The 144,179-nt window shown below is 39.9% G+C and overlaps 1 protein-coding gene across 3 annotated transcripts; it reads right to left on the bottom strand.

The window, feature by feature from the left end:
- Window positions 1-39,216: 39,216 nt before the first annotated feature.
- SMAD1 (SMAD family member 1) lies at window positions 39,217-112,044 on the bottom strand. Of its 3 annotated transcripts, XM_057727662.1 has the most exons (8): window positions 111,679-111,903; window positions 99,868-99,986; window positions 81,300-81,874; window positions 56,820-57,077; window positions 53,653-53,769; window positions 50,333-50,554; window positions 44,108-44,364; window positions 39,217-40,587 (listed from the first exon to the last, which is right to left on the bottom strand). In XM_057727662.1, exons 3-8 carry the CDS (start codon window positions 81,697-81,699, stop codon window positions 40,444-40,446), a joined length of 1,398 nt encoding a protein of 465 aa, XP_057583645.1. In that variant the 5' UTR covers window positions 81,700-81,874; window positions 99,868-99,986; window positions 111,679-111,903; the 3' UTR covers window positions 39,217-40,443. The 3 variants fall into 3 exon arrangements, with proteins under 3 accessions (XP_057583645.1, XP_057583644.1, XP_057583646.1); XM_057727661.1 differs by lacking the exon at window positions 99,868-99,986 and having other exon boundaries at window positions 111,679-112,044; XM_057727663.1 differs by lacking the exons at window positions 99,868-99,986; window positions 111,679-111,903 and adding an exon at window positions 110,044-110,120.
- Window positions 112,045-144,179: the final 32,135 nt, after the last annotated feature.

Genomic DNA, 144,179 nt, shown 5'->3' with positions numbered 1-144,179 from the left:
GACTAAGATATTAGAAGAAAAAAGTCACAGACCACTGTCACATCTATGAATATAAATGCAAAAATCCTATACAAAATACTAGTAAGTTGGATACAGCAATATAGAAAAAAAGGATAAAATACAGTGGCCAACTGGGATATTCCCCAGCATGCAAGTTTTATCAAATCAAACATCATTTAATGACATTAATAAAGAAGAAAAAATCGTGTGATCATCTCAGTGAATTCAGAAAAAGTAATTTGACACAATTTATTCCCAATTAATGACAAAACAATCACAAAACTAGAAATTAGAACTGAGTTAATATTATGAGGACATCTATAGCTACTATAAGACCAATAGCTGCTATCATGCTTAGTGGTGAATTAGTCAATCCTAGGGTTAGGAAAGTGAGAATGTCTGCTGTCACCACTTCCATTCGACTATGTATCAGGTCCTAGATGGTACAATAGGCAAAAATTAACAACAATAATAGAAGGCATAAAGATTAGAAAAGTAAAACTGAATTTACAATGGTATACATAGAAGTCTAATTCTTAAACTATTAGATTAATTGCCTTTAGATTAATAGATTAATCTAGATTAATTGTCTTTAGGTTAATAAACTGTCCATGTAGAAAACCTTTGAAATCTACTAGAATTAATAATTGAAATTAGTGAGCTCATAGGATAAAAGATGAGTATGTAAAAATCAATATTTCTATATATTAGTAAGCACCAATTAGAAAATGAAATTTTTAAATGTACCATTTATAATAGTATTATAAATACCTAGGAATAAATTTAATGAAAGGTATACAAGAGGTATGCTCTGAAACTACAAAATATTGCTGAAATGAAAGAAGATCTAAGTAAGTGGAGATTCATACCACATTCGTGCACATACAGCATCTACCAAGAAAGACAATATTCTGGGCAAAAACATGTCTCCATTCATAAGGATTCAAATCATGCAAAATTTGCTCTCTGGCCACAATGAAATTAAAATAGAAGTCAATAATAGAAGGATTTCTGGAAAATCCCCAAATCTCAATAGTCAAAGGCATAGATTTCTAGACTGCTGGCCTCAAAAGTTCAGGTTGACACTGAAGGCCTTTTTCTGCTCTGCACAGCCAGTTGCATGACATAGGAATTGATTATGAACATGTTAATGCCACAAGCTAACCAACAGCGCTAACCCGGCACCCCCCTGAGATGGGGTAGGCTGGGAACAGCGGCAGCCGGCTGTTATACATTGGAATATTGCACTGAAAGAGTTAGAGCATATTTAAAATTCATGAAATCATTCCCATTTCTTGTTTTCATTCCTTCACAGTCTGAAAATGCTGGTGAAAGATCTGGGAACAAGACTGTGGGTGTAGTTGACAAAACAGAAAATCTGTTTCTGGACAGCTTTTGATGAATTTAATAAGTAGAAAGATGAACATAGGCTACATTTGCATAATAGCATAACAAAAACTTGTTGAATGAGGCTATCTGAGAAAACTACAGTTTGGAAACAATGTAAGATTCTGGTTCTGGCGAGATTACCCATTCTATTTAATCATGATGTATGGTTTTATTCTCACTGATCTGAAGTATATTTTCATCCTATTTTTCTAATCAAATAATTAAAATTCATTTTTAGTAGAAAAATTTCCAACATCCAGTGTTCTAAGTGTATCTTTTTCAAGGATTTGTAGAAGTAAAACATTTCTCTTTAATAGATCTTTGAAAGCATTTGGGGCTATGAATCATTTTTAATATCTAAAAGTTTTTTTCCACCCTTGAAAAAGATTTTAAGTTACCCCCGATTATTTATTTTGACTGTAAATTATGATTAATTTAGACATAATTTTCAAATTTCACTTTATAAGTAGAGTTTAGAAGACTTTTTTTTCCCCAGAAGTTTCCTTCCTTTTTTCTATAAAAGCATTTTTATTTAAATGTTCTTTTCAGTATTGACCTTTCATGGCTTTTAACTTTATGCTACTTCTGACCATTCTAAAAATAATTACACCATTTGGTATAATTTTCTAAAATCACAGGGGAATTATCCTTTCCTGATACTTTTTCTATTTTGGGTTTGAATGTAAAAGGAAAACCAAATGTGAGGGTTTGTTAACAGCTAATGATGGCTGATATTATTGAACTATTTGATGGCCATTGATATATGATATGATATGATACGATATGAACTATTATCATAATATTAACCACTCCTCTCAACATCCCTGTGAGATAGATGCTCCTGGTATCCCCACACTCAGAAGGAAACTGAGGCTTAAGCAGATAAACCTGGTGCCCAAGATCATATCATTATAAGTGGTTTGAGCCAGGGTTTGAGCTCATGTCCTTGACTCCAGTGTCCACGTGCTTAAGCACTGGTGTTTCCTAGCTCCCATTTTGCTGTGTATTTACTAAAGTAACAGGATTATTTCAGATCCCCCAACTTATCATGACCTCTCTCTTTCAGTGTTATCTCTATATGAGATGTGATGGTATGGCACCCTGTCCACTACATGTGGCAGATTTTCAAATGTGATGCACAATTTCACCACATGATGGTGCCAATGAAGTGAGAAGCCATGTGATGCTAGTGTATGACATTAGGCTCAGACCTAAATATAGTAAATGTCAACAGAATGTAATTAAACGTGTTAAAAAATAAGAAAGAACTTTTAAAAAAAATCATCCATGAAGAATTATAGTCTAGAGTGTCTTTTTAAAACATAAAGAATGAAAAGATCACAGCTATAGAAAAGGGTAAGGGTAATTGACTCACAAAAGTTAAAAATAAAAAGATAAAAGATGAGCCTTTGTATTCATAAAGAAGTATGTGGGACAGATGTCAGAGACTTCCCACAGGAAGGAAAACACCAAAGGAAATGAATTAACTGAGAGCAGGTGACTTACCAAAAAAACAATAAAGAAAGAAAGAGACCAGCTGTATAGGGATGGAGCTCCAGGGTCAAATGGATGACTGTTCCAGTAAGATTCCACAGTAAGTGCAAATGGGTTAGCAAAAGCCAGGGACTAAAAGATTTTAGAGAACCTTTAAAGAAACACCACTACTCCTTTTCCAACAAGAATAAGCATTACTATTTTTTCCCTACAATATCAAAGATGCAACCTACTGTGGAACGAAGAAGCATTGCTTCTCGGAAATTTACTGAAGCAAAGCCTTGCACATTCTATTAATTACAGTGATTCCAATGATGCTCAAAATGTGGGCCCTGCACCACCAGTATCACCTGAAGTTATTAGAAATGTAAATTCTTTGGGCCCACCCCAGACTTACTGAATCAGTAATTCTGGGCATGGGGCTCTCTAGGTGCTTCTGATGCACCTGAAAGGCCCATCGTATTACTGAAGGAAAAAAGAAGAAAAGAAATTCATCAAAGCATTATTAACACTACAAAGATATTGAAACATATTCTGTCATTAAAGGAATATTTAGTAAATAGGGGATGTTGTAGAGGCATTTAAACAGTTTTTAATAATGGAAAAATCAGAATACAAAATTGATCTCAATTATGTAAAAACAATTCTTGAAAAAAATAGAAGGAAACAGGCAAAACTAGTTAATAGTGGTCGCCTTGGAGTGATGGGATTGTATGTACCTTTTTTTCCTGCTTCTTAATATTGCAGATGCTGTTTTCAAATTTTCTGCAAGAAGCCATTTTATTCCTATAAAATTCCTATTTTATTCCTATATTTTATCAATGTAATGATTAAGGAAGAAGTAAAGAGAGCGAGAGAAACTTTCCAAAGTCAAATACTGGTTAGAGATACCATTCTTGCCCATTTTTTCCCCTCTAAACATATGGTTACTAGGAAAAGATGGACACAGTGACTGTCCAAGGCATAAAGAACAAACACAGTCATCATGTTGCTTACTGGAGAGACAAGACACAGAAAGACCATAGGTGATATGTATTCAACAGTGGCATAATTGATGTGTATTTAGCTTGCAAGAGGTACACGGAATAAAAATTTGATAGAGAAAATAATCTTGTTACAGACACTAGCCATGTGCTTTACTCTTTCCAGGTTCATTAGTTAGTGAAAATATTAAATATTCTAAAGTAATGTAAAGGAAAATGTCTTCAAATTTAGAAAAGCATAGGCTTAAACATGTTACCCCTAAAAAGATTCATATTCTATACCTGTCATTTGAATTAATGACCTGACAAATCAAGTGGGAAAAAAATCCTCAGATGACTATAATTTTAAAGATTGGTATCTATCTATCATCTATCTATCTGTCTATCTATCTATCTATGTCTCCATTTATGTGTATCTTGAATGTTAGACCTGATGTATCATTACCTCTTTTTGACAAGGATCTATAAAATATATATTAAAATTGATAATATATTAAGCCACCAAAAACTCAGTAAATTTTTTAAAAATCTGAAACTGAACAGGTGACATTCTCTAAAAATAATAAAATACAATCAAATTAATAATAAATGGTCACACAAGAAAGATAAAAGCAACCTTTGGAAACTGAGGAAGGAAATTATTCCAAATGAGTCTTAGAACAAAAAGGAAATCAAAACTACAATTCTGGATCCTTTACAAAAGAAGGATATGAAATAATAAAACTAATAGGATGCATACAAAGGTGAACTAAAAAACAAGTTCATTATTTAAATATTTTCAATATTTAAAAAAGAGCCTAAAAGTAAATGAACTAAGTATGCAAATCAAGTTAGAAAGAGAATTAAAAAAAATGAGAAAGGAAATAAAGATAAAACTAGAAATTAAATAATTATGAACTAAAAACAGAGTTATAAGTAGACCAAGAGTTATATAGTTGGAGGAAAAAGAATACAAAAATACCCTGGGAATTTTTAATTAAGAAACACATGCAAGCGCACGTTAATACATCAGGAATGAGAAAGGGGATAGAAACACATGTTGAATATAATTTTTTTTAATACAAAAGACCTCCATTTCCCGTAATATGGAAGGCTACATTACTTAGACCAACCCTCCCAGCTGGAGGAAAGAACAACTTAAAATGATGGACAGCACATAAAATCAAGTTCTTTAAAGCAACAGGGATTAGATGGGATCGTAAGAAATTTCTAGGCCAAAATCTAACTAGAGAAGGGACCTGGGAAATATTAGCAGAGCACTTGAACTGCTTTTGCCCTGAGAACGTTTGCTAAACCAGGCAAATTTTGACTTTAGTAGCTTTATAGAGCGTGGACAACAGAAATGAAAGCCCAGGGTCTACCCAGGGTGAAAGTCTAAAAGGAGATCCTTCCCCCATAAGGGAAGGAGGAGCCAGCAGTGAACATGCCCGCTTCTGCAAAGAGTGTTGCCTTGGCTCTGAGCAGAGCAGGGATGGGAGATAAAAAACATTTCTGAAAAGTTGTAACCATATGAATGTTTCAGACCAACACTGCTGGATCACAAAAACGTAATAATTAGTGAAATAATCTAGATATAAAACACTTTATGCTATATGATTTTATTTATATAAAGTTCAAAAACAAGCAAATTAAACTATAATTCATGGATGTTATTTGGGTGGGAAAACTAAGAAAAAAAGTAGAAAAGTGATTTTTTTTTTTAATCAGTACAGTCTGCCCTCATATCCATAGATTCCCCATCCTTGGATTCAACCAATCTCAGATCAAAGATATTTGGAAAAAAAATTCCAGAAAGCTTCAAAAAGCAAAACTTGAATTTGCCATGCAATTATTTACAGAGCGTTTACATTGCATGAGGTGTTAGAAGTAACCTAGAGATGATTTAAAGTCTACAGGAGATGCGTGTAGGTGCTCTGTGCATGTGCAAGTACTGTGCAATTTTATATAAAGGGCTTGAGCATCTGTGGATTTTGATATGTGTGGGGGCCCTGGAACCAATCCCATGTGAGTACTTAGGGATAACTGTATTATGGTTACCTTCAGGAATTGGAAGGAATTGTGTTTGGGAAGAGGAATGAGGAAGGCTTCCGGGAAGGTGAGAGCTGTTCTATTTCTTGACATAAGTAGTGGTTACATGACTAGTTACATCACTTTTTATCATTTATTAATCAGTATACGTATATTTCATGTACTTTTCTATGTTTATATTTCACAATAAAAAATGCTTTTTATTATATGGGTCATGTTTCTCTGACATTTCAATTCAATTAAGCTGAGATGGCAATAAGAAAATAGTATTGGGACTTCCCTGGAGGTCCAGTGGTTAGGACTCCACACTTCCACTGCAGGGGCATGGGTTCAATCCCTAGTGAGGGAACTAAGATCCCACAAGCCATGCAGCACAGCCAAAAAAAAAAGAAAAAGAAAGTAGTAGAAAATTCCCATATGTTTGCAAATAATCACTGGAGAAAATGTTACAGTGAAAATTCGAATACACTTTGAACTGAATAATAATGAAAATAGTACATAACCAAAAGTGATGGGAGGCAGATATGCTATACATAGAAGGACATTGACTGCCTTAAATACTCTGTGTAAGAAATGAAGAAAGGGTGAAGATTGATGAGTTATACATCATCTCAAGAAGTCAGAAAAATACTAGCAAAATAAATTCACAGAAAGTAGAAGGACAGTAAGAAAAGAAGCAGAAATAAATGAAATAGAAAACAATCATACAATGAAGAGAAACAACAAAGGCAAAAATTGGATCTTTGAAAGATTAATAAAATTCTAAACCTCTGAGGAGAGTGATCAAAAGCAAATAGATATGGCATAAATGATCAATACAAATAATACAAAATAGAATCTAAGGGAGGTTAAAGATATTATACATTATAATTAGAGGGTATTGTAAACATTTTTATGTCAACAGATTTGAAAATTTAAATGAAATAGATGAATACTTTAAAAATATAACCACAGCTTACACAAGGAGAGACAGAAAACTTGAACAGTCCTATAACCATTCAAAAAAATGAACCAGAAGGCAAATACATTCCCATTAAAAAATAAGCAACATTCAAGCCCAGATGTTTTCATCAGTGAGTTTCAGCAATCACCAAAATATCCAAATTCACGCAAACATTCCCAGAGAACGGAATAGAGGGAAAACTCCTGTACTAAATTTATTAGATTACCATAACTTGGATATGAAAATCTATCAAAAACTTTTCAAGAAAGATATTTACAGACCAGTCTGAAACATGAATTTAAGGCATAAATCGTAATTGAAACTAACATCAAATACAGCGATGTATAAAAAGTACAATAATTCAAGACCAAACTGAGGTTCTCCTGGAATGTAAATTTGGTTTTAATTAGAAAGTCAATTAATGTGATTCACCACATTGACAATTCATAAGAGAGATACTGAAAGCCAACATAAAACTTAGGGCTTATTTCAGAAGAACTAAGATATTTTAATGTTGACTATTAAAGCTACATCAGCTTGGTCATGTTAGGGAAGCATCTTATTCCTTATTTACTATAACTTTGAAAATACAATCAAGAATGAGTGATAAATGTTATCAAATGTCTTACTTTTTATCTAAACAGATGGCCATGTGGTTTTTCTCCAGTGATCTATTTGATTTAACATTTTACATTATATTTATAAGGTATAAATACTGACAAGGAGTTATCAAACCAAGAAAATTAATTTTAAAGCTATTAGAACTAATAAGAGAGTATTATCTGAGACTCTTGAGAAACCTTTAGCACCAGTAGTTTAGCCTTCATTCTTTCTCACAGGAGCACATGGGGTTAAGAAACTGTGATGCTTTCTTAATTGTCATATTAAGATTTATGTGTTTCTTCCCAGAAAATAATTATACATAATGCAACATGAGAAGATCATTGAATGTTTAATGAATTCTTGTTAAAGATTTTATTTGTCTAGAAATTATACTTGCTATTTAACACTTATAGCTTAGGTATACAAGTTAGCCCTAATGAGGTTAAAGTTGTTTTTGGAAACCGCCACTAAACGAGTCTCACTGGTAAGAGTTTTGAGACGGGAGGATACCTTGAGCACACAGGTTTGGACCCAGAGGAGGCAGTAACAGGGGTCAGTACGACTTCCTCTTGTGATGAGTAAGGCAGTGGTCCCAAGAAACCACTCCTTCACAAGAGGGCTGGAAGCAAGAAGGGGATTGTTTGAACGTGCTTGATTGTATTTGATGAGGAATGAAAGGAAACCAAAATCCCTCGATGGGTCTCCATTTCCTGGTGTCATGAAATTTCTACTCACTGTGACCAGAATCTAGAGCTGGGAAGAAAGCCTCACCAAAGAAGGGGAGCAGATGGTAAGTCTGACTGGCTTCTTACATAGAAACTTTACTAAGGGAGCCAAAATGAAACAAATTGATAAACATTGATAACTTTCCTTTATAGCAGCAAAACTAGTTATAAGGCACAATAAAAACTGCCTGATTCACAATATCAACCAAAAAATTGTATATAATAAAGATGGCATCACAAATAAATGGGGAAAGGAAACATTATGTAATCAATGGTCTACAGAAAATAGGCTAATTAGGCAAGGAAGCAACAGCAAGGCATTATGTGAAGCTGGGATTGTTATTGCTCCTCCTCTTTGAGGTGCCTGGTAGAAAACAGAGAAGATGGCAGATTTTTTAAAAAATTTTTATTGGAGTATATTTGATTTACAATGTTGTGTTAGTTTCAGGTGTACAGCAAAGTGAATCAGTTTTTGTTTTGTTTTTTAAATCAGAGAAGTCTGTTTCTAAGCAGTTCCGAGAGTAAACAACTTTATTGCAAAGAATTTTAAAGCAAAACAGCAAACAAAACCAAAAAAGACCCAAAAAAACCTAAATTATTCAGTAAATAAAAATATACGGTGGCTCTGCAGTATTTGCTGTTTATCTGAAATTCAAATTTAACTGAGCATCCTCTATTTTATCTGGCAACCTAACCTACACTTCAACACATTTTGAATTTATAGAATTTTGATGGTTATGTTACCACAGTTATTTTTTAGGACAGTAGTTCTTAACCTTGATGGCAGATTATAATCAACCAGGGAGCTAGAGTCTCAGGGGTGGGAACAGGGTATCAGTAATTTTAAAACTGACCCTTCCCCACCCTCTCCACCATCTACCCCTCTCTTCACCAAGTGATCCTAATGTGCAAAGCTTAGAAAAACTGATCAATATTTTCAGATGCTTAAATATTCTCTGGTTTACAGAAAGTTCCGTAAAGTGAAAAATCAAATTTCCAAGATAACTACCGCAATCTAATTTAATGTCTTTAAATACATTGTCTTAACTGGGCAGTAATATATGTATATAGAGGCAGCCTGTTTTTCACTACATTTCTCTGGAAATTTCAAGCTTTTTCCCTCTCATTTAGGAGAAAAATTGCTAACGATAATGGTATAAAAGCAAGTAAAAGCTCTTCCCTAAGCTGAGATGAAAAGCAATTCAATGTAGTATTTTTTTTAATTGTATTTGGTGACAGACTTTTATTTCAAAGTAGAAGGGAAGGAATTTACTAAAACCAGATTATATTAAAAGTATGAGCAGTAGCCTTATAATATAATTCAATATTTATCAAATTCTTTGTGTATTTCTGCTGAGCTTGGAAAGAGTAGCTTTGGTCTCATGACTAATATTCAACTGTCTATGATAAATATTCTTAGTCCCATTTACACCAAATTCAAATGTGCTTATTTTGTTTCTTTTCAATTTCACAAGAAAAGGAGACAAGACTGAACTGCTAAATGTTTCTTCTTTGATCGTATGCACTACTTTAGCTTGTTGGAATAAATGAGAAATGTCTGAACTCCACTGACTGTATTAGCCTGTCTTCCTACTGATAAGTACAGGCAACTTCACTTACAAAAGGTTTAAAAGTTGTGGGTTCAATTGCTCCTTCATTTTCTAGTCTATTTTGATAGTTCTTGGGAATATCAGCCAATTTTATTAAAAAAGGTTTATAATAAACCTTGAAATAACCATTTCCTACCTCACATCCTAAATCATTATTTTCCTCCCTAGGGATAGTTGGTGAGATGTCTTCCAAGTATCTCCTGATCATTTGGCTAATGCAAATTGCTGATCTGAAAGTGAACTTACCCTAAAGCCGGTGGTCTCACGGAGAAAGCCTGGGGCCACTGTGTTGGGTCGGTACTGGTGCACCACTTGGGGTGACTGCTCCGCACTCCATCCAGAGCCAGCCCTCGGCCTCACAGACTTGATCTATAATCTCTCAGGTAATACCCAGGTTAAACACACTCTTACAGATTAATCTGTGTGACCAGAATGCCAATTTATTGATCAGTTATAAAAATATAACATAGACTTGTCAACAATTCTCTCTATGTACAAATTTCCATTTGAGTCCAAATTTCAATCAGAAGGGGAGTAAGATGATATTAATGGCTGGTGTTATCAATCTATAAAACCTGACACGGCAGCTCCATTTTGGGGTGTTATCTTCTACATTGCTAGTGACCAGTTTTGAGTGATATATACCTTTTAAAAAAATGTATGATTAAACAATCAATCAGATTAGAACCAAGTGTTGTCAGGTAAGGTATATTTCTTGTCCCCATGGTGATCTTACGTTATTGATGAAATGATGCTTTATAAGCTTTTTCACTCTAGAGTTTAGCTATATTTTTCTCTTTTCATATTCTGAGGAGCATCTCAGCTCTAAGCTGCAGGAGAACAGAAATCTTGTCTGTCTCAGTCAGAACTGTACCCCAGAGCCTACAACAGTGCCTGGGACATAGTAAACACTAACAATGATAAAAATAATAATTAAAAGAACAAAGGATGTTGCCTCTTAGGAGTTCCTTCACCACAGAAATGTTGTTAGAAAAAATAACATATACTAAGTACCCACGGATTAGTCTGCTTTTTGAGGATCTCAAAGAGAATAACTCACACAGCACTTGCTCTTGAACAATCAGTTTAAATTAGACCTCCCCTCCCCCACCCACCACGTTATTATTCTCTCGCTCCTCCTTCTCTTCCTTCAGCACTTACCATAATCCGTAGTTTGCAATTGATATGTGTTTATTTATTTAAGGTCTGAATCATAAGCTCCAGAAGGCAGGAACTGTGTCTGTTTCATTTATTATCTGTATCTATAGTCCGCCTTTATGCTCCGGGCTTCATGATATTAAATAAAAATCGCCTTGAGTTTTATGAGCCATATCTCTCTTGCTCCTAGGAGGACTCACTAATGACTTGAGGACTTTGGATATCAGGCTAGTTGGAGGACGAGCTATTTTGGGGGGCAGGCAGCCATCCCAACACCCTGAAATTCCACCCCATAGGGAATTGATGGTCACAGGCAGACTGTGCGTCATCTGTGTTCCCAGGCTATATAAAGAAGGAAAGAGCCAGGAAACAATTCAGTTCATGTTCATTTTGTAAATCTGAAAGTTAAGATTAATTTATCATTTGGATAGGAATCTAGTTGCATGCTTAATAATCACTAAAATTTGTTCATCTCAACTAACATGCAGTTACTGGTGCACTTTTGCCTTGACTATTAAATTTCATATATTTAAATGCCATTTACATCTAATTTTACATTTTTATTGTGTGTCATGATAGGCAAATCACAGAAATAAAGCAAGTGCCTAGAGGTAGTCAAGTAAAACATAAAGGTAGTGATGAAAAACTGGTAATGGAAATAGAACAACAGTGTAAATGTAAACAGTGAACAGGATTCCAATGCAAATATCCAATGTGAGGCTCTATAGGTTAGAACGAGTGAATCTTGATGAATACGTGAAAATTGGATTTTACCAGACCAGCAATCAATTTGCCTCTAGTTTCTATTGCATTGTCTGTTACAAAACTTTGTTAAAGAATGGCAAGAAGCCACAGAGGCTTTTGCATTGCTTTCAAAGTATCGTGACCTTTCTGATAAACCAATTGAGTTTTTCCTGAACAAGCACAAAATAATGCTTTCTAATATGAAATTGATAAATTTTGTCATTTAAAGGTGGAGAAGAGACCAAAACTAAAGAAACATCCATCAAAGTGGTGCACCAAACCAAGCGAAGCCAAACCAAACCAAACACACCAACAAACAAACAAACAAACAAACAAATATAGAAGTCACATATTGCTAAAAAGTTTACAACTCCACCAATAAGGCTAATGATAATTACCATGCTCAGGGAAGAATTTTAATTAGCTACTGGGAATTTCATAATCCTAGTGGACTGTTGAACATCATACAATATTTACGGCATTCAGCACAGAAGGGCCACGTCTATCATGAGTGAGTGCATACTGGCAGATATTTGGCTTCTATTTGGCAAGAATCACAGATGTGCAGAGTATCCATCAATGCTTGGCAGAAATGTGCAGAAATATATGAAAGGGAAGTGCTCTGTGACCTACTAGTTAGTTTATTGCTCCACCCCCATGCTAGAGGTGATTTTTTCATGTAGTGGTCAATTATTTTGTGAACCACGGTGTAGGCTGGAAGGATACCACCAGCACCAGTCATGAATTCAAAGAGGAAGTGCTTACTTATTTGGATAAAATGGTTGTATCCTAATCCCTTGTTTTATCCCCAGAACATAGTTGGTGAAAGTAGTTAATATGTTTAAACTGTGGTCACCGAGTGTTTATCTTTTAAGCATGCTTTGTGAAGAAATTGGCAGTAAGTACAAGCCTTCTTTTCCACACACAAGTAAACTGTTTATCAAGATAAAAGTGTTTAAACAAGCTTTTAAAATCAGGGATGTGATAAAAGCATTTCTTCATGACACTAGTAATGCCATTTTTTTAAAGTAGTTTCTTCAAATAGCATATTTCAATGACATATACTGTTTTTAACAGACTTAGTCTATCATGTCAGATGAATTTTTATCATTTTAAATATTGTGGCACTGAAGATTTCTTAAGAAGATCAGACTATGGTATAAATATCTTAATCAACAAGTTTGATTTGAACATGTGATTTTTTTCATTCATTGGAGAAATCCAAGACATGGGATGTGCTTATATGTTATATCCCTAAAAACAAGATAAATAAAAGAAACTAATTCAGATGCTGTCCCCAAACCTGGAGAAACACTTCCCAGAGCCAAACGAAATCAAACTGGAGACCTACTCCATGCACCATCATCTCTGAGGTTGCAACAGGGAACATTCCAGGTATTACATGTGGTTTTATTTATTTTTTAATCCTAAAAGCTTTTTTATCCTAATAACTTTTTATCCTATTTTTTTTTATCCACATGACTGACATTGCTGAGAGAGAAATCAGAACATACTTTCTGGGTATGTGTTTGAGCAGTAGATTTAGAAGTATCAGACAGAGGTCATGAAAAATTTTGCCAATTCTGATGACCAATAATTATGGTTAGGATTTTCTATTTCAGTAGAAATAGAGTAAGAAAAAAATCTGGGGAATCTCCTGGTGACCTAGTGGTTAGGATTCCAGGCTTTCACTGCTGTGGCCTGGGTTCAATCCCTGGTCAAGGAACTGAGATCTCGCAAGCTGCATGGTGCGGCCAAAAAAAGAAAGAAACAGAATCTGCCTGGAAAGCGCTCCCTCTTTTAGAGAGGGCTAATGAAACCTTGGTGAAAGATCCCTTTCACTGATATAAAATAATAATAATTATTATTCATTGAAAACTATTTTGTTTCAGATGAACCTTACAAACATTATGCAAAGTGAAATAATCCAGACACAAAAGGACAAATATTGTATGATTCTGCTTATATGAAGAATCATACCTAGAATAAGCCAATTTATGGAGACAGAAAGTAAACTAGAAGTTACTAGGGATGCAGGGGTGGGGGGAGGGCAGTGGGGAGTCAGTGTTTAATGGGTACAGATTTTCTGTGTGGGGTTATTCCAAAAGCAGATGGTGGTAATGGTCTCATAACAAAGTGAATGGACAAGGGTGAGTCAAAAATTATCCGCACTCTGGCTGTGGAATTCATTTTAATTAACTTTTAGAAAAGTCAAATACATCATTTTTTGACATAATCACCTTGCTTTTCTTTCTTTTTTTTTTTATACATTTATTTATTTATTTATTTTATTGGCTGTGTTGGGTCTTTTTTGCCATGCATGGGCTTTCTTTTTAGTTGCAGTGAGTGGGGGCTACTCTTCGTTGTGGTGCGCAGGCTCCTCATTGCTGTGGCTTCTCTTGTTGCAGAGCATGGACTCTAGGCATGTGGTCTTCAGTAGTTGCAGCACATGGGCCCAATAGTTATGGCTCACAGGCTCTAAAGCGCAGGCTCAGTAGTTGTGGCGCATGGGCTTAGTTGCTCTGCGGCATGTGGGATCTTCCTGGGGCAGGGATCGAACCCGTGTCCCCTGCATTGGCAGGCGGATTCTCAACCACTGTGCCACCTAGGAAGCCCTCTCCTTGCTTTTCAATACACTTTGTCTATCTGTCAACAAGCTCTCGTATTCCCTCATTAAAAAATGTTTTAGGCTGAGCTGCGAGCCACAAATGCACTGTTACCTTCACTTCATCAAAAGTGAATCTGGCTCCTTCTTGATGCCTAACACTTGTGCGACCTTCCTTGAACTTCTCTATCCATTCATACACACTTCTTCATGACGAAACACTTTCTTCATACTGTGCACAAAGTCTTCGATAAATAATGGCACCAGGTACACCCTCAGACCACAAAAAAAAAATCACTGCACACTGCTCTTCTTTCATGCAAATCACAAGTGGGGCATTCATGTTTGCTTGCACCGCAATTACAAATGAACAAATGTAACATGTTCACACCTGCACAGCAGTGACTGGGGAGACAGTAGCCTTGAACAGAAAGCACTGATAAGACAGTGCGGCCAGCAGAAGTTTAAATATAAATGGAGTGCGGGTAATTTTTGACTCACCTTTATTCTTAATGCTACTTATTTATACACTCAAAAATGGTTACAATGGTAAATATTATGTTGTGTATATTTTACCACAGTGAAAAATGATGTTTTATTACTATTTTAAAACCGTGATAAAAATGAATTTCAACACACTCCACACGGTTCGTCTTGTGTGGGCCAAACACCCAGTGAGCGGCCCGTGCATACCAAAAGCCAGCTCTGGAAATTCTCATTACAGCATCAATTCTACAGACTAAAGGAAGTGAGAACCGACTGGCAAAGGCCAAGAGGGGGACGTGAAGAATGAAGGCCTGGAGGTGAAAGCTGGAGCCCCTGGTAGTTTGCTGTGGAGGCTCCACTTTTTTCTTGAAGAGGAAAATTAGAAACTTGCACTCAGCTAAAAATAACTCCATGCTTGTTCTGCTTTTGTATAATATGCTTGCTGCACTGAGAAAAACAAAAACAAAAAAAACAGGATGACCTAGCAATCCAATGTAACCATAAGATGTTTTGCTAAAAATGGAATGTTCTGCACCTGCTCTTGTAAGTTTCTGTTTGGAAACTTCCCTGCTCTGTAAACCAAGTAACCAATCTACCCATGCTAACTGTAAACATGTGCACTGACCCCTATAAAAGTAAAGCTCACCCTGAGCTCAGGGCCCAGAACTTTGGAGCGTTAGCTCGTCTGGGGCCGCTGGCTTAATAAACCTGAGTTCTCCAGCCCTCTGAGTGTGGTGCTTGGTTTCTTGATGGACCGATGTCTGCAACACTCTGGAGTCCAAAGAGAAACTGAACATTTGGTTTCCTCCCCACTGAGGTGAATTCTGTCCATTGTCAGGCAACAGAAGTGCACTCGCTGCTGTTTATTTGATAGTTGTATTTCTTTTGCACTTTAACTCATTAGGCATATTTGACCGAAAGCCTTCAGCTGTGGAATTTCTTCTTTAGGCGACTGCAGTCAGTGAAACAAGAGGCCTTTGGGACTTAAAACAAAGAGGAGCATCTCCTTGCCCTTTACTGGAAGACAGGCTCCTAAAGTGAGCCGTGGAATGCTAATAAGTGTTCCCTGAGAAAAGGTATCTGTGGTCCAGTAAGTAACTGCTGCCGCTGGTTGCTCCACTGCAGAACTTTCCAGAGTGCTTTTTGAATCGACAAAAGGGTTAGTCCTTTATATTTGTTTATTAAAATTTTTATTTATTAAAATTTTTATTTATAAATTGTTGCACCAAGCAACATGTGGGATCTTAATTTCCTGACCAGGGATTGAACCCATGCCCTCTGCAGTGGAAGCATGGAGTCTTAACCACTGGACTGCCAGGGAAGTTCCCTTCCTTTTTATTTAAAAAAAAAAATTATACAATTTTTAAAAGTTAGTTTCCATTTACAATTATTACAAAGTATTAGCTATATTCGCCATGTTGTACAATATATCCTTGAGCTTATTTTATACCCAATAGTTTGCCCCTCCCACTCCAGGTTACTTTCTTAAATGTTACTGACATTGTGGTAGGTCTTAAAGTCGACCTCCTTTATGTGTTTCACGGGGTGTTTTGTGGAACGTGTGTTCTGAGGAGCACACCCTGGGGAAGGTTGGCCCTAAGGAATTGTGATACTGTGATAAGAATTATATATTTGGCTTTCCTCCCCATTTCTGGCACAGATCTCTTAAAATCCCTTGGATTTTCTAGGTGATAAGAATGATAAAGGTGTCTTTTTTAAAATAGAAGTATAGTGGATCTACAATATTGTGTTAGTTTCAGGTGTACAGCCTAGTGATTCAGTGTTTTTGCAGATTCTATTCCATTATAGGCTATTACACGTTAATGGGTATACTTCCCTGTGCTATACAGTATATCCTCGTTATGTATCTATTTTATATATAGTAGTTTGTACCTGTTAATCCCATACCAGTAATTTGTCCCTCCCTGACTTCCCTCTCCCCTTTGGTAACCAGATATAGAAAATTTTTCTATATCTGTGAGTCTGTTTCTTACATTCATTTGTATTGTTTTTTTAGAGTCCACATGTAAGTAACATCATAGAGCATTGTCTCTGTCTGACTTATTTCACTAAGCATAATATTCTTCAGGTCCATCCACATTGCTGCAAATGGCAGTATATCCTTTTTTCAAGCCCACCCCTTGACTTCTGGAGATTGTATCAGTTATCAATGGCTAATGATTTAATGAAGCGTGCCTATGTAACGAGGCCTCAAAATGCTAGTGTCAGAGAGCTTCCTTGTTGATAACACGTGGAGATTCAGAGATAGTGGCCATCTAGGAGGGCCCTGTGGATCTCTTCCATCTGGTGGTTCCTGAGTTATACCCGTTTATAATAAACCAGTAATCTAGTAAGTAAAATGTTCCTCTGAGTGCTGTGACTTGCTCTAGCAAATTAATTAAAACCAAGGAGGGGGTTGTTGGGATCCCTAATATAGAGCTGGTCGATCAGAAGCACAGGGCACAACCCGGACTTGCAATTGTATCTGGTGTGTGTGTGTGTGTGTGTATGTTTGGTGTGTGTGTGTGGGGGGGTGTGTGTGTGGGTGTGTGTGTGTGTGTGTGTGTGTGTGTGTGGTATGTGTGTCAGGGTAAGGGGCAGTCTTGAGGTCCCTTAACCTGTGGGATTCCTAGTAGACAGTGTCAGAATTGAGTTAAAATGTAGTACACCCGGCTGGTGTTGGAGAATTGCTTGGTGGTGGGGGCAAAACCCACATGTTGGAATTGGTGTCAGAATTAAGAGAATTATTTATACAGTTATTTCTTTGGTTCTCACTCATGTCTTATATGATCACTGCAGGTTATCTCTCAGTGGCTCAGTTGCTTTCAAATGATCTTAACACTTTTTGTTATATTGTATGTCTAGAGTAACATTTATTGTTTTTTCCTTATTAGAAAAAGCAATGCGATCTTACCAAGAAAAATTGTAAAACACAGATCGGCAGAAAGAGTAAACAAAACACCCATCTAGGGGTAATCACTGTTAACAACTCCTACTTATCAGTTCAGCTTATTATAAATATATACACATTTATTTACTACAAAGAGACCATTCAGTACACATTTATTTAAATCTGATTTTTAAGTAAACAGTCTACCACAAACTTCTTCCCATTCCAATAAGTATTCATCCACAGTATAATTTTTAATGGCTAAAAAATCTCATATTTGTAAATATATATGCATGATATTAAAATGCATTTCTGAACTATTGGCACAGACTTTGTAGGTTTAGGAAATATGTAAATACCTTCATTTATTTTATCTCTTCTATGTTGCACTTAAATGCAATTCTAAAGAAAGGATGTGGTCCACCTTTCCTAATTCCTCCACAACTGCATTTTGACTATTTGGATATAGCCACAGCTGACCAAGGTTATGTGTGTTGCTATTTTTGCCTATACTGTAGTCCTCAGCTGAATCATGGAAAGTGACTGTAGTTTCTAGAGACACCTGTTAGCAGTTCACATGTATTTATTTATGCACTGATTGCCATCTTGTTGTGCACTCCAGTTGCAAATGGTGATTAGCAACTGAAACACAAAGTTCAATACGGAAAATAGGGAAAATACAACACTTCTTCCAGGAAAGGAATTTGGCTTTTGAATTGAAATCTGTGGAGAACACCAGCACTTTTCCGAAGATGATGCTAGCTAAGTTTTCCACGTGACACCCAAAGCCTATTTATAATTATGTTCATATTTCAAAGGCCCTCGGAGATCAAAAGGGATTGCGGACTGCATTCTGCTGGCAAATCCCTGTTTCTCAAGAAAGAATGTGTCGGTGAAAGGAGCCCTTTCTCTCGACTTTTTCCAGTGACCCCAATAAGGCTCCTCCCCTTGTCAGTCACGCCTCCCCTTTTCTCACTCTCTCAATATCACCCAAAGAAATCAGGGTAAAGCAACATTTCCTGTGAGTTCAGCTAAACCACAACTGAGTTCCCACTCCATCCTTGGTGAGAGGGACCACTTCCGCTGGTGAAAGAACAAGTTCCCTTAAATTTGAGGACCAAGTTGGCCACCAACTAGAAACTCTGAAGTCTAGAGCATTTACTCCAAAGTAGAAATTAAAATTATGAACATAATCAAGGATATTTTGACTTAATTAAAGCAAATAAAAATGGAAGTGTATCTCTAGTTTTAAAATATATGGGCAATTGATTCACTTGGAGATATTACTGTTTCTAAACCATAGCGTTTCTTTTTTTTTTTTTTCCCACTGAGAGACACCATTTATTTTGTTAATGTCAAGCAGCATTGATCTGTTGAGACGTAAGTGTAAATGTTGAGCACAAAATCTGTACATTTTCCACGGTGGGCTGCAGGATAAAAGCCACAGGCAATGCCGCTGAGTGGAATCTTGCTATACAGAGCATTCCACAGCTGAGCTGTGACCAAGGGTGAGCCCTCAGCCACCACCCAAGAATGCCAAGGGCAAAACACTAGCACCAGATTATTTTTATATGCAATAATATAACTACACACAAAGTTATGTACACTGACTCACTGCAATCTTTGGGTCGCCACTAACCAGACATTTAAGAGGCAAACAGGGGAGTGGACAGGACCGTTGTGATTCTACGTGCTTTGTTAAAAGGCCTGTAGAGCACCATACATTGCTATGTAGAAGAGAAAGTTCTCAAAAAACACTGAAAGGCTGGATACAGACACAAGTTCTATTTTCACATTTTACAGACACAGCATCAAAATGATTCCTGTATACTGAAACACTGTATTCGAAGGGGAAGAATCACAGATCAAAGTTCTGTGAAAATTAAAACCAAAACACACTGGAATCACTGTGGTTGTCTCCCCGAGGGAGTAAAAGGGGGTCCGTGCGTGGACAGCCAGCTTTACCTTTCCTGACGTGACCAGTTTTCATAGCAAGTGACCGCAACACGTGGGAAGGAGAAGGACACTTCATTGGCAGAAGAGGGATTTTTCAAATCAGGAATAGCTTAATTTGAGAAACATAAAACTGCTGAAAAGGCATTTCTCTTTGGCATGGGGGGGCTGCCAAAGGAGGGTTTATTGCCAGTGTCACTGAAACCTGCCACGTGGCCCCTCTCTGGGGTGTACGGACATCACCGCAGCAGCCCGGGAGTCCAGCTTGCCCCTCGGGCTGGCGAAGCGTGGACTAGTGTCCTTTAAGACATTTGAGTGTGTCTGTGTTTGGTAAGGTGGAGCTCACTGCTGACAAAGGGACATCTCCCCACTTGCTTTTATGGGAGTAAGAGGAAATGAGGAGTAAAATGATCCCGCAGATCAAACCAAGGCCCAGATATCACCTCAACATGCAGTCATCCTAGGGCTTCTCCCACCGTTAACCACGCATCTCATTAGACAAGCATTGTGATGAAATACACCAGCTCCACAGTGACCGGATTAAAAATAAGTACGTGAGAACCAAGTCATTGGCAGCTGAACATCTATTCATGTGCTTACCTGCATGCATATATTCCCTTTGGTGATAAGTCTTTTGCCCATGTTTTACTTGGGCTGTTTATTTTCTTACTGTTAAGTTTGAGAGTTCTGTATACATTCTGGATACAAATCATTTGTCACATACATGATTTGCAAGTATTTTCTCCTAGTCTGTGGCTTGTCCACTGGATAATGACAGCTTGACAGTGTTTTCTTTAGTGAATAGACTCTCTTTACAATCTCGCAATTTCAACCCAAAAAAGAGTACAGAAGCTGAATAAGCTGTGGCAGAAAAAGATTGGGTCTAGGAGTCGTGTGGTCCACTGGGACCTCTGAGAAATCAGAGCAACAGTTCTTAGAGTAAACGGAATGTGGCCCTTCTGGCATGGGAACAAACCAAGAGAGACAATAAACCGTCAGCATTTCTAATCACATACCAAAAAAAGTGCAAACTGATAAACAAAGGATCAAAGATCACGCATTTCAAGTAACAGAGCTAGTCTAATTCTAAAATCTATTTTGACTACCAAATGTAAGATAGCTAGCTAGCTAGTGGGAAGCTGCTGCATAACACAGGGAGATCAACTCGATGATGGGTAATGACTTAGAGGGGTTGGCTAGGGAGGGTGGGAGGGAGTCGCAGGAGGGAGGGGATATGGAGATATATGTATAAATACAGCTGATTCACTTTGTTGTACAGCAAAAATTGGCACAACAGTGTAAAGCAATTATATTCCAAGAAAGAGCTAAAAAATAAATAAATAAATAAAATCTATTTGGGTTTATTTATCACATATAATTTCCCCCTTTCAAGTTTTCAAATCATGCAGGCCATTTCTAAGGATATTTTATGGACCTGAGAAAGTGGCTGTCTGTTTCGGCCTAGAGAGCAATGTCTGTGGATTGAAGGGGGAGGGAAACAGTTCCAGGAGGGGGGGCTCCAGAAAATGGGGCATTTGGTGGACTAAACAGTCTGATGAAGACACTGGTAAATCTTTAAGATATGATAAAGGAACAGAAAGGTTCAAGCATAAAAGTAGAACCAGTTAGAGATGATAGAAGATTGACAGATGACAGGACAGATGATGATAGATAGATAGACAGATGATAGACAGATGATATAGATGATTAGACAGAGAGATGGTAGATAGATGATTAGATAGATAGATAGCTAGATTAGAAAGGAACTGGTTTACCTGATTGTGGGGGCTGGCAACACGAGTCTCAAATCCATAGGCCAGCTCATCAGGAAGAAAAGATAATGGCAGGCTTGAAACCATGGGCACAGGTTGACGCTGCTGTCCACAGGTCCAAAGAAATTTCTTCTTTTTCTCTGAGGGAAACTTCACCCCACACACTTTAATCTCCCTTACTTAGAATCTATTGATTGGGGACTTTATCAAAATTCCTTCAGAGCAACGCCTAGATTTGAGTTTGAATAACAGAACTCTAGCCTAGACAAGTTCACATACCCAAAACCTCATCACATGTAGGCCAAAAAAAAAAAAAAAAGAGAGAGAGAAGAAAAGGAAGCAGAAACTATAAGAAAAAAATTCCCATCATCAAAAAGTTATGGTCCACTACTCTATAGCACAGGGAACTATATTCAATTTTCTGTATTAACCTATATGGGAAAAGAATCTGAAAAAGAAGGGGTATATGTATATGTATAACTGATTGACTTCGCTTTACACCTGAAACTAACACATCATTGTAAATCAACTATACTCCAAGAAAAATTTTTAAAAACTATAAAGTGGTGATTATTGAAAATAAAGTTATGGTCTAAGTAAAAAACAAACTAAAATTAAATGTTATTTTGATTGCATGGTAGAATATAGGAAAGGAGAATCCATTTGAACTTGACTGTAGAAACATTTTCCACTGAGGGGCAGGGTTGTTGTGATATTGGAGCCATTGAGGAGGTGGGGTAGTCTAGGCTGCCACTGGGCTCTAGATGGATACTATTTACCTAGTTATGATAGCAAACACTGGTAATTGGCTTGGAACATGTAGAATCAACCTGTGGGCAAATCCCAGGAGACCTGACTCTGTTTAAGGAACACAGTGTAAATGCCATCAAACCTGCCATTGCACAAACAGAGGTTCAGATTACACAGCTGGGAGGAGGAGTTGAGGGCAAAGTGAAGGAAACAAGAATCATGAAATTGCTACCCTGGGAGTGTCATAGGAAAGAACAAATCTGACTCTAAATTGGATCTGTTTCTTTTACTTTAACCTTTGTATTCTATTGCTTTTGCTACAAGTTAATCACTAAAGCCATGTTGCCTATAGCTTAAAGTGTACATAATGGCCCATCTCCCAGGTCTCTTCCTCCCATGTCTGAGCATTAAGCTAAAATACCTTTGTTTAAGCTCACAGGAAACATCCCGACCAGGCCGACCAATGAGTGGCTGCAGGAAAGAAGAAATGAACACATGCCCTCCTGAGTCTGGGCGGAGCCAAGAAACATTTGCAATAATTTATCACCTTTTTTTACTTTACATCCTCACTTCCCCTTCTTTGCTCTGTAAAAAGAACTAGTATCGAAACCAGGGCAACAGGGTTCTTTGGGCCACTAGGTCACCATCTTTTTGGTCTGCTGGCTTCCCAAATAATGTCCCTATTCCTTGCGCCAACAACTTGTCTCTCAATTTACCAGCCTGTTGTGCAGCAAGTTACGAGCTTGGACTCGGTAACAGGAGGAGGCGAGAAGGGGATGTGGGAGCCACACAGAATAGTTAAATCCTCTATCACAGGACAGAATCAATAAACGAGGCCTAGAATTGATAAATCAAGACATAAAAGTAGAAGCTTATTATTTAGAACTGTGGAGATGGCAACCTAAGGAAAACAACAGATGGAACGATGGTTATGTCTGGGCAGCAAAATGAAGAAAGCGGAGAGCAGAGTCCAGAACAGTTGCCTTGGAATGATGAGTCCCTCTGTGCTATTTATGAATTAGTCATCTGCATGTTACCTTTATGAAAAATTTAAACAACTGTATTTGTAAACAAAATCTCAAACCAAAACAAAGGGCCGTGTAAGGTTTGTAAGAGATGAAAGTTTGACTCAAGAGAGCAGTTTGGTGATCACGGTATTCCCAGCACAAATCCAGGATTACTGCCCGGTCTTCTATTTCCTGTGTCCTCAGTGAAATCCCCCAAGATTGGTGTTTGGGGGTCTAGGTTCAGCATAGTGGTACACACACCCGGCCTGGAGATTGGGGAAGAATACCAGAGAGTAAGCCACTATAATATGGTAACAACACAACATCTGTCCCCTAATCAGTATCGGAGGGCATTTCTCCAATCGTCCGGCTTCTCAGGCCAGCTGCCTTTTAGCTGTTCACACGTACAGTCAACCTCAGAGCAAACAATGACTTGACTACTGTGTGAAGGAACCTGGGGCAAGGGGACCATTTTGCCAGTGACCCCAATTCTATTAGAGTGTCACCCCACACTGCAGGTGATTGAGACTCTCCTTGGAACTGTCCCAGGTTTTACTTCGTCTTTGCAATTTCCCGGCAGCCCTGCTCCAAGGCTAGATGAAATCTGGACTCCTGCCAGGAGCCATTCTCAGTAAACACTTGCTGGGTAAATGCTCACACACATGAATGAATGATTAGAAGCTGGAGGAAGAAGCTGGCAAGAGGGGTTTGGAACAAGCCGGGCAGCACGTGGGCACCTGGGTCTCTTTGAGGGGGCCTGGTGGGCCCTCGAGGCAGGTGCCGTGGGGAATGGGTGTGGGGGGCAGACAACAGTCTTCTTTTCCTCTTTTTGCTTCAGCTCTGAACTCTGCTCTGTTTCTCTCCTGCCTTGGGTGGCTGTGCCCCTGACCTGGGCTTCCAGGGCCCCCTCCTGCTCTGCTTCATTCCGTTCTACACTTGCAGTGCACGCACAGCTGTCCCTCCTACACATGTGAGGCTGCTTTATTTCTCCATAGTTACATAAGGTTCCCATCACTTCCCTTCTGGCCTTCTTCTTCCAAACCATCTAGTCAGTTTTAGGGATCCCTAGAGAGAGAGGACAGGTGTTTCAGAATGACAGCGACGTTATCTCATTGAGCTCTTTTGCAACTGGGAGCTTCTTTTCCCACTCTCTCTCCCTATCCTGATTGATTGGCGCCCTCTGAGTGAGACTTTTTTAGTAATAATTCCAAGCTTTCAGTAGAATCGCCATAGACAGTTGTGCAACCTGGGAAGAACCTCCTTTTCTTTAGTATTATTTAAAAGCCAAAGGAAAGGGGGTTGGGGAGGGATGGAATGGGAGGTTGGGGTTAGCAGATGTAAGCTATTATGTGTAGAATGGATAAACAACAAGGTCCTACTGTATAGCACACAGAACTATATTCAGTATCCCATAATAAACCATAATGGAAAAGAATATAAAAAAAGAATGTATATATCAATATATATGTATAACTGAATCACTTTGCTGTAGAACAGAAATTAAACAACATTGTAAATCAACTCTACTTCAATAAAACAAATAAAAAAGTCAAGAAAACGGGCATGTGACGATAGACTGTTCTTGTTGCTTTTGACAGCAATTGCACCAAGGCAGTAATTCTAAAGAGGGTCCCCATTCCATGAGGAACAGAAACACAGAACCTCTTTTTTACCATCCCCAGCCAAAGAACTGTAATGCTCCTCTTTCTAAAAGCATAAAAATGGAATCGAAACAAGAATTTTCCAGGGAACTTCTGATGGTAATTTCCAACGGAGAAAACAAAGTACTAAAATTCATAATCCCTTTAAAAGAGTTAAATAACTTGGCTCATGTATAAGTAAAGCAAGTCATCACAATTTTAGAAACCAAGAGCTTATGAAACTGCAATTTTAAAAGCTCAAACACAGCTCAGTAATTTTATTACAAAATTTGCATTCTGACCTGTAGGACAAATTTAAATGAAATTTTAAAGTGTCTCTAAAGTGTGTGTGGGGGGAAATGAAGGAATCCAATAGCACTTAATTGTAATACAGTTACATAATCCTGGTGTAAAACAGAGATCAAATGTAACAAACATATTATTTAACCCCAGTTTTAAAGTGATACCCCTTGATATTATATTTAATTTAGGACAAATGGGATCCTGCCATCAGTTGAAGAAGCCTTGCTAAAGAAACTGTTAGAGCATCAGGCCTCTCTGATGGGATGGCAACATGGCTAAAGGGTGGAAAGGTCCCTGGAGACTGGGTTCTGGACACAGTTAGGACATCAAGGTGCTGTGAGGCCTTGGACAATACACCCAACTGCTCAGGCCTCAGTTTGTATCATAAAGGGAGAGGCGTTGATTCTGGAATGTATCTTAACCTTTTATTGGTCACAGATGGTTTTGAGAATTTAGTGAAATCTACAAGTCCATTTACCCCCAGGGAAAATACACCCTTCCAGGAAAAATATATGTTGGTGCCTACACAAAGCATTTTCTATGCAACTTCAGGGGTTCATCACCCCACACCTAAAGCCCTCACTTGGACCACCTGAGGGCCTGGGGGCTATATGATCCCCTGGTCCCTCAAGCTCTCTCCTTTGTGACTGTCTGCTGGGCCGCCTCAGCTTAGCTGTGAACCAGGCTGGGCTGCAGCCTCCACTCTTGGAGACCCCATTATAGTGTTATATATACCAAATACCCTCCGTAAAAGCTTGTTGGATTTAACTTACATAAATATTCAACTGCCTCCACGGATGTTTTTACAAGACAGTATTTGAAAGAGGTAAAACATATGAATCCCAAGGAAAGAAAGTCCAGCTCTCACATTGACTCAGAGGGAGCCTTCCCAAGGGAATCATGTTCAGCTCTCCAGGGATGAAAATCATACTTACAGCAGCAGTTTCTGGGATACCAGTTTACTCCAGCAAGAAGAATTACGAAGCTTTTGGTGAATTCATTCTTTCATTTAGACCAGCATTTACTGGGTGCCTGTGATATTCCAAGCCTGACGAGAGTAGCACTGGGGGGCCTAACATAAACGAGATACAGTCCTGTAAGCAAATAGCAGTTGAGTGGAGGAACAGGATGGGACAATTACACTAGAAATATTCACTGCTTAAAATGGGGGTCTGTCCAGAGTAACGCAATGGGAGAATCAGAGGGGCACCCAACACTGCCTGAGACAGACATCAGGGAGGCGTCACAGCAAAGGTGATACCTCAATATGTCTTGAGGATGAGTTGGGATTTTCTAGGCAGCAGGAGACGAGTTCTCACAGGCGGAGGCTGTGTAAGAGCAAGTGGTTGTTGTGAGTGAGGATAAGTTTTCCAGGGTGCCTGGAGCTTAGGGCCTGTGTGGAAACACCCAAGGGGACAGGAGAAGCCAGACTCTGAAGGGTCTTTGCCGGCTCTGCAAATAGTGGCACTTGATTGCTTTCACGATTACGCACGTTGTACACAGTGATGAGGACTTACTGGAGGATTTCTATCAGAGTGGAGAGAAAACACTGGTATTTTAGAAAGAGGGTGTAGAGGATAGATTGGAGGTGAGGGAGGCCGGAGGCAAGTTAATTACCACCCTTCACACACATCCCTCTGCATAGTCTCTTGATAAATTTTTACTCGCCTAAGCCCGATGCTTACACACCGATTTTTGATGCTGATAACTTGCTTGTTAGTAATAGTTTGCTGGGAGGCATCTGACCTCATGTTCATCCATTATGATTTTGTTTTTAACCCCAGCTGGAACAAGATCTCACTTTTATGAGCTTTTATGCCCTACGCACAGGCCCACAGATATAGAATAGCTTAATGAAAACACCATACCCAATTGAAAAAATAGAGCTTGCAAAATACTGTGAATGTCACTTTCCGTTAGCGCTCACTGGCAGTCTTTGAAATGGTGAGCATGGGGGCCATCCCTGCCACAATGCTGGTTCAAGTGTCTTAACATTGTATTTCATGATGCGAAACTTTACAGTTTCAGATATGATCAAATGATGAATGCTCTTAATATATCACCATCAAGATGCTTTAACGTGCCTTACCTTATTCATCCTTTCTTTGCACAACTATTTACTGGGCCCCTACCATATCCCAGGCAATGTTCAAGGCACGGAGGGTACACCATGGAATAAGACAGAAAAGGTCCCTAATCAGATGGTGACAAGGGCTAAAGAGAATTCAAGTAGGTGATGTGATGGTGAGTGCCTCGGGCCACGCCTGCCAGAGAGATCAACAAGGGCCCCACAGGTAAAACTCAAGCAGGCATCCTCGCAAACAGCAGGGAGGAACTGTTGGAGCAGGGAGCATTGGAGGAAGAGGCAGTGGTTGGTGCAGAGGCGCTCAGGCGGAAGGAGCTTGGTGTGTCTGAGGATTTGCGTTGGGGTGGGATGAAGCGAGGTGGCAGAGGTAAGCAGAAGTCAGGGCACGCAGGACACTGGCTCTCAAACCTGAGACTTGATGCCTCCTTAAAACAATACTTTGATATTGCTTTATTTATTGGCTACATTGGGTCTTCGTTGCTGTGCGTGGGCTTTCCCTAGTTGTGGTGAGTGGGGGCTGCTCTTTGTTGCAGGGCGCAGGCTTCTCCTTGCAGTGGCTTCTCTTGTTGCGCAGCACGGGCTCTAGGTGCGTGGGCTTCAGTACTTGCAGCATGCGGGCTCACTAGTTGTGGTGCACGGGCTTAGTTGCTCTGTGGCATGTGGGATCTTCCCGGCCCAGGGTTTGAACCTGTGTCTCCTGCATTGGCAGGTGGATTCTTAACCACTGCGCCACCAGAAAGTCCCCCAAAATATACTTTGTATTGCCCTTTCCTTCTGCCCTAAAATGAAGTTCCTAGATAATATGTTTTTTTTCCCCACCTTACCTGTTTTTTGTTTAAAAACATATTAAGACAAAAGCTATCTAATTCTCCTGGGAAACAAAAGTGATATTAAAGCTGAAATTCCAGCCTCTAGTGTGTGGGTGGTCCATAAATTAATGGACCTCATCCACAATTTTTCTCGTGAGAAGAGTTAAGACCCCTCCTATATGGTCTGTGTCAGTTACTGTTTATTTTGTTATGAGGTTGTTATGACAACCACACTCCATGCACTGGGAAATAATTTGTGCTTCATGTCCAAGGGCCCTCATCTCATCCCTCAATGGATGAATACAACTAGCCCCAAATTTTTACTTTTAAGCCAGACTGGTGTCATCAACCAACTACTAATTCATGCTAAAGGAATAACGTCAAAAAGCAATTTATAACAAAGTGCTTTGTATTTCAATATGTAAATGCTTAGGCACAGCTCTACCGGGAGATATTCAATGAGGAGACGATTGCCCATCTAGGTGGAATCCCTGTGCACCTGAAGGAACTTTGCCGCAGTGACTCAGATACAGCCAGTGGCTTCTCCAGGAGTGAGGTGATGTTCTGAAATGGTGAACATTTTTAGGTAAAGTTTGGAACAAAAGAAAGCACATCCTTTCTTCCCCGATAGAGCTAGGAAGTGACATAAAAGTGATGTAAAAAATCTTTTAAAAGATTGCTCTAGATGCCATGTGGAGGATCACCTGTAGCAGGGGCGAGAATGGAGGTGGGGAGACCAGCCAGGAAGGGGTGGCTGTAGTCCAGGCAAGAGATGATAGTGCCCAAGGCTAGGATGGAAGGCACAGAGGTGGAAAGAAATGGACAGACTGAGGATGTGTTTTGAGGGTAGAGGCAACGAGATCTACTGATCAAACTGCTGTGGGATGAGAAAAGGTTTTTGGCTTTAGAGACTGGAAGATTAGTGGCGGTATTTACTGGGAAGGGGAAGACATAGGTGGTGGGGAAGTGGTCTGAGAATCATGAGTTGGGTTTTGGCCGTGTTAAGTTTGAGATGACACCCATGTGGAGATGTCAGGCGGGCAATCAGATGTATGAGTTCCCAAGAGATGCCCTGGCCGAAGATGGATCTGTGAGCCTGTGGTACAAAAAGGGCAACCAAAGCCATGGGATTGGAGAGTGGAGGAGGTCTCCTTGGAAAAGGGGGAGGGTGGGGGAGGGAAGGGCAGCCAGGACAGAGCCCTGGGGTCCTCCAACACCATTAAATGAGGAACTCTATTAATTATTCCATTAAGAGAAACACTGATGTTTTTACGTTAATTTAAATACATTTGATGATTAATGACACCCGTTTTGGCTTATCAACAAAAATTTGGGAAACTAATTATACTCATTTATCAAAGCATGAAGATGTACTTCTTCATGAATTTCAAATTATTTCCCAATGCATACACTCTGATTATTATAACAATCTTATGATACAAAAGCAGTAATTAATGTTTGGATTTAGGGCAGGCTACATAAGGGACAACTTGGGCTTGTGTTCCCATGAAAAACTATGGATGACGTTCATTAATCAATTATATATTGGTCACCTACAGAACAGGCCCTGCGATTTTTCGGCTTAAAAATCACTTGCATATTTTCTAAGGGAATTTGATAGATTCCATTTTCTAAATTTTAAGACTCTTTCTTTTTTGTAGCTTCACCGAGATGTGTATACAACTTTCATACGACATAACTTGAATATTTTTGAATTTGAAGGCAGTTGCAGTGAATTTTGAAACAAACACAAATAGATTAAAAAGTAAATCACCCCGCCAGCTTAACCAAACATAATAATGGCAACTACTGTTTATAAGGCATCAACTCAGGTGACAGGTATGGCAAGCAGCACGTAACTGTTCCTGATCTTTACAGCGTCGCTGAAGGGTGTGTTTTCCACTTTACAGAGAGAAAATCTGGCCTCAGAGGATCTGGAGAACTTCACAGAGGTCACCATGAAGGAAGCTCATGGGCCAGGATCCGGATGCAATCCTCTGCCTCAAAGCCTTTCTTTCTCCCTCACGTCATCCCGCTCCCAGTCTCCCGAAAGACAGAAGCTAGAGCCTGGAATATATACAGAAGCCCTCCACCCATTTTAAAGATAGATCAATGTCACACTCCATTGGGATTGGCTTCCCGATGGCTTGAATGTTAAAGTGTTTTACAGTCCTTCGGGGATTAGTTTCAGAGACATTTCTTAGTGGTGTTACCTTTACTGTTTTATGCTGAAGTAGAATTACATACCCTTTAAAGGTTAAATTGGTTTATCTTGTCTCCTACCTCTCAAAAGGACCTATGTTAACTGAAGTTTCTAAATATATTTAGGCAAGCATGGGGGTGGGGTAGGAAAATTGGTAGGGCCCTGAGTTAATGGATTTTACCAGATACAAATGAGCTATTAATATCTGATGACTGGTAAGGGTGGAATCTGCTGTGTACTTAGGCAGACACCCAGGGCAGAGTGGCTGCCAGGTCACCCAGTTAGGAATCCTACCCTTCCAGAAGTAGAACAGGAGCCGTCCATGTCCCGACCAGCGGAGACAAAATTACACTACCAAAATAAATCCTTGTCTACAAAGGGATAAACAAGAATCTGGAATGTGGCACCAGACAGAAGGACAATGGCTGAGGTTGTGGCAAAGGCATACCTTGGATGAGAATTCCCAGTGGCGCATTCTTTCAGCAGATGAAGTCGAATCTGGGTGAAAGCAAGCACAGAAGAGTGGCTTGAATCCTTTGGGGTTACCCTAAGATCAAGTGTGGCAAACATTCAAGTAGAAATGGAACCAGGAAGAAAGAAATGTTTTTTGAATTGGAAATCATCACGCTAAGAGACGTCCTAATAAGCAGTTAGTCTCTAAATTAGGGGTGATGTAGGGAGTAATGTAAATGAAAATATTTATAAGCATCTTGAAAGCACAATCATTTAGTACATAGGAGAAAACTTTCCATAGTTACCTCAAGGTTCTTCAGTCCAGAATCCACAGGTAGATTTCACTTACATGTCAAATCTAAAAAATACAACAAACTAGTGAGTACACCAGAAAAGAAGCAGATTCACAGATACAGAGAACAAACTAGTGGTTACCAGTGGGGAGAGGGAAGGCGGGAGGGGCAACATATAGGTGGGGGAGAAATTATGTGAAATCATGCGTGTGAAACTTTTTTTTTTTTTGGGGGGGGTACACCAAGTTCAATCATCTGTTTTTATACACATATCCCCGTATTCCCTCCCTCCCTCGACTCCCCCCCACCCTCCCTCAAGTCCCCCCCATCCTCCCCCTCCCAGTCCTCTAAGGCATCTTCCATCCTCGAGTTGAACTCCCTTTGTTATACAACAACTTTCCACTGGCTATCTATTTTACAGTTGGTAGTATATATATGTCTGTGCTACTCTCACACTTCGTCTCAGCTTCCCCTTCACCCCCCCGCCCACCCCCAAACCTCGAGTTCTCCAGTCCATTCTCTGCATCTATGTCCTTTTTCTTGTCTTGTCACTGAGTTCATCAGTACCATTTTTAGATTCCATATATGTGAGTTAGCATACAATATTTGTCTTTCTCTTTCTGACTTACTTCACTCTGTATGACAGACTCTAGGTCTATCCACCTCATTACATATAGCTCCATCTCATCCCTTTTCATAGCTGAGTAATATTCCATTGTATATATATGCGACATGTGTGTGAAACTTTTGAAAATTGTAAAGCACTATAGAATTGAAAGGATCTTCTATTCAATCAGAAAGAAAAAAAATGCAGGAAAACAAAACGAAACAAAAAAGAATCCACAGATGGGACTCTTGTTGGAAGCATCAGGGGAAAATGGACAAGATTTATGTTTTACTAACATTATTCATGCTACACACTGAATGTTGCTTTTTTTTTTTCCTTTGCCAGAACTCACCGCATTTTTCTTTACTGGAATGCTTATTATTGTTATGGGGATTTGAAAAATTCTTACTGGGTTTCAAGTCATCTAGCGTCTCCCAGAGGTACCGAGAATCCTACCACCCCTCTCTATTGAGAGACATTTATGAAGCCCTCTATGTCAGCATCACTAATGCCACCCAGCCACTACTAAGCATTCACAGTGTGCCTGGCTCTGTGCCAAGCATTCAGTGTGAATCACACAACCTATGAGAACATGGCTATTATTTTCCCATTTTACAGACAATGAGACTGAAGCGCAGACATTAATTCACTTGCCTGAAATGACACAGCTCGAAAGTGATGGTGCCGGCATTAAAATCAGGTCCCTATAACTCAGACGCCCTGACTCAACAATCACATCTGCATGGGATGGAAATATGGTGGAGGTGACTCTATCTGACCCAAGACCAAGGGAAAGAAGAACATCTTCTCTCTCATGTTCTCAAAGGGTGTCCAGTCCTAAAGGGTAATAGCAGCTCAATTTCAATTTTTTTTTCTTCTCTCTTTTCCTTTTTCAAACTTACTCTATGTTAAGGGATAAAGAGAGCTGAGCTGTGTTACTCTGGTTTATTTGGTTTTCCGATTAAGGAGGGAATTTATACCTTGTCAGCTTTTCACAAAGTCTTCCTTAGAGAAGTCAGTCCCACGCTTTTAGATATAATGCGGCCCTGCCTTTTAAATATCATTCTAGATTTCAGCTGGAGTGGATTATGGCCTCAGAATCGCAAGCACTGACCTTCCAGATCTGCTGAAGAGGTTTTCAGTTCCAGTGCTCGGAAACTGCAGCCCTGAGGATTCCCTACAGCATCCTCTTTAGGGACCACTGTCTTGAAAACCGCTTAAGAATGGTAAAAGTGAATTGTTACACAGTTGCCAGACTCAATAAAAATACTTTTCAGTAAATTGCCTACAATTTTTCCAATCCCAATTTCCCAGGGGCGGGGGGGAGGGGGGGGGGGGAAGAAGGGGGAGACATGTATATGTAACAAAGAACCAACTAACATGGAGCCTAAGAGCTCACCTACTATGTCGGGTGAAACATAGTAGTGAAATCTAAATCTAGTACAATAACTTGCAAGGCATAGGGCAAATTATTTTTTTTAATAAGTTCTGCTAGTGTTGGAAAACATTGTAGATCCAATGCAGGCAATACACGAAACATGTTCTTTTAAGAAATGCCTACTGTTCTGAATGATTCAGCTGGTACTTTATCAGCCCAGAAATTACTTGACGTTTCCACGCCCACCATCCCTAGAGCTGGCAGTGGGCAAGCAGCTCTTCTTTCACCTGCTGGAAATCTGGTGTGCTGTGGCAAGTGGAGGAGTCTGCCCTCACATCCTAGGGCAGCTAGCATCACCATCTCCCTGTCCTGCTATTCTGTATCCCTCCCACTGCTCTCCATTCATTCCTGGTTCTGAACTTATTAATCGTTGACATCATACCATCAGGGGAAGCAACTAGTCTATAACTTGAAATACAAGAAACAAGGCTCTTGGGAGCCCAGAATTCTATCCCATGAACCTCATCAACCTCATTCTCTCCTCCCCATACCGGTTTCCTCTTTCTTGAACTCTTATTTTATTTAACTGTATCACGAACCCTATGAACGGAGCAAGAAGTTCTTCAGAAATCCTTTCCAAAACCTCAAACATAGGGAATCTTTAAAAGACACAGATTATATAAGATTAGGGTCTATGAAATACAGTATGCTGAGCTGTGGTTCATACCAACCTCTGCCATGCACTGGGGAGAAGGAAACTCTTCACCTTACATTTTGCTCCCTCTCGTGTCCTGGGATGACTTGACGGATGCTCCTGAGTCTCTATGGCTTTCTTTCCCATTTGCCTTCCCTTGAAGACTCACGTTCTTCTGGATTCTTAATGATTTAAGTTTTGGGTTTTTTTGCCCACGACTGTGGCTATGCTGGTGCCTTGCCCTAATTCCACAGTAATCTTCTACAGTGTCTCCTCCATCACCCTGAACGATGTCCATGTCCATGCCGTTAGACCAGATCACTCATTAATTCATTTTTATGCAGTGCCTACCAAGGGTTACACACTATCTGGCGATGCAATGATGGGCAAACACCCTTGTTACCTAGTCCAAGCTCTAACTGCTCACCACGCAACAGGCCAATTAGAGATGAGGTGTCAGAGCAAGGAATAGCGACTTTATTGGAAAGCCAGAAGACCGAGAAGACTCAAAGAACCATCTTTCCTGGGTTAGAATTCAGGCTTCTTTTATGCTAAAAGGGGAGGGGCTGTGGTTGGTTGTTGCAAACTTTTTGGTGTTGGAATCCTTTGTTCTTGCAGCTGTCCATGTAGGTCAGGTCACAATGCTCCTGTAAACCTCCAGCAAAACAAATGTTATTCTCTGTTCTGCAACTTTTTATCTCTGTGTGAATGGAAAAGTGTTATACCTTTAAAGGTGGGTGGGGGAGGGGGGAAATGCACTGTCCTGTATATTTCAGGATACAGGCAACATTCTTAACCTGTAGCAAAAGCAACAGAATACCAAGGTTAAGGTAGAAGAAAGGGATCCAACATGGAGTCAGATTTGTTGTTCCCTATGACATGTTGAACTCTTCTCAGCCTACTTCTTTGGGTCCTGGATTTTCTTTCCTCCAACAACTTTCACAACACTACCCCACAAAGCACCCTTTAGGAAGGGCCTTGGTTCAGGATTTATTGTCTGAGATGCAGCATTCTCAAATTTCTCTGAGTGATGGAAGGAGAGCCGGCTGCCGTCATTCACACCAAACGTGCTCTCTGGTCTCATTTCAGTTACCCAGGGACTCCTGTTTGGTTTCTTGTTCCTTGTTTGCTTCTTAACCTGGACCACCTAGGCCATCATTCCCATGATGGTCATTAGTCCCCTTGAGTTTCCCCAGGACTGCTTTGTCAATCCTCAACTCTGGGAATTTCACCACATTCTTCTTCTCTAATCCTGCCCCCAATTCCAAAGCCTTTACGGAACCACGCAGATGGAATCTACTTCCAGGCCACACCCCCCACCTCGCCTGTGCCACTGACGCTCTCCCCAGGGCTCAAGCTAATTGCTGGTTGAGTCCTCTCTTCACAGCATCTGCTTTGACCTTTCTACTCTTCCTCAACCCAGCCTTAGCCCCTTGCAGTGGACGACCTCACCGAGGAGGCAGACGCCATCTCACAGGTGTGCAATAATAGCTCTTGTCCTAGCACAGCCTTCCTCACATCCTCCTCCCTCCAGCCACCACATTCACTTCTCCTTGTCTCCTCCTCACCACTCAGCTTTTCTAGAATCAATGTTCTTTGCCTCCACTTTTTCGGCCCAGACTCTCTAACCCTTACCTCTTGGCATTATGCATCATCCCCCAAAACCTTCTAAGGTCGCCACAGACTTCCTAAGTACCAAGCATAAACCTTTTCAAAGTTCTCACTCTTCTCAGTCTGTTCTCTTCATGTTGTTCGTTAAACCCTCCTTGTTGACGCACTCCCCTTGGCTGGTACGATTCTTTCCTACTTTGCTGGCTCCTCTCTGCTGCTTCTGTGTATGCTTCACTGTAGGTTCTCTCCTGGACTCTGGACTATCATAACCACTGCTCGGTTAAGATCTCCAGGAGCTAACATCCCAGGGGGGGAATCCTATTTTTAGTATAACATATAAACGATCTTGAATGACCTGGCTCCTTCTTTCCTCTCCATTCTTTCCTTTACCATCACGAATTGCCCAGCACTCCAGCTACACTTCTGCCCTGCACTTCTGCCCCCAAATGTGCCAGGCTCTCCCACACTCTGCCCTTTCTGCCTGGCGCCTCTTCCCGCCCCCCCATCCCGTGCCCGTATCATTTCTAACCAGCACACTAAGACTGAGCCCGGAGGCACCATCTCTTGTTATGTCTTCCCTTACTCTTCTGGTCCCATTTACGACCCTTCTGGGTCCCTCGCTGTCACAGCACTGTGTCATTGCCTATTCACTCGTCTGCCTCTGTCAGCAGAAGGCAGGCTCCTTGAGGGTGGGGCCGAGGATTGGTCCCCTTTATCATCCTGCACGGTGGCTGGCACAGGACTGGTGCCAGTAACTGCTTAACAAATCACCTCTCTAATAAGACCAACACTCCGACCTGAATTTCCGATAGCCTGCTGAGTATCTCTCTGCCAGGTTATCATAATCACCTAGTTCAAGGATAAACTTAATTTACTTAATGGGTTGGCCAAAATATTCGTTCAGGTTTTGCCATAACATCTTATGGGAAAAACCCAAACAAACTTTTTGGCCAACCCAGTATCAAGGGTTATTAGTACAGGTGACTTTTAGTTTCTTCTTTTTGTTTTTCTAGGACTTTTAAAATCTTCAGTGAACAAGAACTGCTTTGGTTGAAATTACATATAAAAATGATCTTTAAAAAGTGAAATGTGTTCTTACTTGTATTGCTTAAGTCACATTTGCTTGCAAGTAACAAAAACACAAATCAAACTACATGAAGCAGAAGAGGGGATTTTCCATAAGATTCTGGAGTGTCCCAGGACAGCCAAGAACAGGACCATGGCAGCACTTGGGAAACCCTAGTCCCAGGAACCAGGATGCCCTGAGAACCCTCTCTCTCTCACTTTTCGTCTCCAGCGCAGGTATCAGAAGAGATGGCAGGAGACAATTCCCAAGGTTTACCAAAGCTTCAGCCAGGCTCAGAAAAACCCTCTTCCCTATTTCCAGTCTCAGAACAGGCCCCTACCTGAACCACGTCACAGTAGCCAAAAGGGACATCACATTAAACTGTATGGTAAATCCCACAGTAACCCTGTGGGTTGGAGGCGGGTCTTCAGAAGTTGGTGGACAGATGCTGAAGCGTTTCAGAAAATGGGTAATTGTCACACATACTTCTACTCAGTTCCCTTGCCTCAAAGTTTCAAAATGCTTCCATCCTTCAAGGTTCAACCTTAAACACCACTTTCTCTGTAAAAGCTTCATTGATCTCCACTCAGCCAAGTCCAAACTCTTCTTTCCTCAGTGCTCTTCTGGGCTTTTCATGTTGCCTTATTTTATAGTAAGTTTACATGTCTGCAAACTGACAAGAGCAAGAATATAATGGAATTAACTCTGGATTTAACTATTATTGTTTTGGCTGTACCATCATGCAGCATGCGGGATCTTAGTTCCCCAACCAGGGATAGAATCTGTGGCCCCTGCAGTGGAAGTGCAGAGTCTTAACCACTGGGCCACCAGGGAAGTCCTAACTACATTTTTAAATCAGACCAGAATTGAAATTCTGTTTCCCATACTACCTAGCTAGGTGACTTTGGACAAGCGATTTAGCTTCTGAACTAGTTTCCTCATTTATTAAAAAAATGACATAAGGAGTCAAGGACATTGTAACTCACATGTCCTTGTGAGGATGAAAGAGAATGTGTGGAAACTCCAGGCACAGAGCCTGGCTCAGTAGATACTCACAAATTGCTAGTTTTCTCCCTTTGGATTTCTCTCACTGGGCTGCAAAGTCCTTTAGGTCATAATTTCCCACTGTGTTTATTAAATGCCTTAAAGGTAAGCAGGTCTTCATCAAATGTTTGTTGAATAAGTCCTTTCGGATTGTCTCCTGAGACAGATTTAATCAGTAGTATTAACGCTCATTGAGAGGTTCCTACGTGCTTTGCATGTATTGACTTAATCTCCACGATAACCCACGAGATAGGCTTTATTGCCTCCGTTTTTACAGATGAGGAAATAGGTGCAGAAAAGTTCAGGAACTTGCCGGAGGTCCAATTCTATGAAGTAGTAGCATGAGGCAGTGGCTTCAGGGCCCTCCACTTCTAATCATCACAGCTAGTGGTTTCTTAGGGGCAGAAAACATGTCTACTGTGAAGAAGTTCACATTGCTTTTTTTGTTTGTTTGAACTAGCTTAAATTTTTTCTAGTTAATGCAAACAAACGGTTGCTTTGACTTTTTCATTCCTTTAATTACAAACTTTCAGGAGACTTAAAAGCTTCCTATGGCTGATGACAACAGTCCTAGGACTTTACCAAAAATACAAACAATTGCAGTTGAGCATGAAGGGCCAATATAGGTGCCATGCTGCCAATTCCTAGTGGGACCCAGTAGGTTTCAATCTCCTGGACGATCTGGGGGTTTCACCTGGTAGATCGCCAAGCTGGCTGCCAGTGTAGCTACACCAGTTAACCACTTGCATAACTGTCCCAGAAGGCAGCCCCAGGAACTCTGGGAAAGCAAAAAATAGCTGTCCACTAGGAACAAGGTGAGAAATCCTGACCTGAGCTCTTTATAGACAATTTTCAGTTATGCTTCATTGCTGAAGTGTGGTAGTTTTATTGATCTTTTATTACAGCTCACCAATCCGCATCGTGTATCCACATCAACTGTGCCAGGAATGACTGCAGGTTAAGTGAGAAAACAGTACCAGAGAGGGTCCAAGAAAAGAGTGAGCCCACACTTGCATGGCAGTTGTTTCCAAGGTATATTGGAACACCCAGTTTCCTTCCAAAAGATCCTCCCCTCAACCTTGTGATGAGGACACAACGACGTTATCGCCATTTTACAGATAAGGACACAGAGGTTCGCAGAAGTGAAATGATCCAGCAAAGCACACATGAATGTGTGTTATAACAGATGACATACCCAGAGCTTTCTACACTTATACCACAATGTTTTTGCAAGATGTGGTACAAATTTCTGCTTGGTGATAGTTTGGGGAACAGAAGGGACTGATAAATACCTCTGGGAAAGCGGTATAAAAATGTACAGGAGAAACAGTGGCATCTATTTGGCCAGGAGAGAATCTGAGTCTCCCCAAATGTGTCCTTCATGCGCAATCGCTGTTTTAGGGGAGGGGTGAGGTGGGGCTGGGAGAGAGAGGATGGGATGGGCCCAGTCCTGAGGAAATGGCAGAAGTGACCATCCTGTCTGTTGCAGGATGTTTAGTTCTCCTTCTTCCCCCAATGTTACATCCTTTCACATTCAGCCTCGCATCCTCATCTGAAGTTTAGTAACTGGGACTTTTGGTGGACTGAGAGGCCATCCGCCAATAATGGCTGCTGCTGAAATTCCTCACACAAAAAAGCCTGTACATTCAGACCTGGAATTCCAGGTTGTGCAAGTTAGTTTTTTCTTAATTTTTAAAGTTCCATATGTCCTTTCTTTTCTGACTTAAGGTGACTCTGCTCTTTTCATGATTCAGTCTCCCTGTCTCTGCAATTTAGGTTTTCAGTCATTTGGTTTATGCTTGGCAAAGCATATTTGAGAAAAATCTCTCAAAAGAGTAGTGAATTTTGTTTATCCTAAAATCTTGTGTGTGAAGAAAGGAAACAACAAATTTTTAATCAAAGTAAGCAATAATGACAGGTTTATTTAAAATTTCCAGTAGAGAAAACCCACTAGTTTTGGAATAAAAGTACTCAATGTACGAGAGCGTGAGTGAATATAAAAGATTAGCAGAAGAAAAATAAAACCAAACATAGTACAAAAAAGTTAAAAAAAGTTTGAAGTGGATTTCAACAGGGATGTTCTTTAAATCCTCCAAATTTTTAACAGAGTTACCAGGTTTGGCAAACAATTCACTTGAAAATTAAAGCCTATTTCTGTATTGTAAACTCCATAAAAACTCCTTATTAAATTCAAGCACTCCATACAATTGGTACTGAAACATATAGGCAGTCAACTTCAGAACAGCAGGAATTATTCATTTGCTCTCACAGTTATATGAATTAACCAGCTGTGTAACTGTTTTTTGGAGAGGATGGAAGATGCAAAAAAAAAAAAAAAAAAAAAAGGTAGGATAAAATCTCTAAAAAATTGAAACACAGCAAAATCCAGACATCAGTTTGTTTCTTTAAAGTAACAAACTGAATTTTTACAGGATAGTCTACATTTGTCATTTCCCTCTCCCCCCGCCCCCTCCAATACTCCTAAATCCACTAGTCTAATCAACTCTTAACTCCCAAATATTCTGTACATATATATTTAGCAAAGAGCATATGCCTAACATTATTCTGACAGCGTTATGGTCAGCATACAATTTTAGAAAGATTACTATGTATATCACCAAGATTAACTTTTACTTAAAAAACAAACAAAAACCATTACTAAACAAATAGTTTTAAAATATTATGAAAACCCATGAAGAGAATACTCCACATGGGCTCTAAACCTGATAAAAACACACGTCAGAAAGACTATTAATGCTCAACTTCTGCTGAACGATGACCTTAAAGTGCCAAACACAAAAGAATGTCTTAGGACCTTTTCTCCAATAGATGATTTGTCCCTGGCTTGGCCATCTCTCCTTTAGCTATACACGAAGTCCTGCTAAAAAGTATGCATTTTAGTTATTTTTACAATAGAATGTTAACAACGTAAACTAAACAGGTTCTTGATATCAACAGTATGTTACCCAGGTTTTAAAATTTCTGAATCCAACAGTTGGTCACAGAGGTCAAGTATTATCAAGGCTCCTTTGTCAGTTCAGATGGTGTCTGACTCATCCATCCTTCAAGTACATGCAAGGCTCAATAGTGTTCAAGAGGCAGAAGCCCGAGGCCGTTTAAGACACAGATGAAATAGGATTATGAGGTGAACCCATCTGGGTAAGAACTTTATCCAGCCACTGGAGAGGGCCATGCAGATGGATCTCGATCCAGCAGGGGGTGCTAGTAACATCCTGGCGGTGGTATTCTGCTCCCCAACCCTAGAAACAACATTGGAGGTCATTTAACTTGCTTGACTCAATGGTTAACCATATGAAGTAAAAAGATCTCACGTAATCAGACACTCTGATTAATGATATGGTTCTCTCTGCAAGACAAGTGTGCACAAATGGGCACACACAGCTCAGCAGGCAAATTCACAGCTCTCTGAAGTCCATATATGGATTCCAGATTAAGAGGTACTGGTCTTGGGGAATGGAAGTTTTAAACTACATTATAAGGCTGTTGTAATAAAGATACTTTCTAACTTTTTTTTAAAATTTAATTAATTTATTTATTGATTGGCTGTGTTGGGTCTTCCTTGCTGCACGCAGGCTTTCTCTAGTTGCAGTGAGAGGGGGCTACTCTTTGTAGTGGTGCGCGGGCTCCTCATTGCCGTGGCTTCTCCTGTTGTGGAGCATGGGCTTTAGGTGCGTGGGCTTCAGTAGTTGCAGCACATGGGCTCAACAGTTGTGGCACATGGTTGTGGCACACGGGCTTAGTTGCTCCGTGGCATGTGGGATCTTCCTGGAGCAGGGATTGAACCCATGTCCCCTGCATTGGCAGGCGGATTCCTAACCACTGCGCCACCTAGGAAGCCCTCTAACTTTCATTTTGATTGCCTATTATGTTACTGATAATACTGTGATAGATGTTAAATTTTCATTTTATCATCAAGAAAATAAGAAAAATGGTACGTAAGACAAACTGACATGCTGTTTCTTCCTATTTAGCCACTGAAGGTCCTCCTATTAACACAGAGCTTGACCTTTCATTCTTGAAACAAAACTGGCTGGAGCACCTAAGTATCCAAAAATGTATCAGTAACACCTAACTACTGCCTTGAATCATTTGTACAAGAGGGTAGCTTGCCAGACATCTTCAGGATTACTGAATTAGCACATGAAAGTTGACAGAAGAAAATCCCTATATGAAAGAGAAAAATAATTTTGCTATTGCAAAGATCAAAACCTCAATGGTGTGGCAGACAATGGCATACAAGGTTCTGATAAATTCTTGTTTCCTGAGGGATGTCAGAGAGGGCTGGGTTCTATTTATCTCTGTTATCTACCCACCCCAGGAATTTCAAGAAATGTATCTGAATATCAGAACTTTTAGGAGAAAGCTGTGATATATGAACTGCATAGGTAGAGACATCCATGCATTTGTACATATATCAACAAAATGCTAAGTTTCATCAAAAGATTTATGTGCATGTTTCTCACATTAGACAGTAAGTTCTTTGAAGGCAGGGGCCAGATCTTATTTATCTTTGATCTCAAACATCTAGTGCAGTGATTGGCACGAAGCTCTAGAAATACTTGTTCAGCTGAAATGACTTAGATTTTTCAGATATGAGTTTACTGTGCAAATAACCTATAAAACCTGTTTTATATTAAAGTCCAAAAACGATCTTTAAAAAATAGTACAAAATTGGCTACTAGTATCAGTAAAATGTTCTATATCCTTTCTCTAAGATGCTAAGTGTGAGAGGGCAAAGCATGCAGTCCTTATATAATAAAGAACAATGTTGTAGCATGTGCAAGTTTTTTGTTGCTAGTGTATAATAAAGTAGTGGCCCTTTATCATGTTAGCAGGGCATTTAAAATAAGATGTTTATCTTTAACTCTCCAAATACATCTTCCCAGCTCTGTCCATTATAGCTTATATAACCCTTCATATTCCAGTACTTATCACTGTATAGTGATTAAACACCGACTGGGCCATTCAGCACCTTGAAGCTAGGGACTTTAGGTGCTTTTTCATCTTTGTATTAATTCTCTGGAATGCTGATAAAAATGTTCTGCTGAATGAATGAAATCTAATATATTTTTAATGCACAGCTTTGCATTATAAATACTTTTTATCCGTGTAAAGGTGGCTTTTACTTGTGTAGAAGTAAATAATTAAAAATGTGTAAAAGTAAAGTCATTAAAACTGATTGGGTAATCAATAAGAAATAAGTTTGAGAGGAAAGCCAACTGGAGCATTAGAGTTATAAATTCTCCTAGAGCGGTTCTTCGATAATAACAGACTCATCCAAGGACCTCAGTAATGATCACCACAGTCCCCAAGTGCAGCCACCCATTTTAAAGACAATGAACATGGAGATCGGGAAGGAATCCCGGGGCCTTAATCACACAGACAGGACTAGAACCTGGATCTCCTGACTCTCGAGAGGTCTTCTTTCCTCCACATCAATAAAAATAACAAACAATCCTGGCAAGTCACTGTCCTCATTTTAAAATTCATGTTAGTCAAAATGCCAAGTCAAAAATTAAACAGTGCACATTAATAATGGACGAGAAAGCTCTTCGTAGCCTCACAGGTATATAGCATGTAGGTAAACCTCTTTAAAAGGTAAAAAACCTCCTTCGTTACTAAAAAGGTACCAGACTCAGCTATAAGGAACTGCTGAATTATGTTTCAAGAAAACAAATACTAAGAGAACCCACTGAAAATGTGCTAATGTGACTCAAAGAAGTAGGGAAAAAATGATATCCAGGGAAAGCTATCTTTGACGTAAAGGATGATTAACAAACTAAGGTTCCAAAATTACCCTCTGTAATAAATACAGAACAGAACAGGTTTAACAACAAGTTCAGTGAGCTTCTGAAGACGACTGCCTCGCCCAAATATATAATTAGTTTTGCTACTCAGGGTAACAGAGGAGAAAAATTTATCTTTGAGGATTCAGAGACAAGTCAGTCAGCCACTAGAATAAGTTACTGACATAAATTTAAGCAGATATTTGAATTTTTTTTATACTTCGATGGCATCTTAAAAATTTTTATTTCTCAGAGGCAGAAAGGAGGAAGCAAAGAGACCAATCATTGTGAACAATGTCTGTAACCTTCACCCTCCTCAAACCTCAGAATCTTAGCGCTGAGGCAAGGGCCTTATTAATGCTGGAATTAAAATCACAAGCTTTGCTGGAACCACTAAAAAAACCTGAACCAATCAAAATTAATTCCAGCGTGATGAACTTTTACTTTCACAAAAAAAGATCACTTGCTTATTGCTGAAACAAAAGCAACAAGTATTACCACCATAAAAATACTAACAGAATAAAAAAAAAAGAGGGAGTACATTTATAGAATTGATCTCATAAGACAACCATGCATTTTAAGTATACACTTTAATATACTATATTAATAATATAGTATATTAAAGTGTATACTTAAAGTATATACTTAAATATAGTATACTATAATAAAGTATACTATTAATATAGTAAAGTATATACCTATATATCTATATATATATCTATAATAACATATTCTAATAATATTACAATAGCTGAAATAGCGCTACTTGAATAAGGAAAAGTTATTAATACCTGCTGCTACTAACATTTAACACACACACTCCTATATTCCAGTGATATTTTCCTAATAGTTGAAAGGTTAAAAATCTCTAGATAATAAGTTGGCATCTCTGGAGACACAGCAAGAGGATACAGATTTACATATAACGCAGGAGTGTGCTAAACCCTGACCAGAGGAATCAGAGCTCACTTACCTTCACAAAGCTCATGCGAATCGTACACATTTTTGTAAGCTCATAGACTGTCTCAAAGCCATGGTTCACAGACTGTGCCAGTAACTGAGCAAATTCTTGGTTGTTAAAAATTTTCAAGCTACACCCACTAGGGATCTTGCAAACAGTAGTGGGATGAAATCCGTGATGGTAGTTGCAGTTCCGACTTTGCACAAAGATACTACTGTCGCTGAGGCATTCGGCATATACCTCACCTCCGACATAATAAAGATGAACTCCTGCAGAAGACAAAGCAGAGAGTGTGGTCATTACAGCTTCTCACAGCTGAAAAGCATCGTGCAGCTTCAGAATGTAAATTTACACGGTTGATTAGATAAACAGACATTCTCTAAGTCTTGAACAATTGATAAAATCTTAGTTAACTGTATTAGTTAATACAATCTCCATGTTAACATGCATGTCTAGAAGGTTTCCAGGAAATAACACAACAAAGTCTCTTAAAAATCAGTAACAGCTGGGACTTCCCTGGTGGTCCAGTGGTAAAGAATCCTTCCTGCAATGCATGGGACGTGGGTTCAATCCCTGGTCAGGGAACTAAGATCCTACAGGCTGTGGCGCAACTAAGCCCGCACGCCACAACTACTGAGCCTGTGCGCCTCAACTAGAGAGAGAAAACCCACATGCCACAACTAGAGAGGAGCCTGTGTGCTGCAGCAAAGAGCCTACGTGCCCCAACGAGAGATCCTACATGCCACCACAAACATCCCATGTGCCACAACAAAGACCTGACGCAGCCAAAAATAAATAATAAAATATTAAAACATTTCATTGAAAGAAATCCGTAACAGAGCGCAGCAATTTCATTTTGAAAAGCATTTAGTGCCCTGTGTGGCCATGGATTGAGGGCATATTCTCACTTTAAAAACATAGCACAATAAAGCTGGACTTGATTATGGGATCCTACACGTATTCATCACATAAGCTCTCTAGTATTTATTTTACAGCTAAACAGTTCAAAAAATTTTAGGGTAGGGGAAGGGAAGGTCGAGAGGAGTAAAAGAACTAGAAAAACACAGGTGGAGGAAGTATTGCTGAAAGCTGTTAAGGTGTAAGGTCTAGGAAAAAAAAAACCCTAGGAAAAAAAAAATTCATACTGTGTGGAATCTGATCTCACTCAACTATTATCTGTTCCAAACGTCTTCCTGTGAGACCTAAAGTGCCAGGAGTGTAGGAAATTGATCTTACCCAGCTTTAAAAAAAAAAATGAAAGCGGAAAAAAAACGACTCTGACCAAGCCCCACACCATTATAGGCCACCCAGCAAACAGAGTCACATCCCATGTGGCTTTCAACAATGCACTTTGCAGGTAACTCTGGCAAGGCTTAGTCAATGCTAAACTATTGTCTCATCCAAAATACTGTGTGCTGTGTTTATAAGTATGCACAATGGCTAAGACTTCTGTAACAATTAAATAGCTACTGGAGCAGAAGCCCATTTTTCTGCCTGATGTAGAAGAAACAATGTAAGGGTGTGTGTGTTTGTTTTTTACTTTTTTCCTGATTATAAAAGTGAGGAATTTTCATTTTAGAAAATTTAGAAAGTGAAGCAAAATATAAAGAAGCAGAAAACATTATCATTCCTTTAGTGACCCAGAGGCAATAACTGTGAATACACATTGTTTTTGGTCTTGAGCATCATTAAACTTCCCTCGCAACATTTAACATATCTCCACGACTGAATGAATACAACCATTCATTTAAAGGATTCTCATTACCAGACCAGTCTGTTGATACTCATTTTCTGCTATGATAACAACGCCATGATCAATGTCTCCGCATAATTTTCGATCATGTCCTTAGGAGCTATTCCTGGAAGTTAAGTCATTGGATCGAAGGCTCTTGATTCACTTTGCCAGAGAGCTTGTATCAATTTACACTCTCTCCAGCAGTGTTTGAGTGCCTCTCTCATTTCACCCGTGCCAGTATTGAGTCTGAGTTTAATACAATAACAAAATTCCCCTAATTTATAGCTGGAAAACAATATTGTTTTAATTTGCACGTGAGCCTGGATGTGCTTTCCTTTGTTTACGAGCCATCTGTGTTTCTCTTATGGATTTACTGTCCACATTTCTTACGTATTTATCCCACTGGGGTTCTAGTATTTTTATTATTTTTTAAATGAGATGCACTATAGGAAAGATATAATTTACTTCCTATTTGTATCCCTGTTAGTTCTCTTTTAATTTTGTTCAAGGTATTTTTTTTTAACCTACGTAAGTCTGAAATCTTTAAGTAGACAAATCTCTTGTAATCTTTTCTGTTGCTTTGTACGCTTAGAAAATTTCTGCCTCTCTGATCAATATATTTTCTTCTAGCTTTTTAATAGCTTGCCTTAAAAATAATTCCCCTCACCAACCCATTTGCACATGTGGAATGAGGTCAGGGTTTCTACCCCCAGCATCTCCCCAAAGCTAACTTTATTATTGTGGAACCATTGGAAGACTCTACCGATTTGTTATACTTAACATACATTAAATTTTTAAATACACCACCATCTGAGTTTAGTTTATTCTATTGTTTTATCTACACACCAATTTAATTGTAGTTTCATAATCTTTTATTAACCCTCCCATCAAGAATTTTTTTACTCTTCCATTAACAAATTTAGCTATTTTCACTTGTTTATCCTTCCAGGTGATATGCAGAATACACCTTCCAACTTTCAAAAACCATCACATTATGATACTGACCTGGATTGTTTTAAACTATGAATTAAATTAGGAAGAATGAATATCCTTAAAATGTTCTCACAATATTGAGCCTTCTCTTTAAGGAACACAGACTGCCTATTTATTCAAATTTTCTCTCTCTCAGTTAAATTTGGTTTCCTTTACATAATTCTCATATATTGCTGGTTCAGATTATTTACACATTTGGTTGCCAATGAGAATGTGATTTTCCTTTCCATTACATTTCTAACTGGTTATTGCCAGATTAAAGAAAACATATAATCTCTAAAAATAAATTCTTTGGCAGTTTCTACATAAACAATCCTATCATTTGAATAGACAAAAAGACCATAAGTAATTTTGAATGAGTAAAGACTGAAAGACATTCATAGACTTCTGCTATGACTGGAAATTAATAAAAGCTTTCTGGAAAGTAATTTGGCAAAATATATCAAGAGCTTTTGACCTTCTAATTTCACTTCAGGAGTCTATCTGAAGAATATTATCAATCAATTAGCTAATCAAATCACCCACAAATAATGATAATTTTGGCTCATTTCCATTATCTATCATTCTTCACTTGAGTGCACCAGTCAAGGTATCTGCAACAATTTTAAATAACGGCATTCCCAGAACCCTTACTTACTTCCTAATTGTTAATAGGAATGGCTTTTTATTACTTTGGAGTAATGGCCAACTTTAGAATGTAATGCAAACCATGTCCCCGTCCATCCCAAATGTATGCAAAATTGTGTTTATATACAATTTCAGGGGTTTGTAGACCACAGAAAGATATCTATATGATACGAACCTGAGTTCTGGCATTTCATCATTAGGTATGTAGTTCAGGTTTACCTTTCTTCCTTAATCAAACTAAGGAATTATCAACTCCTGTTTTAAGAGGAGTTGTTTTTGTTTCCAGGAGGAAATGTTAAACTTCATCTCAAATGTCTTCTAAGCATTTATTAAATAACCTTTTAATTTAGTCTAAATTTCATAGCATGTCATTTAAAAACTTTTACCCTGGAAATAATTTCAAAGTTACAGAAACAGAACAAACAACAAACAAAAACATAATAAAGAACACCCACATAACCACCATCCATCCCCATTCATCTGTCGTGACGATGTACTCCACATGCTTCATCATGGGCACCTCCATCCCCTCTGTTCTTCCACACACACCCTCACATACGCACATATACATGCATACGTGTATATATTCTGACACGGGATTGTTTTAGATGGACAGATATCTCTATCTATCTATCAGTATAAGATACATATATAATTTCTTCCTGAACCATTTCATCATGGTCCTTTACCCCTAAATACTTAAGTGTGTACTTCCTAAGAATAGGGGTCTTCTCTTACAAGCCACAGCGTAATCAGCAATGCCAGTGTGTTTAACACTGATAAAACACTTTTATCTACCACTCATATTCTAATTTTGTCTGCTGACCCCAATAATGTTCTTTGTAGTATTTTCTCCCATGCAGGATCACGCCCAGGGTCAGATTATTACACAGAGATGGCATATTTCTTAGCCTTTTTAATTTGGAACATTTTCACACCTTTGTCTTCTGACATCAATATTTTAGAAGAATACAGTCCTTCCTCACCTTTTTATTTTTTTTAATTAAAAAAAATTTTTTTTAAAAATTTATTTATTTATTTTATTGGCTGTGTTGGGTCTCTTTTGCTGTGCACAGGCTTTCCTTTTAGTTGCGGTGAGTGGGGGCTACTCTTCATTGTGGTGTGCGGGCTCCTCACTGCCGTGGCTTCTCTTGTTGCAGAGCACGGGCTCTAGGTGCATGGGCTTCAGTAGTTGCAGCACATGGGCTCAACAGCTGTGGCTCACGGGCTCTAAAGTGCAGGCTCAATAGTTGTGGCGCACAGGCTTAGTTGCTCCGCAGCACGTGGGATCTTCCTGAGCAGTGATCGAACCCATGTCCCCTGCATTGGCAGGTGGATTCTCAACCACTGCCTCACCTAGGAAGCCCCCCTGCTCACCTTTTTAACAGAATATTCCTCATCAGGGGTTTGTCTGAAGGCACCCTGTTATTAGATTCAGATTTGCATTCTCAACTGGATTTCTGCATAGGTGATGTTACTTCCTCCCCAGGGTACGACAGTAGAGGTACATGATTTCCATCTGTCTCCCACTGGGGATGATAATTCTGATCGCCTAGTCAAGATGTTGCCCAATTCCGCCACTAAATAATTACTGATTTTTACTCTCCCTTGTAAGTAATAGGCAATCTGTGAGGAGACACTTAAAGACTATGAAAATACCCTGATTCTCATAAAAATTCTATTTTTAGCATTCACTGACGATTCTTGCCTGACAGCTGCAAAATGGGGACTCTCTAATTCTACCAACTCACTCTACATTTACCAATCAGGCCTCTCCATTCATTTACTTATCTATTATTGGCATGGACTTAAGAATTACTACTGTTTTTCAGCGGTTTAAAACTCATTATTGTATTTAATTATTTTGGTGCTCAAACTGTCCCAGGGTTGGCCAGTGGAAGCCCCTCCAAGTTGGCTCCTATGACAGGCCCCCACCGCGTCTATTTCTTCACCTTTGGACATAACAAAATGTTCCAGCTCATCCTGCATCCACCTGTCCTAGCTTTGGAGTCAGCCCTTTCTCCAAAAGCTCTGGTTCCTTAGGGGCCATGGAGTTAAGAGATGACGGTCTGAGCACTGTATGTGCTTATTACCACTGGGTATCTTTGTCTTTTGGCCCTCCCAGCAGACAGACCAGAAACTATATTCATGCAGAGACACATCTACACGTGCCTTCATACAGGTGGATACACACATACATACATACACGACTAAAATCGTGATTTCACACTGATACCTCCACAAGGTTTATTTTTTACCTTCCTGCACACTTTGTATGTTTCTTATTCCACAGTGAAAACCCAGATTCCCCACAACATCTACACATTCAGTCATTTGCTTAATCTTGTAATACATCTTAAAGTTTCATAATTGTTTCCTTCACACTGCCACTAAATACTCAAGTCTACTAAAAAGAGGTCAGGATTTGTTTGCAATCACTCTACCTGACCTGGCCCAGGCCGAGGCTATGTAGCCAAATACTATATTCATAAGTTATTTTGAATTACTTCTTTTTTCTTTCCAGTGAGTTATGGTATTCATTTAAAACACATTAGGTTTACTTGTTTTCATTTGCTTTTAGTTTTAGGTTGTAAAGCATTTTTTAACAGCTATTTCATTCTGCAGCAAAACATATCCTAGAATAAGTGTCCCCAAATAGCAAATCACTATTTCAGCTAACTAAATAATTACTATGCATTGGTAGACCACAAAAATCACTGATTAGAAAATGAAGAACTTTCTGATAATACAAACTGAGAAAATATTTACAAGCTGTAGCAAATGTATATTATCTGGTGTTGGCTCCAGAAATGACTAGTCAGTTCTGGGGAAAGAGGGACACGGCAGACAAACATTTGAGAGAGTTTCCGGTGCAAACTCACCTTTCCCGATATGTCGCCTAGTGTTTTCGATAGTGGAATTCCGGTTAACGTTGGAGAGCAGCCCAAGGCAGAAGCGGTTCTTGTTGTTGGAAGGATCGGTGAAACCATCCACCAACACGCTTGTGGAGGAGGCATGGAATGCTTCGCCCACACGATTATTGAGCTCATAGTAGACAATAGAGCACCAGTGTTTTGGTTCCTCGTAAGCAACTGCTTGAACATCTGTAAGAAAGAAAAGCTTAGAGTCAACCATGGCGAGTGCCCTGGGCTCTCAAAAACTGAAACTGTGTCATAAAGCTGGCTCAGGGTCACGGAATGAAGATGTGAAAGAGCCACTGCTATTATAATGTACAGAGTTTATCACTGATCTTGGAAGCAGGTATTCCTTACTAAGTGCGACATTCACCTTTCACTGGAAAACAATTTTCTCCAACGGTTATCAGATAATCAAGACGCTGGCTAGGCAAGCCACCAGCAGCATGTGCTGACCGCTCCCAGTACGCTGCTGGCTCTGTAATTCGCCAGAATGGAAATGACCCCACCGCTGACCCTGGCGCACCATCTAAAGAAACGCAACAAGTGGCAAGTGAAAAAACAAGTGGGGAGAGAACAATAGAGGACAGGAAGTATGCCAAAGGTGCTGGCACAAAAAGGAATGACTTTGGACAACGCCTCAGCACGCCGATGCTTTTTCAAAGCAATGAAAATCAGTTTCTAATTATTGATAAGAAGTTACTTTCCTTCGCATTTGGTTGCCGATAACTCTCAGAGCTACAGCTTTGCTCCAGTCCTCAAGCTCAGGGAGAAATCTTGCCAGCTGGCCATTCTTACAGGATGAATCATATCTCTCTCATCCAGATTCCAGGCTCACTTCCTTATATTTGCTGTAAGTCATGCAGAGCAGGTGTGTTTTGTCTCTCTACTCCCAGAATGGGCCAACAATGGAAATTACCCAACTTTACCGACAGGATGCAGCTTGTTAAGTCAAATCTCTTAAGACTAACAAATCTCCTAACAGAACATGCTTCTAAACATTTGCAACTAAAAGGTTCTAAAGATAAGTTCCTTCTGTAGTAAAACCTCTTATACCACTGCTTTAGAGATTCCAGGAATACAAATCATATATATCCGGTATGCCAATATGAAATGCTCTGAGGTCTATGAAGCCTTGAGTGTACAATGTTAAAAAAAGAAAAAAGAGAGAAAATCCACACTGGAAGCATGAACTCTGTTATGGGAGAATGACCTCTGTGTTCTTAACATCAACCTCTATGAATATTAAAAGAAGCTTTACTTTAGAATTCAGTAAAAAAAAAAAAAAAAAAAGGAAAACTATGATTAAAAAAATCCACACGTACAGTAGCTGCTTTACACACTTAAGCGGATAAGCGGAAAACAAACATACACCATATTCCCTGTCTGCTAAGCGTCATCCCATAGCAATAAGCTGTATTTCAAAGAGCAAAGTTTTAGTGATTTACAGGTGCCAAATTTTAAAGAAGACTGCAACATCATTAAGAAAAGGCTTTTTTTTGGCCATGCCACAAGACATGCGGAACTTTCCCGACCAGGGATCAAACCTGCACCCCCTGCACTGGAAGCACAGAGTCTAAACACCTGGACTGTCAGGGAAGTCCGAGAGAGGACTTTAATCAGCTATCAGGATTGCTCAAAGTACTACGCAACTACGTCAGAGGCTGACAATTTTTTTTCTGTAAAAGGCCAGAAAGGTCTTGGGGGCCACATGGTCTCTATGGCCGCTATTCAACTATGCCCTAGCCGTGCAAAAGCAGCCACAGGTAAAAGGTAATGAAGGAACACAGCTGCGTCCCAATAAAGCTTTATTTACAAAAACAGGCTAGCAGGCTCAGTGGCCTGTGGGCTAGTTTGCTGACCCCTGCCCAGGAAAACCACCAAAGTACAACAACAACAAGGCCCGCAGCCCTTCCTCATGAAAATATTAACTGTAAACTTATTCTAATGGGAAAACAATTTTAAGCCATTTAAAGGAAAAATTTTAAAGCAAACTAAAAAGGTTTGTTTCCTGAAATCAGACATTTTGGGCTTCACCACCATGGCTACAGGTCCACGGGCTCCACTTTTTCACAGCGCTGTGCCCATTTTCTCCTGCTTTCCTGTTCTCCAAATACACACTCCAAAGATGTGTGAGTAGGAGTTATTTCCCCCAATCAAACTCTTTGTCAGTTCATAATTTTATGTTTGAGACAATGTACTAGAGATTATCAAAATAGAGCCAATAAAAAAGATACAAGAAATGTTTACAGATTACAAAGGTGTAAATTCCAATTTATGACAGTGCACATTGAAGGAAGGTTCTTCAAGTTCCTCACCAACTTTTAAGAACTTAAAAAATATCAGCAACTCTGATAAAGTCTGAGGTATCTCCATACGGTTAGTAACAAAGTGACGAGAATGAGACAAGACATACCTAGTAATGAAACTGCATTTTTGACTTCAACTTGCATTAAATGAATACAGATGGAATGATCGATCTCTGCGACTGTTGAGTGCACCCGTGAAGCACTTTCCTCCAGGGGAGGTCACTTGGGGACAGTTTCATCTAACGTGTGGTCATGACTTCGTACAGATGCTCAGGGATTCTCCCAACACTTATTTACCCGAGTTCCCTGCTCACTTAAGCCTCTGCAGACCTGGCAGAATGACGGTATCCTCCCCTCAGACACTGCCAGGGACCACAATGACCCACCCTCTACTAGAGAGGAGAAGAAGTCAGCTCCTCAGGGTGTGAAGAGGAAAGACATTTGCCTCCCATCCCTTCTTGTACCAAGGTTAGAAACGAATAAATAGAGCAAGAAGGGAACAGATGCTATTAGTTTATTTGAGCCGCAGCTATACACAGATGAGGGCTAGAAAATAGACGTGGCTTATGAATATCCACCCTGACAACAAAAGAAGCTTTCGGAAAGCCTTGTTATATGAAGTTTTAATTTTGGGAATCACCAGTTTTATACTCTGTTTTACCCTTAACATAACTTTGTCCTTCACTTAAAAAATATTCTTTTATCACCAATTCAAAAGCATTAAGTATTGAAGCTCTAAACAGGTGACTGCACAATTATATCCAGGCCTTCATTACTTAAATCAGTGCGTCTGTTCTTCACATAAAAGGCTTATTTGTAATCCAAAGACTTCTTTCTATTGAGCTTCTCTTATTATAAGTGCTCTACCTTTTTCAAATAGCTATCTTTTTAAAGGCTAATAAAAATGTGTGAGAGAAAGCAACACTTGGACAGAGAAACTTGAGACTCTAAAAAGGGAACAGTAGCAATTCATTTTACCTCCTCGGCTGATTTCTGAGGGCAGTGAAGGTGCCATCATGTTTGTGTCCATGGGCTGAGAGCCGTCCTGGGTCATGGGGTCTTCAGGAGGCAGATAAGCAGGTGGGGGTGTATCGGCTACAACATTTGAAAAACAGATTTCTTTATGCTTAGTAAACACACATGCTTAAAACATATACTCTCTTCCGTGCTGAAATTCTCAAGAGATTAAGTTGCCATTTCAACCTCCCCATCAGAAGATTAGATGCTACAGGCACTGGACTTGGTGTATACTTTTGAAAATTACTACCATCTTAGCCATACATAATCTTATACAATTGTAGTGAAAATTCAGTGGGACGAAAGCACCATATGCCAGCTCTAGAAGTTGTCTGCCTACCCAGGATTATGCCATTTTACAATGACCAGAAGAGCATTTAAACATGCTTTCACACAACCCACTTTAAAAGGGGCTCTGCATTTCGTCGTTTCCCTGGTGGACGGAAAACCTTTGAAGGCTACACAGGACTTCTTAAGAAAAGAAGCTTCAGCATCTCTGGCATTAAATCTATGGGCTCTTAGGAATTTACTAACTGAGTTTCATTACAGCCAACTTACTGACTCAAACTGTGAATCTCCCATGACTTCAAGAAATCTGCTAGGACTACGTTCCCCCTATCCACTTAAATATATAACAGGTTCACTTTGCTGTACACCTGAAATTAACATTGTAAATCAACTATACCTCAATAAAAAATTTTTAAAAAAATCTTCTGTACCCATATTAAAAAAAAAAAAAAATCATCACTAGTTTCAAAATCCCTAGTAGCAGAATAATAGGAAAGAAATCAGTTTGTGACAACAATCTTCTATTTCAGAATTTGCATATATGGTTCTTCTGGAAAACTCATAGCTACCTGGCAAAGAAGAGGCAAACAATGTGATTTTTGAAACAAAGAATACTAACACAAGTCTTGTGCTTTCTTAAATAAAATAAAGGCTAAGGCTTTCCCACAAACAATCCTTTGCAATGGAAAAACCAGTCCCCCACGGGCTATGGTGAGCCCATCTTGTACCATCTAGCACGTACGACAGAGCAGGGAACAAAGTTTCACCTTAAGGAACCACCAAGGGAGCTTGGATAAGCACCACTCAGGGAAAACATCAAATAGAAGAAGCTGACACTGCTCTTTCAGAATTTCTCAGAGATTTCCCAGACTGACTCCCCTGCTGAATCACAACCCGGCCATTTTCACCGTCCAGGTGCTAATAAGCCAGGCCTCAGGGCACAAAGACAGGACTAAGGAGACGTGATCTGGATGCCTTTTCCACCCTTTCTCCAGCTTTTTAAAATTTAGTTTCCTCCCTGCAGCTGTAACACTGCCTCTGCTTTACTTCCAGCCAGGAATGAAAACAAAGAGCCTCCTCTGAGACCAAATCCAATAAATTTCTGCCAACAAGCTGGTGGAAACTTCAGCAACCTGTGGCATCAGCGCCACTGGAGGGACCAGATACTCCGGGTGATGTTCTGCTCTCCCCACAAGCACCTCCTTCCACCTCTTCAGCTGTCTCTGCTCCATGCTTCCTCTACCTGGCCTGTGCCTTAATCCCTGACAGCTGGGGACAATGTGTAAATTCAAGCAATAATCTTGGTTTCACTTTTGGGCCCACCCTGGGTCTGCCACTGCTCCAAAGCCTTCTGAAACAATATCCTTGCCACTAACCTGTTCCTCAAACCCAAGGGATCTGGGAGGGAGTGGGGTGGATAGGAAATTACCAGATGATATTAGTTTGATTTTGAAACAAATCTATCTCCCACCCTCATCTTTAAGAGTTTTAGACTGAAAAACAAATAAAACAGTGCAAAATAAATAGGCTTAAAATGTAAAAAAGTAATAAATATATAAATAAAAGGTAGGAATATCAATAAAAAAAATATACTTAAAATATTTAAAAAAGAAAAAAAAGGGCCTCCCTGGTGGTGCAGTGGTTAAGAATCCACCTGCCAATGCAGGGGAAATGGGTTTGATCCCTGGTCCTGGAAAACATGCCACAGAGCAACTAAGCCCCTGCGCCACAACTACTGAGCCTGCAGTCTAGAGCCCACAAGCCACAACTACTGAGCCCATGTGCCACAACTACTGAAGCCCACGTGCCTAGAGCCCGTGCTCCACAACAGAAGCCACTGCAATAAGAAGCCCGCGTGCTGCAATGAGAGTAGGCCCCACTCTCCGCAACTACAGAAAGCCCGCATGCAGCAACGAAGACCCAATGCAGCCAGTAAATAAAAAATAAAATAAATAAATTTTTAAAATATTAAAAAAAAAAAGGAGGAATATCAAGTGTGGACCATGTTGCAATTTTTGAGGACGCACCAGCTCTGCTGTCGAATTCAAATTTGTCCCAAAACATTTCAATACATTAAACATGCTTGCCCACTCATTTTCCCTTCTTGCAGTGTTAATAGATGTCAAGTGTATCTTTGCTTAGAGTATCCTTTGTGACACCTGCTGGCAAGAAATTTGGCACTAATCGTTTTCTGTTCTGAGGTGCTTGCTTATTAACCTGTAACTGGAAAAATATAACATCCTAATTAATCACTTAAATTTGACAAATATACACCATCAGAGAAGTCTAAAAAAGAAAGATCGTGGTTTTTTGTCTTTGCTAAGTTAAACAAGCAGATGGTTTCCAGTACTTCTGTTGCAAGTCCTTTGCTGTTAAAGTATATGTTTCTTGGGATTACATCACCACTTAAATGAATTTAATTAAGTAGAGGGGGGGTGTGATTTCCCCAAGAAATATCTTTTCCAAGGTTGCACTTATGACAGGGCTTTTTCCTTGCATGAAAGCAGCAAATGTGTGCAGCACGCTACTTTTCCCTCTCTCTTTTATCAAGAGCGAAGGCTGGAACAACTATGCCACTCCCAGGAGGATGCAGCTGTTTCAAAACCTTTCAAAGATCAAAAATGAAAACATATTCAAGCATCTGTGCTGGACAAATAAAACACTGGTTTACTTGACTACGAGGTCTCCTTTCATTCAAAGTCGTATCCTGAGTTCTAGAGGCACAGTGCCATGTCCCAGGGCTGGAAAGCTCTCTCCATTCCAGGGCACCCACCTTCTCCTTGACACTGTGATGACACATCTGATCTGACCATAGAACATCACTGAACACTGCAACCTACCTGGCATCTGAAAGGGGCTTCCTGGGTCTGAGCTGGTCGGAGAGTGAGGGTAGGTGCTACTGCTGCTTCCAGGAGAGTTTGGGTAACTGCTATTGGGAGAATGAGGAAACGGATGGCTGTTGGGTTGCTGGAAAGAATCCGGGAAAGTGGCGTTGAGTGGCATGTGAGGCTCATTCTGTCCTAAGTTACGGAACTGAGCTAAGAGGCTGTGCTGAGGATTATATTCACTGTGTCTTGGAACCAGTACTGGAGGAAGAACTGGAAAAAGGGAAAGAGAAAAAAAGAGGGACAAAAATGAGAATGATAAAAATCGTTAACAACATCACAATAGAACACAATGAAGCTGAAACATAACCTGCAAGTAACAACAAATTATTTGCACCCTGTCCTGCTGCCAGCTCAAAAGCACCATTCAAATGAAAAGCCATTTTTCACTCAGGAACAAATGCAGTAAGGCTACAGTCTCCTAAGAATCACTGGTGGCCTATGCCTGAGACCTGCAGCGTGGACAAACTGCCCAAGGCAAGTCTGCAAAATACCTTCTTTTAGGTTAAAAATGTTAAGGTTCCCCTATTGTTAATTTTTTTCATTCACTAAAAACCAAAGCACAGCTAAGAACATATATCGCCACTGACAATTCCAGTTTACATCCCTGGCTGATACGATTTTACACGTAAGAGTTAATGACATTTATTGAATGTTATGAATTATTCACCGCAAATGCTTTAAACGGACACATTAACTCACTTTAAACCAAAGGAAGTGCGGTAAATAACGCTGAGAGGGCAAACGCAGTGAGCAGTATAAAATCCAAATGCCAATGAAGACAGTTAATTCGACACACAACGTGATGTTCTGTGGGACAGGCTTTATGCTGTGTCCTAGTAGCCATACTTTATGAACATTTCTCCTCTAAGGATCTTAATGTATTAACCCACTTCTCAGTAATCCTTATCACTACCTGACAGGCAAAGGAAGACACAAGTCATACAATCTGCATTTTGCTAACTGAATGAATACTCAAGGCACAAAGGCCAAAAAACATACGTACCAGTACAGCAGGATATAAAATAAGTCAAGCCACTCCTAAAATCTCTGTATGTCAGGAACCTAAGGAGTTAATAATTAGCAACCGCCAGAAAGCTCCAGAGGCAGAGCCACTGCAGAGGCAAGGATAAGGGGAAGGGTAGGTCTGGCTAGCAGAGCCCTAACTGGGGTTAGATCCTAAGCTTCTTGCCAGGGGCACCAGATGGCTTGTCTCCAATAATAAAGGTCCTCGGAATCACTATTGCTCTTGTGGCTTTGGCTGGAAGCAGAAAAACAAACCATTTAGTAAAATGCATGGGAGGAGAGAGGCGGAGACTTAAAATCTGTTATTGTTGTTGGGAGTTAGGACACAGAGTACATTTTCCCAAAGAAACCACATTTAGCGGCATTAGGAATTAAGTAGATTTTTGAGGGCTTTCCCAGGGAATCTTCCGTGGCTTCTATCATTTCCGCAGGAAAAAGTGCTCTTAACAGCTGGATTATCACTAATTCATGAGCTGAAAATTGTTTCAGTAAAAATCGGTTTCTGAAGGTATTAAAATTTCTCATATGCTATATCTTAAACTTCTCCATAATCCCGTAGCAATAAGATTCGCTGATTTCCCTATTATTTGATCCCTTAGAAACAAATCTTTTTAGTGTAATAAATATATTTCCTTTTTCACACAGTGATGGGATCTGTCCAAATCAAAAGCATGACTCCTACTTATAATGGAAAAGAATCTGAAAAGGAATATATACATATATGAATCACTTTGCTGTATACCCGAAACCAGCACATTATAAATGAACCATACTCCAATTAAAAAAAAAAAAAGACACTAAAAAACCTATGAAGAAAAAAAAAGGGGGAAAACAAAAGGCATTAATTCCTCCTTTTACCTTGCAGTAGTCATTTGAAATGTAAACTACTTTGTTTTGTTGGAGAAGAAATTCCCAGTGGTCACAAAAGCTCTCCCAACACCAACAGAAATCTATATTCCAAAATAAACACACGCTCTGAAATAGCGCAATATCGTTAAATTACCTATGCAATCAAACACTCTCTTTTTCTTTTTCTTTCAGCTGTTGCAGTTTGAGTTACCGCTTCCCAACTTGCCTTTTATGGTCATCTAGCTACAGCCTCCATTCTGATTTGCACCTTTAAAAGGTGGAAAATACTGACCTCTAAAACCCCTCCCGCCACCTGCAGCATCCGACAGCAGCTTAACTCAATTCTTCACCTCTCATCTCTCTCCCTCCCTCTCCCCCCACCCTCTTACTGGAGCCCCTGTTTTATCAACTCCTATTGCCTAATAAAATTTTAGAACTGGTGGTTTATTTCTTCCCACTGCTTGCAGATGACAGCAGCAGCAGAAGGCAATGCATTTCTGCACCTCAGGCTGATACTCCGAACACATGCTTCATTGTAACTGTTGTGTGTTGTGCAGTGATCTGGCTCTAAAGCACAGGGCTGCCCTTGGTGTACACCACAGATGAGATCAATCAGCTTTTGTACATGACCTGGGAAGTGAGCCACCAACTAACAAAGCAGCACTCTACAGATGAACTTGATAAGATCAACACCTTTTTTTCTCACCTCTGATAATTAAGATGACATAATTTTGCCATGGCTAATATAGGTACAGGTATATTTTAATGAGCTTACAAAAAGTATTGAGGTATCACACATCTATAATAAAATGCACAGATCTTTGTATAAATGGAGTCGTATACACTCTCGTGTCTGGCTTCTTTAGTTCAACATTATGTCTGTATGACTGATTCATCCAATGTGTGCATCTCGTCATATGTATATATTACAATTTATTTACTCAGTTCGCCTATTTAACCTTCTCAGAGAATAATCAATCTCATTTTTTTTTTTCTGGCTTATCCTTCCTGTGTTTCTTCTTGAAGAAATTAAGCAGATAAATGTTTGCTTTCTTATTTCATCCTAATTATTAAAAAGAAAGCCTACTATACAGCCTTTGCACTTAGCTTTTTCAACTAGATCTTAGAATTAAAATTAACTTCATATTAGTTTATAGAGATTGTCCTTATTTGTTTTTACAGTTAACAGCACCATAGTTTATTCAATAAATCTCCAATGTCTGGGCATTTAGGTGGTTTACAATATCTTACCACTACATATAATACTGCAATGAATAACTCCGTGCATATATTGTAGCATTATTAAAGGTGTATCTTCAGGGTAAATTCCTAGGAATGGAAATACTGGGTGAAAGGGTAAACGCAGATATAATTTTGTTATTCTCAAGTATCCCTCTGTAGGGGTTTTACCATTTTGCACTGCTACCAGCAACAAATGAGAGTGACTTTTCCCCCAAAGCCTCCTGAACAGACTATTTTGTCAGGTTTTTAAAAAATCTGATGGGTGGAAAAATGGCAGGTATTTTGGTGCAATTTTAATTTACATTTCTATTATGGTGAAAGTTGATCATCTTTTCATGTATATCAGAAGACATATTTTTATCTTTTTTTTGGAGAATTGTCTGCTTGTGCCTTTTGCCCATTTTTGGTGTTCCCATTTTTCATTTTTATATATATTTCATATATATATATATAAAATATATGATATTAGCCCATGATATGTTACAAATACCTCATCACAATCTTTCGATTTGCCTTTTGACTTTGCTTATGTGCAAGTTTATTTTTTACTTTTTGGCAGTCAAATTTATCAATATTATCTTTTATTGCATATGAATTTTGAGTGATAGACAGCCTTCTTCCATGCCCAGACTGTAAGGAGGAATTCATCCATGCATTCTTCCAGTGCATATAAAGTTTCATATTTTATTTAAATCTCTGATCCATTTGGAGTTCAGTTTATTTATAATATGAGGAATAGATCTAACTTTATCTTTTTCCAAATGGTTAGCCAGTTGCCCCAATACTGTTTATTAAAAAGCTCAACTCTGGGGAATTCCCTGGCGGTCCAGTGGTTAAGACTCCATGCTTCCACTGCAGGGGGCGTGGGTTTGATCCCTGGTAGGAGCGCTAAGATCCCCCAAGCCACAGGCTGAGGCCCAAAAAAAAAAAAAGCCCACCTCTGTCTTAGTGATACCACCTTTCTCATAAACTTCCATGTATGTTAGTATCTATTTTTAGACATTCCATCCCATTCCATTCTAGTCTGTGCCCCACTATCACTCTGTTTTAATTATAGAGACATTATAGCACATGCTAATATCTGCAGGGCTAGTCCCCTCTCACAGTTCTTCCTTTTCAGTGCTTTACTTGTATACTTACCTTTTCCATACAAACTTTGGTTATCACCTCGTCAACTTCCAGCAAAAAAGATTATTGGTACTTTTACTGGGATCCAATTATACTTAAACATTAACTTAGTAAAAATATCTTGATGATGTTAAAATATCCTGTTCAAGAACTAGGAAGGTCTGTCAAGTCTACTTTTGCATCTTTCAGGACTGCCCCATAGCTACTGAATTAGTTTCCTAGGCCTGCCCATAACAAAATACCACAGACTGGGGGACTTAAACAACAGTAATTTATTTACTCAAAGTTCTGGTTGCTGGAAGTCCAAGACCAAGGTGTTGGCAGGTTGGTTTCTCCTGAGGCCTCTCTTCTTGGCTTGCAGATGGCCACTTTCTTGCTGTGTTCTCCCATAGCTTACTTCCCTGGTGTCTCTCTGTATAAGGACACCAGTCAATTTAGGGTCGAGCCCAATGGCCTCATTTTAACTTTTTAATGGCCCTACCTCCAAATACAGTCACATTCTTAGGTATTATGATTAGGGCTTCAACAGATACATTTTGCAGGGGGACATAATTCAATCTACAACACTGCATTAGGTTTTAAACATTTCTTATTAAATTTATTATGTATTTTATCTTTTCTGTTGCTATTTTAAATGGAGTTTATTCTTCCATTATATCTTCTATCTGGTAATTTTATATACAAATAAGTTTATATATATATATGGTTGTTGATATTTCCATATTATTTTATACATTACTACCTGGCTGAATTCTTTTGTTGTCTGAGTTATTATTTTTATCATTGACTCATTATAAAATTAGTTCCCCAGCAAATGATCATGTCTCCAACAACTAGTTTTACTTTTTTCCTTTTGAATTGTTTTTTCTTGTCTAATTGCGTTGGCTAGTAGTGTCAATACAATGTTAAAAAGTAATGGAGGGCCTTCCTTGGTGGTGCAGGGGTTAAGAATCCACCTGCTAATGCAGGGGACACAGGTTTGAGCCCTGGTCTGGGAAGATCCCACATGTCGTGGAACAACTAAACCTGCCAGCCATAACTACTGAGCCTGTGCTCTAGAGCCCGCGTGCCACAAGAAAGAAGCCACAGCATTGAGAAGCCCATGCCTCTAGTGTTTCCCCATTAAATAAGATGCTGACTTTAGGACTGAGGTATATATATATTATGTTAAGGAAGTATCCATCCATGCCTATAGTTCAGTGTTTTTACTAGGAATAGGTGTTGACTTTTTGTCAGAGGATTTTTCAGCATTTCTAAAGATATTATGATTTTTCTTCTTACACATATTAATATGGTGAATCATCCTTGCATTCCTGGCATAAGACCTGCTTGGTCATGATTATTTTCTTAATGTTGGGTGTTAGAGTCCTATAACTAATACTTTATTTCAGATCTTTATATTAATAGTCATAAACGATACTAGTCTGTAAGTTTGTGTGCTATCTTTATCAGGTTTTGGTGTCAATGTTACACTTGCTTGAAAAGTGTCTGTGTGCTCAGAAAGAGTTTATGTTTTTAAACAGACTGTAAATGTTTGGTAGACTCCCTCTCTTAAACTCTCTGGGATTGGTGCTTTCCTGCAGAGCAGTCCCCAGAAACTTTATCTGTCCTCTATAAATAAATGTAAGCTTTCTACGTCTATTGAGGGTAATTTTGGTAAATTACATTTTCTTCTAGAAGATAATCCATTTCATCTAGGTTTTTAAATTTTTTTGCATAAAAAGGTATGCAAAGTAACCTTACAACAAAATTTTGTATTCTCTTTATCAATAGCTGTTTCCCTCATTTCTTATTTTTTATATTTGTGCTTTCTTCTTGCAACATCTTTTCTTCCTTTATTAAATTGATCCTTTTTTTTTTTAAACCAGGATTTGGATTTGTTGATTTGATCTGTTTTTTTTTGTTTGTTTGCTTTTTTTTTTTTTTTTTTTTTACTATTTGCTTCAAGCTTCTAGGTTTATGGCATTGTGATAAGAATGTTGATTGCAGTATTTCTAATTCATAGAACTTGATATCTTTCCTTTGTGACCTACAATATGATACATTTTTGTAATTGTTCCTTGCACACCTGAAAAGAAGTTATATTTTCTATTTTTAGGATGCAGTGTTCAGTAAGTTTCCATGAAAGCTACCTAATTAATGTTGCTTAGGTCTCCTACATCAGGAGGTCAGTGAACTGCTGCTGTAAAGGATCAGAGAGTAAACATTTTAGGCTTTGTGGACTATAGGGCCTCTCTCACAACTATTCAACTCTGCTGTTGTAGTAAGAAAGCCATAGACAATATGTAAACGAATGGATGTGACTGTGTTAAAAACCTTTACAAAAACAAGTAACAGACTTGACTTGGCCCGTGGGCAATTTCCCAGCCTCTGGTTGCTATGATTACTTATGTTTTTTTCCACATGACCTATCTTGTATTTAGACTAGTGTATTAAAGTTCCTATTATTGGTGTGTTTACATTTGTTTTTCCTGCCATATCCTGCTTTATACAGAAGGTTGCTGCAATATTTGGTGCATATATGTTTACCAAAGTGTTCTCTGTGTCAGTGCTTTGTGGTCATCTGAATTCTATTTTGTGTGATGTCAGAATCACCATCCTCCACTTCTTGTTGTTTACAGGTACCTGATATACCTTTGCCAATTCCGTGATTTTTAACTTTTTAATCACTTATTTTTCGGGGGTGGGGGGAGGAAGGAATGGGTCTCCCAAATACAGCATAATGTTTTGCTTTACGAACCAATTTGAAAATCTTTTAATTTGAATAGGTGATTAAGCCCATTTATTTTTTTTTTTTTTGGCTGCACCGCACGGCTTGTGGGATCTTGGTTCCCTGAGCAGGGATTGAACCTGGGCCCTCGGCAATGAAAGCACAGAGCACAAACCACTGGATCACTAGGGAATTCCCGCCCATTTACATTTATTGATATGACTGATGTTTAGTCTCAACTCTGTCATGTTACTTTTTATTATAGTTATTGTATCATATTTACTATATTTCTCTAGGTGATGTAATTATTTGTCTTTGGTATTTTTTTAAAGGAAACTCTAAAGATAGTTTTTATATTGCTGTTCTATAGTTATTTTTCTATTTGTATCTTTTAATGTCTTCCATTTCTATTTTTTCCTTAACCTTATACTGTTTAGTTAGTCAGTTTTTTTTTGTTGTTGTTGTTTTGGGAAGGCACTGCCTTGGGTCTTCATTGCTGCACACAGGCTTTCTCTAGTTGCTGTGAGCAGGGGCTACTTTTCGTTGTGGTGCACCGGCTTCTCAGTGTGGTGGCTTCTCTTGTTGTGAAGTATGGGCTCTAGGTGAGCGGGCTTCAGTAACTGTGGCACTTGGGCTCAGTAGTTGTGGCTTGGGGCTCTAGAGTGCAGGCTCAGTAGTTGTGGCACACGGGCTTAGTTGCTCTGCTGCATGTGGGATCTTCCCGGACCAGGGATGGAACCCGTGTCCCCTGCATTGGCAGGTGGATTCTTAACCACTGAGCCACCAGGGAAGTCCTTGGTCAGTTTTAAATGGTATTTTTTAATTCTCATCTAACACTTACACAATCAATGATCTTATTTTACTTTCCCCCTTTCCCTATTCTATTTCATTTTTATAGCTGTACTCTTTCTACTTTGTCAGAACATCTGAAGTTTATACACTATTCTTTCACCCATATCACTAGTCTTATTTGAGCCTTATCTCTATGACTGAATATATTATATGGTTCCCACATGTCCTTTTGCCAAATTTTCCCTAGTCATATCTTAGTTGAATAAAGTGACCCCAGCAGATTCCTCAGGAAGAGCTCATTGTTACAGTATTCTCTGACTTCTTACACATTTTAAACTTTTTCTATAGCCCTGATGCTTGAAGGAGAGCTTGGCTTGTCCTTGATTTCCTTGTTTTTTGAATTGCTTTTTCACTGTTGCCTATTTCTAGATGATGCTTCGGAGAAGTCTGATTTTAGCCTTACTGGCTTGCCTTTACAAGTAATGTGCTCTTTTTGCCTGGAAGCCCTGAAGACCCTGCCTTGTCTTTAAAGTCTAGTGGTTTTAACAGGATATGTCTCAAAGTTGATCATTTTCGGTGTATTTTCCCAAGTATAAGCTGAGTTCTTTCAATAAGTAGATTTCAGTTTTCTCTAATTTCTGGAAAATTTTCTTATAGTTTTAAGTATGAGCCCTGTTCTACTGGCTCTGGGTACTTTGGAACTCCAATTATACATATGTAGTTTCTTCTTTGCTGTCCTTTCCAACCACTTTCTCTTAGACCCTTTTTACATCATTCTAAATCTCTTATTCACTCCTTTAGTTTTTTCTGTCTTTCTTCATTGAACCCTAATACATTTGAATACAAATCTATTGTTCTTTGGCACACTGAAATTTATTCTTTATCTATGAAGTGTTTTTCTTTTAAATTTATTTACTGATTCCCATCAATTCTTTTTCTTGCAATTTTTATCCATTTCTGTATTTAGTTTCTGAATTTCTGATTTTTTCCCCACAATGCTTGTTTAAGGATATTTAATTTATTTTGAAGTGTTGTCTTACACTTAATACATTCAAGTCACAGACTCAAAGGAAATATTTTCAATCACATATCTGATAAAGAACTTGTGTCCTGAATATATAATGAACTCTCAAAACTCACTAATAAAAACCCAAGTAATCCAATTAAAAATTAGGTAAAAGATGTGAACACACTCTTCATCAAAGAAGATCTTAAAAGCATTATGTTTAGTGAAATAAGTCAGAAGGAAAAATATTTTGATTTTACTTATATGAGGGACTTAGAATAGAAAAATTCACCAAAAATAGAACAGAGGTTACCAGGGGCTGGGGGAAAGGGAAAAGATGCAGTTATTGTTTAATGGGCACAAAGTTTTTGTTGGGGATGATGAGAAAGTTCTGGGTGTGGATAGTGGTAATGGTTGTACAACACTGTAAATGTATTTCATGCCAGAGACTTGTACATTTATAAATGGTTAAAATGATAAGAATTACATTATGTATATTTTACCACAATAAAATTTTTTTAAATTAAAAGAACTAACTATATCAAGTAATGGCGACAGGAATTTTCTCATACGTTGCTGGCTAGAATGTAAAACAGCACGACTTTTTGGACAATATTTTGGCAGTTTCTTATAAAGCTGAGCATACATTTATCATATGACCCAGCCATTCTACTAATTATCCAAGAGAAATGAAAACATGTGTGTACAAAGACGTATATTTTATTTGTGATAGCCAAAAACTGGAAACAAACTAAATATCCATCAATACATGAATTAATAAACAAATACGGTACATCCAAACAATGGAATGCTACTAAGTAATAAAAAAGAATGAAATACTGATTCACATAGCAACATGGATCAATCTCTAATATGCTGAGAAAAGGCAGACATAAAAAGAGTGTCTGCTGTACGATCCCCTGCAAATAAAATCTAGAACATGCAAACCAACACATGGTAACAGAAAGCAGATCAGTAGTGGCCTGGGGATGAGGGTTGGGGCTGGGGGGAGAGACTGAAAAGGTGCTGGAGCAAACTTTTGTGGGTGATGAGTATGTTCATTACTTTGATTGTCATGATGCTTTCACATGTATGTCAAAACTACACATATTGTACATTTTAAACATGCAGTTTACTCTAAGCCAATTATTCCTCAATAAAGCTGTTCAAAAATAATGTGAAGAAGCAATTCAAAACTATCTTTAGCTAATTTAAAAAAATGGCTAAAACGTTTTATTATCTATCCCTTTCCCAATCCTATGTTCAAGGTTTGGGAACCATTACTCGGAGCTCTGAAATGGTACTATGTTCCCAAGTAAAACAGTTTTATCATACTATCTCTACTTCTGGGTCTATAAAATGTACATCTCCTAATTCTGAATCCCCATTCAGGAAAGGAATTCCAGTTTGGTATCACAGATACAGCAGCTCCTACGGTGAAAACCAACTGAAGATAACAAAAGTAAAGAGCTGCAAGAAGTCTCATGCTAACGGGGTGATAATATTTAAAACATACAGTGTCTTCTACAGGCTGCTCAAAGTTAATAAACAGAACTGCAAGATATAAAAATAAATGGGTATCTTCCTATACACTCTTGGAAGAGGACAATTCTGTTACATTTACCTGAAATTCAACTTAACCCCCTAACAACAACAGCAACCAGTGCTTCAAACCATCTCAAATTACCCTTAGAATGTTTCTGAGACATTTTCCCAGTATTTCTCAACATTTTCCACCAAAGGAAGCACCAGCAGTGCCACCAGAAGTGAAATTATATCGACATTTTGATTTATCTTAACGAATTCATACACATTTTACGCTCTACTCTTCATTATTTATTATTTATCAAATATAAAAGTGATTATCTTAAATCACTTACAATCCAGTAAAATTGATCCTCCAGGAAGATGTGCCTGCCATGTCCGTCTTGAGTACCTGGTGTAGCACACTGTGCTGGGGTGGTTTGAATGTGTGGATTCCCTATTTACTCAGTGTCACAATTCTAATAAGTTACTAATGTCTCAGTAAATTACAGTAAAAAGTGACTGGTAACAGCCAGGAGGGAAGCATATAAGATATAAAGCTAGACTCCAGAACTTAGAACATTTATGTAGAAGCAAAAAGACATTTATCACATTGGTAATTAGCTGATCACCAGAATCTGCAAAATTCAGATTACCACCACTGATATTTACTTTAAGCCTGGAACCATGCTGAGCACATTATCTGCAAATAAGAGTGCTAGAGGGATAACTTCCCTAAGGTCACAGAGAAAGGGTTGAGAGTTGGGATTCAAACAAAGGCAATGGACACTATCAACCACAGAGTTAGTCTTGGTGACTAACTTTCCAAGATGTTAAATTATATCTGATATAGTCTGTTTAAGAGATGGGTGAGTAGAATAAATTCTAAAAGTGTTTCTGGACAGATTAAAGTTAAGGTTGCTCAACTGCAAGGAGAAAATTCCAATCTAGTCGAATAAGTTTGGTTATGAGACACTTCTAACTCCTTGATGATGCTAACAGATGAATCACTAACAAATCTGACTTGTGTAGTTTGAAGACTATAAGTAGGGTATCTGTATGTTCTGGCTTGCCTGGGACAATCCCAGTCGATACCTGTTTTCCGATGGAATTATTAATTGGTGACCCTTGTCACTCTCAAAAGTGTTCTGGTTTGGACAATAAGTTTTATGGTCATCCAAACGATAAACAATAACTGATTATATTCAGGAGAGGAAAGATATGGGTCTGGGGTCTGGAAGAGCTACTGGTCCTAGAAAGAAGTATTAATGTGGAATAGTAGAGATGGGGGTGGGGTGCGGTGAAGCTAGCTAGGCAGGGTTAGAGGCCTGTACACACAAGTTGCTCTAAAACAACAAGACCCAGGCACCTTGCCTGTGTGAAGTCCTGAAGGACAATGTGCTGTTCCCTTCCAGAGCCCCCCACCCCCAGTCCTTATTCCTTTCATTTCAGCAATATTTCGATATTAAGGTATGTTTTCTATTGTGGGAAAAGGAAAGAATAAACATCCAGAGCAATTATCTACGTGTAAACAAATCGATGTGAGGTTCTTATTTCTTGGGTTGAGGGGCTGATTACCCAGCTGAAAGAATTAGAATCTGCACACTCTATGCCTGACTCAGGTCAGGAATAGGAAAGGAGAGAGGGTGAGGAATGTCTTCCTCTATTTGTTTCCATGTTTCAGTCTATTTCTATTTTATGGAAAACAGAAATATGGGAGCACTGACTATTCTGGGGACCTTTTCCTTGGCACACTGATAAGGTTTCTCCTACTTGGCAACTTGGAGAGAATGACTAGAGTTTGCAGCTTCCCTTTAAGAGCTGCACCCCTTTGAAAGAGGGACCCAGCGTTAACATGCTTTCTTTACATACATAAACTTCTTTTTGATTTGAATCACTGAAAAATCTGACAGTGTCGTGCCATTCCTATATTCTAGGAGTTCTAACCGTGGTTTAAAAAAAAACTGGTTTAAAAAAAAGAAAAAAAACCCAAGCTGGTTGCACACTACCTCTTCAGATGTATTCTAGCGGGGGTAGTGGGGAAGACTCCCAGGTAATTTCACTACACCTCCCTCCACCTACTCAAAAATCTCTAATAATTGCTGTATGTCTTTAAAAGGAGGAAGCTTTCTTCCCATCTTTTTCTGACTTCCCCAGAGGAAAAAGTCAGATTTCTGTCTTTTCTGAGTGATGCATACCTCTGTTTTTCAAAGTACTTATGCATGGATTTCAGTTAAAAATCAAATCAAATCAAATCAAATCCCTTTTCCAGTCAATAGGGAAACCAGACTAAGAAAGTTTCAGGCGGTGTTTTTGTTTCAGGAAGCGAGTTTCAGGAGACATTTGCGATTCTGCTACTGAACTCAGCTCTTCTGCGTTACCAGGGCACAAGGAAAAGGAATGAAAAAGAAACAGCTAACACTGGAAACAGGGGCTGAGTTGTGCAAAGTATTCCTGTACACCCTCTAGATTTGTGAACGTTTTCAAGATTTTAAAGTACTGTTTAAAATTATTACCAGGTCATTAGTATAAAGTAGTCTAGTGACCAGACTAAGGCGAACGAGGTTATGGGCTGCCAAATGTTCGTGGACAAGATTTTTTTTTAACACACAAGCGAGTTCTGATAACAAAGCTGCCAGGCTGTTGCCCACGTTCGTCCACACAGACATAATGGCAAATAAGCTGGCTGCAAGCCAGTGGTACCTAAATGCCCTTTAGTTCCGAGGACGTGGAAAACAAAATGTAGGTAACAGCCGAGATGCCCGAGTTCTAGCCTGCCTATGATAATTATTAGTTTTGTGACTTTGAGCAAGTTAGTTACTTTCCCGGGGTCTCGATTTCCTCACTCCAAAGAGCAAGGGGTCTGAAATTCAAGGGCCCTTCTTGCCCTAAACAGTGCGAGGCCACTGCTGCTGCTTGTGGACACCTGGAGCGCCGTGGACAACTGCACGAGCGCCAGACCACATCTTACTCGGATCTCAGCACAGTCAGCGAGGTCACCCAAGAGCAGGAAGGGGGCCCGGGGCTAATGGGAGAACAGCCTGAGAGCTGACCCAGCAGCCGCAATTCTCATCTGAAAACAGGTGGAGGTGGCAGGGGGAGGACGGCCAAGCGGCCAGAGCAGCTGTGCCCAATACAATATCTACACTAGACAGATGTCCCTAGACACGGGACGTGTTCCTGACCTTCTAAACAGACACGTTTCCAGGAGAGACTGGAGGAGAGGGTAAGACTACTTAAAAGTTAACAGTATGCGCATTTATAAAATACAATTCCTTACCTCAGGATATGTCAGGGAAACTACACTAAAGAAAAGATTCTGACATCACTTAACTGAGGTTACATTTTAATGCAAATAGTCCCAAACCCCCGGGGGGGGGGGGAGGTGGCCCTTTATCTTTTTGTGTGCTTTATTGGTGGTGAGGTGGCAGAAGGGAGGGTAATATAGCTACTGCTCACTGGGCACTACATATAGGCCCATCAAATACGGACCCTGGGGCCAGGCTTCTGGTGGGACGCGGCAGATGTAGACGTTAGTGGGACGGCCACTGTCCCTGCCCACAGGGGGTTTATAACAGATCCTTGCATCCCCACAGCAGATCAGGAAGCAGGCTCAGCCCAGCTCTGTGACACGTCCAAGGACACACAGCTGCTACGTGGAGGGCCAGGGTCTGAATCAAGGTCTGCTCATAACCACCAGATGATATTACGCAGTACTGCAAAACTGGAAAGAGACTGTGGATTTAAAATTCTCTTTCCATTCTTCTGTTCAGTTTTTTGAGGGGATATCTTTTTAAAAGTTATGATGATTTTGCCTAAAGATAGCAACTTTGTAGTATCTGTTTTCTAGAAATACTATCAATTACTCTTGAGTATAAATACATGAATACAAGACGAATACATGAACAAAATTTAAACAGAAAAATGAACTGTATTCAATAAAAGTATCTGCAAAAACCCATCAAATTTACTTCAAAAGTGCTTAAGTCGAAATCAACTTCTGAGAACCCAACTTTCTACATAATTCCAGGCCAGGAATTCTCTCTTTTGGTACGCCACAGATGATTCCTTGAAACACATCTTATTTGTGAGATTATGCGCCCACACGACATCCTCTAAGACTGCACGAGCTACTACACAGACTCCTGCTCCAACCTATCTTCTGGGGTAACTGTCCTCTCACTCTACTCTTCGCCCAGCCACCCCGAGCTTCCCGCAGTTTCCACCTGCTAGTTTCAGCTTCCTGCACCTTTGCTCACTTGACGTACTTCCAGATCTCCGTTCCAGTGTCAACTCCTTTATGGTGTCTTCCTTGGTTTTTCTACCCACCCGCCATCCCCCGCCGGGGAAATGAATTCCTCTTTTCTCTGTGCCCCACTGTGACTTAGATCATCATGGCATCTGCAACACTTTATTGCTAATTTGACTTTACCTCACCCAGACCATAAGCCCCTTGGGGGCAGAAATGAGTTTTCTTTCTTCTGTATCATCCAATGCCTGGCATATAATAGATCCCTAATAAATGTTTTTTTTTCAACTAATGTATGTTTGTGAATTATATTACTCTTCTTAGATTATTTATTATAAGCGGATTAATATAGACCAATCTTGCTCAAAGTATAGTCCTCGGTGAATTAGCAAGACACTTGTTTAAAGGCAAATTCCTGTACCTCATCCCAGACACAATAAATCAGGCCTCCCAGAGTCTGGGTGAATACAGCTGGGTGGGGAAGATGATGGGTTACCGCGTTTCTTGGCGACACAGCCCCAGGCCTCTTGCCCTGTCTATGTCTCTAACTAGTTGTGGAACTTGAATTTCCTCACCTTAAGTCAGATTTCTAGAAATCATCCCTTTTACCTCTAAAACTCTAGACAGCATCAGTCCCAATTCTCAGGTATAGACATTAAATTAGAATGATACAGAAAAGACCACCATGGCCTTATACTAAGTTGACAAAAAAATTCACAAAGTGTCCAGTTCTTTTGGTCAGGCGGCTTGGTGTCAAGGAAAAAGCACTGCCTTTGGATCAAGAAGCCCAAGGTCCTGGCTGCTTGAATTCAGTTAGCGTAAGCCTGTTTCCATGCAGGGCTAGTGATCAAGCCCTGGGAGGTGGCACGTGGCAGGCTCTCAAACCCCAGCTACTCTTCCCATCCTTACCCCAGGTTCCTTTCCTTTGCCAAACATCTATTTGCTTATTAACCCCCACAGAAAGAAGGTGCTATGTTATTAGAGACTTCACAGTTTGTTACAGGTAGAAAAACTTCAGGGCGTCAGCTAAAAACATCAGGAGGGGGAAAAGTCCTTCATAAGGTGTTCAGGAAGTTTAGGAACAGTCAGAGGTGGGCTTTCGTTTTGGACCTCTGGATGGAATTTTTGTTCCGTTATTTAGCAGACGATGAATGGGGAATCTACTCTTTATACCTCACTTCTTACTAGTAAAATGGGAATAGTAGTACTTCTCCCAGATTTCCTTTGTATTTAACATTTATATTGTGCTTACATATGCCAAGGGCTGTACCAAACGTTCACTCATCTAATCCTCTGACCTAGGGTGGATACTGAGGTAGAGCGAGATTAAGTAACCTGCCGATGAATATACAACCAGGAGCCAGTGAGGCATGTGTCTTTCAATGTTGCACAGGTTAGTTTTAACAAGTTCCTGGGCTCCTGAGGGGTTGGCTGAGGGGCCCTCCCCTCGGCTGAGCGCCCTAATCGTCTATCAGACGCTACTGATATGGAAATGGCCATCCCCAGGTGTCACACCGGGCAGCTTGGCTTCATTTGTAACTGCAGCTGCATGTAATCAGTTCTCTTTTGGAGTTCAAGCTTGATTCTGTTAAATATATTCCAGGAAACAGACACTTATTATCTAATGATGAAGACTGACCAATGGGAAATAAACTCAAAGCCTCCAGAAACCTCTGAAGCACAGGTGTGGACTCTCAATTTCCCATTATCAACCCAAATTCAAGCAGCTGTTGCACAAGTGTATTTTGGATCAAACGCTCTACTACTGAAAATTGTGGATACTCTTCCCCTTTGTCGAAGAGCGAAAACTGACTGGGGCAGGGGGGACAACTTCTTTTGGGAAGCAGTAGTGTGGTGAGTAGAAGCATGGATTTTGCAGTTAGACTTCAATTTGAATCCCACCCTTCCGCTTACAAGCCACGTGATGACTTATTTAAAGGGGCCCTGAGCTCTACCTCTTACAGCTGTGGTCAGGATGAAGCAAGAACACACATGACCCCATAAGCATAGTGCCTGGCACCCAGCAAGCATAAAATGTAGCTATTTTAATTTTTATTGGTACTATTATTAATCTTGTAAATATCAACCCCTGAATAACAGATTTGAAGTGCACAGATCCATATACACGGACTTTTTCCACTAAATATACACTACAGTACTATACGACCCACGGGTGGTTGAATCCAAGGATGCAGATTTGTGGACACGGAGGGCTAACTGTAAATTTATACGTGGAGGCTGGTGCCTCTAAACTTCCGAGCTGCTCGTGGGTCAACTATATTTATAGTTTTCTGCAGATCTGTTTAGTGACATTACAAATTTTGTTTTTATTATAAAGAACATGTGCACAAGTTATGCTCTTTATGTCACTGTTTCAGCCACATTATGTTTCCAGAACACGTAAAGCCTTCTCATGAGCATTATTTAATTTAATCGTCAGCATGACCTTGGAAGGTAAATATTATTGCTCCCCATTTCACAGGTTAGCAAACACAAGCTCAAAGAGGACAAGTAACTGGCCCAAGGTCAAATACACCAAGTGCCAAAATTTTAGTCCAGGTCTTCTGACCCAAGTTTCCACCCCACCGTAAATTAACCTTACAACTACAGAGAAGGAAGTATGTCTTTTAATAGTCCGCATTTGTCCTGCATTTCCTAAAGAACTGCACTCTGCATCTACCAGTCAGCAATCTGCATTCTACTGTGAACAAGAGCAGAATGAATACTATTAGCATGGATTCCTGTTTTTATCCCCCAGGGGCTGATAACTCATTTCTGCCCTTAATTATCTTGTGGATCAAACTGTCTGATTTAGCCAGGAGCAGCCCCTTCAAGCTGACCTCTGTGTCCTTGTGACATGCTCCCATCAGTTTTCTCTCTTAAAAATAACTCATTTTAAAATCAGCTGTTCTTCTTCCTGTTTAAAAGCTGTGAGTTCGATGTTTCAAAAGCGTTTACCCACACGTTACCTAACTTGACCATCGTACTTAAATACCTGTCCCTGTATACCACCAGACCCTGGAGACACTTTTTAGAAGCTCAAAGAAAGTATACGGTCACAGGAAAAAAATACTGCTGCATCTGCTACAGAGCTGGCCACACGTAACTGTCAGGAATTTATAGGGAAACATACAGGAAAAAACACACAAGGAAATTCCAACCTGTTGTCATATATATGCTTACTCTAAGTTTACAAAAAGCTGCCCAAATACCACTCAAAAAATCACAGGCTCTCCTTGTGCCTTATTCTGACTGAAGATCCCATAGAGGCAAGGGGCAGGTGGTCAGGTGATGTGTGACTACGGAAGCCAGAGTTTTTTCTTAGATAAGAAATGGCTTGTTTCAGGTGAGCACGGGGAACTAAGAACAGCAATATCTCTTAGAGAGCTGTTTTAGAACTCACATAGTGATGAAGTAAAACGTAAACCTCATCTTCCATCCTAAGGTCTGCTAAAATTCCAGAGTGTAAAAACGACCATTTAAAGAACCAGAGGGAAAAAAAATGCTAAACAGTCCTTTGTGGACCTAAATTTCTTTATTCAAACACTGTCTCTGTTTCCAGGTTCTCGTTCTTTTCTCAGGGAGGTTACCGTTACTTCTAGTTACACAACCTATGTGGCCCGTAGCAGTTTTATGAAGGGCAGACTGGATGGAGCGTGAGGGGCAGGCTTCGGTGCTGAAGGTCACAAGCGGAGAAATCCAGTTGAGGGCGCTGATAATAAGGCAAGTGAAATGGGTAAGTGGCAAGTTCAGTGTTACCGCCCCACCTGCCACCCACAGAGAAGAACTGCTGTTGACATGGTGGAAGCCTAGACCAGGCTAAATGCAGGGAAACAAGCCTGCAGCCTTTCAAATCAGTCCTGAGACCGGTATCTAAGAACGACGAATCCCCAGCTAAGATGGCAAATTAACAAAATTCGGGACTTTTTAGTCCTCCCATTCTCTAGGCCTTTTGAGATTTTTAACACAGTGCTCAGGGTACCCTCCAGCTGCCCAAAGTCCTCCGGCTCCGCTCTTTAAAATAAATAAACATCCACTCTTTGTTTCCCCACCTCCTCCCCATACAAATCTCATGATTTGCGTAATTCATGATTATTAGACATGATGCTGGGTATTCCAAAAGAATATTTGCGTTGCAAAGTGGAAAAAGACAAGGGGATGGGATATACATTTGGGGGAAAAAATCTCCAGTCTTTTCTTTGAGCCTTTGAACACCTAGTACCAAGGAGGCTGAAAGTAAAACCAAGAAAAGCAGCCTGAGATGATGACAAAAGCCAGCCTTACCCTCCATTCCTCTCACTTTCGAGTGTCCATCAAGAGCCTAGGGCACTGCCAGCCTGGGACAAGTCCCCTGTGACTCCCTCTGCCACAACCACACGAAACATTCCCAAGCCGACAAAACAGCTCGCTTGACTCTGACGTACCTGGACATTGCCTTCCAGCCTGTGTGGTGGTTCAGGTATATATGTATATAGTATACTTCATTGTGCAAAGGATTTAAATTGGTTTATAAGAAGTCCCAGTAGTAGGCTTATTAATAGGATAATTAATAAATTAATTTAAATTTAATAGGATCCTATTAAATATACAGGATCTATATATTGTATCTATAGATCCTTTTGGTTCTGTTTCTCTGGAGAGCTCAGACTATAATACACAGGTCATAATGCTTTATTTTAATTTTTATAGTTGACATTGTTGCTAACTAATTCTAAATCTTCAAAATGCTTGTCACCGTCGTATCTTGGTATCTGGTTTACAGCTTCAGTCACCAGACTCCTAGGTACTGCCACTCAGATAAACCTGAAGGAAAAGTCAGTACTTCCCCCTACCCACCCCTGTCCTCCACGTGGATATATTAATACAAGACTTAAAAAAAAAGGCACTTTAATTAGATAGAGGTTTCTGTCATCATTGGCTCATGTCAAAACACATTCACAACATGAAGAAACACTGTTTTTTATTTTTTTAATATTAATTTTATTAAATCTTGATCCTTGAGTATATGTCTTTTTAATATTCTGTGTGACAAAATAAAAGTACTCGCTGAGCACCTCTGCTGCGTGCCAAACACAGTGGCTGTCTCGAGGAAAAGCATTCCTGTGACTGAGTCCAAGCTACACTAGCTGCTTTTTCAGGGAATCACCATTTTGAAAATTCAAATAATGGTAGATTCACATGCAGCTGTAAAGAAACAGAGAAATCCTGCCCACCCTCTTACCCAGTTTCCTTCAGCGGTAACATCCTACAAAACTAGAGAACGTCATCATGACACTGACACTGATACGGCCACGGTACAGGACACTTCCATCCCCCCGGGGTCCCCCCTCCATGGCGCCCTTTTACAGCCAAACCCACTCCCCTCCTGCCCCCGGCAACCACCGATTCGCCCTCCACTGCTGTGGTTTGAAGGCCTTCTTTTTGAGGTAAAATTTACCAAGCCAGGAACTACCTGGTGAGGGAGGCAGCCAAAGGGGCAGAGCTTGCATCCGGTCAACAGATAAAGAGGATGTGAGGTATGTCTCCAACAGAGGGAGCCATGGTGCTGAAAACCGAAGCAGCACCGGGGAGCGAACACCAGGGTGTTAAAGCTCGAACTGAAATCTCTGAATTTCAAGGTCAGGATCAATACGGCCTTTCAAGTGGATGAAGTTCAAAGTACAGATGGTAATTCTCAGGAACCATGTGAAAAACATAAAAAAATAAAATGGAAAAAAAAAAAAAAAAAGCCAACTGACAGGCCACCTGGCCATAAGTCTGCATGAAGGCACGTTCATGGCGGCAGATAGCAACTGAATGGCCTTCTCACACCGCAGTGAGATGACCGACTTTACCCCGTCAGCATTTCCTCTGGTAAAGAAAAAGAAAACCGCCATTTAACCCAACCACTAATAAGCAGCTTGGACTCTGAAGGCTACCAAAAGTCCCAGTAAACAGTCACCTGCTACATCATCGGAAGGGTCACAGTCTTCGGAAGGTGCACAAATTTCCTCTTTCCTATAACCGTCCGCGCACTGGCAGAAAAATACATTCTTACCGCGTTCTACTTTCCCAAAGATGCATTTTTCAGTAATGGCCAAGGTACGTACTACCTTTCACCGAAAGGAAGGTTCTTCCCTCTCACACTCTTTCCCATCGTTACCTACGATGAATGCAAGCTGCTGCAAAGTGCTTCTGTAACTTGTTTCATCCCCCAACACAATGTTTAGACTCTTTTATTTACAACAAAACAAATGGCATAGGTTAAAGAAAAACGACAACTACTTAAATCCATTAAAATTATTTTTGGTCAAAGAAACGGAGATAGTAAAGGCTACCTGAAAGAACAATCAGAAAACTTCCACTGGGTCAAACAACAAAGCATTCCTTTCTCCTCTCACTCCTCCACCCTCTAAAAGACACCTTATCACACTGTCTCAGAATGCTCATCTTAATGAATATCAGCAGGAAGGGGAATTCTGGAAAAAGCAAGTCAATTTTATACCCCTAACAACATGCAACGTTCAAAATGATGATGGATTTCAAACTCTAACTCATTAGCATCTTTTTCAATAAGAGACTTCATCTTGTCAGCTGGACTTGACCTGCCTGGATACCTTAAACCAGTGGTTCTCACACTTTAGCCTGAATCAGAATCACCTGGAGAGCTTGTCAAACCACAAACTGCTGGCTCCATCCCCAGAGTTTGATTCAGTAGGTCTGTGGAAGGATCTAAAAATATGCACTTCTACCAAGTTCCCAGGTGATGCTGACGCTGCTGGTCTGGGGACCACACACTTTGAAAACCACTGCTCTAAATCTAGACTCCCAATTTCTGTTGAATTTTTCTCTAAAGGTCTCAAAAGGAGCCTTGGCAGAAAATACCAAGCTTGGGAGACCTGACTATCTTATGCTTAAACTGCTAAATTGCTCTTTGAGATACTTTATCCAAGGTAAAACAGTTACAGAGTTCAAAGTAATTCAGTGTTGAGCTGTGTGTCTGAAGCTTAGACTCCCGGACCCCTTTCTTCCTATTTCAAGGAAACAATAACCAGGTGTGCTCCACGCTGCGTTACAGAGGGAAAATGCCTATTTAACTCTGGGAGTGTGAGGGGCTGAGGCCCCCTTGCACTTTAATTTAGTGGGGCTTCTCCCCACGAGGTGCAGGGGCTGCTTCATGGTGGTCTCTGGAAGAAGTCCATTTATTCTTATTCCCACATCAGCCACTTCACAATGTGAAAAAAAGAAAAAAAATTCTTAATGTTCAAATTCAACAGATCTTGGCCTCACAGTTTTTGAGAACTGGTCTATGCATGGCTCACCAGATTCCTGGCTACAGGGGAGGATGGAATGATGGTGGAGTCTCAAAATGCCCTATTTTAGCTGGTTTTCCACCTCCTCCCTATCAAGCCTTTTACATGTAAATTATTAAAAGCAACAAAACCATCTCAGTATTAACTTTTAAAAAAAGGCTCTCCATCTCGTGTCAGATAGTAATGGCAATGAAATGAACACAAAAGGAAAGATGATGGTCAGAGGGTACAAACTGAAAACTCAACTCTTAAAAACATAAAAAAACCATACAGAGAAATTAAAAGAAGTATTTCCATTTAACAGCAAAAATGGATCTAAGCATGCTTACTATTAAATGCAGAGATGGAGCGTGATTTACTACCTTGCAGGGAAGACTAAGAGAATGGTAAATGTAAGAACATCAGGAAGAAATCCAGACTGCTGTGAGAAACAGAGACAGGCCAAGCCGGGTGGGGAGGGGGGAGGGGAGGGGTGGGGAGGGGTGGGGAGGGGGGAGGGGAGGGGGAGGGGAGGGGTGGGGAGGAGGTATCAAGAAAGTCCTCTCAGCAAAGGTGGCCTCCATTAAGCTTAGGCCTGAAGGAGAAACAAGAGTGAAGTACGCACAGAGGAAGAGTGCACCAAGTATTCCCACACGACTCAAGCACATGAAGCACGGAAGACGGGAGAAGAAGCTGGCAAGGTAGGTGAGGGCCGGAACACAGAGCTGTGTATGAGAGCAGTGGGAAGCTGGAAGAGGATGTGGCTACAGTGTGTATCCTGAAAGAACACCCTCTGCAGTGCACGGGTCCCCCTGCAGGGGGCACCCGTCGGGAGGCAACTGCTGCAGCACAAGATGAAATGGAGTAGAGTGGGGGAAGGGCGGCCAGAGAACACATACCCACAGTGTTTTCTCAACACTGAATTTCGGTGGTCTGACACACAGCTCACTTAATTTACAGGGACCTTAGTTCCACCTTTTGTGAAGAGGGATTAGAATCTTCCCCTGAGCACCTCTTAAAGTTACTACGGGGATCTAAAAACTGTGTACCTAAACAATCTTGTTTGTATATACTATACACTAAAATTTACATCACAGTGGGTATAACAAACAGTAAAGAATGTCTATATTAGAACAAGAATTCAGCAAAATGGTTGGAAAAAAGCAAATATAGTCCTAGCCATGAACAACTGTAACAAAATGTAACTTTTAAAAGGATACAATAAAACCCAAACAGTTATCTAGAAATTAAATCTAAGAAAACATGTGCAAGAACTTTATGGAAGATCCTTAAAGACCTAAATAAATTTAGAAAAATACTGTGCTCAAGAGCAGAACTATGTCAATCCTTCCCCCAAATGAAATCAGTGAAATTCCAATAAAATCTCCAGAGGATTTTCCACAGGCCTTGACGAGGTAATGCTGAAGTGTATAATACAGAAATCACAAGTCCATGATGTTGAATGAGTACAGCAAGTTGTAGAAGGATACTCCAGTATCATTACATAATACCTTTAAATACACAAAACTGACAGTACGTACTGTCAAGGAGTCACGCACACAGAGAACAACGGTATGAAAGCATGCATGGGGGTGATGAACATCAAATTTAACCATGGAACTCAGAACAGTAGTTACTGAAGGCAATTGGGATGGTGGGAAAAGATGTTTATTATTCCCCAGTCCTTAAACTATTTTTGTATGTTGTAAATATCCCATTAAAAAAATGCCTTTTATTTGAGAGCCATGTTATCACAGGACCTAGCTTAGTAGTTCCCAAACACCAATCCAACAGCTCCCATCAGCCCCACCTGGAGTCCTTGTTAAAAAACGATTATCAGGCTATGCCAGAATCAGAATTTCCGGGAGGAAGTCACGTGAATGTAATGCACAGCCTCACTTGGGAACCCTTGGTAACGACCAGCTATTAATAACTAATTCACCAACAACACTGGTTCCAATCTGACAATGAGATATTTAAGTGCTTGAGATTACCTAATCACTTTCCAACTGATGCAACGGTCTAGCACGTGGAGGGCCAAACCAAGTAAGTATATCCTTTACCGTGCTTCTCCCCACCCGCCCCCGGCCAAGGCCATATGTGTAAAAACTAAGAATATCTTACAAAGTAATAGTATCAAATGATTCCACAACAGAAGATAATTCCTTCATATCCTCCACAGGGAATATGCCATAGTGAAATTCCACAGGAGACGATAAAAAAAAAAAAAAGGGCTATTTTTAAGGATAAAGTGATACAAGTCACTGGCAACTGCCCTGGGTATGTAGATGGCAACGCCATGCTTCCTTCCTTTCCTGATCTGCTTCCCCTGCAATGAAATCATAGCTAAATTTGTCTTGAGAAATGCACAGAACCAAAGGGAAACATAAAGAATTTAGAAAGAAAACGATGTATTACAAGGTAGAGGTATCAGTACCGTGATGACAGTCTAGGAGCCCTGCTCCTAAGAAGTAAGGTTAACTAGAGACTATGCTGTTAGAACGTACGACACACCCAAGGGCAGACAAACGTACCTTTTCCCCTAATATTAAAAATTACAACCAAAAACATGGAAAGGGATGATTCTGAGAAACAATACAAATCTGCTAAATGCATCAACACAAAAGCACTCACTTACCAGGGCTTTCTACTCGCTTATAGTGGTAGGGATTGATGCACACCTCCTTCTGCTTGGAACCAAAAGGAAACTCACAGCATTCCAGTGGTTTTAGTTCATGGTGGCTCTGAAGGTCGGGCCAGCGCCACACGCGGCAGTAAATGACGTGAGGCAGCCCCTTCCGGTGGGAAACTTGCAGCCGGCCGTCCAGGGAGCGGGGGATGGTGACACAGTTACTGGGCTGCCCTGGGCAGCTCAAGGCCTTCTCCAGTTCCTCCATGGCACCCTTCTTCTTCTTCAGCTTTTTCACCAAGGCGTCAACAGCTTTCTCTGCCCATTTTTCTTCTTCATCTCCCTGTTTCCACCCGAGAAGTCTCTTCACAGCGGGACTTGTGAAGGAAAATAAACTTGTCACGTTCATGATGGCACCACGAACACTCCTTGAGGATGGAGAAATAAAGACGTCCCCAAATGTGAAAGGACAGAAGAGGGTTCACTTTATTTACATAGGATTCTCCTTAGCTTCTTTGTGCTGAGGTCCCGAAGAGTAGAAATTACCATTCCTAGTGTTTCCAAAAGATACCCAAAGTCAGTACCTAGAGAAGAAAAAAAGGAAAAAAAAATGTTTAAAATCATCTCTACCACAAAATCACAATTTATTAAACAATTACCATTGGCCAGGTACTATTTTAAGTGCTTTTATGTATTGAAGTATGCTATGGACTGAATCACGTCCCACCTTAAAACTTGTATTTCTGTTGTTCAAGCCACTCAGTCAGTGGTATTTTGTTATGGCAGCCCAAGCAGACTAACAATATTTAACCCATTAAATAATTCTTTCAACTAGGTAATACCATCATTGGCATTTTATAGATGAATAAACTGAGATGCAGTTTAAAAAGGAGTATGTTACTATTTACATTAGTTCCAAGATAGAGGCAATAGACCCCTTGGCGCAAAAAAATTTCAAGTTCTCAACAGATATCATGATGTTTTATATTTAGATTCATTTATAAGCTCTATATATTTCAAAACACACCTCAATCAACAAAAACTGAAAGCAACAGGGAAAAATAAAATACAATAGTCTTTAGCATCTGTTTTTGGTTTGTTCCTCAAGTATCTCTTGTGCTAAAAGAAAGGGTAGTTGTATTTATATTATATAAATGCACCAACATCTTAGGGTATTTATTCAGCCAACAAGCCTATGCCTATGGGCTACCAGGCAAGTAACGTAGGAAATTTATCTCCTGCTTTTTCAAATTTGCTTTTTATTGATATGAAAGGAATGAAGCACATGAACACATACTGTACCAAATACTTTAGTCAGTTGTCTCATTTAAACCTTCTAGCTACTCTTCACCAGCTGAAAACACAAATGGTGAAAAAGATTAACGATAAAAACTTTGCACAAACTCCAGCTAAAATGTAGTAGCAGGTATCAAACCAACCTCCTCCCCAAAATATAAAAGTTGAATAAAATACAAATGAACAAACCAGGGGCGAAAAAGCCCAGCTTTTTAAAGGCATCAAAGAGCAACCAAAGTACTCAGGACATGAGGGACCAAATGCTGGAGAGATGTGAAAAGCAATGAAGTAAAAAGCTGAACATTCTTATTCTTTACTGCTTTTCTTCTCAAGGCATTTGCCAATGCCTGTGCCGTAAGTAGCCAACCACAAAGAGGCTAAAGAACCAAGCAGAGATTTCAGTACCCTCATAGTGTTGAGAAGACAGAAAGAAATAAATAAATAAGTTAATTAATTAATTAAAAATTAAAAAAAAAAAAAAAAAAGGAATTGAGGGCCTGCTGAGAAGGAGAAACTGGTAAACATACCAGGCTTTCAGCTGGATCCCTAAAAAGGTATCCCCTAGTGCAAGGGCAAAACTGAAATGGACCAGTGTTTACAAACAATGAAACACACCCTAGAATCATCTTAATACTAGACTGGAACAAGATGATGGGAAAAGAGGAGAGAAAAACTGTGTGAGAGGAAATATTTGTAGATACTGGCCAAAGATTTTCCAAAACTGACAACAGACATCTAGCCACAAATTCATGAAGCCCTACAAATTCCAAACAGAAACAGAAAGAAATCCACAAGTTTTCATGTGTCACATCACAGCATAATTTTCAGTACAATTGCTGAAAACCTGCAACAAAAATCTTTAAAAAGACACAATACTTTCAAATGAGTACAATAAGGCTAACAGCTGACATTTCAATAGAAACAACGCAAACAAGATGACAGTGAAAGGACATCTTCAGCATGCCAAATGCAAATAAATAGCTGGTAACTCAGAATTCTACACTTAGTGGAAAAAAATCATTCAAAATGATCATGAAATAAATATGCTTTCCAACAAACAAAATCTGAGAGAACTAGCTTCCAGCAGGAATATTCAGGCACAAGGGAAAAGCAAGGAATTGCAGGAAAGAATGAAGCGCTCCAAAAGGGTAATGACTTTACAAAACAACTATAGGAATGTCTTGTGGTGTTTATTTTTTTGTTTTTGTTTTTACATCTTCATTGGATTATAATTGCTTTATAATGTTGTATTAGTTTCTGCTGTAGAACAAAGTGAATCAGTTATATGTATACATATATCCCCTCCCTCTTGAGCCTCCCTTCCACCCTGCCATCCCACCCCTCCAGGTAGTCACAAAGCAGCGAGCTGATTTCCCTGTGCTATACAGCAGCTTCCCACTAGCTATCTATTTTACACATGGTAGTGTATATCTGTCAATGCTACTCTCTCAATTTGTCTTGTGGTGTTTCAAATACAGAATTAAAATGCATAACAAAAAAAGCAGAAGGGGTAAATGAAGTATTACCCAGGCCATGGTAAAGCATTAAAGTATTATTAATATGTTATGAATTCATGTCACAATAAAGCAATCAATTTAAAGAATTTAAAAACCATAAGAAGGTAATAGAGGAGTTAAAAATATAGATTTTTTTAAAATATGCTTAATCCAAAAAAAAAAAAAACTTAAGAAAAAGGAAAAAAGGGCACATAATAGGTGGGACAAATAGAAAACAGTAAGATTCAGATGTAATCCTCAAAGTCTCAAGCATGACTTAAATATCAAGAGACTAAATATGCCAAGTAAAAGATGTGGTGGGGTGGGGACACCACTTAACTATATTGTACTTACAAAAGACACACATCAAATGTAAAGACAGAACGGTTGAAAGAGAAAAACTGGAAAGAAATATACTATGCATATTCTAATCAAAGAAGCTTACACAGATATCACATCAGGCAAAAGAGACTTTAAAGTAACAAGCAGCAACAGGGATAAAAGAGGAACATTTCATAATGTTAAGAAAGCTGATCCACTACAAATATATCACAATCCCAATTTTTTTATCCAAGTGCTAACAGTCTTAAAATACATAAAGCAGGGACTTCCCTGGTGGTCCAGTGCGGAACACTCCGCACTCCCAATGCAGGGGGCCTGGGTTCCATTCCTGGTCAGGGAACTAGATCCCACATGCATGCTGCAACTAAGAGTCTGCATGGTACAACTAAGAGTCTTCATGCTGCAACTAACAGTCCACATGCTACAACTAAGAAGCCCGCATGCCACAACTAAAGATCCCACGTCCGCAAAGAAGATCCCATGTGCTGAAGCCAAGACCGGGAGCAGCCAAAATAAATAAATAAATTCTAAAAAAATACATAAAGCAGAAACTGACAGAATTAAAATGATTAACAATCTTAGTGGGAGATTAACACAGTAAATGACTAAACAAGCAGATAAAAATCAACAGATATAGAAGATTAATTACGTTTAAAAACTTGACTCAATTCACATATGTACCCAACAGCTGTAGCATACATAATACTTTCAAAAACACATGGAATATTTATCCAAATTGACCAATAATGAGCCATTATACAAATCTCAACTCATATTAAAGGAATAAAACCATACAAGACACGTCCTTTGATCACAGTATAACAATAAATGCCAAAAATATTGTTACTGAGAATAATTACACTTTTAAATAACCCATGGGTCAAAGAAGATACTACAGGGGAAATTAGAAAATATTTTAAACTGAATGATTATAAAAATATGACACATCAAAACCTGTAGGGTGTGGCTCAACCCATGGTTAGAGGGAAATCTGTAGTCTTAAATACATATATTAGGAAGAAAAAAAGCTGAAAACTAATTTTCTATGTATCTATCAAAACGAAAAAAAAGGAACAGCAAATTAAACCCAAACAGTAAAAGGAAATGAGAGCAAAAATTAAATATATATACACAAAATAGAGAAAACCTATAAAATCAAAGTTGGCTCTTTGAAAATACTAATAAAACCAGATATTTCTCTAACAAAACTAATCAACAAAAGAGAAGGCACAAATTACCAATAACAGGAATAAAAAGGGGGAAATCATTATTGATCCTCAGAACTGAAAGGGATTATGATTATGAACATCTGTCACAGCAAATTGTGCATGTCTATAGCTACTCTGTGTACGGACATACAACTGCGCACGCCTCTAGCTACTCTGTGTAGACATACAGCTGCACATGCCTCTAGCTACTCTGTGTAGACATACAGCTGCGCACGCCTCTAGCTACTCTGTGTATGGACATACAACTGCACACGCCTCTAGCTACTCTGTGTACGGACATACAACTGCGCACGCCTCTAGCTACTCTGTGTACGGACATACAACTGCGCATGCCTCTAGCTACTCTGTGTACGGACATACAACTGCGCACGCCTATAGCTACTTCCTCACTAGAAGAAAATGATTCAGGAATTCTATCTTACTATCTTCCTGGCTTTGGAACCTAGCACTGTACCTGGCACATATCGGAGTCTCAATAAATGTCTGATGAATGACTTGGCTCCCTGAAGGAAAGAGAAGGCCAAGTGTGGAGCTTTGCCTGTTCAATAGGCTATAGTGGGTCAGTTGTTTCCTTTCGTAAAATAAAGAGTTTTACCCAGATTTACCAGTTCTTAGCTGGCTTTATTTTCATTTAACAGAAAAAGAGAAAACAAAACTATGCTATCATCAAAAGTCACACTTGGTCAGAGTGTACCTCCTGAAATGATCATTTACTTTTACTAAAGGTTAACTGTGCAAAAGAACAAGAAAGACTACTTGTTTTCCTTATTCTCTAGTAACAATTTATAAAAGGAACACATTGCTTTTTATTCTGTATGTCCTTTTCTTCGGCTCCAAAAACTTTTTTTTATATTTTAGTCAATGGTTTTCAAATAGAGGGGGGTGAGTTTATATCAAAATCACCTGGGGCTGTTTCAAACTCTAGCACTGATGGGTTTGTTATAGAAGGTAAGTGTGTGGGGGGGTGGTTGGGGAGATTAAAGACCACCATTTCAGACCTTTGCTTTAACTATTCAAACTGACATTCATTCAACAAAGCTGTACTGAGTGCCTGCTAAGTACCTGTGCTATCCACAGAGGACGGACGCAAAGATGTCTCCAGCCTGAAAAGACAGTGTGTAAACAGTGAACTCCCGTGAAGCAAAGTGGTTCCCCCACATGTCAACCTAAAGGATTGTGCTGCGGAGTCTTGGGTCAAGTGCAGGCCTCAGCAGGAAGGAATGCCATGAGTGGGGCAAGATGAATCCTGAGTGAAGGAACAGAAGAGGTGGCCCATGTACCATGCATTTGCCCACCATGAACCAAACACAACACTACGTGACAAAAGCTCTACAACAAGTATAAACAATAACTGATAATATATAAAAGCAGAAAAGGAGACAATAATTAATTCCAGGGATTTCAGGAAGTTTTCCCAAAGAGGAAATATCAGACTGATGTTAAAGGATGAGTAGAATTTTGCAGAACAATAGAGCTAATATTCTGAGTGACCATTACATGATAGACACTGTTCCAAGCACTTCATATATTCTAACTAGTTTAATCTTTGTGACAAACCCTCTTTAATGAACACTCTTGTTTTCCTCATTTTACAGGTAAGGAAAGTGAAATATACAATAGAAAAGTTAAATAACTTGTCCAAGGTTTCTGTGCACAGTTGTAAGTGGCAGGGCCACAGTGAACGAATCCATGCTGTCTGGCTCTAGAGCCTCAGTTTTTAAACCACTTTTCTAAATTGCTGGTTCTAACAGACATCAGAGACTTGCTAGGGTTCAAGGTTGTTGTAGACAATACAAGGCCGATAAGGGCAGGACAAGACTGTGACGGGCCTGAGATACATCTTATCCTAGGGACGAATGGAAGGCTTTAAATCAGAGCATCAATGTGATTAGACTTATGTTTTAGAAAGACAGCTAAGGTGATATCCTCAACACAGAAAGCTTCTCCACACAGGGAACAAAAAACAAACAAAAAAACCCCTACTGCCTCCAAACAATAGGGCCAGTTGGGGGGTTTGATCCCACTAAAAATATTAAAGATCACAAACTCTTGCATATAAATGTGCATACGAAACAAAATCCAGGCTGATGACTGATTTTTGCCTACTTGAGTTAAGCATTTTTTAATATTCAAGTCAAATAAGTAACCTACCTCCCATCAGGAACTCAAATGAGTCCATGACACTATGGCCTTGGCAAGACAACTCACTTTTTTTTCTGCCCCCTTTGGTACTTCCTGCTTTAGTTTATGTCAAAAGCTAAGTGGCCTTATCAGTTTAAAGTGCAAAATAAAAACATGAGTCAGCAAACAGAGATTTCCTTCCCTCTTCTCCAAATACAAACATTTCACACTGACAAAGAAGAAAAAGCATTCATCTGGTAAAGAACCTCCTAGAAGCCCTAAAAAATCGCAAGATCTTTGTTCCAGCAACTTTACTTCTAGAAATTCACTCTAAGGAAATATTCTGCACTGGGAAGGTAAAAAAGGTTTTTACACAATGATTTGCATCAGAGCATTCTTTATTATAAGGAAGAAAGAAATATCTAAAAACTAGAAAATAGTTAAGTAAGCTGTAGTATAATCCACTCAATAGAATATTATGTAGCCCTTACAAAATTATGTTCGTAAAAATGATAACGTGGAAAAAACCTTAAGCAGAACATAAAACAGCATATATAGCATGAACAACTATGTAAATATACCAAAATAATGGTACATATAGCATGAACAACTATGGAAACATACCTAAGTATTAACATATATCAAAGTATTAACTGCTGGGTTTGCAAGGTTAATAATCTCTTTCTCTCCTACTTGTTACAACTTTTCAAACATTCTTTAATGAAACGCTGTTACTTCCAAATTTTTTAAAAGCCTCTATACACAAATATTTGCAAATTACAAACAACACCACCACAACTCAATTCATTAACAAAGTCTACTTATAAATCAGGTTGGACTTACAGTGTGACCTGATTTTGAAAGTAATAAAAATGCAGTTTAAAACAGGGTTCTAAAGTCAGGCCCCTTCCCTATGGAATCCTGCCCACGGGAAGGATTTCTATTAGCACTGCCAGGACCAAATGAGAAAAATATTCCTTCTATATAATGCTCCTTTTGACATGGCTACTGAATTTTGCAATTTACACAGTATTCCTTAATGTTAAAAGGAAAAAGCAAGAAGTTGTAAAATACCTTTAATTGTGTGACTCGCTCTATACTGAAAGGAAACCTCATTAGCCAATTGTGCAACAAGGGGCATTTTCTTCACCTTGGCCTCATCTAGTAAAGAAACGTGTAATTATCCCACTGTTGCATATCAACAGCATACACTCTACCATGCAACACCTCAGATCCCCATTCCCACTGAAAGTTTCAAAAGGCAATTATTCTAATTTGTATCTGAAGGTACAATAAAAAGGCACCAAGGTGGGGAGGTGGGGGTGGGATGGGGTCAGGGTGGCTGCCAAGTGCTACAGACCAAGTACCTTTAATACAAGGACGGGGAGGAGAGGAGCAGCTTCAGGCTAGTGCTGTTACGATTCTTGCACTGGCGTGGCATTCAGTGAGCTAAACAAAATAAATGATCCCTTTAAATACTGAGGGAATAATTAAATTATTCAATAAAATCAGCATAAAATAATATAGGCTCCAGAAAGTGACTGGGGAAAAAATATCAAAGATGCCCTCCTAGTACCTTAAAAAAAGTAGATAAATGGTCTATTGTCAATGAAGCAAACAACTCACCCCCATCCCCCACTCCTTGTTCTTTGGTTCATTACTGTCTTAACTCCAAGGATAAAACAACAAGGCATAAAGATCAAAAGAATCAAGGAACTAAAAGCACAGGGGTACTGATTAATTTCGCTTTGGAACTGTTTAACTGTTGGATTATTACTTAAGTAGAAAGACAACTTTACAAAAATTATCTTTCTATAAAAAATGTCTGATCCATTTTGCGGGGGAAACAAGTATTCCCAAGTAGCTAACTAGACTGTATGCATATTTCCTGACTTATAGCACTAACTCTTCTTAAACAGATGATCTTGTGAAGACACAGAAAGAGTAAAACTCTAGCTCCCAAAGAAGAGCTTCTGTACGGCTTTAGAGAAATCACAAGCAAGCTATATGAGTTCTGTAGTTCTGTAGTTGTTGTTTCTTAATTATTTCACCATATACCTTGCCAGAATGCCATGGAGATGGAAAGACCTCAGAGGTGTGTTGTATAAAGTGACTGGTGGCCATCTTACTTAGTACTGTGAAAAGGTTATGTGTCATCTAACCTAACATCCAATTTCTCATCAAGGCTTGATGAGAACTCTTGCCTCCCCCAAGATGCTTAGCTAAATTAAAACAGCAAAAAGTGTCAGAAAGTTCACATACAAAGGGATCTGTAATGTAACTTTTACTCCAAAACGGACTATTTTTTTTTTAACCTGCTTGATTTCATCTAGGTACCCACGTCAACTGTATACTCCTAACCAAAAGTAGAATCGTCAAAACAGATCATGATCCCCAAAGAGGATAAAACAGACACCCAAACATTTCTGACACTCATAGAAACCATAGGGCCACAGACTAGACACTGAAGATCAGGGTTAAAAATGCTTAAAAAAAAAAATGAAGGCTGCAAGGAAAAATATCCCAGACGCAATGCCGGTACATACTCTAAAACATAAAGAGCAATCCATCATTAAGCCAAGAACTGAGCTTTGCTGGTAAGCTTTGGTGGAACATTCACAAAAAGGGGGTGAAAACCATAATCATATTCATTAGGCCTAAATAAAATTAGGATACATAAGTAATCCAAAGTCCTGAAGAATTGGGGAACTACCAAACTTCTGAGAAAGCTAAAATACCTATTACTTAAAAGCAGAACTGCAGACACCCCACAGACTGGCTGAGCAGGAAGACATCCACCTGGAGAATCAACTTTATGAATGGTACCGAGGAAAACCAGTAATGAAGACAGGCAGAGACAGTACTCTGGCACACACAGGACGTAGCCAGGGTGGTACCAACTCCAAACAGTTCCTAAGAAAAGCATCATCGATTATTGATCATACAGCTCCTTAAGGAAAATGATACACCTTACTCTCAAGGCAAACAGGAAAAAAAAAAAGTTAAAATCTGCTACATAAGTATAATGCCATCACAATGGAAAAACAAACCCCTCCCCCCCAAAAACCAGAGATGGGTTTTCTCTAGCTATTTCAGTCCCAGAAAATACTCCAAAGTAAAGATGGTCTGTGATTTTCTTTCAACAAATATGGGTTCAAATGTTTCTTTCCCCCAGTTACTCCAATTAGGAACTCATTTGGTTTTGAGATATTTGTCTTGTAAGAGAAAACATGTAAAGTACTTCTGCACTTCTTTTTCCTGTTTTAAATTAGCAGTTAGCCCTCAACTTTCATTAACATTTCTCAATTTCAAGCGGGTCAAACATAGCTAAATAAAGCTCACCACTAACCAAAAAGAAAAAAAACAAAAAACCTAAAACAAGAAGAAAGTGAGGGCGAATAAAACCTCTCTCCGTTTTTTTTACGGATTTGAAAGCATTTTTTAAACTACCTACTTGAGAAGCTGGGCGAAAAGGAACTCTACTTCAATTGAGTCCTCAGAAAAAGAAAATATATTTAAATAAAGTTCCTATACAGGAAAGTGGTATGAAGATCCACTGGCGGGGAAGGATAGATTGCGAGTCTGGGACTGATATGTACACACTGCTGTGTTTAAAATGGATAACCAACAAGGACCTGCTGTATAGCACAGGGAACTCTGCTCAATATTCTATAATAACCTACATGGGAAAAGAATTTGAAAAAGAATAAAGCAGCGAAAAAAAAAGAAAAAAATTAAAAAAAAATTTTTTTAAATAATACTCTTTTTCAAAAAAAAAAAAAATCCACTGCAAAGTCCTGCTGTCACAAACACCCGGAAAGCAGACTGCACTTTCCTGAGCCTCTCTAACCATTAAGACTTGTTTCGGTTACTTCCAAACATTTCCCAACTTTCTAAATGTGAGATTGATGACACAGAATAACTAGTTTGCCTCTTTTCCATTAAAAAAATTTTTTTTCTGAGACTAATATTCCAAATCTGGAGAAACTAGAGGGTGAAGGTGGAAGAGAGGACCAGCGCTTGAAAGCTATTTTTGTAACACAATCATGCAGGTACTGGTGCCCTTAAAACACAGGCACTAACACAGCCAGCCGGTCTTAAGACTCTCAGGTGTGACCTGAGGGACGTGCTAGCAAGAGCTGCCTGGATGTGATCTCTCAGGAGAGTGTTAAGTGAGTGGGAATCTTAGGAATTAAAAAGAAAAGCTTACCACCTACCACTTGGAAGTTCATCGTAAGCTGCGACATTTCAACCAAATGATTTCAAAAGCAGCATCTCCTCATAAAAAGGAAGCAAGGAATTTAGGGATGTCGCACTTAGATGCATCTCTAAGGATAGGGCCATAGTTTATATATTTAGTTGCACCAAGTATGCTATTTAATATATGTGCATTGTGTTAGAAAATTCTTCAAGACAAGAACTCTTTCTGGTTCTGCTCTGCGTACACCGGTCCTTCCACCCTTACAAATCCAGGCTGATGATAGGGCACCTGGTCAATTTTTCTTAGTCACAGAGATTCCCTACAAAATAGCAAGTGTCAGTTCTGTTTTGTTTCAAGAGATGATTACTTGTTCAAAGAAGACAGAAGACACTTAAAAGTTTTCTTACTGTCCTCAACTTCAACAAACAAGCGTGGCTTATTTCTACCTCTCCTAACCACTTCTCTAAAAGTTGTATAACATTCTTTAATACCCCTGAATCCCTGTCCTCAGTTTCATGCCTGTAATGGAAAACTGTCTTTCGGTACGTGGTAGCCTTTCAAGATATCCAGGTCCTAATGACCTCACTCTGATAAATCAGATTCATCTACAGTCACCTCAACTCAAAACCTGAGGACTCATTTGGCTTGCTCCTCAAACACGGGAGACTACAGTAATTGTCCCTCAGAAAAAAACTCTTCGAGTTGTTATTGTAGAATAGCAATTTTACTGATCGCAAAGCAGGCTAAATGTGGTAAATTTCCGTAAGTGACCCGTTATGAATGATTCAATCATTAACAAGTGAAAGAAATTATTTTAATTGAGTGATTATCTTATGCAAGGATTATACTGGCAGTTTTTACAAACACTATCGTATTGACTTACAGCAATCTTTCAAGATGTATATAGCATTATCTCCATTTTACTAATAAATCTGAGAATCAGAGGTTAAGTAACTTTTTCAAGACCATATTCTAGTAAGCAGTAGATCTACACTTGAAACCAGAACAGATAAAGTCTATTAATCAGATTAAAAAAAATAAGCAATTCAAATGCCAAATTCACACATGAAAATGGAATAGGCCAGAGGAGGGGAAAAAACTGTCCCTTTCATTTAAAAAAAAAACTGCTGTATTTCATTTTTTGGAACATTTCTCCTTCTCCACTGATTTCACAGGTGCTGTTTATGACAACAAACACACACATCTGTAAGGGTGAGCTGACACACACAAGGCAGGACAGCCTGAACCCTCTCCCTATATTTAGATCCTCCAGCTCCCTCTTAATTGAATAATTTAATCAGGGCCCTCTAGAAGGGAAACACATCCATATTCATCACAGGCATCAAAGGAAACATCTTTACAAGTTATATCCTTTTACAAACCAACATATGGTCTCACGCCATTCTCCCAATTGTTGAACTCCTCCTCTGGGAAGAGCATGGAATTTTATTTCTTTTTATCACTTGAAAAAATCACTTCCCTCCTAATTCAGTAAAACTGGGTGGAGGCCACTTCCTCCACAGGTGAGAGAAATAAAACTTGTTGCTCTGTCATTGTCAGGAATTCTAAAGTGAACCATTTATTTTATGTGCTTTCAAACTGGAAACAAAAGGCAGGCTAAATCCAGAGTAAGAAATCGCGGCACGGTCTCCAGACTTTCAAATAAGACCCCTACCATGTTTTTGATATTTTAAGATGTTTCTAGATGAGAAAACAGGAGCCCTTCACTTGAAATGAAAAAAGGTAGGTCTGAAGGGCAGCTTTCCACTTAGAAGCTGCTCTTTGAACAAAACACCACTCTGAGCCTCAATGTCCTTTTCCATGAAATTCTGATTCCACCACTTACCCCGCTGGGTTGTGATCAGCCTTAAACAGGAATGTGTAAAATTGATTTGAAAATTATAATATGCTGAAAAATGTAACACATTTACAGAGCCGGTTCACAATAAGCTAATTTTAATATTTTGTTTATACAAAAAAACAAAGTTTGTGTCTTCATTTTTGTCTGTCCAGTGAAATTCTAACTTTGTACAAGAAGAAAGAAAATGATAAAAAGAAAAGCTGATAACCACTGCAGTCATTCAACTCATTCAACAAATACCCACAATATGCCAGACACTATTCTAAGCACTGGGACATAGCACTGAACAAGAGACAGAAACAGCTGGTTTTCTGTTTGTTTTTTAAAATCTATGCCTTCATGAGACCCACATTCTAGTGGTCACGGAAGACCTCACTGAGAAGGTGATATTCCAATAGAAGCCTGAAAAGGTGGGGGACGAAGCCACGTGGATATCTAGGGAAGCACCTCGCAGGCAGAGGGGGAGCAAGGGCAGAGGCCAAGAGGCAAGAATGTGCCTGAAGTGTTTCAGGGGCAGCAAGGAGGCCAACGTGGCTGGGATGGATGGAGAGGGCGAGGGGAGAGGAGGTCGGAGCAGACAGACAGGAAAGCTGAAAGGACTCTGCAGCTTTCCCTCTGAACTGCAAGGGAAAGCCGCGAGCTGGGAGCAGAGATGCCAGTGTGATCCGACTTCCAGCTCAACAAGACGACTACGGTATGGCTGGGCTGAGAACAGGCTGAAAGGATGGGGGGGTGGGGGGAGGAGGACTGATACCAGCAGAAGGAGTGACAGCAGTAGGAAGGAGTAAAGAGACTATTTAGGAAGCTGTGGCAATTGTTACAGTTCAAGATGATAAAGGTCTGGATCAGTCCAGCAGAAATGGTCAGATCCTAGCTACTGTGTATTCTGAAGGTGCGGCTATGAACAAATACACTTTACTGCTTAAGTAAATAAAGAAAATAATTAACCATAAAGTTGGTGAAATCTGTTTGATTTTGAGAAGTGCAAAATCCCATATTATGGGCCTATGAGACTGAGTACCTGAGGTGGGGCCAAAGGCCACTGGAGAAGTAGACCAACAATGATCCCAGGAGCGGTAAGAAGGGAATAAAGACACTAAAATCCTGCAGGAATTAGCGTGGAGGATGGGGAGTGAGGCAGTGGGAAACAAGGAGGGGAACTGTGGTATAGCCTGACACGATAGTCACAGCTGGGTGTTTTTATGGGGGACGGTGGAAGAATGGCCTGGAGGAGGCAGGGAGGAGACCCCCACCTCCAGCAGGTTCCGTGGTATGAGGGCTGTAAGAGAAAAGAGCCACCGAAACAGCGACAAGGGAAGCAGCATCCTCAGATGCGCGTGATCGATGTTCAAGATCACTCATGTTCCACATAACCCAGATGTCTAACAATAATGGGATGATTAAATAAATTATAGTACATCCGACCATGATGTAACTGTTAAAAAGAAGGGGGGAGGAGGGAGAAGGACAGCCTTTCATGTCAAACATGGAAAGAAAACCGTATTGTAACTGTTCAGTTAAAAAAAAGCTGCAGAACAATACACATAATACAATCCCATTTTAAAAACACAAACAAACAAAACCTGCCCATGTATAATATATGTGCACCTTTAAAAGCCTGGAAGGAAATAAACAAGCCTGAACAAGTGGTTACCTTTAGGAGTGAGCTGACAGGAGGGGAGTGCAGAAGAGCAGACCATTTGTACGTACAACCAATTACAGTTTTCGATTATAAAACCCTAATAATAAAAACAAACAAAAACTTAAAGTAGGTAAGAGATTTATTCTACACAGCTCCAGAAGACAGTATTATGACAAACAGGTGACAAGATTTATCTTTTATAAAGAAAAAAATAATTGAAAGTTTCTGCACAGAATGGAATTATCACTGAACTAGGATTTTCAGAGAAATGTATTCCTATATATGGAATTGGGATATATGACCTAATTCTGGGTGAACAGGATATGGGTGGGAATGCACTTTTTTATTAAGCAATTCAGCCACATGATCAAAAATTTTAATTTTACAAAATGGCATATTATAACAAAAAAGTAAGTTTCCTTCCTGTTCTAGTCCCCTAGTCCTTTCTGTTAACAATTCAAATATTCTCCAAATTTTTCAATGCATAAATTTCTTACCAAAGAAATGTTTTCTATTACTCAAATACCTCAAAGAGCAATTTGGTCCTGTCCTTTTTCCAGTATGTAAATCTGTCCCTTGGAAGAATAAAATAACTTCTCAAAATCAAAGTTTACATAACCACTGAAACAAACATTGAGATCAGCCAGATTTCACTCTCCTCCACGATCAATGACACCCTGTTTTCAATCTGCCAAAAACTCAGTTGGATTTACAAGCATTCACTTGGCCACCTCAGAGGAGAAACTGAACAAAGAGCAGCAGCCCTGTTCCAGAACAGTAAGAGCTCCCTCCAGCTAAGAGCGAAAAGGAGCAGATGCTCCGTCTTTCACTGGGTTAGGGAAATAATGCTGTGGATACAAGCAAGCGTCAGCTACAGAATTAGGCGAGACACGCATCGTCCATCTAAACCTCTTCTGCCTCAGATGGCTTGTTCAGTCCAGTTCTATCCATTTACCTCCCCTCAGTGAGTTACCGACCAGTCGGGACAGAAAAACAGAGTGCTCTTAGAAGCCTTCAGAACACAAGTTCTCTTCCCCTGTATGTTCAACTACTGAGACTTTAGTCTCCACTAATTCACTACTTAATTGAACAATACTTTAAGTGCTTACCCCCAACATAAAGGTGCAGCGGGAAGAAAATGGGTATGATAACAGTTCCCAGCATCACCACATTACCAGGTTGACTGTGACAGAGTCACAGGCCGTGTTCAAGCTGCTTATTTAAGGGCGGGTGGCCAAAAACCTGTGCCACTCCTTTGCCGCAACTACATCTCCTGTGCATCCTGGGCTTTGTGTTGCTACGCTGACGTGGAAATTCAAATGAGTTCAGCGGACTCTCAGCCACGTGCATCAGTGGGGATGAGCCATGGAACGGATAATCCAAAGCAGCCTTAATAAATATTAACCATTGCTTTTCAAATACGTTTTATGCTTTTATCAAAGAAAGCTTTTAATTCCTTACCACATTTTGCTTACAAGAACCATAAAACTACTATATACTCTGACAATTTAGTAAATTCTAAAGAAATGCCTGTTCAAGAATCAAATGTTGCTGTGGAAAATCTATATGTGGATGACAGAGAGTTAATTCTAATGGTTTCATTATATTATAAAAAGTTAAAAACATATTTCATCACATAAATCACTCTATCCTCCTCTCGAAATTCATACTATTGGCAACAGTCTTTACAGAACATCTGCAATATCCCAGTTTGAGGACTCTGTAAACTCTCATCCCCATCACCACCCACTTCAAAGGGAGAGAGAGTTGTCATGTGAATGGTTCCATGAGAGACATCACACAAGAGTGTATCCATGGTCTCCGTCAGTTTCCAACACATCTCAAGTATTCAGAGAGAATAAAAAATCTTTCTCATCATCACCACCACCACCCAGCAGAACGAAGCGCCAAGCACTGTCCCGAGCACTTTATACCTATTAAGTCTCTTAATCCTTCAGGAACCCTATGACGTAAAGACTGTTTTAGAGATGATGAAACCGAGGTGCAGAAAGGTTAAGGGCTTACCAAGGCGACCCCTCTAGCACCCTGCTTCTCCTAAATAACCTCCTCCTTTGTCTCATGCAGAAAGTAGATGGACTGACAAGCAAGGATGTGCTTATACTTTTACTTGAATCCCTCCAGTTCCTTCCCTTCCCAACTTATTTATGTTTTTGTTGTTGCTTTCCTTCTTGGTATCTTGCCACTTTCCTAGAGCATGGAAAAACCAAGAGTCTTATCGCGTAGTAATGACAAAATTAAATTCATTTTAATCTAAAGAGCCTAGAGTAGGGATAAGTAGTTATGAGCTATAACTCAACAAAGACACAAGGAAATTGGCACCACTGCTTCACACCAACAGCCCACGACGTGTTCAACTCAACACTTTTCTTACAATGAGTCTATGGAACACTAAAATTAAACTCCTTTTAAGAAATTCATTTTCTTTACATTTTCACTGATTATTCCCCTTTTTTAAATCTAGTTTATTTTTACAGTTACTGTGTAGTGGGTTTTTGGATTTTCTGTTTTGGTTTTTTTCCCCCACTTTCACACTGCACTTTTTTGTGTTACAATATACAAAACATAAATTTTCCATTTTAAGTGTACACTTCAACGGCATTAAGTATGTTCTCATCATTGTGTAACCATCACAATCATCATCTCCAGAACTTTTTCAAGGTTTTTTTTTTTTTTTAAACAGATGGATGGACTGTATTTTCTTATCCATTCGTAAAAGGGAGACCCTGGGGCTACCTCAAATTCCTCCTTTATAAATGATGCTGTAAGAAATAGCATTTTAAAAATAAGTTTTTAGTAGATAGCCTTTGTTAAGATAGCAAAATTTCCTTTCATTCTTGTTTTCTCAGAGACAGATTGATTAGATTTTTTTTTTTTAATACTTTCTTCCAGTTTTACTGATCATTCTTAGGGTCCATTACTGAAAACATACACAAAACAGAACAAAAATTACTGGCTCATTTTTTTTCGTAAGGTAATACTCTTCCATTCAAGCAAATACAGAGATGGAAAATAACTAAAGGACCCTTTCAAGTATCATACTTTATTATAGGTAAAATATTAAAATATTCATTTTAATGGCTCACACACAGCTGGCAGTCACAATGCTATCTATAGTTAAGGAGAGAAAACAGTGCTCTCCCCTCTCGAGGATCTGGGTGAGGGGATGACACAGCAAACTGTGTACGGGTGTGGCAGAAACAGCGGTGGTGACACTACCACTTCAGCATCCTGTCTGCCTCCTGGTCCCCCTCTTCATTCCCTATTCCAGGGTTTCTCAGCCTCGGCATTACAGGACATTTGGCAGCATCCCTGGCCTCTACCCATGAGATGCTGGTGGAAAGAGCCCTGCCCTCCCTGCAGCTGTGACACCCAAGCATTCCTCCGGACTCTGCCAGATGACCTCCACACTCTGCTCTGCTTCTCTCTGGGTGCTCTTGGCGCCTCAGGTCGCAACAGCTTTATGTGTCACCTCCACTTCTAGACTCGAGGACACAGGAATTGCTGATTCCTTCAAGAAGGGAAGAGGGAGTGCTCGCAAACACACACATTCTTTCGATTTCTTTTCTCCTCAAATTAGAAAAGGGGGAGCAAAACAGTTAACTCTCGGAACTACCTGGGGCACCTGGAGCACCTACAACAGGTATCGCCTGGCACCAAGTGCCGTGGGTATCAAAGACACAGTTCACACCCACAACGGAACATACCATAGGTTCTATTTCCTGACGTGTTTTTGAACACATCAAAATGAAAAATTCACTCATCACGACTGTGTGCCAACAATTCTTAATGCTGCTGTACATGAGACCCACCTGTGGTACTTGTTTAAAAGCTCCCCACCATAACCTTGGAATCAGAGTCCCCAGGGGCGGGCCCTGGCATTTTTGAGGTGGTTGTCTTTGTCGTTCACGGGATTCTGATGTGCAAAGTGAGAACCACTGTGCTAACACAAAGATCATAAAGACACTGTCCACACACTGTCACGGAACTCAGTGAGTAAGATAAATGTAACAAAAGCTATTAAAACAGAAGCTACGCGAGACAAGCAGGTTCAGGTTTTTCCTCAGTTACAAGATCTCAGTGCAAATCCTACATTTATGACCCCTTATCCCAACTTTATCAAGCTCTATAAGAGAAACACTATGAACACAAGTATAAATATAGACGCTCCAAAACTTGCCGAAAGACTCCAGTAAGCTAGAAGTGCGCAGGATGTAAGAGCGCTACCAACTGCATGAGATTCCTTTCCCAACCCCTTGATTCTGAAAGGCTATCCCAATTACTGGAGAAACACCCTCAAACTAAGATGCTATAACATGAATAATGACAGCTTGTTATTTAACTTTTCATATAATTCCAGTCTCCTCTTACCAGTAAGATTGCTTCTGCACAGCAAAAACTCACTTAGGCATTTCTCTCTTCCTCCCTTTGGCGCAACAAAAAGCAGAACAGCTCAGTGAGGATGCACCTTTTTTTTAAAGGAGGCTTTCCTGGAATACAGATCAACATCTCAGCCCGCACAATTTGATAAGACAGAACTCTTCAGTGTTTCCATGCAAATAAATGCTATAAATACAGCTTGAATGCCAATCATTTCAAGGATAACACGTTAATTTTGTTCACAGTTTAACAGAACACAATTTGAAACCAATCAAACGTTCTCTCGAACCTGAACAAACTGAATAGAAGTCCTGAGCACACAAACACGAACACTGGGAAAATAATGAAGTTGTTATTAATTATGCTAGACTGCAAAGCCAGCAACGGACACAAAGCAAAACAGGAAGCTGTAACAGATGGGATGGCAAGCTACGTTCAGGCAGCCATCCTGAGCTGCCATGGGGCTAAAGGTGTAATTCCTAAAGCAACTCTCACTGCAGCATTACTACTCCCTTTCATGCAAAGCTACCCATAATATTAAAGACCCATTTTGATAAAATGAAGACTCCTGTGGCCGGCATTCATCCTCCCTCCCCAACTCTGCTTAAAGAGTTTGAGGGATGGGTCTGACCACTGCTTACCAGTTCAGGCCCCCTATTCCCAGTCACCATCCTCGGAAAGGACTTAAAAGTGAAGGGGAGGGGGTAACAGGCCAAGTGGTAGGCCTGAGGGTGAGATTCAAAATCCTCCCCTCCCCCACCAACCTTGAAATATTTGCAGATCATTTAAAAGAGAGGAGTTGGCAGGGCAGAAGATGCTGACAAATTCTCTTCTGTCTAGTGAACAAGTGAAAACTCAATGCCAAGGTAAGATTGAGTGTACTTCGGTTACATAAGGACCCCAGCAATAACCACCTTATAGGCAGCACATGAAATGCCTTTCTTACACCCACGACCTTAACTATTACCCTCAAGAGACAATCTGGGAAATTAAATGCTAATGCCTAACTTTAGATTTTCTTAACTTTATAAGAGGTTTTACTACGTGGGAGAACTTTTTATTTTAATACCTTACGAATCAGTCTAGTTCAATAAGCAAAACCATGTTCTAAGACCATCACTGTGTCTCATATGAATAAGGAAATGCCAGTACAAATCAAACCTAATACTGCAGCTCAGATGGGAGAGAAAGAGGCCCATGTCGATGTGCTCTATGAAGCACTGGTGTCCTTAAGGTTCATCAACCATGCCAGCTGACTGAGAAACTGCACAGAACGGACAACCCCTAAAGTGCTGGGAACGCCTCACATTCTAATGAGACTCCTAGCCCAATGTCATGAGGGAAATGGGGCAACATCAAGGAAATGGGATGGAGATGGCCTGTCTCTTAGAACTCCAGCTCATATTCATCGTGTACCTCCTTGTGACTCCAGCTTCTCTTAGGAGGCAGGGAAAGTTTGGCATCCTTTCCTTCAGTGAGAAAAGCCCAGTTTCCCCAAACTGATCCTTCCTGGTCCACAAAGAATGATATAATAAAGCAAAAGAGAAGGCAACATCCCTACGCCAGTGAAGAGTCTCATCCAGGACACGGCAGAACATTTCATGTCTACTAGCAGTTTACATTTCATTTTTTGTGAACTGCTTGTTTGTGTCCTTTACCATTTTTTTGAGTCCAGAATTTTTTTTTAAATTGATGCATACTTGCTTTACAATGTTTCAGGTGTACAGAAAAGTGATTCAGTTATACATACATATATTTATATATACACACACACATTCTTTTCAGATTCTTTTCCATTATAGATTGTTCCAAGATATTAAATATAGCTCCCTATGCTATACAGTAGCTCCCTGTAATTTATCTATTTTATATCGAGTAGTGTGTATCTGTTAATTCCAAATTCCTAATTTATCCCTTCCCCACTTCCCCCTTGGTAACCACAAATTTGTTTTCTATGTCTGTGACTCTCTGTTTTGTAAATAAGTTCACTGTATCATGTTTTTAGAGTCCACATGTGATATCATATATTTGTCTTTCTCTGTCTGACTTCACTTAGTATGATACTCTCTAGGTCCATGTACCAATTTTTCTGTAAGGGTGGTATTTCCTACTGATCCAAAAAAGTTTCCTACAAAGAACAGTAACTGGCTGCAAATTTGAAAGGTTGTGTTCTTGTGTGTGCTCATTCATGAGTGTGTGTGTGGTCACATAAATATTGTCAAATCTATACATTTTTCCTTTATGGTTTCTGCCTCTGGAGCCATGTTTAAAAGAGCTCTACAGGTAGCCATCAGTTATACCCCCCGCCCCCTCCCCCATCTCTTGGAAATGACAATTCACTCAATCACTGACAACCAAGAATCATCTCCCCCTTTCCTTCTGACACTACGACAAGAATCCATGCCAGAATCTTTCTGCACTGAGCGTGGACTCGCTAATGAAAAAAAAAAAAAACATTTTTTTTAACACTAATGAATACAGTAAGAAAAATCCATAGATAAATTCAGAATACTTACTTTTAAAAGCTCTGGGCAACTTTAAATAGCTTTTTAAAATCATTAAAGGGCATTCTTCTCTTAGTTCAATTACCATACTTTTCTTAAAACCCTTTAGCCAGAATTGTCAGGGAAACACTCCATCGACAAATTCCCAAACTTGATATTTCACAATTTCATTATCAGGATTCCCATTACTTAACCCTTCTCAATTCATTTAATCCACTAGACTGCTCATAACCTGTGACCCCTTATCTAGATTGGATTCGATACTGCTCTCATTAACATTCTAGACTCTAAAATCACACTGACTCTTATAAATAGCTAACATTTTCCGAATGCTTACCATGTGCCAGGTCCTAGACTAAGTCCTGTGTGTATTCTGTGCTTCACTGACTGCAAGATGCACCGGCTCCAAACCAGGAAATTTACAGTCAATGGTATGTCGTACCTAAACAATGGTTTTTTCCTCAGCAGTACATGAAATAACATCTTATGAGTGGCAGCAACTTAAGATGAAATACGGAAGGCTAATTTCATCTTACTATCAATCCTGAAGCTGATACTATTATCTCTATTTTTCAGATGAGGAAAAGTGAGGTTCAAAAGTTTATGGCAACAACACTGTAAATCAACTATATTTCAATTAAAAAAAAGTTAAAAAAAAAGTTAATGGCAGCTTGCCCAAAGTTATAAAAAGCAAGTCAGTGTTGGGGGCTGGGACTTAAACCCAGGCAACCTGACTCTAGAACCTCATTTCTTAACCTATCTGGTATCCCTAGGCCAGAATCATCTCTCCAACATTCCTCTCCAATCTTACTTTCAGGCCACCAAGTTACATGAAAACACAACAATTACTAGTCTACTCTACAACCACATCAAACCTCACCCCAGGCTTCCTCCAGCGGTTCAACCTTTGAATCCTCCATAGATTTCCTGGCGCACCACCTACAATGGTTCTTCCAAAACTTCTCCATTAATCTTAAACTTCCAGTACCATTTTCTGATTCTCCCAGCTCACTATCCCAGTGAAGGGACTGACTTGCCTCCTACGCTACTGCGGAAGCCAGCACAAGCTGACACGAGCTCTGCCACTTCCATTCTTCTCTCACTTGGACCCCATTCTGTTTCCTTCTCAGGCAATCTCCCTCCTTACCATGACTAATATTTTGTCACCCGTGCTCCGGATCACTAACTCCATCATCTTCGATTGCTCTCTATTAACTTCTTTCCCTCAACCTTCAAATATGAAGAAGTCTCATCAATTCTGAAACATAGGTCACTCGAGGGCATATAAGAAAGACTCTATTTCTCATTTCTTAATATACGCAGTCTCTTCACCTCAGCTGCATTCACTTGATTATCCGGCAATTCTCTCCTTCACCCTGAACCATATAGCATGTTCCCCTTTGAACCTTCCTCTGGAATCTCTCTTCCCCTGGCTTCCTCGCTTCCCTCCTCCTCTGACCCCACACCTTTCTTCCAGTTCCTTCTTTTGTCTACTTCAAACATGCCTCTCCTTTCTTCTAGCTCCTGATCGTGGGCATCAATGGAAGATTCAACCCACCAGCTCTGTTTCTCTGTTCATGATCCTCTCCAAATACCCACCCATTCCTGGACCTTCCACCACCACTCCCAGCAGATGGCTACTGGGAGTCCACGTAAAGCTCCGAGCCCTTGCCTAGGCTTCAGCTTAGTTACGTGTCTCCAACTTGCCTGTAGAATACTTAAGATACCCCACCTTAAATTCAACCTGTCAATTCTAATTTATCATTCACACAGTCTTTATGACTTCCACAACCAGTTCTTCTCCATTCTTAAGTAAAGGCTTTATTAATTTTGCAGCCACTCAGGTCGGAAACTTAAAAATAATCTGACACCCCTCTTTCCCATTACTCTGTAGCCAAATAACGCAGTGTTTTTTCACACACAAAACCCACCCCATCAGGGAGATAAATCACTTCCTTATCAATCTCCTGGCATACAGGCTCTATCCTCTCCAACCCTAACTACAAGTTCAAACACCTTCGTGACTTCTCAATGCTTCCTCATTCTGGCACAGAGGTCCTCAAATCCTCATCCAACTCAGCCTTTCCAAACACCTCTCCCAATCTCATCATACAGGACCCCATCAGGAATACCCTCTGTGGTCAGGCAGAGCTGCGTACTGGCCTCCAGATCTGTGCTGTCCAATATAACAACTCGCTGTTAAACGGCTGGCTCTTTAAACATAAATTAATCATTATTAAAAATGCAGTCCTCAGTTGCACTAGCCACATTTTAAATGCGCAACAGCCACTGATGGCTAGTGGCTACAGTACTGGCCAGCGTAGATACAGCACACCGCCATCACTGCAGAAAGTTTACTGAACAGCGCTGCTCCTACCACTCACGTTACCTTGAGTCCTCCACGCTGCTCCTCTGCCCAAATGTTCCTTCCTTCTCCCTGTGCAAACCAACACATCCTTCCACACCACAGGGGGCCTCATACGAGCTGTCTGTACAACTCACCCCTATATTACTTTGCAACTCTTACGATGTTGCATTTAATTTTTCATTTTTTGTGTGTCTCCTCACTAATTACTGAGCGACTCAACTAACAGAATCGCTACCTGAAGCATATGCTCATTACCACACTGCATCAGAATCATCAAATAAGGAGTACTTAATACCCCTTTTCTCCATTAAAAAGACATGTTTTCTTTCAATCTGAAGATCTTGCATTTAGCTAACTAAATAATGACTTAATTTAATGCCTAATTATAATACTTGAAAGATAATTAGTTCCCTTTTCTTCTTGTGGTATTCTAAACTGACAGAAAAAAAACTTTAAAAGTCTGAAATACTTCCACTTTGCATAAGCACACCGCAAAGAAACCACAAAGGACAGACACGGAGAGGAAAATGAATGAATAGTTTGAATAACTATACCCTAACTAGCTGAGATTGTAGGAAAAAATATAGTACAGCTGCCCTAAAATTAAGGGGAAACTACAAATAAAGCATTAAAAAATGATGCCTATAAATGTATTTTTGAATCAAAAGCTACATCCCTCTATCCGCCTTTTCACAAACATGACATAGTGAATATTTATTTTTATTGTGAGCTCAAAAGCATATCGATGCATAAGTAACTGTTGTTAATGTTGTGTGTGTTCCTTGAAATTCAGGCTTGTCTGTCTTAAGAAAATTAGTTAAGAAATCAATCCACTGCACCACAGACCTGGGTTCCACATAAGGCTCCTATGTGAACACTGGAAACTGAGCAGAGATTTGGGAGAACTGCCAGGTATGGATTCCCTCAAACCTTAAGAGAGTTTGATGCTTTATCTTCAAGGGGGAATCGTCCCTAAAGTTCTGATGTTTAGCTTATCAAAAAATCAGAGAGATGTTAAATTATACCGCTCAAATACTGCAGTTCCCAGTACTGGCCTAAAAACCGATGCAGTTACTGGAGTTGAATCGTTTATGAAAGATTGGCTTTTCCCATCTGAAAGACAGCTTTCCTTATGCAAATGAATGTTCTACAGAGCCTGCTCATTTCTGCAAGTCAGCCAGCAATAGCTGTAAATGTCACTTTTTTGCCTAGGACTAGTCCTCCAACTCTAAAACTGACACTACCTTCATAATGAACACCAAAGTGACGATTCTGACTTCGATATTAAGTAAGTTCATTCATGCAACTTAGCTTAGCTTTTTTTTTCTTCTTTCTTTAAAGGAAGTAACTCCAGAAGAAGTATTAAAAATACTTCAGGTATTTTTGCAGCAAATCAGCTGATGACAGGTCACCATATTAGCCTGAATAGTTGCACTACGAGGTAATAGCAGAAAAGAGATATAAAGAGTCAAGAGATTTCAGTTCTAGGCAAAATGCAGATGCCTCTATTCAAAGCACTTCCTGCTAATCTAATCAAAGTGCTTTCTGCTAATCCTGGTACCAAAAAGTAAGACCAGAGCCGCTAGGCTGGTGAACACATCAATGTGCAGTGAGGGTGGAGCGCCTGGAGTGGGCATGCAGCTCACAGAACCTTCCCCCGTACCTTGCCCTGTGCATCTCTTCCATCTGGTTGTTCCTGACTTATATCCTTTTATAAGAAACTGGTAATAGTACGTTTAAAAAAAAGAAAAGAAAAAATACATACAGAAGTACAATTACAGAGAACACTTCATCAGCCTTCAATGTCATTTTATAGCTTAATCTCAAATTTCTCTACCTTTTTATATTTAAATTAACCTTTTTCTCCTTAGACCTTTCCAATTCTCTCCCTAGTACCCCCGAGCTCCTTCCCTAAATACCCCAATTAGCTTTTGGTTAGGAATGTGATTTGTTTTTGAGAGCCAAAAGAGGAGGTCTGTATAGCAGAACTGCCTGATTTAAACTGAATTTTGTAGAATCTTAGATCTCCCATTTTCTAGTACGGTTCCATTGATTAAATCAGGCATAAGGCTCTTCTTTTCCATCTCTAAAATGAAAAAAAAAAAATCAATTTTAATCTGTAGAAAACATCTCCCTGAGGTTGTCAGACTTGATTCCTACTCAGCTCACAAAATGGTGGGTACAAAAAGTCAATATCATGCCACAAAAGTCTTCTTTCCTCCCCTCCCCAATTAACACTGGATATGCTCAGACTAAAAGCCCAGGAGCACAGTGAGTGAGGTAGGAAAAAACACACAAATGGGAACTTGACAGTGAGACTGATCCAGGTGCAAGCTTTCCCTCTGCCAATCACTGGATAGGTGACTTCAGGCAAGTCCGCTATCCTCCCTGGGCCTCGGATTGCTCAACTTGATAGGAACCAACTGGATCAGAAAATCATCAGAGCAGCTTTTAACACTCAATATCTCTATTCTTTGTAAAGGAAATTACAGATCTTAATGTTTATGAACACACTTGGCAAGGCGGCCCCATGGATGTCCTTCACCTGAAATATCATGCAATTTGGGTACTTTTGTGTACATACAAGCTACCAGGGCATATAAGCATTTCTGGATTGGAGATGGGAGTAAGAGAGGATGCAGGGTTTCATCAGATTCTTAAACAGCCCTGAGCGCCCCCCCCCCCAAAAAAAAATTAACAATGACTGAACTGTAAGACCATACAAAAGTAGACATTAAATGTCAAAAAAACTTTTTCCAAGGAATTTGCAATGAACTATTTGCATCTCAAGGTGCAGTGTTTACCAGCTAAAGGAAGACTAATTTTAATGAGATAAACTACTAAAACTTTTTTTAGTACTAGAACTTCTTTTTTTAGTATCATCAGCTTGTGATTATACAAGAAAAAAGGAGAAAGTGATTGGAATTATCCAGAAAAGCAGAGATAAAAGTAATTTGGCTTTGAAATGCATTACTCTTATGTCAGATTTATTCTTCCAATTATGTTCTCCTTAGATACGTATTAACATTATGTTTCCTTTTTAAGCACTTAAAGGAAAACAGAAGATGGCCCAGAAAAGCACAACAGAGGGCAAATTTGCCTGAAAGCCTAAAAAATAAAAGTCATGCCTATAGCAGAATAATAAAGCCCAGCAGAACAGTGATTATTTAGGTATTCTAGACACATATATTTAAAAGTGAGGCTCTAGAGTGAGACTGCCTCGTTCACATCACGGTTAAGAATATAATCACTAGTTATGTAGCCTGAGGCAAGACAATGAATCACGCTGACTCAGTTTCCTTACCTGTGAAATGTGACAACAGTACTTAGGGAACTTTTGAGGCTTAAATGAGATACGAGTGTTAAAGACAAGGACACCGTAAAAACTCAGGAAAAAAAAAATCAACTACAATTATTTCTCCACCCAAAGCTCTAAATCAAATGAGAATCCATGACACCAATGATAAATATGGTCCACAGAAAAGTCAACCTCATTTTAGGCAGTAGCTTCAACTGTCACTTCCAGACTTCTTCATTTTAACAAGAGCAACTAGGAGGTAGCAAAATTAATTGATGTATCTCTTTCTCTCTGTGACACCACAAACTCATCTGTAGAGGTAACAAAGCAGAGGCGCAGCTGAAAGATGAGTAGAAAGCAAGGATGAGGAGAGGCACACGTTCTAGAGCAGCACTGCCCAACAGAACCTTCCGGGATGATGGAATGCTCTGTGTATACACTCTCCAGTGCGGTAGCCACTAGCCACATTAAGTACTGAGCACCTGCAATGTGGCTAGTTAGCTATCGAGAAGATGAATTTTATTTTTCTTTAATTTTAATTAATTTCAATTGAAATATTCACACTTGGTTATGGCTACCTAAATGGACGGCACAACCCTAGATGACCTATAAGTTGAATAAGGATTGCCAGAAATGTAAGCAAAAAATAAGGATCTTCTTTTCCTGAACTGTTCATATGTTCAATTCAAATAGCTCTGCTTTCAGTGGAGACCTGGTAACTATGATTAGTTAAAGAAATAGCATATCAGCAAATGCATCAATACAGTGTAACTCAGTGTTAATAAAAAGATCAGAGATGCAAAGTACGTGGTCCTCTGATATTTTAGAAGGTTCTCTAAGGCCAAGTGAAATTCAAGCTCACGTGAAGCATGATTCAGTGCATGGATCAGAGCTGCAAAAGTCCTTATCGGCACGCGCAAAGCATGTTTCTCCACTACTAAATGGAAAGCTACTTAGACAATGCAGACTGAACATCCCTTAATTTATTTTCAAATTTTTTCAGAAATTCGGAGTTCTGTAAGCCTTTCCCCTTTTTCAGAAACACTAACGTTCCTCGCCAGTTCAGCCTTTCCACTACACACAAAACCCATGTACCACCCATATCTGAAGGATAACGCCAGACTCCTGCTTAGCTGCCCCTGTAATATGGTTTAATTATGATGACTGAACTAATAGGCTGACATCATAGACTTTTACAGGCTGACCCCATGTCATCCTGATGTATCATTTTGCACCAGTTCAGTGCTGTAAATCAATTTAAGATCTCAAGCAGGTTGAAAAGGCTGGTAATGATGCTTTCTCTGCCGTCTCTGGAGACTCTACATTATACACAAACTTACATTATTTATAAAGCCTCAGTGATGCCTCCATTAGCCTTGTAAGACTACACAAATGAGATCTTTTATACACACACAACTTGGCCTTGATTATGTAGGCGACTGAAGCTTAAATATACTCATCTAATTACACTCAAGTTTATTCTTTTCCCAATCTAACCAAGTTATTAAACCCAGAATTACTAGAAATCAAAATCACAAACTGCAGCTTAGTTTTCAACTAATAAATGTATTTGCAAAAATGAGACTTACTTCCTCTTAATGCTTTCATAAACTTGGTAGAAAAAAAAATTCCAAGAGGTGTAAGACGTTAACATTTTAAATTGCCTAAAAAACTGTCATTTCTCTAAAATGCAAAGGTCATCAAAGGGTATAAAACCAAAGGATACTGCAAAAAGGAAAAATGTATTTGGTTACATACCTATGGTTGGAGGGGTCAAAACTAAATCAAGGACAAATCCCTACCCTCAGAAGAAACCAGATCCTGCCCAGATCCTCCAGAGGCTCTGGCATCACCCACCTCTAGAAAATCATCTCCCACGACCCTGGTTACAGTTTCCTGAGAACTGCAATATTACACAAATGTACATCACCTGCACAGAAATATCAAATAACTGCAAATGGGAAAGAGGGAGGGAGAGGGGAGGACAAACACTCAACTCAGTTACAGCATATGTAGGCCTGGCACCTCCAGCAGAATAACACTGATGCAAAATATTTGTACTAACTGAAGATCCTGGGGGCAGCGAACCCTGATTCTGCCTCGATTCTTTTTAAATCGTGGTTCCAAGACAGCTCCTCTACCTCCAAAAAAGCGTCAAGTGGTGATCAGACACAAGATGAAAAATCAACAGGAGCGGACAACAGTTGTCTCATTGTGTTCCTGAATGCCGGCGTGTTATCCACGGCAGGTAATGAGAGCGAGAAATGTTCTGAAATAAAGGCATTCTGCGGTGGAGCTGCTTGCTAAGAGTTTCGGCAACAGGAAGAACATACAGAGACCAGACAACCTGTGTATCATGCCACCTACTCTGAAACTTCACCTACAATGGCAAGAGAACCCCAGAGGAAAGAAAGAGGCCTGCTGTCACAGCACTCACGACACCGATGCTTTCCCGGGGAGATGGTTCGGAGACGCGCCTGCATTTTCAGAAGGGAAGCGCCCGGCCGGGGATCTCGCAAGTGCATCGAAACATCGTCCGCGCCGCAAAATAAACAAAAGCCGCAGCTACTGTAGCTGCGAGAGCCGGCAGGCATGTGTTCCCCCTCCCTTCCCACAGGACATCAGGGAAACGCTCTCCCTGGAAGCCTTCACATATATTAAGCAACTAGAAAAACAAGCCCACGTCTGTCTCTCTCACACCCACCACCCCCACCTTCCTGCAGACACAACCCTGAGAAGCGCTAACAAAGACCCGGCGCAGAGTAAACGAACAGTTGTTGCACAGCGAACTCACAAATACACATGCAGTGAGGCAATCGAATCCGGGAAAGGGAAAGGAATGAGACGGCGCTCGGAGACTCCGGGGGGTGTAGGCGGAAGAGGGAAAAAAAAAAAAAAAATTACGCGCCGCCGCCGCCAAAACCTTTGAATAAACTAGAGGGGATTTCGGTGCGAACTTTCCTTGACCTCGACCCCCGAGAGGCTGCGGGGGCGGGGGGAGGGGGGAGAGGAAGGAGCCCGCCCCGGACGCGGAGGGCCCCAGGGCAGCGGGTGTCCCCCTCGCGCGAGCCCCGCTCCGCGGACGGCGCAGCGCCGGCGGCCGCCCTCCGGCTCCCCCCAGGGGTCGCCCGGGCCGGCGCGGGACACAATGGGCCCGCGGGCCGCGCCGACGGCCCAGGCCCGGCTGCGGGAAGGGAAAGGGAAACGGGCGGCGGGGGAGGGTGGCCGCGGAGGGCCGGCCGCGGGCCGAGGTCCACGGCGTCCCCACCGCAGACCCAACAAAGACTGGGCGGGGGGCGGGAGGGACGGACCCGGACCCGAGCCCTTGCCCGGCTGGCCCGGCGCGAGGGGAGGAGGAGGTGGCAGGTTTTGCTCCTCCGAGCGGCCGGGAGGCGCCATCGTTGGGGGGTGGGGGGGGGTCCCCGGTCCGCCCCACGCGCGGAAGAGCCCCCTCCCCGCCTCAGCCCGAGCCACCCGCCCCGCGCGCGATCGCGACCACCCGGCCGGCCCGCGCTCCCCCCGCCCCAGCCCGAGGCGGCGGCGGCGGCGCTGGAAAGCCGGGGCGCCGAAGGGAGGGGAGGGCAGGGAACGCGGCGGAGGGGAACGTGGGGTTCGGGTCTGTTTCGTTTTACCGGGTTGGCTGCGCGCCCGTCCGCGCGGGCGCACGAGTCGGCCGGGCGAGGGGGGTCCCCCGCGGCCCCGGGGCGGCCGGCCGGGCGCTGCGCCGCGCTGCGCTCGCAGGGTCCCTGCCCGCGCCTCGGCCCGGGCTCAGCGGCTCGGCCTCTCCTTCCTCCTCCCGCCCGCCCGCTCGCCCGCTCGCCCGCCCGCTCGCTCGCTCGCTTGCTCCCGGAGCCTGGATTGATCTGGTCGCGCTGGCGTCAGGGAGTCGGAGCCGCCCAGCCTCCACTCCTCCGCTGCCAATACTCGGCGCACTCGCCCGCCTGCCTGCTCGCTCGCTCGCTCGCTCACACGCGCACCCGCGCGCCGCCGCCGCCGCCGCCGCCGCCGCGCGACCAGGGATCCTCTCCAAATTCCCGGCCCCGGCGGCGCGAGCGCTGGGCCCGCGCCGCCTCCCCCGCCTCCAGCCCTACGCCCCGCTGACTCCAAGGAGAAAACACCACTGCCCCTGCCTCCTTCAGTCCCTGGGGAGCCCACTCGGCGCCTTACCTGCCCGTGAAGTTCTGCGTTGAGTGTTTATTTTTTGAAAGTTTCGTCCACGTGTCCACCGCGCCCACCGAACCTCACTGTAAACGTGGAGTGCGTTTTGACAATCACCTTTCGAGCCTCCCCTTTTTATGTCGTTTTCCTTGCCCCTCACTTACTCCTCAATGATTTGCAAGCCCCAGAAGTTGCGCGTACCCAGAACTGGATAACCTAGTAACTATTGCAAGTGCTTGTACCAAACCCTGAATCAGTACGTGTGTTTTATGCCAGTTCGGGATCTAATAGTTCCAGTTGGTTACCTCCTGGCTCCAAATAATGACAGATGCCAGAATAGAATTTTAAATTTTTTTGATCCAGTTTCTACAATCTTTTAGATGAACGCCAACCTCCCAAAATAAAAACGAACTAGCTCCCAGCTACCTGATCTGCATAGACATTGAAAATAATTTTTTTATAAGATTTCATTTTTCTCTTGGCTAGCTCTCTGGAAGCTGGCATGAAATCTTGGATAATTACCGTAATGTTGAGTTATGTTTAGAGGCGAATAATTTTTCTGAGGAATAAATTTCACATGTACCAAAAGAACGATTACCACCAATATTTTTTAAAAATCAAATTAATGGTACTCTCCAATTGTTCATGTACTTTTACAAGGGAACATTCCATTTAAAATGCTTATTTATTAACCATTTTATTATTTCTGCATTCCTTAGTTATTCAAAGCAAATGCAACAAGTCCCCAAAAATACATAAAATACTATTTATATATAAGTCAGAATATTTCTGCTAATCTCCTCATTAAATGACTTGAGCACTTACAGGGCAATTCTTGGGCCTCATCTTATTTTCCCTAAAATCAATATTTGATACAGTTATTCATTCCCTATTCCTCAGAACAACAGTTGGAGTGAGACTTGTTAAATGCCACTTCCATCAGGTCACTCCTCTGCTCAAACCCTCCTTTGGTAAATAGAATGTGCTATATCCATGCAATGGGACATTATTTAGTCATAAAAAGGAATGAAGTCCTGACACATGCTGCATAGATGAAACGTGAAAACACCATGCTAAGTGAAAGAAGCCAGACACCAAAGATCGCAAGTTGTAAGCTTCCATTTATACAAAATATCCAGAACAGGCAAACCTATAGAGACAGAAAGTAGAATCGTGGTTGCCTATGTTGGTAAGATTGGGGTTGATAGATAAAGGTTATGGGCTTTCTTTGGGGGGATGACAAATAAGTTCTAAAATTAGTTTGTGGTGAGGGTTGCCTACTTCTGTGGATACACTAAAGCCAACTGAATTGTATACTTTAAGTGGACAAATTATATGGCATGTGAATTTTATTTCAATAACACTGTTAAAAAAGAAAAAAAAAAAAAAGACATGACAACGAATCCTTGTTTGGATCCAAGATTAGGGGAAAAGCTGTAAAAAGACATAGAACTGTTCATTTTTTTAAATCTATAGCTGACCTTTCCCAGTGCAGCCCCAGTAGCCCCGAATGATATCTGCTACTACTACACATGCTATGCAATTTCATTTTGCCCCTTGTGCCAGTTCTTTCTTTCAATGTCAATAGAAAACTGGGCTGTTTTCAAAAGGACGTTATTGGGACAATTGTGAAAACTTAAACAGGTTGCATATTCATATCATTGTATCCAAAAAAACCCTCCCTTGGCTCCCCATTTCACTCAAAATAAAAGTTCTCACACTGTGCACAAGACCCTACATGAACTTTCCTTCCCACCTTTCTTTACCACTCTGACCTGGTCTCCTACTCTCTCCCTTGCTCCTTTCTTGAGTCACTGTGGCCTCCTCATGGGAACTGGGACCTCCTGGCCACTCCCCCACCTCAGGACCTGCACACCAGCTGTTTCCTCCCTGGAAAGCCCTTTCTGCAGCTGCCCCCATGGGCCTCTCCTCACCTCCCTCAGGTCTTCACTCAAACCTTCTCTCAACAAGGGCCACTCTGGCCACTCTACCTAAAATCCCCGCCGCCCCCGCCAATATCCTGCTCAAATACACACATTTTATGTCCTCTTTTCCTGCTTGGTGTGCATGTTTCACTTATCACTACTAACTACTTCCTTCACCAAAACAGAGGATTTTTTGGTCTGTCCTGTGCATCGCTGTACCCTCAGGGCCTGGAGCAGAGTCCGGCACCTGTTGAATGAGTGAATGAATCAATCTAGCACTGTTGAAGTCACAGGGCAACGGATGCAAACAGATGCAAATCTCTGCCCTCCTCCAGGAGGACAAATAATGAATAATACGCAAGTATGCCAGGTGGTGGTACATGGGCTGAAAGCCGCAGGGTGAGAGAGATTGGGGTGGGTTGCTGTATCTGTGGGGGTAGGGAAAACCTTACTGACAAGAGGTCCTAGAGGAAGGGGGAGCATATCACATGATCTGCAGGGAGGGTTTCCAAGTGCAAAAACCCTGCGGCTGAGTCTTTTTTTTTAATTTGGCTGCTCCTCATCTTAGTTGCTGCCTGTGGGATCTAGTTCCCTGAGCAGGGATCAAACCCTGGCCACGGCATTGGGAGCGCAGAGTCTTAACCACTGGACCACCTAGGCAAGTCCCGAGGCTGAGTCTTCTTCCCCTTTTCACAGACAAGCCAGGAGCCAGTGCGCTGAAGTGGGGAGAAGCTAGCACAGGAAGGAAGGCAGTGTGTGGGCCCAGATGCACAAGGGCTGGTGGCTGCGGAGCTGAGAACACAGGGACCTTCTCTTTTCTCTGCTTTTCTTATCTTGGTGACAGAGCCGCGGACCCTACTTCCTAAGAAATGGTGAGGGTGGAAGAGATACTGGAGGGTGGAAGGGAGAGGAGCAGATATGAGATGGTTATCTTTAGGGAGAGTTTGCGAGCAAATGAACCATGGAAATGTGGTAGGATTGCCAGGCAGCGCTATTAAGTGCCCATTTGAGGTTAGTGGTCATAAATTTAAAGCAAGGCTAGTCAGCATGGCTGTGGCTTTTTCTCTGGCCCCTGTCGGCCTAAGAGGGCAGAGTTGGGGTTTTGCCGGTGGGTGTGATGCAGGGCAAGAGGGTCAGAGAGCAAAGGCTATAGGCAGGGGAGTGACTCTGGGGAACTGTGCTGGGCAGAGAGGTGAGGACCCAGGAGAGTGTGACGATGACGAATAGGTGAGAAGAACAAAGGAATGGGGGGGGTTCCAAGAATTGCTGGAGCTGGGAACCACCCCCAAAAGCTGGGGAACAGTCTGAAAATGGAATGCTGGAGATTAAAATCATGGAGCTGGGACAGTTTGGGATGATGCCAAGATCTAGCAGTGTGATCAGAGAAAGTGGATGGGCTGAGCTAGGGAGGAGGACAGGATCCTCAGAGCAAAGGAGGTATCACGGGACCGAAAGCAAATTAACGATGCAATTTAAGCAGTTTGTCCCCTCCCCCTCCCAAAATCAATTACTAATCATTTACAATAAGGTGAGCCCTTAAAATAGGCTGCAAATTTTATATATGCAAACTAGAAACCCAAAAACTTATTTTAAGAGATGGTTCTGCTCAGAAAAATACATGCAACGTAGAGTGTGTGTATCAGCTCCTTAAGTGAACTTAGGTGAGTTAGTTTCCCTGGAACGAGCCTGCCAAGGATCACTTCACATTAAAAAGGGATATTGCTTTCATTTTATATCCAGGCCAGGTGATGGTTGTTCACTGCACTTATTGTGGTCATCATTTCATGATGTAAGTCATTATGCTGTACACCTGAAACTCATACAGTGCTGGATGTCAATCACATCTCAATCAAACTAGAAATAAAAAAAAGGCGAGGCAAAAAAAAAAGGGGAGGTGTTCCAGCGATAACTGTGGTGGAGGAAATTATAAAATTTTGATGTGGAATCCCTTTATTCTCTCATCACATCCTTTCCTCCAGAGAACTTTGAACTGTTTGTAATTCTAAATGTATTTAGGCATCTTGTTGAATATCCATGGGAAGACCCTATCAGCCTTCTAAGTAATATGAAGGTGGGAGCTCTATCTAGTTAGTTTCCCACTGCATGCCCGAAGTTCGCACAGACCTATCACCGAAGACACTCAAATATTTGCTGAAGGAACAAGTCTCTAATAGAATGGCTGTGAAAATTCCAATTGGTGTCTTTCTTAAAGCAGAGTATACATCACAGAATTGGCTCTTTCTCATGACCGTCCTCACTCTCGAGTCTGAATTTCAGATCTAATTGTAATTCTAAGAATGTGCAAAAAGTTGTTAGCTATTTTTCTGAGTTTCAAAACAGTCTGTACACTATGTAAAAGTTCTATGTGAAAATTTGATGCTAAATATCGTGGTGACAGTAGAATTTTAGATTAAGCTCAACAGTTTCTGAAGTTGGTGGGGCATTCTATAATCCTTGCTCAAAATTGTTCTCTGAGACCAAATTTCTAGTCGGAGTTAGGTAGTATTTGCAGCATCTAGACACAAGCCTTTGAGGACTCTTCCTTCCTCCATTTTCCTGCCGCACAGAACTTGAATGTTATTATTCCCCAAAACTCCCAGTGAATATTGAAACTACTGAACTCCTAAACTGTAATAAATTGATAGCATTCTCTTTGCTTATCTGACCTCTGTTAATTCAACCATTATTAAAAAGGCTGATCCCTGATTTTATGAGTTTACTACCTACCATTCAAACTGTTGTTTTCAAATTCACCTAACAAATGTTCAAACTCCTAGTTTGTGCCAAGAATGAATGGCTCTGCACTAAACTGCTGAACTGTCACATCTACTCCTTGCCAATTAAATCATATTGGGAGAATTTCCACGGGTTCATCCCTTCCGTGAGATATTCACATCCTTCTTGAAACCCTCTCACATCCTTCCTTTCCCATGCTCTCAGTTACTTTAATCCCATGTCTAGACCTCTAGGGTGGTCCCCCAACTCTCTTCCATGCCTCAGGTGACCCTTACGTCATTCTCATTGCTGAAATAATCTCCCAAGGGAAGTGGTTTGAGCATGTTATTCCCCTGCTCAGCAAAGTTCAATGGCTTAGCAGTGCCTCCCAATAAACTTCTGACTTCAAGGCATGGTACCCAAGTTTCTCAAAGTATGACCCTGACTCACACTTCCTGCCTGGTCTCACTCATACTCTCACACAAACGCTGGCAAATTTGCAATGGTATTCCCCCAAAGCATCTAAATGTTATATCCTGTGTTCATCCTTGGTGTATGAACCAGCCGCTCCACTTTTCAAAATGTGACCTATTCTTTAAGGTCCAACGTCATCTCCTAGATATTAAACGAACAAATTTCCTTTTTAAAGTTGGGATGGATGAGTGTATTGAGCTAAGAATTCTCATTTTAACTAATGAGGGAAATAAGTAATTTTCCCAAGGTCAAAAAACTAGTAAATGTCAGAATCAGGTCCAACTGCAGGTCTCCTGAGCCAGAGTTCTCTCTTCTCTATACCAAAGCCCCATCCTGGGGCCTTCTCTGCTCCTTCACTCTTGCCGTGCCCCATATATTCGGTTTGTATCTCTTGCATGTCAAATATCACTCATGCTTTGACATCTTAATTATATATCACAAAACACCATAAGTACATTATAGAGATGGATGAATAATACTAGCCTTCTCTCCCACCAGAAAAAGCTAGTTTTTTTTTCTCCACACTGACACAATATTTTGGCATAAATCTTACTAAAGGGCCTCATCTGAGTGCTGTTCTGTATGGAACTAATAGCTAGAGTTTACTGAGCTTCTACCTGGCACAATGCTAAACACTTGAGAGGCATCATCTCCTAGTCTCAGAAGATGAGATAGATGCTCCCCTCATCGACTGGTAGTATCAGTGCCTATCCAATAGGGTTTGTGGGGATTAATAATCATGGTAATAATAGCTAAGACTTATTTAGTGTTTACTATTTGCCTGGCATTGTTTTGAACACCTCATATATATATATACACATATATATATATGTATATATATATAACTCCTTTATCTTTCAAAACACCCTATGATATACCTATTATGTTATCTCCGTTTTATACATGAGAATGAAGCACCAGAATGTTAAGTGAGTTGCCCAAGGTCACACAAGTATGCTGATGCCTCTACAATGCTTAACATGGTATCTGGTATACTGCATGTGTTTAGTAACGGTAGCTGATATTCTTTTCTCTGAATGATCATTGTGCTGTGCTGAGAATACAATTTCTGCCTTTAGGGTCAAGTATTTTCGGTAGGCTCATTCCAACAAAATATTTATTGGATGGATCAGTTTTTAAAAGTTTTAATGACTGTGATTTCCAGAAAAATGTTTTAAACAGTTTTGCTTCTGGTAGCAGTTTCTCTTCACTAGGACTGCATCCGTTGGCGAGTTTGCCCAAGGTGAAAGACAGGCTTTGGCTGCCTTTGACACAAAACCTAAATGACAGTGGTTTAAGCAATATAGGAATATATTTCATTTCTTGTTTAAAAAAAAAGATCAGAAATAAGAATTCCAGAGGTGGTCAGGCAAATCAAAAATGTCAGGGCCAAGATCTCTGTGATTTCTTTGTTTTCTCTCCCGCATTGTTGATTATACAATGGCTGCTGCAGCTCCAGTTATCATGTCTGCATTCCAGGCAGGAAAAAGAAGAGGATAAGGACAAAAAGGGTGAAGTGAGTCTAAGCTCCTTTAAGGAACACACCATTAGCACCACTGCCACCATGACATGTCCCTACTTTTCATCAGCAAATATTATTTTGTGGCCTATTTGCAAGAATGACTGGGAAATGCCTTTGTTTTTAACCTTAGACAATTGCCAGTGCAAGAAAATGGAATTTCTGCTAGTGATAAAGAAGATGAGGATGAATGCAGTGATGTGCTCAAAACGGCTCACTCTGGCTTGTGAGAACCGATGGTTACGTTTTCAGGTTTTTGTTTTTTTTTTTTGGAGAGCCAACTGTGAAGACATATACCAGCACATCACTGAATATTGGATAGGTAGCTAGAAGTCCCTGCTACAGAAGGACTTTCATCTTCCTTACTACATTTGTCATTTATCTCTGACCATAATGGTTGAGGCTTGTGAACACTTAGGTAGGTAATCTTTTGAAGCACTTGATATATTAACACTCCCCCCACCTTTTTATTTCATAAAGATGTTAGACATATCCATTTATCTTGGGTTTTAGTATTTCCCCATAGATTGTAAAAGTTGTTCTTTGGTATTAAGATAGGGGTGTCATAAAACAATTGTAAATTTCTGTCCTGGAACTTGGAAAAGTTTTATGTAAAAATATTCTGTTCTGGTAAGACTCGTGCATGTACAGAAACAGCCCCTGCATTTTATATTTGAGGCATTTGTCATATCAAGCTGTTGCTAATATAGACCAGCTTTTTAAAGTTAAGCTATAACTTTACTGAGATATAAATAATTTTTTTAAATAATTTCTTCTTCCAAAATGTATTCCTAGAAAAAAGAGTACAGTGGAACATTTTCTTCTCCTGATTATAAAGAGGAATCAATGGTTGTTCTTAAGGAGGAGACTCCTAGGTAGGTTTTGTTTTGTTTTATTTTGTTTTGTTTTTGCTTTTCTTTTGAACACAGCCAAGCCCTTGAAAACATGGCACTGAGAGGGACAGCGTAAATCTAAATGGCTTGTGAACATGACTCCACCTAAGGGATTTTACCTCCAAAGTACAATTTAGGGTACTTAGAAATGAGCACCAGAAAAAAAGTCACATATAGAGTTGCCAAATGTACCTTTAGAGTTTTCTTTATCTTTTTCTTGTGATAAACTAACAACACTGACAAAGGGAAGCCTTTGAAATTTTGCATTAAACTTTCCTTTAACTTTTTATTTCTTTGGATGGTATCTTTTATGACTGGAAGTTTTTGTGTTGTTTTATCACCCTTAATGTCCATTGTATAAATATAGTAAATCTTTTCCTTGTACAAGAGATTTTTCTTTTAAAATCTTGCTTTTTATTACTTACTTTAGCTAATGTTATCTGACTGTGGCCATTGTGGTGAAGAATCTTATTTGAAAATAAAAGCAGTGATCAGTAGTGATGGATCTATAAGCCTTGGGTATCCAATTGAATCAATCACAGGGGGGTTTGGAGGATGGTTGATAAATAACACTTCCTTTGTCTCCTGAGTATGGAGACAAATAATAACCAAACTTCAAAGTCAGGCAGATGCAACCCAAAACACCATCTTTATTATCTGTAAAGTAGCTTGGAATATTTAGCCATAGATCTGTGGCCAAGTTGGCTTGCTAATACTTTACCTTCAAATTAGACAGTCTTAGGAACTAGCATAGTGAGACAGCCGCAGGCTACAATTTATTTGTACAAATGGATCAAAAGGGTCACTCCCTCACAGAGAATACCCTTATTCTGGTTTCCTAAAGGATTCTTCCACTCTGCATCAGCATATACCCTGAGTTATCTCATCTTTCAAAAGAAAGGATAATGTTGCACTTTTCCACTTGAGACAAGGTGATCAGGTTTTTTTCCAGTTAAGGCAGGGATAACTCCACTTTGCTCAAATAAAGCTCCCTTAAGTTTGCATTTTGTTGTTAAGGAGCTCAAATTTAATTTTGTCCATTTCAAAGTTTCTGCAGTTGTCTTGATTCTCCAAAGTCTTAACTGTTAAATTGAAATGCTTTGAAAATAAACGGTAAAAAAGATGTGACGATTACTATAGCAAGTCCTCACAAAAGTCAAAGAACAATATTAATACGGTCAGCAAATGTATATTGAGTGGCTACTGTACGCTGGGCACTATTTAAGGCACTGGGATTACTGGAGTGAACAAAGAGCTTTTCCTTTCAGTTGGCGCATCTTTTAATTGGGGAGACAGACAATGAACCAAGGAACACAAGATAAGTGAAGATGTGATCATTTAAGCTATAGGACAAACAGGGCACTGTGATAGGCAGTGACTTAGGGAGTGGGCAGTGTTCTGTTTTAGGTAGGGAAGCCAGAGAAGGCACCTCGGAGCAGCTCTGAGCCAAGATATGGACAATGAGAAGGAGGCTGAAGAAGTTACAGATCATCATTTGCAGATCCTCATGAGGACTTTGGAGTCTTTTCTAACTGTCATAGGGAGTCATCGAATGGTTTAAAACAGGGAAGAGACAGGATTTGAGTTATATTTTCCTGGCTTCTCTGTAGAAAAGTGGGAACAACAGAAGAATCAAGAGTGACAGCTGGTAGGCCAGTTTGAAGGCTACAACAGTGGTCCCAAGGAAAGATGGTGGGTTGAACTTGGCAGTAGTGATAATGACGGACCAAAGAAGATAGGATGCTATAGTAAGGATAAATGCCTCTTTTACTATAAGCTTCAAGGGGACAAGGATCATGTCAGTGAATGTTGCCTTTTCATGGTGACTTGAGTTCCTATAAATGTCAGGAAATGTATTTTAAAAAGATGTTTGTTATGTGTTGTATTTTCTAACCATGCTTCCAGCAACCTTAAGAGTCTTCTCTTCAAAAATGAAGAATTACAGCATTTCTCTGCCATCAATACTTTCTTTCCCTCTCATTTTAACTGTTTCTCTTTATGGCTCCTTCCCCAAACAATAAACATGCTATAATATCTTCTATTCTAAAAACACATTTGCACAAACATTTATAAACATATAAAACAGAGCCCCCCCTGAGTGAAACCCCTCATTTCCAAATACTTATCTAGTTATATGTCTGTGTCCCTTCTTGTTCAACTTCCTCAAAGAGTAGCTTATACTTCCTGTTGTCTCCATTTTCTCACATTCATCCACAGACCCAAATCTGATTCAGTTTGCACCATGACATTGAAACTATCCTTGCTAAGCTAGATATTGTATACTGCCGCATAGGTTGTGTATATACATCTTAGCCCTGGTTAAGATTTCATTGACCTTTATATTGACAAATCCGATGAATAATGTCTTCTATTGGAGGTTCAGATTCATTGGACACAATTAGTCATTCCTTCATTCTCAAAAAACTTTGGCTTTGTAAAAGACTGAAAACAACCCAAATATCCACTCCTAGAGGACTAGTTGAATTAACATAATGAAATACTTTGGAGCTGTAGTAAGGAATCAGGACCATTTTTTATATGCTACACAGGGTAATCTCTAGGATATCTTGTAAAGTAAAAAAGTAAGGTGGAGAAAAGTATGTGTAGTATGTTATCATCTATTTCAAGAAAGTGGAGAGATTTGAATATATATCTATAGATATTTGCTCATAAAAAACAATAATGCCAGGATAAACCAAAAGTTTTTGTTTTTTTGTTTTTTTTTTTAAGTTACATATAAGGGAGAGAGAGAATAGGATGGAAAAAACAGGGATAGAAGCTAGATTTCTCTGAAAATACCCTATTTTTGAATTTGACTTTGGAACCATGGAAATGTTTTACCTAGTTATAAAGCAAAAGTAATTTTTAAAAAGAATCAATGAAAATTAAAATCAGAATGAAACAAATGAACGTAACAATAAATCAAAACTGCGACATAAACACAGAAGTGAACTATTTCAAATGACAAAAAATACAGTAATCTGACTATAAATCCCTACTGGGATATAATTGAAGGACAAAAAGAACTGAATAAAATCAAACTATTTCAGTAGTCATAATTTTGTAGTAGTCATTTATTAGTAATAATATTGGGCATCTTTATTCTGAAATTAGCATAAAGTATATAACAAAAAGAAGTTGTTTTAACATTGTTGCAAACCAGGACTTTCAGCGTAAGAGAAAAGCAATACAAATACTAATTTAGCTAAAAAGGCTTAACCTTAGTTGGGAGTTGGATACATGAGTATGAACTCATGGTGAATTTTGTCTAAAAATACATATTCCTGGCTCTTTGAGGAAAAAAAATCCTGGAAACAGTTATGAACGCAATAGCACTGAGCATCTTCAGCCCCCAGATTGTGGGCTCTACATACCATTCCCCATTAAAAGAAAAGAGAACTTTTTGGAGAAATAACTGAATCCAGATCCGGAACAGCAATTGTAGGAAAAGACTGTGGAACATCTTGTCATACCAGAAAGCAAGAAAGCAAGCAAATGATACTGGGGTTATTTCAGAAAACTCAGGAACCAAATTTTTAAAGTTCCTATGGGCTAAAGATGGGACAATTTTACATTAATAATAATTGTAATACACTGAAACATGTAAAAATATTTAAATAAATGACTTTATAATACTTTGAAAATATTCCTCATTAGGGAACCAACTTATTACATTGAAGAATGGTAAATAAAAAGAAAGGATGAAGCATTTATCCTGCCTTTCTTGTGTAGCTATACCACAGGGTAACCAAATAGTTGATATGAGAAAGTTTCTCTATGTAAAAGTATTTCAATCAATAAATGAAGAGAGGAATAAATGAAAAAGAATGATCGAATCAGAATATTGTAATTTCTGATGAAATAATGTATGCACATTATGACCATCAATGATTGTTTATATCACAAAAAGAGAGATAACCAGAAGTGTACCATATCTTCTATGAAGCTATTCTTGCTCCCAAATGGAACTTAAATCAGTCAGGCCTCACCTCTAGATCTAAATTATCAGTACACAGGAAATAAAGCAGATAAAAGAGCATATTAAATGACACAGTGAGAATACATTCAGCAAAATCCAGAATGGGAAAAATTCTACAGGACCCAGGTTTTTCAATAAATAAATAGCCAAGAAAAAAAAGTGGGGGGTGGGGGGTTGGGTAGGATGAAAACTTGTAAGTTAAAAGGGAGTTAAGGGACATATCAACTAATTGCACTGTTTGGACCTTATTTGGCTCCTGCTTCAATCAAAAATGATGTAAAACCAAAAAAAAAAAAAAAAATTATGTGACAACTAGGAAATTTTGGATATTGACTGAAAATTTGATGACATTACGGAATTGCTGATTTTCTTCAGTGAGATGATATTATTGTGCTAATTTTCAAAACAGGTCTTTTAGTGCTATATACTGAAATATTTGCTAATGGACCAATAGAATATCTGTTATTTGTTTAAAAAATAATACGATTTAGTTGGCAGGAGGGAAGGGGTGGAGATGTGAGTAAAATAGGATTGGACATGAGTCGACCATTGTTGATGGCTTTATGGGAAATCACTATGTTGTTCTTTCCACTCTTTTTTTTTATGTTTGAAATTTTATATAATGAAAAGCAAAACAAACAATAAAACCCCCGATTCCCATGACAAAGCATACCCTCAGCTCTCTCCTACCTCTCTGACTCTTTCCTTGTCCTCTTTCTTCTTTACCTATTCCATAAAATGTGGTGCTTTACTCTCAGGTCACTGCTCTTCTCATTCTCTCATTCTACCTGCTCCTCTTGAGCAATTTCATTCAGCAGTCTCTTGGCTCTCACTACCACCCACCCACTTGCCAGTGGAATCCAAACTGGTATCCCTGGCCCAGAGCGCTCCTGCTCTGGGCTTTCGATTCTCATATCCAACTGTCGAATGATTTTATTCTCCTAGAACTCTCACACATTCTTCAAATGCAACATGTCCAAGACAAATCACTCTCACCACCCCAAAGCTGCCCTTCACCCCGTGGTATCTACCACTATTCGTGGCATCACTCATAGTCATCCAAGCTAGAAACCTGGAACTCAGTCTTTTCCCTATTTCGCTTCTACATCATCAGGTAATGTCGACTTTATCTCCTGAGCATTTCTCGAATCTATTATTCGCTTATTCATTTGGTAAATGTTTATTGAGCACTTACTATGTGCTACACCTAATCGAGGAGGTGGAAATACAGAATTAAATAAGATAGAATTCCTGCTCTCATAGAGCTCATATGCTAGTTCTAGCTTTTACGTTAGATGTCCCTTTTAAAGCTATTTCCCAATTACTGATATTAGCCTTGTAAGTGGTCTCCAGCCTTGCCGCCTTCAAATACATCCTCCATAAGAATAGCGGGGTCTCACAGGGTGGTGCCTGCAGCCCCAGCAGCATCCCCTGGAACTTGCTAGGAGTGCACATTCTCAGGTCTCACACCAAGCCCATGGGGAGAGAAATTCAGGAAACAGCCACCTGTTTGAAAAGCCCTCAGGGTGATGCTAATGCACACGCTAAAGTCTGAGATCCGCTGCTCTGAAAAGCCGTCCGAGAAGATGTATCTAAAACCTAAGTCTAGCCATGTTGTTTCCCAGCTTAAAAACTTTGTAGAATCTCCCTGAATACAGAGAAAAGCCCAAGCTCCATGGGAAGGTACACAGGGCTCTCCCTGGTCTGGTTCCTGCCTCCCTCATCTCAACCATCAACTTAATGCTCATTCATCTTTTAGGGCTTCCTTCTGGCGTGGCTTCTTCTAGGAAATGTTCTCTCATTGTTAGCACCAGCCCAGTCAAAAGCCCTACTTGTGTGTTTTTATACCACTGTGCACGTGTCTGTCGTTTGCACGCCCATCATTGGACATACTACACATAAACAGAGGAAAACTTCAAGAGCTCTGGAGCGGGATTAGCTGTGTGAATTTGGGCAAGAAACTCATGCCCTTTGCTTCCTCTATAAAAGGGATTAATAGGCCCTCCGTGGTAAGATTGTGAGAATTACGTATGGTGCCCACGGGCACTTGGTAAGAGCTCAGTGTCCCCTGTTTTGTGAATTATCTTTGTGTGAGCATCTCCTCCCTGGATTATGAGCTGCTAACAAGGCAAGTGCCTGGGTGTTATTCAGCAACCTGTTCAGAAGGCCTACTGCAGGATCTGCCACATAGCAGGTACTCAATACACTTTTGTAAATGAAGTGATTTCCCAAGTGTTACTGTAAATTCAGATAGAAAACTCAATAGTTGGTCTCTGAATGTCTGTTGTTAAATGACCAATATACTATTTATGGTGAAACATTTATTAATAAAGTAATACACAGAAGCTAAACCAAAAAATATGACAAATACACGTTATCGTTTAGTTGACTTTACTGAAGTTTCCTAAATGTCAATAATGCTAATTGTGTAAAACAGTCTCACTACCAGTTTAGTCTTTGGCAAAATTGCTTTTCGCACATTTACATGGTCCTTTTGCTAACAAGGAAATGCATATAAATTGTGAAACGTTGTTACCCACTGTCTTACCTCTACTTTTACAGTAGTGAGACCGCAACCACTTACGATCTGCTACGCCTAATCTAGGTGGTGGAAATACAGAATTAAATAAGATAGACAAAATTCCTGAGTAAGTTTTCTAAATGTGTTTGCTTTTCCACTCAAGGTTTCTGGAGACTGTAGCTCTTTCAATCTTTCAAACTGTCATTCTTTGAAATTCTAACTTTTGCAGAAATCTTCCCCTTTTGTCTGAATTAGGTATAAATTTTTCAGGCCAGAAAAACACTGTGCCTTTTCAAAATTCTACGTTTTTCAAAACTCTTCCCATGCTACAAGTAGCAAAGCACAGATGATTTACTAGATCATTTTCTATATTAGCATAAGGAAAAATATGGTACAAAGTCCCAGGAAACCTGCAACAATAGAGTTTCCTAACAGGGTAACAAATTTTTTGTAAAACTCAAAAATAAAATATTCTTCTTTCCCAGTAAGTAGAGGCTACGCTGACCTTTTCAGTCACTCTGGGGGAAGTCAAACCATTAATACACATTCAACCACAAGCATCCTTGAATAAGTTATGTCTTACCATGGCCCCTTTTCTTCTCATATAGTCTAGACATCACAATATGACTTAGACTTGAAGCCTCACAGTGTGGCTCCTAGAATTACAGAGAGAGCAGCAGAAAGCATCTTTCTCCACATTCTCTATTACTTCCTCGACACACATTACTCAATGCCGGCTAACCCACAAAGGGAGGAAAATATACAATCTGGAATAGGTCTTAAGGTGCTGTCTCCTTTGTCTGTCATCTTTAATGTGCTGGAATATCTGGCATGAGGCCCAGAATACTGAGATTTACTTCCCCTTCTTTGAAGCTTTCTATTTCCTCTTGGTAGGGATACTCGTCAGTAAGCAAATGTTCTTTGGCTCGATTTAGCTCCGAGGGACCTAGCCTGAAGCCCTCCATCACACAGCTTTCTCCCCAGTGTGTTGGTATTAATGTGTTCCTTCCTCTCACCAATCCTCCCCAAGGAAACGTCTCCCTCCCTAGTAGTGTTTTCAATGGACAGAAATTAACCCTTATCCATCTTCAATCATACATAGTAGTGTTTGGATACTTTCATGTGCCTTAGCTCACTGGATTCCTTTGTTCGTTCAGTAAATATTTACTGAGCTTCTACCTGGTCCTCCTATAGGTCAATTCGCAAAGCAGAATCTTGCTTTCTTGGAATGGCCAACCTAACAGGTCCTGCAAATGTCCTTGTGAGATGGCTTCAAATAGGCAGCATGCTGGATGTGAGGAAGAAGGAGCATGAAGAACCAGACTAGCACAGGCAGATTCCCCTTCTCAGAGCTCTCATTATTACCCTCTGGGTCCTTTTTTCTCAAAGATAGCCTGTGTGCTTTTCTTCTTATATTCCCAGAAACACTGGGCTTAACTGTGGGTTTTGTAGGAATACATTTAAGAAATTTAGAGAAAGACCATAAGGGAAATGACTCACTTGCTAAAAATCCACGTCAATAGTGTATCTGGAATAATTCACGTTACCGGCTTGGAGTACAAACACAGTCACCTCACTTTTACGTATTCAGTGTATTGCTCAAGCACCCACCTGCCCTCAGTGACGGGAAGTCTCCTTATTTCCCAAAGCATCTCCCCAACCACCCTCCTTGGGCAGGAACACCAGGGACTTAGTTCAAAGAAGACTGATCCTGCTGCAAGAAGCCAGGAAGAGAGAGAAAACCAGGAAGCATGACCAGTTGGCTGCTGTCGTGGCTTGGGTCTCTGCCCCGTGGGGTTACAGGTGGTCCCGCACATTCTGATGGCAGGAAATTTGATCATAGTTGCTATGATACTCCTATTGATTCAGCTCTCTTCTTCCCATCACCCCAGCAGCGTCCCCCTGAGTTCTAAGTACATTTCTCTTTTATGTTTAAATTTTATATTTAGTTATTTTGTGGCTGAGAGACTTGTGGGGTATTAGTTCCCCTATCAGAGATGGAACCCAGGCCCCATGCGTGAAAGTGCTGAGCCCTAACCATTGGACCTCCAGGGAATTCCTGTCCTCTTAGATCACACTCACATGCTCAGCTGTTTCGCCCCAACCCATAAACAGTGCCAGGTGAGCGACGCTGGAGAAGAACCCAGCCCCAGCCTCTTGAGGTGCTGGAAAAAGTCTTCCCCGTGGAGCCTGGTTCGCGCCCCTTGCATGGGACCACCGCGGCACATCCCAACAAAGGATCTCCCCGTTGCACATAAAGGAGAAAGGCAGATGTTGCTAAGCAACAAACACACCCCCATTTTACCTACCGACACCTACACCCGCGCCCAGTCTTTCACTGGCGAGGATTGCCTGTTTGCCTTAAATTTTCATAACTTGGAGGATCTTTTAAGCCCTTCTCTACAATGAAGCAGTATCCTCCAAAGGACCGTTTTTGGCTATGCAGTAGAAGCGGCACCTCATTGCAATACGAGTTTTTCATTACGAAAAGTCTGCTCCAAGACTACGGCTACTGAGGGAGGCCAAGTCATTAATCATTATTCAGGGCTTGCATGCTCATTGGGGTCAGTTAATCAGCCATTTGCATCTCCCCCAGCATCTGGTAGTTTTACCCAGCATTAGAATTTTTTTCTCACACACCTAACTGCAAAGGATTGATATCCAAAATATATAAAGGACACCAATGATCAAGAAAGAAACACTGTAGTACAAAAATGGGCATTTCACACAAAGGAAATTAAATGGCTAATAAGCCTTTCTCAGTAACCTTGGCAATTCGCGTGAAAATTATGAGATCCAGTTCACACCCACCAAAGGGGGTAAAGAGTAGAAACTGGACAAATCCAAGTGCTGATGGGACGTGGAGGAATGGAGATGCTGGTGGGAGAGCTAGTCGCCTAAACTCCTGCGGGAGACAGTGGTGCTCGTGACCCCCGCAGTGTTCAGTTAGCCTCGAGCATCAGCGAGTCAGTGAGTTGTGAAGCTTTCATCCAACGGGCATCTGCAGCAGGGGACCGGCAAGGCCTTTCCCGGACTGGCCGGTGCAAGCAGCCCATTGGCCTGAAGGAGACCCAAAGCCACCAACACCAATGAATCTCAAAAACCTTCCCAGTGCCCATGCATCAGGGTTGTGAGCTCCAGGAGACGCTAGTGCTTCCCCAACTGCAACAGGCATGGTCGGCAGCCTCACGTTGGCGCCGGTGAGCCTGCCTGTGGGCAGTCAGGCCCCAGTGGTCCCTCCCAGTCTGAGTGAGGCCAACCTACGTAATGACACAGGTGACTTTGGAGGCACTAGGATTTCCTCTTGGCTCTTTTGGACCACCTGCTGTGGGGTCCCAGCTGCCGTTGTTGTCAGGACACTCGAGTTGTCCCGTGGGGTGGAAAGGCCCCATGATGAGGAGCTGTCACCTTTGGCCACACCAGCATTAATTGGTCAGGCAGTGAGTGGGCCCCTGGCCCTGGGCAAGCCTTGGCCGAATCTTACTGCAGCTGTAGGAGGGACTGAGCCAGAGCCATCCAGCAAAGCTTCTCTCTGACTCTCAGAAATGGTGTGAGGGAGAGGGGGTCGGGAGGGAAGGACTGGGAGTTTGGAGTTAGCAGATGTAAACTAGTATATATAGAATGGATAACAACAAGGCCATACTGTAGAGCACAGGGAACTATATTCAATATCCTGTGATAAACCATAATGGACAAGAATATAAAAAAAGAATGTCTATGTGCATAACTGAGTCACTTTGCTGTGTAGCAGAGACAGGCAACATTATAAATCAACTATATTTCAATAAGAAAATAAATAAAAAACAAGAAAAGGTGTGAGATCATAAATGTTTACTGTTTTTAGCATCTGCGGTCTGGAGTGATTTATGTGGCTACAGATAATTGAGAAACCTCGTCAAGTGCAGATTCTCTAACAATGTGCTGCTGAAGGCCTAGGATTCGGCACTTTAACAAGGTCCAGGCGATGCCAATGGGCCGGCATGTGGTCCATGATGAGGAGAAGAATTTGGCTCCTGCCCTGCTGCAGTGAGAGGCAGTACAGAGTCAGCAGCCCCAGGGCCGCAGGAGGGGTCAGAGCAGCCGGGCTGCGAGGACGAGGACCGGCGAGCACAGCCCAGCACAGCGGCGGTGACCAACCCGAGCACCAAGCCTGATGGGGAAGGATGCGTGGTGGACTCCCCAAGGTTCTGTGAGCTCGGAGCCTCCCGGTGAGTTCTGGTTCCATTTAATTCAGTTTGTTCAGTGGACTCCAGAAGGTTCTGTGAGTTCTGGTTCTGCTTAATTCTGAGTTTGCTCAGTGGGATTTGGAAGTGTCTGTGAGTTCTGGTTCCGTTTAATTCAGCGTTTGTTCCATGCACTCCAGAAGGTTCTGTGAGTTCTGCTTTTGTTTTATTCAGAGTTGGCTCAGTGGACTCCGGAAGGTTCTGTGTGTTCTGGTTCCGTGTAATTCAGAGTTTGTTCCATGAACTCTGGAAGGTTCTGTTTAATTTAGACTTTGCTCTGTGGTCTCCAGAAGGTTCTGTGCTCTCTGGTTCTGTTTAATCCAGCATTAGCATTTTAATAACTGAGAAAAATAGGAAAGGGAAAATGTTACCGTTTTATTTGTGTTGCTCTTCAGGGAGCTCGGTGTTAAACATGTACAAATCAATGATGATGACTTCCAAGCCTCTCTGGGGTCAGAGCACCCATTTCAAGTCTCGGCTCTGCTCCTTTCTCCTTCACCTCACCGTCCTCCTACATTGTGACACTGCATGGACTGCAGAATCCAAGTCCAAAATCTCTGCCCAGGCATGAAATGTCTTCTACCATTTGGCCCCTTTCCCACCCATTCGTCTTAATTCACCACTGTTTTCCTAACCAAATTCTGTGCTTCAGTTATATTTGCTTACTCACAATTTCAGGAACTCATTTTTAACTTTAATCTGGAATAATTTTAGATTTACAGAAAAGCTGCAGAGATGGTAGAGTTCGTTCTTATAATACAGTTCACCCTTTGCATCTGGGGCTTCTGCAACTGTGGATTCAACCACCCATGGATGGAAATATATATTTTTTTAATTCCAAAAACTTCCCAAAAGCAAAACTTGAATTTGTCACAAGCCAGAAACTATTTACATAGTACTTCCGTGAGGTTAGGTATTACAAGTAACCTAGAAATGATTTAAAGTACACAGGAGGATGCGCACATATTATATGCAAATATTACATCATTTTGTATAAGGGACTTGAGCATCTGCAGATTTTGGTATCCGCAGGTATTCTGGAAACGAGCTCCCCGGAACACTGATGAACGACTATACTCCTCACCTAGTTTCCCTTAATGTTAACATCTTACATTATCACGGTCCATTTTTCCAGATTAAGAAAACAGCATCAATATATTACTCTTAGCTAAACACCAGTCTTCCTGCTGATGTCCTTGCTGTCCCAGTATACAATCCAGGACACCACGTTCATTTAAATGAGGCACCTTTTTTGTTTCTAGCCCCTGCTCACCACATTTTTCCTCCCCAGGATGCCCTTTCCTCTCCTGACTTACTTTAGTCCTACCTATTCTTCAAATCCATTCAGATCTTCTCTCTGCAATACCTTTCCTAATTCTTTCTGTCCTCAATGATTTCTCTAACCTTCAAACTCTAGAACCACTTTGGTCCGAATTGCATACTTGGAACACGACGTTGGCTTGACCTGTATTGTTACATATCTTTTTCTACTTTGGCCAATTAGCATTTAAGGCAATCCCACTTTGTGGGATATCTGCAGGCATTGTGTTCTCAAAAGCATTTATCGGTAATGAATTTTTATTTTCATGTTATGTTATTTTACCATTAGCATAAACAATTGGGAGTAGGCTGTAAATATTAATTGAACTCTTAGAGGCCCAAGTTTACTGCGTTTATATTTTATAACACAATAGATATAAATGCAACTTGACAAGTAAAAATAACTAATGTTTATTGCATGCTGACCATATGCCAGGCACCCAGCTAAGTGTTTTCCATGCGGCATCGTAGCTAATTCTCATGAAACTTTATGTAGCAAATGCTACAATTATTCCTGTTTAAAGTTAAGTGCTTTGCCCAAGACTACACAACCGTGAAGAGATGGAGCTGAGATTCATACTCAAGCATTATGGCTCTAGAGCACACATTCCTAACCACTTCAAAGTGCTTTTGGTCTAAGCAGAGATTTCAGGTGATCAGTTCACATTCGATGCCTTCTTTTCAACCGTTGTTCAGTCTTTCCTTACCTTCTAAAACCTGGTGTCCCCAGTAGCCCACTGACACTGCTCTTGAAAGAGTCGAATTGCTTTTTTCCTTATCAGTTCCAATGGCCTAATAACTTGTGCCGTGATGCTTTTATTTTGTACACTGGATTAGAACTTAGTTATTTTGTATTATGTCCCATCTCTTTACGTTCCAAGGGCACGGATTTTATATCCTTGGGTCCAGTACTAAATGCTGAACATCATAGAATGCAACACAAACTATTTGTTTTTCCTCTTTGTGACAATAATTTGAAAGTCTTAATTTTTAATCAGAAAAGAAGTTTATGCACATTTGAAATTCTAAAGTATAAATTTAGAGTGGTAAGTGAGAGCTACCTTCTTTTCCTTCCTATTCCTCAGTGATAGGGTTTAAAATTGTGGCCTTGACACAGATTGTTAAAAATCATCAATATTTTTAATTATAAAAGAAGTACAAACTCATTTAAAAACTCAAAGCTTTCCAACTATACAGAAGAATATGCAAAAATAAAATCTCCCTAAGTCCTACTTTTCAGAGGAAACTGCTCTTGAAAGCTTACTATTGTAAAAGCTCCAGAAGTTTTCTATACCTAGAAGCGTTTGTGTTTTGTTTCTGTTTTTGGCAGGAATAGAATCCTGGCATGTCCTGTGACCCCGATCTCCCCTAGTCCAGGTGTCCCTAGATTTCAGCTCCCTTTGACAGTCACTCATTTTTTTCCCCCGCTCTTGTCACTCATTTTCTAGACACTAATCAATACTTTTCCTCTTTTTCAGACTTCTTTCCAACTCCAAACAGAGAGTTTATCTGGGATCTCTGCTCTTTTCTGTGACTATCTTCATCCTCAGAGAGTTTCTCCATTCTCTGAGCAGGCTACCATCTTCTCTCGCTCTCTTCTCTTGCTGCCAAATTTCTTTTTAGACGTTCTCAGCCCACACGTATCCCCTTGTGATCTGACTCACACCCACCACTCCAATAAAATTACATTTCAAATTTCCTGAGACATCTCTGAATCACAAATTCTCTTAGCCCCCCCTCTCCCCGGCCCCCGCCCACCCTAGAGGCTTCCAGGTGCTATTTACTCTGCTCCAGAGGCACTCCCTTCCTGGTTGCTGAGACGTTGCAGAACCGAAGTTCTTCTGCCTTTAGGATCCGAGCTTCCCTCACCCTATTACTGCAGGTCTGGCTCTCTTGCTCCCGATCTCTGTCTCTCCCAGTGTCTCCCTGGGGAATGTCTTCATAATCTCAAACACCACTCAACGCCACACGTCCAACGTGAACTGACCTCTCTCAAATTCCAGTTCCACATTTCCAGCTATCTGCTCCTCAGATTCACAGTTTTGCCTCAGGGTTAGTGTGTCAGAGATTAAACCTCCCACCTAAAAACACATCCTCTTCCCCACTTCCTTACTTCTGTTGTTAATGGTACCGCCACTCTCTTGGTCAGCTGGGGAACACATTGGTCATTTTCCTCTCCACTGCCCCTTGAGTCCCATCAGTCGTCTCCTTGCTCATGAATCCTACGGCCGTATCCTTTTGTCTGCTTCTTCTACCTCATCCCACCATCCCACTCACTGCTTCTCAACTGCATCTTTATGGCCTTTGGATTGCTTAATCTTCATCCCCCGCTTCATTGTCTCTCTACTGACAAGTAAGTCTAAGTCTTCCCAAAAGCCTGACTCTAACCTTGCACTTCCCTGCTCAAAACCCTTCAGTGAAAGCCACTGCCTGTGAGTGAAAGACAAATTCTTCAACATAGTTTTAGAAATCCTCTAGGACAGTGATTCTCAAAGCTTTTTGTTTTAGGATACATTTTCACTCTTAAAAATTTTTGAGAACCCCAAAAAGCTTTCATTTATATAGGCAACATCTGTCACTGTTACTGGAAGTTGACTGAAGCAATTTTTAAAATACTTATATATGTAAAAATAACAACAATAAACATGTTAATATAATGTTAACATAACACATTCTATGAAAAAAATAACTATTTTTTAAAAAATTAGTGAAAAGAGTGGCATTATTTCACATTTTTTTAAATCTCTCTGGTGCCTGACTTAATAGAAGACAGCTGTATCTTCCTATCTGCTTCTGCATTCAATCTGTTGTGATATCACAAGTCATGTAGCCCCTGGAAAATTCCATTGTATACTTAGAAGGAGAGTGAGAAGGGAAATATCATCTTAGTATGAATGGGGAATAGCTTTAACCTCACAGTGTCCCAGATCCCCAGACCATGCATTGAGAACCACGCTATGTCTCTTCCCTCATGTCTCCTCAACCAAACCTCACACTTCAGTTAAACTATTCTTTACCCCCAAACATATTTATATTTTCATGGCTCTTCTCTAAAAGAAGTATTTTGGTCAAACAATTTTGTTTGTTTATTGGGAGTATCCTATGGTTTGCCAGAGTTCAGGGACTTAGGGAAAGAAAAAAAAGATTTTTTTCTCTGACTTACTGGAAAGTACTCAAGACTGGGAATCAAGGAACTTAAATGCTCGTAGCAATTTCGTAACTAACGTTTTACATCACCTTGGACAAGTCATTTAACTTGGTTAATGCCTTGGTTCTCAGGTCTTGTATGTGTAACCAGAGGAAACAGATAAAATGATGTCTGCGAGTTGTTTCAAGTCTAAAATCATCGGTGATTTGGAATTAAACCACCTGAAGTCTATTCCAAAGAAGTAGGAAACACCTGCCACTTCCAATCTTCTGTATATCCGTGCCCTCAGTTAACTACAAGCTGCTGTCATTTTATGACTACATAAAAAATCAGGTTCTCTGTGTTTGCAGTTTCTAATGATTGTCATGAAGGGCTTCAAGAGAGAATCACTGGAACCTTTTTGAATTCCTTTCTTTTTATATTAAGGTATAATTGACAGATAACTTTATACTAGTTTCTGGTGTATAACATGATTTAATATTTGTACATATTGCAAAATGCTCATCACAATATTTCTAGTTACCATGCATCACCACACATAATAACAATTTTTTTTCTTATGATAAAAAGAACTTTTAAGATTTACTCTTAGCAGCTTTCAAATATACAATACAGTATTATTAACTATAGTCACCAGGCTGTACATGATAGTCCCAGGACTTACATTTTGAAATATAATCTATTTTTGTGCTTCTAAAGCAAACAAGGCTTTGTACTTTTTGACTACCTTCACCCATCCTGCCCACTCCCCACATCCACCAATCTATTCGCTATATTTGTGAGTTTATTTTTTGGGTTTCTTTTAGATTCCGCATGCAAGTGATACCACACAGTATTTGTCTTTTTTACTTTACTTAGCATAATATCCTCAAGGTTTGACCATGTTGTTACAAATGGCAGGATTTCCTTCTTCCTCATGCCTGAATAATATTCCATTTTATAAATATAGCACATATTCTTTATCCATTCACACATTCATGGATACTGAGTAAGTTTCTTGAATTGCAGGTATTTTTATTAAATTTGGAATTTTTTTTTTAACATTTTTCATGCAATCTGGGACAATTTCAGCCATTAGTTCTTCAATTCTTGTTGATGGTCCCCTTTCCGTCCTCTCTCCTCTCCTGCAGGACTCCGCTTACATTGTCACACACCTATGGAGCTCTGTGGGTTTTTTTTTTTTCTGTGTTTGTTTTTTGCATTTTTTCTCTGTGTTGCATTTTGGATAGTTTCTATTGCCATATCTTCAAATTTGCTAATCTTTTCTTAAAACATGTCTACTCTTTTTAAATCCCATCCAGTGTATTTTTCATCTCTAGCAGTTTTATTTGGGTCTTTTAAAAATATCTCTTTCATGTCTCTTCTTAACATCTCATGTTTTCCTCTACCTTCTAGAATATATGGAGTATATTATGATAGCTGTTTTAACATCCTTATCCACTAATTCTGTAATTCGTTTCATTTGATTTGTTTTTATTAATTGGTTTTTCTTCTCATTATAGATCATAGTTTCCTTCTTCTTTGGCATAATTTTCTTCTTTGCTCGCCTGGAAATTTGCTGTTAGATGTCAGACATTATGAATTTCATTTTGTGCATGCCAGGTATATCTTTATATTCCTTTAAGTAATCTTGAACTTTGTCCTGGGATTCAGTTAAGCTACTTGGAAATAGTTTTATCTTTTCAAAGCCTGTGTTTCAGCTTGTCTAGGTGGGACCAAAGCAGCCTTTAGTCTATGATTAATTTGGCCCTATTACTGAAGCAGTACCTTTCTGAGCACTCTGTTGTTCCGTGTAATACGAGGTTTTTCCATTTGGGCTGCATTAGCCCTATGTGATCTCTGGGGATTATTCCAACTGCTCCTTTCTGGTATTCTTTCCCTGGCTCTCAGCACACGCATGAGCTGATCAATAATCAGCTGAAGATTCAAGGGGAAACCTCTATGCATCTCCAGAGCTCTCTTTCTGCAGGTCTCTCCTCTCTTTGCAGAGACCTTTCTGGCACTCTACCCTATAAACCCCAGCTACCTTGGCCTCCCTCAGTCCTCGACTCTGTCTCCTTAACTCTAGGAGCTCTGTTTGGGTTCCTCCTTCCTGCACTGTGGCCTGGAAACTTTCTTTAGGCACTGAATTGGGACAATTCCAGGGCACACTTTGTAAATTTCCCTTTTCTCAGGAGTGGCTGACCTGTGCTGCCTGATGTCCAATGTCTGAAAACTGTTACTTCACACCTATGTTCACTTTTAATAAGCTTTAGAGTTTTGTTCTTCACATTTAAGTCCTCAATCAATCTGGAATAGATTTCTCTTTCTAATGGTACATAGAAGGTGTTATGGACTGAATTGTGTCCCCTTCAAATTCATAAGGTGAAGCCCTAATACCTCCCCACTGCCCCACCCAATCTGACTGTGTTTGGAGACAGGGCCTTTAAGGAGGTAATTAATGTTAGAAGAGGTCATATGAGTGCGGCCCTAATCCAATAGGGCTGGTGTCCTTATAAGACAAGGAAGGGACACCAGGAGAGCATGCACACACAGAGGAAAGGCCATGTGAGGACACAGGGATGAGGTGCTACCTGCAAACCAAGAAGGGGCTGTCTCATCAGAAACCAAACCTGCTCACCCCTTGATCTTGAACTCCAAATTGTGAGAAAATACATTTCTGTTGTTTAAGCCACCCAGTCTGTGGTATTTTGTTGTGGCAGCCCTAGCAGACAAAGACAGGAGGAATCTAGCTTCATTTATAGATAACCAGTCTCACTTATAGACAACCAGATAACATGTTTACTGACAGTCTCATCTTCTCCCCACAAAACTGCTTTATAACCTCTGCCATGTAAGCAGACGTCCTGCTTCTGAACTCTCTATTCTGTTCCACTGGTCAATTGGTCTATTCTTGCCCCAATACGACACTGTCTTAATTATTAGAGTTCAGTGACGTCTTAATATCTGGTGGGCAAGTCCAGCCACCTCATTCCTCTTCATCAGAAGTATGGATGATCCCCAGCATGTTGCCCTTCTATATGCATTTTACAATTAGATCATCAAGTTCCACCAAAAGCAATATGGGGATTTTAATTGTGCTAAAAATGGAACTACAGATCAACTTGGGTGTATTTACATATTTAGAGTATTGACTCTTCCTGTTCATGAATACGGGATCTTATTTTTTTAGTTATTTAATGTTGTTCAATAACATTTTACAGTTTATCCATGAGGATTCTAAATATATTTTGGAGTGAGATTTGTTCTCGAGTATTTTTTGTTCTTGTTGTTGCCGTTGTAAATGGATGTTTCAAGTCCATTTGCCCTTTATGGGCTGGTTTATATAAATGCAATTGATTTTTGTGTATTGATCTTTTAGCCAGCTACCTCATCAATCTCATAATTCCAATAATTTATCTATAGAGTCTTTTGGATTTTCTATGTCTGTATAGCATCTGTGAAAAATGCCTGTTTTTCTTCCTTTCTTCCCATTCCTTGTATCCCATTTCTCTCTCTCGATTTGTGGCCCTGGCTTGGTTATCTAGCACAGTGTTAAACAGCAGTGGAACTTTTTGTGTTGTTCCTGATTTTAAAGGGAGCATTTTCAATGTTCCCCACTTAAACTGATAGTGTACATAAAATTTTGGTAGTTATCCTTTATTAGAGTGAGAAAATTCTCTTCTGTTTCTAATTTGATGGGGATTTTAGTTAAAAGAAATGACTGATACAGTTATACCATTTTTATTCTACATCTGTTGAAATGATCACATGGTTTTTCTCCTTTAATATATTTTATGTGGTAAGGACATATATAGATTTTCTAATATTAAAGCACTCTTGCATTCTTGGGATAAACATACAACTCGGTCATGGTATATTTTGTTTTTCTGTACATGCTAGATTCAGTTAGCTAATGTTTTATTTAAAAATTTTGCATCATGTTCCCAAATTAGGTTGACCTATAATTTTTTTATACCATTCTTTTCTAGTTTTAGATCAAAGTTAAAATGCCCCAGAGAATGCATTCCTGAGTTTCCTCCCTTTTTACATTTCTGTCTAAGTTCATGTGAGACTGGAATTATTCATTTTATAGAGTTTGGTAAAACTTGCCTATTGCATATATAATAGGTACATACTCACTTTGAGTCACTTTTTGGGATATGTTTTTTTAAGGATTTCTGCACTTTGTTTTTATTTTCAAGTCAATATTAATATGAATTTGTTCATAGTACTTTTAATACTATAACCATGGATACAACAGAGATAAGTGATGCCTCCCTTTTCAATGCTAGTATTGATCACTTGGGCATGCTCTCTCTCTCTTTCTCTTCCTTGATCAATTTTACAAGAGATTGACCTTTTAATAAATATTTTTAAAGAACCAACTTTGGTTTTATTGATTTTTCTCTTTTGTAATTGTTTTCCAATTTGTCCATTTCTGCCCTTACTGTTATTAACTCCTTCCTGCAGGCTTATCCTGTTTTTTCCAACTTGTTAGTTGGACATTTAACACATTCATTTTCTACCTCTATTCTTTTCTACAACACTCCGTCATTTGAAGTGCCATTTTCACCTCACTCCGCAAGTTACATGTTTGTTTTATTCATTTTTAAGTATTTTGAAACAATTTTGATTTTTGAACTATGATTTAATAGTCTGTTTTTAGTTTCTAAGTGTATGTGGATTTTATTTATCTTTTCATTATCAATTTTGTCTCATCTATTTTTGATTGTTGTCTAATCTGGGAAAACCTCAACCCAGTTTCTTTCATGTATGGGCTGTATGACATCAGAGCATTTCAAGATGTCAAGTGCAGGGCAAATTTTGAATAATCTTTAAATTGACAACATTCAGCAGGTAGTTTGTCACTGAAAAGCGATGTACTTGTTTAGGCAGAGCAATATGAATTTTATATTAGTATCTTGGATGACATCAGAATTTTGTTAAATCAGCAGGAATTTATATTTTTCCTGTGTATTTGATATATCATTATCTTCATTAATTGTGTTACCAGTCAAAGAACCTAGTCATTATTTCTATTTGAAATGAATCTATTTTTCTTTCTTTAAAAAAACTTTTATTTTTAAAAATTTATCTTTTATTGAGGTAAATGTTCTATAACATTATATGTTTCATGTGTACAACATTATATTTCTACCTCTGTATACACCACAGTGTACTCACCACCAAAAATTTAGTTTCCATCTGTCACCATACTGATCCTCTTATCCCATTTAGGCCTCCCCCAGCCGCTACCCCTTACCCTCTGGTAACCGCTACTCTGTTCTCTGTATATCTGAGTGTCTGTTTTTTCGTTTGGCTTGTTCATTTATTTTGTTTTTTTATATTCCATGTATAAGTGAAATCATATGGTATTTGTCTTTCTCTGCCTGACTTATTTCACTTAGCCTAACACCCTCAGGACCTACCTATGTTGTTGCAAATGGCAAGATTTCATTCTTTTTTATGGCTGAATAATATTCCATTATGTGTGTATATATAATATATACCATGTCTTATATAATATATATTATATATATCATATCTTCTTTATCCATTCATCTGTTAATGGGCACTTTGGTTGTTTCCATATCGTGGCTACTGTAAATAATGCTGCAACGAACATAGAGGTACATACCTCTTTTTGAAGGAATGTTTTTTTGTTCCTTAGATAAATACCCAGAAGTGTGATAGCTGGATCAGATAGTAGTTCTGTTCTTAATTTTTTGAGAAATCTCCATACTGTTTTTCATATGGCTGCACCAAGTTACATTCCCACCAACAGTGTATGAAGATTCCCTTTTCCCACATCCTTGCCAACACGTGTTATTTCTCATCTTTTTGGTAAAAGCCATTCTAACAGGCATGAGGTGATATCTAATTGTGGTTTTGATTTGTATTTCCCTAATAATTAGTGATGTTGAACATCTTTTCATGTACCTGTTGACCATCTGTTCGTCTTCTTTGGGAAAAGTCTGATAAGGGGTTAATATCCCCAATATATAAAGAACTCATCTAACTCAACAACAACCCCCACCCCAAACCACCTTATTTAAAAATGGACAGAGAAGCTGAATAGACATCTTCCCAAAGGAGACATACAAATGGATCTACAATTCTTAATGCATTATGGTTTTTGGTATGACCTGAAAAGTTTTTGGTTACAATTTGCTTTATGTCAGAATAATTCCGATTGATTTCATCAGTCATCTTTATCACTTTAAGATTCTAGTAATTTTAATTGCTTTACTTCTGTTGTTGAAGATATAAATTTATAGATGACAAAATACCCTTCATATATGTCCAAATCAGACATTTTTAATGTTCCAAATGTCTGTACAAGTTGCAATTAAAATGGCATAATTGGCTGTATCAATTTTTTTGAATAAACATTTGTCAAAAAGGAAAATGGATTTAGATTTGGATTTCTCTTCCAAATCTTTGAAAATATAGGTTATCCTTAAAATGCAAGACTTGAACAACCCTATAGGAGATAGACCATATGGTTACATTTAGTTTCTTCAAAGAAAAATCCCAGTTAGCATATACATTAGTTTGCTAGGGGTGCCATAACAAAATACTACCGACTATGTAGCTTAAAAAACAGAAATTTATTTTCTCACAGTATTGGAGCCCAAGATCAAAGTGTTGGCGGGGCTGATTTCTGATGAGACCTCCCTCCTGGGCTTGCAGATGGCGTCTTCTCCTCATGTCCCCACATGATCCTCAGTGTGTGTGTCTGTGTCCTAATCGCTTCTTCTTACACAGACATTAGTCAATTGGATTAGGGGGCCACCCTAACAGTCTCATTTTAACTTAACCACCTCTTTAAAGACCCTATTTCCAAATAGAGCCCTATTCTGAGGTACTGAGGCTTAGGGACTTCAACATATGAATTTTGGAGGCCACGATTCAGCCCATGACAGCCTACATGTCTAGAACAGTCCATCTTTGGGACACACTGGAAAGACATATAACTGTGCAAAACACGAATGATATGAAAGGCATGAGCCTTACATGACATGTGTGCAAACATACGGATGTTTTAAGTCGCGCTTGCATTCCTTTGTCCTCACTTCACAGCAGGAGTGTTGCCCTAAGCCTGACGATGGCTGCTGTTCAACAGCAGGTTATAATCGTCCAGAACTTCACTTTGTTGAATGAAATGACAGAAAGATGAATTTCAGTTGGCAAAAAAAGTTAAAATAGTTTTTAGGATTTCCCATCATAATCGTGTCACACAATTACCATCTGATTAGTATTTGTCACATCTGTGTGGCATCTACAAGAATGAAATAGTATCTGTTATCTGGTTAATGTATTGAATTTGATTTTTCCTTTTGTACATGTTTCCACATTGTTTTTTATTAATTCTCCATAAGTTATTTTGGATAAATAAATCACTTGAGTTTTTAATTTTGACGTTTCCATGTGATCATGGGGGGAGAAAAGATTGAATTTAGCAATTTGTTTAATGTAGCCCACGGAATATCCATTGTTCGAAGTACACCATGTAACTTTGTGATGTCTGAAAGGCAAACTTCTTTCACATAAAATTAAATAACCACAACTACCCTCTATATTTTAAAATAAAACCAGCTCTTCTTCCTGGTCTGTTGATCTGTTCAGTACATCTTTATTTAATTTATGTGCAAACCAGATGAACTTGCTTTCTTTTGCTCTGTGGAACCCAAATGACTTTTGAGGGGGTTCTCAGTATAACATTCAGTCAGAAAAAGGTGTCATATGTAAGTATATCCATATTGTTGAAAAATGTTTGTAAACAAAACAAACTATTTAGCTTTTAGTCTTGAAGTAAGCCAGGGTCTCAAAACAGTTTTACCACTTCTAACATTTTTTTTCAAATACCTGTTTGAGAAACATCCCTTTTGTTCACTGTATGTTCTATTTGATTATCTACAAATATTGTTGGGATCTTGATTTTTTGGGGTGGGGAGGGCACTGTCTTTAATCATTTCATTCACTATTGATTAATCACTGTATCACCAAATTGAAAGATCACGGTTCTCCACAAAATGAAGCTGTTGCTGATCTTTGTGTGTTACCTGTTAACTAAGAAATTGTTTTCTTTACTACTGCTTTTATCTTCTTTCTGATTTTTTGTTCCCTTTAAGAGTGTCTGGATTTTCATTCTCCCAGTCATCGTTATCTCTTTTGTTGTCACTTTCATTGCGTATATTTTCTTGGCTACTGTTTCTTTTCTTTCTCTGTGTGATTTTGATTGCCAGAGATTTCAGTTTTGCTATGATATTCACAAGAGAATAATAATTATTTTAGGTTTTCCCTAGGGTACTTCCCATCATATTTGCATTTTGGTATGATCAATAATTCTGAAAAGTGTAAATAATCAGAAATTAAGACATACATAAGAGCATTTTAAATGTATTTAAAAATTGCTACCATAATATGTTGGGCTATTATTGCATAATCAAATTACTTTCACAGTATATACATTGACTATTATGAATATGAGAAGCTGTTTCATCATTGGAATACTTGCATCTTCAGGCCATTTTACCAGGGTAGTAGCAATTTTCATCTGTACCTTCTAGATCTGCAACAGTATCAGATGTGTCTGGAAGACTAAGATGGGATACACAGAATATACAGCTTCACGTAGTTGTATTTGCTGTTTGTGGCATTGCTTACAAAGATAGGAATTCTGATCAATTTTATTCCATTGCATGTAAAGTCCACTGAGAAACAGATGCCAGATGTGGGAAGATTTATTTGGTGGGGGAGGAGCAGGAGGAGGGGAGAGCCTTAGATTGTGATATAGGTCTGGGAGAAGAGAGGGAAAGAAGGAAGATAAAAAGATTCTCAGACTCCAGTGCAGTTCCCAGGAGGTTCAGCCAGGCTGATGGGGAGCCCTTAAGCCGAGTGACCTGTTGGAAGAGCCCCATATCTCATCAGAACTGGTTCCTCTTAGGGCCCACTGTGCTCAGTCATTGGCTGTGAATTGTCTGCAGTATGTGTGCTGAGTCCAGCGAGGCAGGAGCTGGCGTGTTCATTGGTGATGCTCCCTGCAGCAAAATTCTCAGACTGCCGCAGTCACCCCTTGTGTCACACAGAACTACTTGTCCGTGCAGGTTCAGGAAGGAATTCCTCCAGGGTTTCCATGAGCCTTTCTGGGGCAAACATGGAAGTGGTGAGTTAATGAGATGAACGACCGCCTCCGTCACTGTGGGGGGCCTCAGGGCCGTAATGGGGCTCATCCTCAACCTGCTCTGCTGTCCATCCCAGTGCCTCTCACTC

Source organism: Hippopotamus amphibius, chromosome 3 (assembly GCF_030028045.1).
Source record: "Hippopotamus amphibius kiboko isolate mHipAmp2 chromosome 3, mHipAmp2.hap2, whole genome shotgun sequence".
NCBI classification, from domain to species: Eukaryota; Metazoa; Chordata; class Mammalia; order Artiodactyla; family Hippopotamidae; genus Hippopotamus; species Hippopotamus amphibius.
This window is presented reverse-complemented; position numbering and strand designations above follow the sequence as displayed.

Excerpts from the sequence above, each read along its gene's own strand:
- SMAD1 (XM_057727661.1), bottom strand. The coding sequence starts at position 81,699 with ATGAACGTGACAAGTTTATTTTCCTTCACAAGTCCCGCTGTGAAGAGA. Across the intron at positions 50,555-53,652 it reads CTCAGAAATCAGCCGAGGAG|ATGTTCAAGCAGTTGCTTAC; the intron begins GTAAAATGAATT and ends TCTTTCTTACAG. Across the intron at positions 40,588-44,107 it reads TTCGCATGAGCTTTGTGAAG|GGTTGGGGAGCAGAATACCA; the intron begins GTAAGTGAGCTC and ends TGTTGTTTCTAG.